Source organism: Cajanus cajan, chromosome 10, assembly GCF_000230855.2.
Source record: "Cajanus cajan strain Asha chromosome 10, NIPB_CcT2T_4, whole genome shotgun sequence".
Lineage (NCBI taxonomy): Eukaryota > Viridiplantae > Streptophyta > Magnoliopsida > Fabales > Fabaceae > Cajanus > Cajanus cajan.
Genome location: NC_138526.1, coordinates 43,293,730 through 43,428,407, shown reverse-complemented (window position 1 = coordinate 43,428,407; position 134,678 = coordinate 43,293,730). Strand labels below are relative to the sequence as shown.

The window sequence follows — 134,678 nt, the reverse complement described above, 5'->3', positions numbered from 1 at the left end:
GAAAAGATGATTTAAGTAAATTTGTGAAGGAATTATGGGAGGAATCATATGAATTTATTTTCACTTTTTTAAGTATAAATTTGTGTGAAATTTTTACCAAAAACATATATAAACAAGTCTACTCTTATATTATTGTCTAAATAATTGATTAATAAAAAATAAAAATATAATTATTTAAATAACATATTTTACATGGAAATTTAATTATTTAAAATATAATTTTAAAATAGAATTTCTCTTTATTTTCTATCAAATCAAATTTTCATTTATTCTCTTGCACTACCGTCAATGCTTCACCCTTTTCTAAACAAAGCAGAAAGGTATTGTAGGAAATGAAAAGCAATTTCGTTTTTCTTTCCATGTCTTTGTGTCTTTCTAAACAACTGTTTCCGTGGGGTCAATTTCTCTCAAACCGAACATGAAAGTACAGTGGACTTCGTAATTTGAGGGATGCAATGACCGAGGATTTTCTTGCACACAGATTCTGCGCAAGTGATGGGATGAAACTAGGAAATTTCTGGATGGATCATAATAACTTAGTCCAAGTCATGTTCGTACGCTAGTAACGCTGCAGGCCTCCTCCTCCTTTCTATCTCATTGCTCCCAACCCAATTTTCTGCTTAATTATTGTATAATTCACTATTAAAATGTGAAAAACATTATAATTTTTTTATAGTTTTCTTTATCAAACTAATCTTGCTTTCAAAGGATCTCATACACGTTGATTCTTCTAGTCAAGGGTGATGATGATTAAAGTGCACATGTTGGTCCAAAGCGATAGTGACGATGAAGGGTATCTACAAAAAGATACTAACGCACAAACGATGATGCATGATCAACCCGTCCAAGGATTGCGATTAGAAAATGTCATTTTTAAAACAGATAACAAGTTGGTTGTTCACATTATTAAGTCAAGCAAGTTTCACAGTTATAAGTTTGGATATATCCTGTGTAAAATACTCATATTTGAAACTACTCAAGTTGTGTTTTTGACTATAAAAAGTTAGTTAGAGTAAAAAACTGTTTTCTCATATTTGAAATAAAAAAATATAAAACTCAAACAACGTATAAAGCTATTTTTCGATTTATTTATTTGTTTTGCAAAGAGACTGCTCCTACTGGTATCATCATAATCTTTTTTTATTTATTTTGTTTTGTTTTCTTTTGGATATAGGTGACTTTGACAATGCTTTTGTAGTATGAAACCTGTTTAAATTTGATTCAACTTTACAGTTTAATTAAATCACTTAAGTAAAAAGTGTTTCTACTATTAAAGACAATTTAGCTTAACGGTATTTTTTTTAATATATATATATATATATATATATATATATATATATATTAGGAGTATATTATAAGTGTCAAACAAGATTTTTTTTAATGGTGGTTCAGTTTTATTTTTGGGCTATGTACTATGTAGGATTACTCAATCACACGAGACCATATCCAAGCCCAAACATATATAATTCCCATAGTGACCTAATTACTCCCAAACCCAGATGGACTAGCCCGAGACCCACTAGACTCGATGACTATTTTTATTTTTGACTAAATTATATTTTTTATTTCTTTATTTTATTAATTTATAATTTTAATATTTTATTTTTTAAAAAATATTATTTATTCTTTTTATTTTTAAAAATATGAAATTTTGACTTCTTATTAAATTAACATCTGCCAATCGCTAAATTTTAACATTTATTCACATTTAAGTAATACGATATTTATGAACATGACATTTAAAAATAAAAAAAATTATATATAAATAAAATTAATATTAATAAAATAAATATTAGTTATTCATAAAACTAAATGTAAATGAATTTTTTATGTTATTTTTTATTTGTATTCATATATTTTATATTATTAAATATTATATTATTTAAGTGATGATAAATTATTAAATAATATCAAAATTTAAGATTAAAAAATACTAAATTGGTAGAAAAATTAAATTTTTATATTTTACAAAATAAAGAGATTTAATATTTTTATTTTAAAATAAAAGGATAAAATTATAGATGGATAAAAATAAAATGATAAAAATGTAATGTAACCTTTAATCTTGTTTGTTGTGCAATGTGAGTACCACGTGTTATTTACTGGTAATAGAACTATTAGTCTTTCCTTTTAAAATAACCCTTGTAATTTTGTGTTTTGGAATTATGAATGAAGAAGGAATTTCATTTCCTGGTTTATTTTCCTTAGTTAGTAATTTCTTCCTGTCCCGTTCTCAAGCTTTCAACACTATTTTTATGTCATTGTAGGGTAACTGCCTCTCAGCCTGTTTAAAAAAGAGACTTTAAAAATAAAATATTAATTAAATAAAGAATATTTTAGATGATAACATTAAATAATATAAAATTTACTAAAATTTGTTTTGTAATTGAGATTCACGTTCATAATTTTTTTTTATTTGATATCAAAAGAAGTGTTTTTCTTTTCAAGCCTGTTCAAGTTTTATCCAAAGCTCAAGAATTGACTTAACCCATAATTAACCTAAGACAACACATTCCATAAGAACCCACGAACTAGGTTGATCTTTTTAACTAACTCTCACAGTTTCCTCTCAAGTTGATGACATAATTATTTTCTTTCTCTCAAATCACTCATAGTGAATACAATATTATTTAACAGTTAATAAATCAACATTTAGCAGAAAAATCAAATTTGTAATTTTTATAAAATTATGAATTTAAAAGTTGAGAGATCAAAATTGAAAATTAGATATTATAGGATTAAAAAGTTTAATTTAAACTTATATGTTTTTTTTTAAATTATAAAGGGATCCCTTATTTATACTACAAGAAAAATCTAAATTACCGATAAATAATTTTTGACGGATACAAATTTGGTTGAAAATTTATATTTTCGACGGAAAAAAAAAATTGTAGTAAAAGTTATATTACCAGCGGATAATTTCTGACAGATACAAATCTGACGGAAAATTTACACTTCCGACGGATACAAATGTGTCAGAAAATTTATATTTTTGATAGAAAAAAAATTCATAAAAAAAGTTATATTACTAATAAAATATTTTTGACAAATTTATATTTGTCGAAAATATAAGAATTTTTGACGAAAATTGGCAGTCATATATTAAAAAAGATCATCAATAAAATTATATATATATATATATATATATAGACAGAGAGAGAGAGAGAGGAGGAATCAAATGACTCACAAAGTAACTCTTAGTAAAGTTACTCCGTTCAATAACTCATGATGTATGTTGAATTTCATCGATCCAATTATTAAATTAAAAATTATTAAATTTTACTAATAATTAATATATAAAAAATTGATTAACTTTGGAATAAATTATTTACAAATAATATAGTTGAAAAATTAATTATTTTAAATTATTTAACTAGAATCTTATTGACAATCTACTATATGATCTTTATATTTTTGTATAACTAATATTTGGTTTTAAATTTGATATGAAAATATTATGATATAATTAGATAAGATTTTAAATTCGTATTTTATTAATGGTTGATAATTAAAAAATAAAACAATGATAAATACATTATTTAAATTTTATATCTTAGATTTAAAATAAATAAATATATTAAGTTAATTAATAATTTATTAATAACCATCAAATCTATATTGATTTTGGGCGCTAGAAAGTGTAGTCACTTTCTAATAGTTTAAAATAGTCACATTTTTTGACAATTTAAAATTTTAAAAAATATATTTTTGTTTGACTTGCCTCACATTTTTTAATAGTTTTAGACCACAAAAAAATACACTTCATTTTATATTAATTATAATTTTAATCTGTCATATTTTTATTATTTTAAAAATATACTTATAGTTATTTTTAAAAGTGCATTCTTATTATAATGGACAAATAATAGCATATATTTTTTAGATTTTATCAAATTATTATTTAAATTTGTCACTAATTATATTAATCATTTGAAATGAACAATTATTGTATTATATTATTATTTAATCCAAATAACTTTTGAGTAATAATTTTACTTATCCAATTCTAAAATCACTTATTTTAGTAATTTCTACATATAATTTTGATAATATTTATGTATTTTCTAAGCTTATTGTATTGGGATAAATTTTTTAAGCCAAATAGAAAATTTTCATTAATTAATATTAAAAACCGTTGTATCAGATTACAGAGTTAATGTTAATAACACGTACTTGTATCCATTGATTTTGATCAAATCACTGGATACTTTAACGGGACTTGATGTTACTCTTCCGATGGGGAGACAGAGAGACATGTGTTTCTGATTTAACATATTTGGACCATGATCATCTTGATGATTTTAAACATGTTAGGGTTCTTATTAGCCCCTAACGGGCCAAATCTAATTTTTACTTATTTGGGCTCATATTAGTTTTTCCGGTTGACAATCTAAAAATTCACTAAAATTAAATCACTTTTATTGAGTCTAACTAAATATAAATAACTAATATACTACAAATAATATATGTAGCCCACAATAATCATTAAAAATAAAATTTCTAACATATTGTTTAAATATAATTACATGAAAATACATTTAATTAATAACTTTTAATATTATAAAAAAATCAAGACAACATTAATATAATATGACATATATTTTTTATTATTAAAATATTAACATCCATCAATTTTAAAAGATATCCAACTCAAAGAATAAAATTCATTCCTCAAAGATCTTCACTGCGTAATGTTTGATCTCAGGAGCCATCTAGATCGAGAGAAACTGCTGGTTGAATCGTCGTAGTGTGTGGGAGACATTCTAAAATACCTAAAATAGGGAAATGAAAGGAGTTAGAAAGAAGACTCTAGTGTACGGTAAAACCAATAATCTATAAATATTTTAATCGACACAAGATTTGTCACTTAATTATATTAAATGTTGTTTTTAGCCCGACACTTTTTTGTAACGTCTTCCCTTACATTTGTGACCGACGTCCACTGTTTTTTGATTTATTTGTGCATGGTATTTTTTTACTAATTATATATATATATATATATATATATATATATATATATATATATATTTCTCTTCAATCAAACAAACAAAATTTTACTCTATTTTTTATCTATTTCTATTTATTTTATTTTTATTTTTTTTACTTCATTTCTCATATCTATTTCTTTTTTATTTACCAAACACACTATATGATCAAAGTATCATATATATTGCAATATACATAGATCTTGTTTCAATTTTAACATAAATTCAAAAAGTAAAGCTGATATATTTAAAGAAATAGAAACAGACACACAAAAAAAAAATTATTTTAACACTCCACTATAATCTACACATTCAATTCTTAATCATCTCGATTGATATCTTTCCCTTAAAAAAAATGCTAAGTTTGTCTTTGTTAATAAACAATCATACAAAAGATGTCCAAAAACCACAAGGTTTTGTGAAATACATCAGAACATTTCAGACCTATGTAGAATACTACTAAAAAAAAACTTGAGAAACATACACAAATTTAAGCAAGGGTTAAAATATCATTTGATTTTCGTGATAATCACACAAATCTAAAACTTAGCTTGATAATTCCATTTTTTCTTTGATTGATTCTCACATAGGAGTTCTTGAATTCGCTATTTAATATGAATCAAGAATTTTACAAATCACTCTCACTATTTTCCTTTTTTCCTTTTTTATTTTATCAATGTATTATGGAGTCATACTAATTAAAATAGGACAAAAAACTTAATATTTATAAATGAAAATTGAAATAATTGATTATTTTTCTCATAATCAAATTTTTTTCATCATAACTCTTGGGATTAAACAATGAACAATATAATAAATTATTTTATTATTTAATAAATTATATATTACTGAAATCAATTTTTTAAGAGATAATATAATTGATTATTTAACTATTTAATTGATTATTATTGAAACTCATGATTTTCATAAATCAACAAAAATCAAAATAATCAATTATTATAATCATATAATCAATTACTTTTATTTTTTTAGACTCACTAAGATGGATAACTTTTTTTGTGTCATGGGTATTCACTAACTTTCTAAACTAGACAATAATTCCAAACTTTTTGTTAAATATATCCCTATTAATTAATAATATACTTTCTATACTCTTGTTTTTTTATTTCTTTATTTTCTAAACCCCTTTTTGGAAAATATTTTCTAGAAGAGAAAAAATATACTTTTAAAAAGTAATTTTGAAAGTGAAAAACACTCTTTCTAAAAATACTCTTCAAAAATACATTTTTTTCTTTTGAAATTTTTTTTTCCTAAATTTATATTTTTATCTTTTAAAAAATACTTTTCGAAATTATTTTTTACTTCCAGAAAGTAATATTCAAAAGAGTAAAAAAATTTAAAAGAGAAATATTTTTATTCTTTCAGAAAGTACTTTTTGAAAATATATTTTATGAATCAGAAAACAAAATCGAAAAATCAATAAATCATACATTTAAAAATAATGTCTTCATAAAATTTAAAACCTTGTATCCAATATTAAAGATATAATAAAAAAGTTAATGTTTAAAAATTAAAATTAAGAGTTTAAAAAATTATTAAATATGAGCAAAAAATAAAAGAAACATATATAAAGAATGATTAGAGAAAGATAAAGTACCCGGTGAAAGATAAAGAATGGAGGAAGATAGAGTATATGAACAAGATGATTTTTAAAAATAAAATTTATTTAAAACAAATTTAAAAGGTATTTAAGAAAATTTTAAATAAATTTAAGAAGGGGAACATATGTATTTGAAAGAAAAAAATGTATATAACATTTATTCACGACAAGAATTGAATACAAATTTTTGAACATGACAAGAATTGAACGTACAGATTCTTTGATAAATAAATTATTTCCATAACGTATGATTTAATATGTTATTTTCTGATTTAATATGATATTCCAAAAATGAATTTTTAGTTTGTTTTATTTAATTCCTTCTCTCACCGTATTGTTTTATTTTAATTTTCAAAATATGTTCTCTCTTGTTAATAATTTAATTAAGTTTTGATTGAACACTTTTAAAAAATCTTGAAGTATTAATTTAAAATATCCCAAAACCTAATTTAGCAAGACACACACCCAATTATAAACAAATTAAAACTTGTAATACTCATAAATAAAAAAATGACAACCAGTAATTACCTCATAAACTAAGGTCTCAAATCATCAATGCCAACACAAAATATAACTCTCCATCCAACCTTGTCTTCACAGCCTGTGCATAAAATACCTCTCCGCATCTAAGATTCTCCATTGGAGCCTTCTTGTCAGAGCACTCCACATCTTTTTCATATAATAAGGTTCAAATATTATACCATCACCATATTTTTTATTCCAAAGTGTCAACAGCATACTACAACATATTTTAACTATCATCACCATGAACTACAAATCCTAAATAAAACTTAAAGTAGCAATACTGCATGTTGCCCTTTGTCGAACAACGCACACAATTATTTAAGATTTTAATGTTACAAGTCCTTGCTCAATGACAGTAATGTAATATTCAAATTCCTCACTTCTAAATACCAAGCCAACCTCTAATCCTCCTTCTTTGTCTCTACTTTCGACAAAAGACAAAAACATACTGGAATGTGCAACGTCGACTTTGGTAGGTTTTCCAAATCCAAAGTCAGTCTCGTAAACATTGAACTTAGGTGATCCTGTAACTAACACTAAACGTCCCGGTAGAAACGTCTTTATAAACAATTCCTTCCAATTTTCTGCACCTTTCAGAGGTTCAGTTTTCATATCAGCTATTGTCCTTACAATGGCCTTCACTGCGTTCACAAAACCACCTTCTCCCTTTAGGTCCTTTCTCTTCAGCCCTACATAACATCTCGCCAAGCAATTTCCAAAGTAAGTCGCTGGTATCGGGTACTCAAGGCGATCTCTACAATCTGCTGCAAAACGGAAGTAGTCCTCTATCATCTCTACTTGTTCTTCTTCGTTGTCGTTTCTATATTTTGCTTTAACCAAGCTAACCCACAAGAAAGCAGACGTCACCACAAATTTTGATAGATATTGCGGCGCTTGAAATTTATCATCTTTTTTCCACTGATTCAACGCCCATTTTTTCATGGCCTCAATATCATCTCTTCCAAAAGTAATCGTTGCCTTAACATAGCCCTCATCATCAATTCCATGTTTAGGAATTGGACCAACCTTCCATGTCGACCTTGCTTCAAAGTAGTCTCTCAAGAAAATGGCCTCGAGTCCTTTGGTGTCTCTCAACACTTCCCTATCAAAGCATGGCGGTGAGATCTCCAAAAGTGTCAAATCAACTCCACCACTTCGACAAATGGAAGACCAACACTTCATGAAATAACAGCAACACCTACCATCCATGATTGCATGGCAATACGTGATCGAGATGCAAAGGCCACAGTTGGGGAAAACCGTGATTTGCAGGGCCAACAATGGGGAAACGAACGTGTCATTAGGCACAGTTGTGCATGACAAGTTGGGAACCAATTTACCCAAATCTTTGAGACTTTTGGGGTGGTTGGATGAGAGAAGGTTGAAATCAGCTTGGGACTCAGTGACAGTTAAGGTGACAGAGTCATGATCGGTGCAGCGAATGAAGGGTTTGTGGGGTGGTGGGGGACAAAGGAGATTTCCAGCGAGAGGGTAAAAATGTTGAAGGGTAAGAGAGAGTGTGTGTTTGAGAGAGGGGAGTTTAGTTTCATAGAAAATGTGTGTGGGATGGGGAAAGTCATAGAAGAATTGGCGTCTCACATAGTAACGAGAACCTGTATAAGTTAAGTCCAGGAATGATAGGGGAAGAGACGTGGTTTTGGTTGTAACTGGAGCAACTTGAGATTTCTCTACAAGTTTATTTGTTGTTGCCTCTGCCATTTGTTCAGCAATATGCTAGAAGAGAATTGTGTAAGGTTACTCAATAGAGATAATTCTTCTATAGCACTCTCTTCTTTAGTGTGGTAATGTGATTGTTATATTCAAAATAATAGCTTTAAATAATCTATGCAAAAAGATCTTCGTATATCAAGCCATAGAGAGAAAAAAAGAGAAAAAATAATAATTAATATAATTAATCATGCGAGAGAAAAGAAAAGAAAATATAAAAAAAATATCAATTAATGTTTTGATATCTCATTATTTTGTCTATCTTAAACTTTTGTTGGTTCAATTAGTGTTATAATTGATTCTCAAATATCAAGATTTTGAGCTAAAGTTTTGAATTTGATAAAAGGATGACATTAAGATGGATAATTTTTATGCAGTTAAAATTTTAAAGAAGACTATTTAATAAAAGGATGATATTAAAAAAATAGTTCTAATAGAGTTAAGATTATGAGAAAAATTAATTAATTTCTTGCAAACTCCTACTTACCACTAGGTGCAATACGAATATTTTAATAAGAACTTTCCAAATCAGCTTTCTCAGAAAATCATTTTGTAAGTATAATATTATAAACAAAACAAGACAACACCCCACGAGTCGCTCGAGCTGTTACAACAACAATAGAAAACTTATGGCAAGGTGCAATACGATTATTTATTTTTTTTTTTTTTTAAAAGAACTTTCCAATTCAGCTTTCTCAGTAAATCATTTTATTAGTATAACATTATAAACAAAACAAGATAACACCCCACGAGTCGCTCGAGCTGTTACAGCAATAATAGAAAACTTACCGCAAGGTGCAATACGAATATTTAAAAAAAAAAAAAAAAAAAAACTTTCCAATTCACCTTTCTCAGCAAATCATTTTGTTAAAATAATATTATAAAAAAAAATACACAACTAATACTTAATTATTGGAGAACTTTTTATTATGTACAATGTTTGATAAATAATATAAATAATAAGTATTATGTAGGGGTGAGCAACGGGTGGGTTTGGTCGGGTTCGGGTGAAAAATGTTCAACCCGTTGTAAACCGACTTTGAAAAAATGTGACCCATATCCGACCGACTGAGCTTTCGATTTGAGGCGGTTCGGGTTGAAACGGATTCGGATTTAAGCGGGTGGGTATAATCGGGTTTGAATTTTTTTGTAGACCAATTTATCTTAACGAAGATGAAGCTTAAAATGATAAAAAATATTTTTAAAATAGTGTATAAAAATAGAATGAAGGTGACAATAGATGGTGTAAATAGATTCGTAGTTGAAATATTTACAAACTAAAGAAGCAAAAATAAAAGATAACAAAATTCATAGTTGTTACATGGAAAAGAAATAAAGTTTAGATTACAAAACCATAAGAAATCACAGTCACACAAAATGTACTCAAAATGGAGATAAGAAGATGGAAAAGAAAGACAAAGAAAGAAGCAAAAAGATAACTCTAAAAATGGACTAGTGTGTTGAGAAGTTGAATGAGGAAGGAGAAGACAAAATAAATATCTAAGTTATGAGAAAAAGGAAAAAAATAAGTTACAAATTGATGGCTATATTATACTTGAAATAAAGACTTTTAAATTTGGACCATTGTTGTTTAGTTATACAAAAGTAATAAAAATTTAAACTTATCTCATTTTCGGTTGAGTTCGGTTTTTAGCGGATTTAAAAATTCAAAACCGAACCCGCCCAATATAACCCATATAAAATCAAAATTTTAACCCGATTTACCCATAAGACCCGCCCGAACCCACCCAAAAGCAATATTTTTTTTCGGGTTTTTCGGGTTCGGTTCGGGTGTCGGTTTAATGCTCACCCCTAGTATTATGTAACAACTTGTCATAGTCATTATACTTCATTAAATCATCAACTAACAGTGGAGCTATTAACATATGTAATATTTTATTTTTAAAATATTTTATGCACATTATAACATGTATATAAATATAAGTATAACTAAAAATAGCTATAAATATATACAATATATTACACTCATCGAGTAAAAAGAATAGTATAAAATATAAGTTGTCAGTCAAGTAACGTTTATATACAGACCAACAAAAGAATAGTTCTCGACTACATTGTCAACATGGTCCTGCAACATCTCCCAAAAACTCGTTCCAACTAATCCTGTCTTACTTCCATGAAAAACATGATTATCGTAGTCCAAATCACATGAAAAACATGCAAAGATAAATTAAATTTTAAAAAGAAAGCAAGTATAGGAATAAAGCATTTATACTTAACACCATCATGCAAACCAAGCAAATTTACATCCAACAACAATCACCATGTTTGAAAGCTAAAACATTCAAACAATCACCACAATCATATCAAACAACAATATATACTCATCCAATGCATATATATGAACAACATGATGAGTGCATGGAATATGTGATTTTATTTTACATTTAGCACTCTTTCTAAAGTTATTGTGTACATTTTATTATAATTCTCCTTTAATTTTATTAGTAATTCAAAGGAAAGAGTTAAATAGTGTTTGGTGAATTTATAATTAAATTTTCTTTGTTTCGTGTAGGAAATGCAACAAAGTCAAAAATCCAATGCCATGGCGCTCATTCATGATTGCAGTTGTGAAGAATAGAGAAAGAATGAATAAGTAAGAGAATCAACCCTATAGCGCTGATCTATGACCTTAGGGGTGAAAATCTAGAAGAAGCCAAGAATAGGGGATCTCAGCGTTGTAGCGCTTAACCAATGCCCAAGATATGGGAGCATTCTTCAATCTTAAACCCTCACCATTGTAGCGGTGATCCATGGCTGTAGCAATGGAGTTAAAATTTTCTAGCTTTTTCTTGCTTTTAAAGATCATGTAAATAACAAGCATGCGGAGAAAATCAACAAGAAAAATGTGAGATAAAAAAAGAAAATCCATGAGATAGAGAAATGATCTTTGAAGGAGGTTTTGGAAGGTAAATATCTTGTGGGAACAAGTTTCTTTACCCTCTCCATTTTCTTCTTCTTTCTTCTTGTATTATTCATCTTTGTATCAACTAGAGTCCTCATCTTGAGTGACTAATTTCTCTTGGATTAAGTTTGAATGTAACTACCAACACTTGTGAAATCCTTTTGAACCATATATATATTAGCGACCACCAAAATTGCTAAATTGCTAAAATCGGTCGCTATTTGCCTTAGCGACCGAATTAGCGACCGAATTTAAGTAGTCGCAAAAACCCTAGTCGCAAAGCTATATAGCGACCCAAAAAAATTTCGATCGCTATTTAGCGACTGAAAATTTTGGTTTAGCGACCGAAAATTTTGGTCGCTGTTTAGCGACTGAAAATTTCGGTCGCAAAATGGTTGCAATGATTTTGGCCGCTGATGTGTATGGGGACCAAATTAGTGACCGAATAAATCGGTCGCTAAATCATTCGCTAAAGATTTATTTTTTATTTTATTAAATTTTATAGACGTTGCAAATTCGGTCGCTACGAAATACTTATATTTGGCCTCTCAAGGATTCTATTTCACAATACTTCACTTTTCAGCATGTTTTGTCCTTAATTACACAATTTTTGGGAAACTTCCCAGAAGGTCACCCATCCCTATATTACTCCAAGTCAAGCACGCTTAACTGTGGAATTCTTATGAGATAAGCTAAAGAAAGGCATATGCATATTGTCAGTATAGGTAGTGCAAATTAATTCATTTAAGTCATCCTCAAATATACAATCTCATACTTATACTATCTTTGGATCCCTCTCATTTCGGTGTATCCGAACCGTTATAAAAATATAATAATATATTTAATAATTATATTACCAATAATAATAATTAAATTATATTTAATTAATCTTTATTTATATATACTTACTTTTATAATTAACAATCTACTTATTTCTATTTAAAATTAATATTATGATACAATTTAAATTATCTATTATAAATTTAAAAATTTAAATAATAATTTTTTATATTTTAAAATGAGAAGGGTTATGATAACACTGGTATAACTTTTACTAAGTATTATATTGTTCAATAACTTTATATTAAATGTGAATTTTGTAAATCTAACCGTTAAATTGAAAGTTCATATCACTTTATATGTTTATATCAAGTTTTGTTAAAATTGAACAACAACTTGATGGTAATCAAAATGCTCATATTTTAATATATTTCGAAATGTATATGTTACGTCAATTTTATTTTACAAGAATGAAGTATCAAATCATCTTGAATTCATATAAAATTTTGTATATATGATCTAAGAGTAAAAAACTTTCAATCTAACGGTTGAATTTATAAAATTCACATTTAATATAAAGTTATTGAGCGATGTAATACATAGTAAAAGTTACACCTATGTTATTATAACACTTCTCTTTTAAAATATTATTTTTATAAATTAAATTTTAACATTTTAAATAAATTATTAATTAACTTAATATATTTATTCATCTTAAATCTAAGATATAAAATTCAAAAAATGTATTTATCCTTGTTTTATTTTTTAATTATCAACCATTAATAAAATACTAATTTAAAATCTTATCAAGTTATATCATAATATTTTCATATCAAGTTTAAAACCAAATATTAGTTATAAAATATGTTAATTTATGTTGTAATTTTATTTCAACATGAAACTTTAAAATAAATGTGCGAATAAAGAAAACTCCGTTAAAACAGTCACGTATTCTATTTGATAGAGAAAAAAGCAAGGAAACGCATTGTGATGTATTAAAAACTGATCAAAAAGAACCAGTGGGTGGTTTGCCCAATTAGTTAAGGGGGAAGACTTAAGATTTTCTCCACGTAAGTATGTGTGTGGATTCGAGCTCTACTGTCAGCAATTTTAGCCTTTTTAAACAAAGCAAGTGTAATTGTAATAAAAAGGAGGTGCATATATCATAAATACTATGAACATCTATGAGTAAATTAAAATCAAAGGATAATAATTTTTTTAAATTACTAAAAAATATTTCATTTTATAATTGTTTCACAAATTCTTACTAAATTTTGTATAAGTCAATTGCTTTTAAACAATGAAACTAGCACGATTATATCAATTGAATTGAATGATTAAGCCTAACTTTTAAAATAATAATTGAAATAAAAAGATTCATGAAAATAATTTCAAAATATATTAGATAAATAATTTTTATATATAATAAAATTAAAGACAATGGTTAAAATAATCAATGGAGTTAATATAATATTCATTTATAAATATTTAAATAAATTATAAGTAGCAAGGTATTCTTTAATTGATGTTTAAAATAAAATATTTTATAATATCTAAATGAATTGAGTTTTAAGATAAACTATTATATACATATTTAATTAATATAATTTTAAAATATATATGTATAATTAGATATATTTTAAATAAATATTTTTATATTAAAAATTAATTTATCATTAAACAAAATAAAAATATTTCAAAATATGGTTGTTGTTGAATCAGTTTCCCATGGTAAGATCATATTCATATATAATAATATAATCATGTCTCCTCAAAGAAGCGATATCTACCCCAAAGTAGTACGAGCATAATCGAAGATAGATGGTATAACATATTTTAACTAATTGATCTCATATGTTATTGGTGTATATATTTATATATATAATTTATTTTATAATTTTTTATTTATTAAACTAATGAAACATTAATTATATTTTATCAATTTTAGATTTGTTTGATAAATTTTTATTAATCCTTATATAAGCCAATTATTTTTAATTTAATGAAACTAACGTGTTTATATCAATTGAACTAGATGTTTAAGTCAATTTTGAAAATAATAATGAAAATAAAATAAGATTTATGAAAAGAAGTTTATTTATCTTAACAAAATTAGAAAGCACAATAAATTATATGTATTTTCATATTATCTAATAATGTAATAAAATATTAAGCATGATAAAAGAGAAATAAATTTCTTAAGAGAAAAATAAATAAATTTTCTAGATAAATTATTATTTAAATTAGTCTAATTTTTTTTTAAAAAAAAGATTCAATTAAAAAGATTATTATTTAATTTTCTTTTATAGCATTATGTTTCTCATTTTTTAATGCATCATGATATATTAATTATCTATCTTAAATTACATAATTTATATTATTTAAAAAAAATTAATTTTATTAGGAGGGTACTAATTTTTATTTCTTATCATTAATATTTTTATCATTATAAAAATAATATTATATATTTTTATATTTTCTTCCATTTAAAAGAAATATATTTCTAAATTTTTTAAAAAATTTACATTTAGCGACCGATTTTAATTTGGTCGCTAAAATTATTATAAATAATATTTTTTTTTAGCAACCGATTTTAATTTGGTCGCTAAATTTATTATAAATATTTTTTTTTTATTTTTAGCGACCGATTTTAATTTGGTCGCTAAACTTATTATAAATATTTTTTTTTATTTTTTTAGCGACCGATTTTAATTTGGTCGTTAAAATTATTGTAAATAATATTTTTTTTTATTTTTTTAGCGACCGATTTTAATTTGGTCGCTAAAATTATTATAAATAATAATATTTTATTTTTTTAGCGACCGATTTTAATTTGATCGCTACAATTATTATAAATAATAATATTTTTTTTTATTTTTTAGCGACCAATTTTAATTTGGTCGCTAAAATTATGATAAATAATAATATTTTATTCTTTTAGCGACCGATTTTAATTTGGTCGCTAAAATTATTATAAAGAATAATTTTTTTTTATTTTTTTAGCGACCGATTTTAATTTGGTCGCTAAAATTATTATAAATAAGAATATTTTATTTTTTTAGAGACCGATTTTAGTTTGGTCGCTAAATTTATTATAAATAATAATTTTTTTATTTTTTTAGCGACCGAAACCATTCCGTCGCTATTTTAATCAATAATTATTATTTTAGCGACCGATTTAGCGACCGATTTTTTGCTACTAAAAAATTCAGTCGCTAAATAAAATTTGCAACTAAATCAAATTCGGTCGCTAATTATGTCGCTATTAGTGACGGAAAAAAATCGGTCGCTAATTTCAGTGGCTAAATTGATTTTTTTTTGTAGTGATATATATATATATATATATATATATATATATATATATATATTCAATTTATCATATTTGTGTTGTGATTCTGATCTCAATACTTAAGTCAATTTGATCACTCGTCTTTTGATCTATAGTTTTGAATCTTGTTGGAAAATATTTTCTAAACTTGGTCTAGATCATTTCACCTAACAATGACTTGTGCTTGAAGTAGACTTAGATTTGTTAGTCATTTTCATCCTTATGTTTAATTAATACATGGATTTAATCTTGATCATTGAGGAATCATGTTTCAAGGTTGAACCCTTAGAGATTCAAGCTTGAGGAATTAGTTTGAGTGACCACATGGATGTGGAAATATGAAAACTTGAATTCATATAGAAGATTCATTGGAAAACATAAGTGTTGTGAAAGTACATTCAATACCCCAATCTCTCTCTTGCATAGGAATCACTTGTTGAATCAATATTTTGTTAAACATCTCATTTGCAACTTATTTTATTTACATGATCTTCCCAATATAATTATGTATGGTTTTTTATACAAATTAAACTAGGAAGGAAATTACATAATATCTCCAAATCCTCGATGAAAATATCTTAAATTACTACGCGAAACTTGGTCCACTTATCAACAAATTTGTTGCTTTAAGAAGTGATGAAACTAGCAAGAGAAGAGACAAAGGGAAGACTTTAAAGGTTGAGTCTAAGACTAGTAGCTCAGATGAAAGTTACGAGAACTTCACAAACAATGAGATATCTCTCAAGTCTAAGAAGTTCAAAGATATGTTAAAAAAAGAAAAATTGAGGAACTTCCATAAGAAGAAGGATAGGTTCAAGAAACCTAATCAGAACAATAACAAGGAGGTTGTCTGCTATGAATGTAAGAAGCCTAGACATATGAAGGTTGAATGTGCTTGACTTAGAAAGGGTGGACCAATAAGAAGGCCAAGAAGAGTTTGATGGCCACTTGGGAAGATATGAGCAACAATAGTAGCAGTAGTTCAGATGAAGAAAAAAATAGCATTTACCTTATGGTAGACGTGTATAAGGTAAGTCAGGGAATGATAGGGAGAGAGATGTGATTTTGGTTGTAACTGGAGCAACTTGACATTTCTCTACAAGTTTATTTATTGTTGCCTTTACCATTTATTCAACAATATGCTAGTAGAGAACCGGTTTGTATATCCACTCTTAGAAGATATATTTAATATATTTTTTTATCATGAGAGCTAAAATTTGGGTGACCCAAAAAGAATTTGGGTAACTCATGACCATGAATATATATTTAATATAAGAGCTAAAAAATTCTATCCAAAGGATTTAATTATAATTTCTTTTAAAATTTTAAAACATTTAATAATTACTTAATTATTATAGTAACTTTTTGACTTTTCATCGGTGAACCACTTGTAATACTTGTCCATTGTAGTCAACACCTAGAAAGAAAGGAAAAAGATAGAAAAAGAAATTAATAGATGTAATATGACCAATTCTAGAGTACACCACTTCATCATAGTCTATGGTACACTACAAATAAAAACCATATCAAATTTATCTGGTTTTCAACAATTATCATGCACCCCCCACATCTCCTAACCATCTTTTTTCTTTCCCAACAATCTAACAACTAGGAACCACCACCTCCCAATCCCTTTATTCGTCACTCACCTTTTTGATGGTGGCAACAATTTCATCTTTCCCAAACCCAAGGGTTTGGCTTTCATTTTTCTCTTTCCACTCAAGCAAATCACCATGTTTCCATTTTGTCTTTCCCAAATTTTTTTTCTCTATTATGTATAATATATATAAAAGTGATAATTAATCTCATTCAAAGTATACATTTTTATTGATAATTTTATTTTTATATTTTTAAATAATAATTTTTTTTTTGAACAGCAAAGAAATATTTTATATAATAAAATGGTACAAGAAATACCAATGTCGAATACATGTTTGCATGCGGAGGACACAACAAAGTTGGGCCTAATTTAAGTTACAAATTAGCCTCCAACTAAGAGGTCCAAAATCAACTATTTGCATACTAGATTACTCTAAAAACTCCTCAAAATCCCATCAAAGATCTTAGGAAATGATACAAAGTCCAGGATTAGCTTCCCATTGACTGAATGAATAGTTGAACGACTTATCAAAACTTGTCAGCCAAGACCATGAGTATAACACAGTTTGCTGCAGTAAACGATTCCCATCAAGGTGCTCCCCTTCAAACACATATTTATTCCTAGCTCTCCAGATGCACCATAATATTGCAGTCCATATAACATGCCATTGGTCAACCCTCTTTTTAGACAATAGTATACTTGGATGAGCAAAGAAGTTGCCTTCAAATGAACTAGATAGAGGAGTCGGGCTATCCAACCACAACAACCATTTTTTCCAAATCGGGTCAGTGCTGCTGCAATATAACAATATGTGTTCCGACGACTCGATATCCGCATTGCAGAAGGGGCAGGTTGCTTGATCCCTCAAGACTATCACATTTCTCCTCAGCAAGTTTTCCTTTGTAGGCAAAGCACCCATGAACAACCTCCAAATGAAGCATTTAACTTTGGGTGGGACTTTTATATCCCAAGCTACTGCAGCAACATTTGGCAACTGTGATGAGGGGCCACAGTCCATCAAAGCCCGATACCCAGATCTTACTGAGAAGCATCCCGAGCTATCTAGTGTCCAAAGCCTTGAGTCTTGTACACCCTCTATTAGTACCCTTGCCTCCACTATATTCATAAACTGTTGCACATCGTTTAATTCCCAAGTGAACCAAGCTCTTCTCCACTGAAATCTCCATTGCCACCTTCCTCTACTCCAATGACCCATATTCGCCACCACGTTTGACTTTTGCAATGAATTTGAGAAAATCCTTGGGAATCTATTCGCTAGAGGCTCTGCCTCTGCCCATGCATCAGACCAGAATTGGATTCTGTCACCCATCCCTAACCTCCATGACAATGAATCCATAAACCAAGAGTCATTGGTGTCCTCACCCGAAGCCTTCAATACATCACCCCACCACATAGAATCTGAGCTTCCTCTCAGTCGAGTATTGTGCATGATGGTATCACCGTACTTAGATAATAGAATTCTTGCCCACATTGACTCTGGTTGCTGAAAGAGTCCCCAACGCCACTTAGCTAATAGTGCCGCGTTAAAAGCATCTAGCTTCTTAATTCCTAGACCCCCTTCCTTCTTAGGCCGACAAATTTTCTCCCAAGATACCCATGCCATTCTCTTCTCATCCAGCTTACCACCCCATAGGAAGTTGCGCTGAATAGATGTTAGTTGCTTGGTCACCATCTTGGGCATTCTATAGAATGACATAATGTATAATGGCAAGGAGGTCAACACCGAATTTATCAAGCAAATCCTTCCCGCCATGGGCAATGTCGATGCTCTCCACGATGACAACTTTTTTTTAAAGCTCAAGACCACAGGCTGCCAAGTTTTACTTCTTCTAGGGTTGGCCCCAATAGGTATGCCCAGATATACAAATGGAATGTTGGACAACTTGCAATGTAATATCTCTGCAAAGGAAATTAAGGTCTCTCTTCCCACACCAATAGCTCCTAAACAACTCTTGTAAAAGTTAACTTTAAGACCACTTGCCAACTCGAAACCCCGCAAGATTACCTTCAAGGTCCTCACATTTTCCACCGAAGCTTCCCCCACAAAGATTGTATCATCTGCATATTGGAGGATGTTAACTAATTCGCCTTTCGATCCCACTTTAATACCTCTGAACAAATCTGAATTTGAAGCTTCTCTAACCAGGCCAGTAAGTCCCTCTGCAACCAAAACAAACAGGAAAGGGGCTAGCGGGTCCCCTTGCCTAATCCCTTTTTGCATGGAAAATTCAGTTGTAGGGCTTCCATTAACCAGAACTGACATAGAAGAGGTTCTTAAGCACTCACCAATCCAGCCTATCCACTTATCTTGAAACCCAAAGCGCCTTAACATATATAACACAAAGCTCCATGAAACTGAATCATACGCCTTCTCAAAATCAACCTTGAAGTACATGCATGACTTCTTTCTGCGCCTAACCTCATCAAGCGTCTCATTAAGAACCATAGCTCCTTGTAATAATCCCCTTCCTTCCACGAAGCCCATCTGCCTATGATCGACTAAATACGGAAGCACTACTTTGAGTCTAAGTGCTAGAATCTTTGCGAGTATCTTATACATACAACCTATCAAAGAAATAGGCCTATACTCATTCAAACTTTGTGGTGTATCAACCTTGGGGATCAGAGAAATAAACGAGGAGTTGGTCCCGCGAGGTAATTTGCTATTATCATGGAACTGTTGGACAAAAAGCACCAAGTCCCTTTTCATAATATCCCAAAATTCCTTGATAAACTTGAAGTTTATAACATCTGGGCCTGGGCACCTATCACTCCCACACGCCCAAACTGCCCTCTTTATTTCATCTTCCTCGAATGGCCTGGACAACAGCTCTAATTGCTGAGCGTTTAACTGTTGGAATCTAACCCCATCCAAGCCTGGCCTATGAGTCATTGAGTCACTAAACCTTTCTTGATAGAAAGATTTAATGTGTTCTTTGACTATCGTAGGTTCTTCCTCCCACCGATTATCAATAAAAAGACCAGGCAGGTAATTCCTCTTCCTATTCAAATTTATGACATGGTGAAAATACTTTGAGTTTATATCACCCAAGTGCATCCACTTGACCCGTGCCTTTTGAGCCAGTTGAGACTCCTCTTTAAGTGCCACTTCCCAATATGTTTGTTGCAGATGAATCCTCCTCTGTAATTCCTCCTCTGATAAGATTCTAGTTTCCTCTATGAGATCAATTGCATTCATTTCCTCCATAACATCAGTAGCAGTTTGTATGGAGGTATTTCTACCTCCCCACCAATTCTTCACTTGGCATTTTATGGCTTTCAGCTTCTCCTTAACAATAAATGCTGCCCAGCCAACCACTTTTGTATCAGCCCAGGTCCTTGACACCAATTCTCTGCACTCCGAGTCATTTAACCAGAAATTAAAGAATCTCCATGGTTTAGGCCCCCAATCTATCTCCCGGTTCCTCATCAAAATGGGACAATGATCTGATATTCCCCGGTTAAGGACTAACTGAGCAACTCTCGGCCACCTCTCCAACCACCTTAGCGAAACCAATACACGATCAATTCTGCTTTTAGCCCTCCCATTTGGTTTATACCATGTATATTTACGACCCGCCAAAGGGAGATCTTCCAGTTCCATCTGAGAAATAAATTGATTAAACATTTCTATATCTGTAGTAGCATAGAGACCAGTAGTTTGGCCAACCCTCTCCTCCAAGCACCTTATGCTGTTAAAATCCCCTACCACACACCACAATGCTATTGAGCTAGCTCTTTTCTTTTCCAGAATTTCATCCCATAACATCTTTTTACGCTGTCTCTCCAAGGGTGCATATATATTTATAATCACCAGTAAATCTCCAGTCACAATCCATTTGGCAACCAACCCCAAATACCCTTGACCTGCAATTTGAGATGTTACCTCAAGTTTTCGGCTATCCCAAATGCATAATAATCCTCCTGCAGCATTATTTGCAGGAGCCCAACAACACTGGCACACTCCACCACCCCATAGTTTTTTGTACAACGCTTCCGTGACAACCTCCTTCTTAGTTTCTTGTACACATAGCACATCCACCCTATGTTTCAAGACCAGCTTCCTGATGATACCATGCTTTGCCTCACTTCCGAGACCTCTAACATTAAATGAAATAATCTTCATTGATCACTAATGTTCACCCCTTCATGTGTCTGGCGTTGTAACATCTTTGCTTGTTGAATGTCTCTATTTTCCAGATTACCAAACTGCTCCACAATCACCCCCTCATCACCTTCATAGGTCACCCGTAACGCCTTTGCCCTTTCCCATTGTTTCTTGGCCTCAATGATCTCATAATTAGCCCAGAACAATCGATTGCAGTTCAATACATTTGTATCTGAAATGGAATTATTAGATGAGTTTAAATTCTGGCTCATTTGGCTTCTAACAGCTTGTGTCACCTTCCTTGACTTTGATTGATGCACCACATGTGTCGAGCATTGTATCTTTTTTGCCTCTCGCTCATCACCCAGAGGATCCAAATTTATGTTGTCATCTAACATTGTCGGTGTAACATTGGCGACGGCCCCAACGGATCTATAGTTCATCTCTAGCACAGCCTTCTTTGACAGCTCGTTCGAATGCGTCAACAAATATACCGGTTCCCCGCACTGGTCTAAGATAGTCCCCTTCTCGGTCATACCCTCTACTTCCACCGTATTATTTTTGACCCTTTCGGAATTGACATTGTCATTCTTTGGACCTGCTATTTGTGGCGATGCACGTGTTGAGCCCAAAATAAATCTATTGCATGTGGTTAAACTTGAAGTCCGAAGTATATTTGGACCTCGTAATAGGCAACCCCTCCCCCAAGTACATGGAAGTGACATTCTTCGACTTGATGTAAGGTTTAGCCGACCTACTTCCTCATTTCCTGAACCTCGTTTTTGGTGCCCTTTTCCTGATTGATCTTTGATATCCACCTTTTTTCCTAACACAGTACCCTCCCCCCTCACCAACTCCCTGAAGCTACCTCATTGTAGCATACTTTTCTCTGTGTTGTCTGACTTATCTTTTGCATTGACGGCTACATTTTTCATTGCTTCACTACACGCCACCTTTGAAACTCCCGCCATCCATGAATTTGAATTTGGACAATCCGACCTAGCTCCGCCGTTGCTTCTACCTGCTGGAGATATGTCCTGGGCATAAGGATTGTCATCCCAGCTCTCGTCTTCTTCTATCGTGTCTGAGATAGAATGTAAGTCCCCACCGCAAACACTTTCATTAGATTGTAAGATCTCTGAGTTGTCCCTCCATAGGTAACACTTGCAGTTTGGGTATAACCCCGCTGTTTCTTCGACTAGTCTGATTTGTGTTCGTATTCCATTGATCTTGAACCGGGAATGTTGTTGGATGGGTAGTTGTGATGAAGTTTTAATAAGCAGCCTCGCACTCTCAATTGTCTTGAACGTGGCAGTATCTGAATCCACCTTAACCAAAGACCCTTGCATGCACACCACCTGAGAAAAATATTGTTCATTCCACATATGCAAAGGGACCCCGTAACACCTCACCCACGTTAATCGAGACCCAGGCAATGTTGTCGGATCCCAACGGTTGATATCATAGAACAATGCCCAAAACTCACTATTTTCTCCCTTCTCTGCTTCCATAAGATCCATCTCCTGCAAGCCTGAAATCAAGACTAAATCATCTCCAAAGTATCTTAGACGTACCTTTTCGTTCCCATGCAATGCTTGTAGCCCTTCCAGTCTGTCAAAATCCTCCAGTGAGTGTAACCTTGCCACCCAACTCTCCCGAAGCCATTCACTACACACCTCGGGCACTTTCATTGTAATTTCAGTCCATTCTTCGTCCTCACTATTACCTTGGATTGATGGTTTTTTCTCACACCACATCACCTTCTTTGTCCTTATCGCCCTTGTATGACGGGATCGTGGGACTACCGTCTTCACCTCCTGGTATATATTTTGGACTGCATTTCCGTTAACCACATCAACGTATGACCTTTGGGTGTCCTTCCTTCCAGCCTCTCGTCGATATATTTTTGTCTCATGTTTCTTCTTCCTCGTTTCTTCCTTAGAGAACCTTGAGATGTTTACGTTGAGCTTAACACTCCCAATGTAGAATTTATCCAGCCGAACCTCCAGTGCTTTTACGTCCCACACGTCAATGAACTTGACGAACCCATACAAGTATCCTTTAGCATTCCTTCTTGCAGCAATGAAGACCTCCCACACTCTGCCCCACCTCTGAAACACTTTCCATAGATCTTGCTCACGATACGACGGTGGAAACTTCTCAAAATAGAAAGATGTAATTCGTCCATTCATCATGTTTTCTTAACTGTATGTTATTATTAGTCAAAGTGAAAGTGTATTCTCTCTAATACGATGAAGGGAAAACATGTTTTCAACTAATTGGGCTCTTGGAACTAATGGGCTAATTTTTTTAAATAATAATAATATTAAAAATTAATAATTTTTACAAATATAAAACTAATCTAACAAATATTAATAATTTTTAAATATTTTTATTAAATAAAATATAAACTTGATCACTGGTATATGATAGTTGTGATTCTCTTAATCGATAAATACTACGCTTTCGTGATATATTTGGAACCTTCTCAAACGGTGATATTTTTGTGAATGTGGATGCCTCCAAAAAACAAAATTGTGCACGACACTGACTCATTTTTATTAATTATTACGAGGAATTAGTGAAGAGATTGTTTACGATTTTTAATATTTTACTTACCAAATTGTGGCCCACGATTGACTTTAGAACCGGTGTAAAAATATTAATAATATAAGAAGCACGGAATATCAAAGAAAGTGAGGGGTTGGCATGTTATATTTGACATCCTGTTCAGTGTTCACGTGAAGTGTACTTTGTTTTATGCCAATGTCTTTTCTTTGAATAGTGACCAGAATTTTGGTTTGCTTTTACTTTATTAATTGTGTTGTTATTTGTGTATTGAATTAAAACTTATGTTGATTTGCATCCAACTTCTGCTGTGTTTGTCATTTCAGAAGAAGCAGTGATGTGCAGAAACATGCACGAGGCACGACATGAATTGCAACAACAACACTTTGACAGTTATAGATGGATGCCAAGTTGCTCCACCACCAGGTTCAGTTCCCGCAACCACTCTTCCCCTCACCTTCTTCGACATTCCATGGTTCTGTTGTCTCGTCCCCGTGCAACGCATCTTCTTCTACGAGTTTCACCACCCCACCAACCACTTCCTCCAAACAGCACTTCCATCTCTCAAACACTCTCTCTCCCTCACTCTCCAACACTTCTTCCCCTTCGCCGCCAACCTCATCGTTCCGCCGCAACCCCACCTCTCTCACTTCCGCTACCTCCCCGGCGACTCCCTCCCCTTCACCGTCGCAGAGTCCACCGCCGACTTCCCCCTCCTCACCTCCGATTCCCCACAAGACGTTCGAAACTGGCACCCTCTCGTTCCCACGCTTCCTTCACCACGTGTTGAGCCAGATGGCACACGTGCGTTCCCTCTCATGGCCATTCAGGTCACGGTTCTACCAAACTCCGGCTTCACCATCTCTCTCACGTTCAATCACCTTGCTGGGGATGGCAAATCGCTTCACCATTTCATCAAGTTTTGGGCCTCTCTTTGCAAGGCAAGAGGCGAAACCCCTTTGTCTCTTCCTTCACACGAGAGGGACAAAGTTAAAGATCCGAAGGGTCTCAAGCTCCTCTACTTGCAAGAACTCGAAAACCATGACTCCAATATGATGGAGATTGCAAGCGTGGCGCCACATGTTTTCGTTAACAAGGTTCGTTCTACTTTTGTATTGAGCCGTGAACAAGTTGAGAGACTCAAGAAATGGGTCTCTCTTAAATATTGTGCCAACAACGATTCCGGGGCATCACCTCACATATCAACCTTTGTGGTGACGTGCTCCTTGGTTTGGGTTTGCATGATTAGGTCAGAGGAGAGCAAAGGCAATTCTGATGATGAACTGTGCTATGTGGTGTTTCTAGCGGATTGTCGTGATAGTCCTGAATTTTCATTGCCTTCAACGTACTTTGGGAATTGTCTAGCCTCTTGTATTGTGGGAATGAAGAGGAGTGTGGTGGTGGGAGAAAATGGGATTATTGAGGTAGCAAAAACTATTGAAAGGAGAGTTATAGATTTGAAGAGTGATGTTTTGACAAGGGCTGAGACACTGATGTCAGATTATGGAGAGTTGTGGAAACCGGGTAAATCTGTGGTTGTGGTTGCAGGCTCACCCAAACTCACCATGTACCAGACTGATTTTGGATGGGGTAAGCCAAAGAAAACTGACGCAGTACATATTGATGCGGGAAAAATGATTTCTCTTTCTGATTGTAGAGACAAAGATGGTGGGATTGAGGTTGGATTGGCACTTGACAAGAGTCAAATGAATAATTTCAACAACATATTGGAAGAACAACTTAATATTACAGTTTGTGAATGAAACTGTCAACAAACCGAAGGTAGAGATGGCGGCTTGATGATAGTTCAATCATCATCAATTCATTATCATTGTCATTCTCTTTCTTTGGATCCACCATATTCTTAAAGTTTATTGTTCTAATTCGCAGAGGTGGAACCGGGGGGAGGGTTTCCGTTGCCAAGGATGTGCAACTTTCACATATTCAACAATTAAGTTCTTATCTTTTACTCTTCATGTTGAACCACATGTTAATTCTATAAATAAAAAAATAAAAATATAAAATATAAAAACATAAGCATTATATTTTTTCTATTTCGTTTTGTTTTTTATTTATATTTTTTCCTTTTTATTATATCTGTCATTTTTCTCCATTTTTTTTATTGCTATCCTTTTTCGGCGTCAATATAACCCACTTTAAAATGTATCATAACATGAGTCATAACTCTACTTTTATCATTAAATCAATGAGTATTAATACTTTGACCAATCGTGGTCTAAAAGTTGTGGGTACAGTTAAAGGTAACACGATTAATAATTCAAAGCTACAAAGTTTCACTTTTCCGTTTATTCTCTCTTAAGGTTCTTTTTATTTTTTTTTCCCATAATTTATGTTGTCAAACTTTTAAATTATGGTGATTTATATTTTTTTTATCGATTGTTCATCAAAATACTAATGAAATGTAGATAATAACACACACATAAATGTATATATAACATATGAATTTAATGACATGATATGTTTGATAGAGATTTAATTTTATTGTGTTTTTGAATTTTTATATTTTGATGAATTTTTTTTCAAGTAATTTTTTCATAATTTGTGTCTCAAATTTCTAATATACATTTTATAATTTGCATCCTATTGTCAATTATCTATTAAAATATTACTCGAGTGTCCATCATTTGTATCCTCTAATGTTATGTAAAATTAATAATTATTTGACTTAATATAATTCAAACTTTTTTTATATTCCTTGCAGGTTTTATATACATTATCTATACACTCATATGTACACATTGACATGAATATTGTTATCATCTTTATTAATTTTTTATTTTGGTCCTTTCTTATAATATGGTGTTGTTATAAAGTTAAATAACTTTTTGTAAACTTTTTATTTATTGAATTAGTTATGACTTTATATTAGTGTATTGTTTGATTAATTAAACTAAATTTAGTTAAAGTTATTGATCTCATCTTATAAAAATAGGATATCTCTAATTGTGGCAGTGAGAATTGATCTAAAATTGATGGGTTGCAAATGATATAGATCATATACTTTTATTTTGTGATTGAATTATGACAATTCAATATCTGGACCTTTAAATAATTAGTGTAATAACTAGTTACTATTTTTTAATGGCTTAAACATATTTAAACTACCTCGAATTAGCTCGATTTTCATATTACTACTTTTTTAAAAAAAATTTGTTAAAATTACCTGACAAATTTTTTTTCTTCAATTTAGTACTTGGCGTTAGTTTCCTATGTTAAATGATGATGTGGCAAACGCACTGCTACATCATCAGCCAACAGTGTCTACCATGTCATCCAAGGGACTACCACGTGGACATGATGATGATGTGGCAAACACTGTTGGGTGATGACGTGGCAGTCCATCTGCCACGTCATCACTTGATAGATGGAGACCAACATCAGGTACTAAATTAAAGAAAAAAAGTTAGTCAGGTATTTAAAACAAAAAATAATAAATTAATAGGTAGTAATCTGAAAATTGACATAATTAGAGATAGTAATCTAAAAAACTGACCTAATTGAAGGTAGTAATCTGAAAACTGCCTTATTTGAAGTTAGTAATCTGAAAAATCGACCTAATTTGAAGGTAGTAATCTGAAAATTGCCTTATTTAAAGGTAGCAATCTGAATATTTGTAGCATTAACTTTCCTATCTTACAAGTAAAACTTATAAGATTTGAAATTAAATTTTTATTTAAAAACTTATTATTAGTAAATATAAATATTACACACACATATATATATATATATTATATATACTGAGTTTCAATATAATTCCATAATTTTCTTTTTTTATAATCAAGTGCAATAGTTTCCATACATGATCAATGGGAAGCTAATTTATGTGCATTTGTTGCTTTTGTTTCTAGTTACAGGTGTTTTATGTCTTCTTCATCTTATTAATCTTCACTTTTCTCCACTTCTTCATTGTTCACTATCTTTGTTGGAATTTTTGGTCCATTTTTTATGACAAATCAAAGTTTGAAGTCGATGAATTGTATGAATATTCGCATACGCTCCTTTCACTCAGTGTAATTTATGCAATCAAAATATGGTAGCCTCAAAATAGGTTGTCCTTCAGTGACAATTTTCAGATTAATACTTTCAATTAAGTCAGTTTTCAGATTACTACCTTCAATTAGGTCAGTTTTTCATATTACTACCTTCAATTAGGTCAGTTTTCAAATTACTACCTATTAATTTATTATTTTTTGTTTTAAATACTTGACTAATTTTTTTTTCTTCAATTTAGCACTTGACGTTGGTCCCCTTTGTCAAGTGATGACATGGCAGATGGACTGCCACGTCATCACCCAACAGTGTTTGCCACGTCATCACCATGTCCACGTGGCAGTCCCTTGGATGATGTGGCAGACATTGTTGGGTGATGATGTGGCAGTCTGTTTGTCATGTCATCATTTAACAGAGGAAATTAAAGTCAGGTACTAAATTGAAAAAAAAAATTGTCAAGTAATTTTAACAAATTTTTTTTTATAAATAATAATCTGAAAATCGAGCTAATTCAAGATAGTTTAAACATATTTAAGCCTTTTTTAATATATAGATATTGTATATCTCACTTAAATCCAGGAATAAAAATAGCATACTTAATATATAACTCTAATTATCGATTTCTATATTTATAAAACAATTACTATTTGTCTAAACTTGACAGTATTTCTACACTTAAAAAATGTGCTAGATTGCATGTGTGTACCCAATTATTTAATAGCGATCAAGTTCTGTAGTTAGGCCTTGCAATAGACATACTATAATTCATTAATACTATTATAGTAAACTTACATTAGGCCACTTACATTCTCCACACCTTAGTTTGGTAAGCCACACTCCGCAATAATGTCATTAATAAATCACACTTGACATTAAGGCTTACAAATTATTTTTAATTTGGAGCTAGTGGCATTAAGCCATGTACCTTAATGACAGTAAATATATTCATATTGACAGTAATCACTATTATTGTTATGATGTTATTTTCTTATAATTCCAATATTAAAATATGAACAATATCATATCATAAATATGTATGAATTTTTTTAAAAAAAATTTTACTAAAATATCATAAATTATAAGTATCAAAATCTCAAATTGACAACCTATATTTAATCTCTATATTAGGGACACATACCTCAAAATATCATCTTCTCCAAGGAAATGTCTAACGTGGTTTTCAATCGGAAACTCATCACTCTCATCATTAGACTCTACACTTAAGCACCGGCACCCAATGTCACCTAAATTAGAGACAAGATCCCTTAATATGTGGATCCAATGATTTGCCTTGATACTGTCAATCATTGTCATTAATGTAATTACCAATCAATGGCTGTCAGCATTATTTGCTGCCTTATTTGCTTGTAGTATCTTAATGCTAGCCTTAATCATAGGATCATGTATTGCTAGCATTTGCTATATATGTACACTGTAATCATCAGATCAAATATATCGTCTTTTACCTCTCATTACATTTTCTAACTTGGTATCAGAGCTCTTAAGCCGTGAAGGCTCTTGATCCAATACAAATCATGGCATCCGCTGCAGATTCAAAATCCAAAAATGATCTCCCATCCACTATGTCTGTCAAGTTGGACAGAGACAACTATCCACTATGGAAATCCTTGGTGATCTCTATAGTCAAAGGCTGCAGGCTCGATGGGCACATGCTAGGGACAAAAGAGTGTCCTGAAGAATTCATAGCTTCTACAGATTCAAGCAAGAAGCCAAATCCTGCCTTTGAAGATTGGCAGGCTCATGATTCACAACTCCTTGGATGGTTGATGAATTCAATGACTATTGAAATGGCAACACAGTTGCTGCACTGTGAAACCTCAAAACAACTTTGGGATGAAGCTCAAAGCCTAGCAGGTGCACACACAAGGTCTCGAGTCACTTACCTTAAATCTGAGTTTCACAGCATCAGAAAAGGAGAGATGAAAATGGAGGAGTATCTGGCCAAAATGAAGAATCTCGTTGACAAGCTTAAACTTGCAGGCAGCCCCATTTCCAACTCAGATCTAATCATTCAAACCCTGAATGGTTTAGATTCTGAATACAACCCTATGGTGGTCAAGCTATCTGATCAAACTAGTCTCACTTGGGTTGATCTGCAGGCTCAATTACTGACCTTTGAGAGTAGACTTGATCAACTGAATAGCCTCACCAACCTAACCCTTAATCCTTCTGCAAATGTTGCCAACAAAACTGATTACAAAGGCAACAAATTCAACACAAACAACAACTGGAGAGGTTCCAATAGCAACTGGAGAGGATCTAACTTCAGAGGTTGGAGAGGAGGCAGAGGAAGAGGAAGAATGTCTAAACCAACATGTCAAGTTTGCTACAAGGTCGGGCACACAGCAGTAAATTGCTACTACAGGTTTGATAAATCTTATTCAAACTCAAATTATTTAGCAGGCAATGACAAACAAGGAGCACACAATGCCTTCCTAGCCTCACAAAGTTCTCTTCAAGATTATGATTGGTACTTTGACAGTGGTGCAAGCAATCATGTGACACACCAAACTGACAAATTCGAGGATCTGACAGAACATCATGGTAAGAACTCATTAATAGTTGGAAGTGGTGAAAAATTGAAGATTGTTGCCACAGGTTCCTCAAAACTAAACTCACTTAACTTACATGATGTCTTATATGTGCCCAACATTACCAAAAACCTATTAAGTGTGTCGAAATTAACTGCTAACAATAACATTCTGGTTGAGTTTGATGCAAATTGTTGCTTTGTGAAGGACAAGTTGACAGGGAAGGCAATTCTAAGAGGGACACTTAAAGATGGCTTGTATCAGCTCTCAAGGACTGAAAGGGACCCGTGTGCTTATGTATCTGTCAAGGAAAGCTGGCATAGAAGGCTTGGTCATCCAAATAATAAAGTCCTAGATAGAGTCTTGAAAAGTTGTAATGTCAAACTATCACCTAGTGATCATTTTAACTTTTGTGAAGCTTGTCAATATGGCAAAATGCATTTTTTACCCTTTAAAACCTCTTCCTCTCATGCTAAGGAAATTTTTGAATTAGTTCATACTGATGTCTGGGGGCCTGCACCAGTAACATCTCCTTCGGGTTTCAAATATTATGTTCACTTCCTTGATGACTTTAGTAGATTTACCTGGATTTATCCTCTGAAACATAAATCAGATACTGCACAAGCCTTTACCCAGTTTAAAAACATGGCAGAAAATCTGTTTAACAAAAGAATTAAGACAATCCAATGTGATGGTGGTGGTGAATATAAGACTGTGCAAAACCATGCAATAGAAGCAGGAATACAATTCAGAATGTCATGCCCTTACACATCACAACAAAATGGTAGGGCTGAGAGAAAACACAGACATATTACTGAATTTAGCTTGACATTACTAGCACAAGCCAAAATGCCCTTACACTATTGGTGGGAAGCTTTTTCCACGGCAGTTTATCTCATAAACAGACTGCCCTCTCTAGTCACTCAAAATGAAAGTCCTTACTCACTGCTCTTTAGAAAGGAACCTGACTACAGCTCCTTAAAACCCTTTGGGTGTGCTTGTTATCCCTGTCTCAAGCCCTATAATCAGCACAAACTACAATTCCACACAACCAGATGTGTTTTCTTGGGCTATAGTAACTCCCACAAAGGATACAAATGCATAAACTCTCATGGAAGAATCTTCACTTCAAGACATGTTGTCTTCAATGAAGAACATTTTCCATTCCATGATGGCTTTCTCAATACAAGAAGTCCCTTGAAAACACTAACTGAAAGTCCATCTGCCTCTTTTTCTTTGCCTACTGCAGGTAACTCACATATTGGAGAAGCAACACCTTCCGATGACAACAATCCTGATGTCGAACAAGATCCAGCCAGTCCAACTGGAAATGCTGCAATTAATCTTAGCAGAGATCAGGCTGCAAATGATTCAAGTGCTGCACTTAATCTGAGCAGAGATCAAGATACAAATGATTCAACAAGGAACAGTCCAATTTCTCATGACACTGATCCCACAGAAACAGTTGTTGAAGCTCCCCAAGACCTTGCTGAACCAAGCACAACCATCAACACTCATTGGACCAGGAGCAAGGCTGGAATTCACAAGCCAAAGCAGCCATATGTTGGGTTAGCTGAAACCTGCACAGATGAGAAGGAACCAGAAAATGTCACAGAAGCACTCACAAGACCACAGTGGAAAGAAGCTATGGATAATGAGTATCAGGCACTCATGTCAAATCAAACTTGGGTTTTGGTACCATATCAAGGCCAAGAAAACATCATTGATTCTAAATGGGTCTTCAAGACCAAGTACAAAGCAGATGGGACAATTGAAAGGAGAAAGGCAAGATTAGTTGCAAAAGGATTTCAACAAACAGCTGGATTGGATTATGAAGAGACCTTCAGTCCAGTTGTCAAGGCCAGTACAGTTCGAATCATACTCTCAATTGCAGTGCATCTCAATTGGGAGGTCAAACAGTTGGACATAAACAATGCATTCCTTAATGGCTACCTCAAAGAAACTGTGTTTATGCATCAACCAGAGGGATTTGTAGACTCAACTAAACCTGAACATGTCTGCAAGTTATCTAAGGCAATCTATGGATTGAAACAGGCCCCAAGAGCCTGGTTTGACAGCCTCAAAAATGCCTTACTCAGCTGGGGTTTCAAGAACACAAAAAGTGATTCCTCACTCTTCACTCTAAGAGGTACAGATCACATTACCTTTCTACTTATATATGTGGATGATATAATTGTCACAGGGAACAACACCAAATTTTTAGAATCCTTCATCAAACAACTCAATGTTGTGTTTTCCCTTAAGGACCTTGGTCCACTGCACTACTTCTTAGGCATAGAAGTTCAAAGAGATGCATCTGGTATGTACTTGAAGCAATCAAAATACATAGGAGACATCCTGAGAAAATTCAAAATGGAAAATGCCTCATCTTGTCCAACACCTATGGTAACTGGCAAGCAATTTACAGCTGAAGGGGAGAAGTTAAAAGACCCAACCATGTTCAGACAAACTATAGGAGCATTGCAATACTTAACAAACACAAGGCCTGACATAGCATTCTCAGTTAACAAGCTCAGCCAATTCATGAGCTCTCCCACTATAGATCACTGGCAAGGCATCAAAAGAATATTGAGATATCTTCAAGGTACCATCCAACATTGTCTACACATTAAACCGTCCACTGACTTGGACTTAACAGGCTTCTCAGATGCAGATTGGGCCACAAGTGTGGACGATAGAAAATCCATGGCAGGTCAATGTGTCTTCCTTGGTGAAACACTTGTTTCTTGGTCCTCAAGGAAGCAAAAGGTAGTCTCAAGATCTAGTACAGAGTCAGAATATAGAGCCCTGGCTGACTTAGCTGCTGAAATAGCATGGACTCGTTCACTCCTTGATGAGCTGAGACTCCCTCTGCCAAGAAAACCAACACTGTGGTGTGATAACTTGAGTGCCAAGGCATTAGCTTCAAATCCAGTTATGCATGCTCGATCCAAACACATTGAAATTGATGTGCACTACATCAGAGACCAAGTGCTGCAAAATGAGATTGTTGTGGCCTATGTTCCATCAGCTGATCAAATTGCTGACTGCCTCACTAAAGCATTAACTCACACACGATTCAACCAACTCAAAGACAAACTTGGGGTGACGCTCTCACCCATCAGTTTGAAAGGGGGAATTAGAGACAAGATCCCTTAATATGTGGATCCAATGATTTGCCTTGATACTGTCAATCATTGTCATTAATGTAATTACCAATCAATGGCTGTCAGCATTATTTGCTGCCTTATTTGCTTGTAGTATCTTAATGCTAGCCTTAATCATAGGATCATGTATTGCTAGCATTTGCTATATATGTACACTGTAATCATCAGATCAAATATATCGTCTTTTACCTCTCATTACATTTTCTAACTACCTAAACCACGACAAGGTGCATAAAACTGTGATTAGCCTCCATCGCGAGTTTATTTATCTTTCGCGAACAAGGTGAGGTTTTGGTGGGTGCAAATGTACTTGACAATAGAGAAGGTGAATGAGAGGCTTAAGAATAGTTGAACCCGCAGACACCGGGATGAACATAAAGTCAGTAGTTGCTATAATCATAACAAATCTATGTACACTCTTCATTACGGTGTCCCAGATATACACTCTTAATTTGTCACTACCTCGCAAATTCACACTCTCTGCCCTCTATCACAATATATTAATATTACCAAAGTTATTTATAAATAATTCAATAAATATATTAATGAATAATATTTAAATAAAAAATTACATTCATTTTATTTGAATAATTCTATATTATATTTAATAAGTACAATAAATAATATTAATTCAGAAAAAAAAATTTATTTGTATATTAAGAAAATATTGAATTAAAATAACTTTATATATTATATTAGAATTTTTTATTTTTATTTTTTTGAATTTGATTATGTTAAAATATATTTTATGAACAATATATTTATAAAGAAGAGGAATTATTCTAAAAATAAATCTATTTATACTTATTTTTTATTTATTTTTAAAATTAAAGAGATACAAAATATATCTTTTTCTCTGGTATATATAATAGTGGTAATTTTAGTGTTTTAAAAAACGGCTCGGACCGATTGGTTGGATTGATTGAACCAGAAATTGGTGGTCTAGGAATTAAACCCTGCTCATGAGAGAATGAAGAGCCTTATCAAACATTACAATGACTACTTGTTTTAATATTTCTGTTTGTAATATATGCAACTTAAATAACTTTTGTAGTTTACTATTAATTTTAAATTATATATTTAATAATATATATATATATATATATGTATGTAGATATTGCATGCATTATTTTGTTATATCAATTACCAGTATATTATATATATACATATTATTTTATATTTTTAATCTGTATTAATATACAGTTTAATATACAAATTTTACTTATTTTTTACACGAAATAAAAATAAAAATAATTTTAAATAAGATAAAAATTGAAATTTAAGATATAATATGAATTTATTAAAATTTATAAGTATAAAATATATTCAATACGAATATTTTTTTAAAAAAAATTAATAAAAATTATATTATACAATTTAATTAGTGATTTACTAATTCAATCTTTGATTTATTGACCTAGTATCTTAATTAATTTGATGACTGGTTTGAATTTTAAAATTATGAGTAATTCTCTTAATTTATAAATACCATTCTGTCATGATATTTTCACTAGTACAAAAATGACTTTTAAAATCGGGATTTAAAAATCGGTTCTAAAATAACCGATTTTAAAAGTGACAATTTTATAAATAATGACATTACTTTTAAAATCGGTTACGTTATAACCGATTTTAAAAGTTTCTAACGCTACTTTTAAAATCGGTTCTTGAAAAACCGATTTTAAAAGCCCATTTTTAAAATCGATTATTAAATAGTTGATTTTAAAAGTGCCATTTTTAAAATCGGTTATTATGAAACCGATTTTAAAAGTAGTCAACTATTGAAAGTTCAAATGTTCTACATCGGTTTACTTCGCGACCGATGTAATATGGAAACATTCATTCTATACTTGCAGTATTGTTATCCTCACAATCTCACATAGCTAAAAACTCTCTTCAACAATGTTCTTGCCCTCTTCGCGTACCGAAACCCTTTTCGACATTCTCCTTGCCCTCGTCACGCACCCAAACCCTCATTATCCTTACCCTCATCATGCACCCAAACCTGATTCGTCCTCCGTCGTGCCAGATGCCTTGGCGGTGGCCGAGAAAACCACCAGCGAGATTCTTCGTTGCATACAGCCAACGCTCGTTGTCGACCGCAAGTGGATGGAGGGACAAGGAGAATCCGATGCCGAAGTCGAGGTGTAGGGTTATGTGGATCACGCGCTTGTGCGCAAGATGCATTCTCTTCTCCTTTGGGTATTTCTTCTTCCTTCTCTCTCTGTTGAATCTTGCTTAATTTCTTTCATTTTTAATGTCTTAGGTCTGTAATTGGTTGTTTTTCTTTTTTGAATACTAAAATTCATTTGAGATCTTAGTTAATTTTTTCTACTGCTTGAATGTCGTTTTGTTTGGAGAGGGCTGGTTTGGAAGTTGAATTTTTTTTTTTGGGAAATATTCTGCTGGTAATTTGGGGGAAATGATTGTTTGGCTACAATAGATGATTTTTGTGTTTTGGAGATAATATTTTTTCTTCTAGAATTGGAGCGTGTAGGAGAAAAACAATGGTCGAGACTTGAGAGTACATGCAGTGAGTTTGTTGATGCAGTATTATAGTACCCGCAATTATTGCTCCTCTCGCATGGTAATTTTGTTATTATGTTGTGATGGGAATCATGTAATAAAGACTGGATGGCGTATGGATCATAACTGTGGTTGGTGAGGAAAATGACAAAGATTTGGGCTGTGAGGATTGAGGAAGTGAGAAGTGATTTTTTTTTCCCATGTTAATAGGAACGGGGCTTGTAATTTTTCTCGTTATTTCAATTTATGGATAAAACGGAAAGGAAGACCTGCACCAAGGGAAGTTGCTCCAATAATTGTATCCAACCATGTATCTTATATCGAACCTATCTTCTATTTCTTTGAATTATTTGCCACCATTGTGGCATCTGAGTCTCATGACTCCATACCTTATGTTGGCACCATTATTAGAGCGATGCAGGTAATTACATTTCATGGTTATATTTTATGTATGCCCAGTTATTAATGTGAGATGGCTTTCCATTCAGCCATTTTTTATTTCTTTTCACTTTTTATGGTTTCAGGTCATATATGTTAACAGGTTCGTACCATCATCAAGGAGGCAGGTCATCAGAGAAATAAAGGTATTGATATGGGTCAGTTCCATTTAAAACATATCTTCCAAATAGAGATATTGATTTGACCACACTCAGTTGTCAAAACAATGAGGATGGCTTGGTATCTGATGTTCGTGTTGTCCTTCATGGAGAGGAAGTCAATGAAGCTACTGAATATTGTTTCTTAGAGACAATGAGACCAAGACGCAGGACTTCTAGTTTGATGTGGAATGTATTGTAAAACTAAATCTAAAGCACGCTTAATCCTTTGGACCTTATGATTATGAACATGGTAGTCAATAATATGCAGAGGTGAGTGATTTGGTTTTAATTAAGTTCTTTTCAAATTTATAGAATTTTACATCCTCATGTCATCAAACATGATACAACTTTAATGAGAAGTTGTATAGCCATAAAAATAGATCTTCATGTTTTTTGGACCCATTTAGTATTAAAAAATGCTAGTTATACCGCAGGGTTTCATTTTATACACTACTTAGTTCCTCTGAATATAATTCTAACGAATATGATTGTAAGTCATAATATCAAGTTTACTTGGTTCAAGAATGAACTCTTGTGTTTGGCACTTTATATATCATAGGATTGCATCTAGACGCACTCAATCATGGAATAAACATGTCATCCTATACACAGTGCTGGTGAAATTAATAAATTAACGAGATGATGAATGTAAAAGTAGAAGCGGAATAAGAAATTAGCAGAGTGAATCACAGGAGTTGTATTTCAGGCAACCTTTCTAAAACGGGACAGGCAACATGGCTCAATACATTCCGAGATGCACAGACTAAAACTCCTTCGTACACTGTATGCAACTGTGGTAGATCAAACAAATACAATGTGGTCAACTTGGGGAGTTTTGCAGAAATCAGCAGAAAGAGTTCTGAGTTCGATAGGAAATCACAAGACCTGGAGGCTCAAGAATCTGCACTTCGAAGGGATCGTTTATCCTTGATTGCTGAGTACTCATTATTGTTCTCTCTCTTTTTAATTAATTTATTTTTTCTGCTATCTTTTTAATTTAAATATTTATTTTGGCTAATTTATTTTGATCCGTGACAGACAAGAAGCACGTGAGAGTACATTGTCTAAACAGAGAGAGGACTTGCGGGAGTGGGAGAAGAAACTACAGGAGGGAGAAGAGTGGCTGGCCAAGGGTCAAAGAATTCTCAACGAAAGAGAGCAAAGGGCTAATGAGAATGACAGAATGTGCAGGCAAAAAGAGAAGGACCTTGAAGAGACACAGAAGAAGATTGATGCAACTAATATAACACTGAAAAATAAAGAAGATGATGTGAACAATAGGCTTGTGGATTTAACTCTTAAAGAGAAGGTAAATATTTGTTTGTGTGATAGATATTGTATATCTTTATTTTTATTTATTCTGGTGTCATGTAATAATTGCTCCATATCCTCAAATACAGGAATTTGATTCTGTGAGAATAAACTTGGATCTCAAAGAGAAGAAGTTATATGCATGGGAGGAAAAACTTGATGCAAGAGAAAAAGTATGTTATGGTTCCTATTCATTTCCTTATTATTTATTCTTGGTAATTATGAAGATTGGTAGCCAACGATTGGTCCAATGTAAGTTGCTGAGTTTTGTTGATTTATTTTTTCCATTACTGTTTTGCAACTTTTGTTATTTCAATAGTTTGCAGTGATTGGGTGTATGCATTTGAATAATCTGGTAATTGGAATATTTGTATTAAATTGTCAGTCTGATCATAAAATCAATGTGTTGTGAGCATACTCTTTTCCATTTTCTTTCTTTCGCTGAATACAGCATGGACTCTATGCAGGTTGAGATGCAGAATCTTCTTGATGAACACAATGCTATTCTTGATGCGAAGAAATAGGAGTTTGATGTGGAATTGAATATATTAAACCATGGTGTCCTAATTTTAGCAAAAATGAATCCTAATTTAGTCTTTAATTTTTTGTAACAAACTATTCACTTTATTAGTGTGAGCAGGTTATATATTTGAACCTTTTGCACTGGATTTTAAATATGAACCATTATAAGTGTTAGCAGTTTGACTCATAAGAGAACACATTTTAGTTTTGATGGTGACAATGCTTTTCATATCAAGTGGCTGAACGCGGTTTATAAGATATTATAACTGCAACAATTTTTTCCAACTATGTTACTCATTTAACTATTATAAGATTCATATTAATTTTTTTTATTTCAATTGACTTTTAAAATCGGTTATTACATAACCGATTTTAAAAGTCTTGACTTTTAAGATCGGTTAAAATCATAACCGATCTTAAAAGTCAAGACTTTTAAGATTGGTTATATAACAACCGATTTTAAAAGTCAAGACTTTTAAGATCGGTTATAAATTAACTGATCTTAAAAGTCTATTTTTAAAATCGGTTGATAACCGATCTTAAAAGTCTATTTTTTCAAAATCGGCTCTTTTAAGATCGGTTCCATAACCGATTTTAAAAGTTCAAAACAACCGATGTTTTGGAAACTTCTCAAAACGTAGATGCCTAAAAAAAGACAAAATTGTGCACGACACTAACTCATATTTTATTAATTATTACGAGGAATTAGTGAAGAGATTGTTTACAATTTTTAATATTTTATTTACCAAATTGTGGCCCACAAATGACTTTAGAACCGGTGTTTGCAGCACCGAATTCTTATTTTGTACTATTTAGTTAATTTAAGGACAAGTATTTTAATATTTTTTATAGAATCATTTTCTTGTATTTTTACCATAAATATTAATATAATATTACAACTTATTTTTATGATATGACAAAATTGGATCGGAGGGATAGGTAGATTCAGGTTTAATTAATGTGATGCCTAATGTGCGGTGGAGAAATCGTAGATGCATTCATTCTCTTTGTTTGGACAGTAATGGCATCAAGAAAACGAAATGCAATGATTTCACTTCTTCTAAGAACGCTACTACACCCATTAGGCAATCGCTCATAATACATCTAAAATAAGATGTTCACTGGAACATGCAGAGAAAAAAACCACTGACACAAAAGAATTTAAAAAATACACGAGGTGGTGTATGCGTGAATGGCTCCCTCAGAATTTATTAATGTCATGAAGTTGCTCTTGCAAGATAGTGAAGAACTCATTCACCCGAAGCCTTTCAAGTGCCAATCCAACCTCGATTCCTCCTTTTCCGTCTTTAGAATCTGAAAGAGAAAAGGATCCTGACGACTCAATATGCGCTGCTTCGGATTTCTTAGGCTTACCCCATCCAAAATCACTCTCGTACACACCCAACTTTGGTGAACCCGCAACTAGCAACAAAGATTTACCTGCTTTCCCTAACTCTCTATATTCAGATATCAACTTTTCAGCATTTCTCAAAGCATCACTCTTCACATCTCTAATTTCCCTTTCAATTGCATTTGCCACCCCAACAATCCCATTTTCTGCCACTAACTCACTCCTCTTCATTGCCACACTGCAAGAGGCTAGACAATTCCCGAAGTACGTACAAGGTAACGAAAATTCAGGAAGATCACGACAATCTGCAAGAAACACAAAGTAGCATGGTTCATCATAGTCAACACAATTGCCTTTGCTTTCCTCAAACCTAATCATGCAAATCCAAACCAAGGAGCACGTCACCACAAAGGTTGATATGTGCAACGTGCCACATTTAAGAGAGAACCACTTCTTGAGTTTCTCAATGTGTTCACGGCTCAATGCAAAAGTGAAGCGAACATTGTCAGTGGAAAAAACTTGCACGAGCCCCGCAAACTCCATCCTTTTGGAGTCACTGTGTTCAAGCTCTTGAAAATAAATGCGCTTAAGCCCCTTCGGATCTTTGACTTTGTCCCTCTCGTGCGAAGGAAGAGACAAAGGGGTTTCAAGAGAAGCTTTAGCCATGTCACCTCTTGCTTTGCAAAGAGAGGCCCAAAATTTGATGAAATGATGAAGCGATCTGCCATCCCCAGCAAGGTGGTTGAACGTGAGAGAGATGGTGAAGCCTGAGTTGGGTAGAACGGTGACCTGAATGGCCATGAGAGGGAACACACGTGTGCCGTCTTGCTCCACACGTGGGGGAGATAAGGTAGGGATAAGAGGGTGCCAGTTTCGAACGTCTTGTGGGGAATCGGTGGTGAGGAGGGTGAAGTCTGCGGTGGACTCCGCGACGGTGAAGGAGAGGGAGTCGCCGGGGAGGTAGCGGATGTGAGAGAGGTGGAGCTGCGGCGGAGCGATGAGGTTGGCGGCGAAGGGGAAGAAGTGTTGGAGAGTGAGGGAGAGAGAGTGTTTGAGAGTGGGAAGTGCTGTTTGGAGGAAGTGGTTGGTGGGGTGGTGAAACTCGTAGAAGAAGATGCGCTTGACGGGGTGGCATAAGAACCATGGAATATCAAAGAAAGTGAGGGGAAGGGTGGTAGAGGCAAGTGAGTGTTGTGGTGGTGCTACTTCACACCGCTCTATGATCTTCACTTGGTCAAGTTTCATCTCATCAGCCATGTCAGAGGTCACCGAGGATGATCAGAACTCGAAAGATCTTTTTAATATATTTTGATTGCCCTTGCCAAACTCGCCGATGTACTTTTTTTTTTTTTTAATATATTATTTTTTTTAAAATTTATTTAAATAACCTGAGCCCAACATTATTTATCTAAATAATTCATTTTTTAGGCTCAGGTTCCCGAGCTTTTTTTTTTTCGTTCAGCTTTTGAGTTTTTTTTTCAGATTTTGTGAAAAAAAAAATAATTATTCACTTTTTGATTTTTAAATTTTAAAAAAATATAATTAATTTTATAAAAATTATTTAATATTTAAATTAAATAATTTATAAAGAATAATACTTAATAATAAAATTAACATTATATTTATTTATAAATTATAATATTTCTGATTTTAAATTTTTTAAAATAAATATAGTTAATTATAATTTTCAGAATTATATATAAAATTATAAAATTTTGTATAATATTTTAAATTTATGTTAAAAATAAAGAAAATGTTAAAACTTATTTATTATACTAAATTTTAGAATTATAAAATGAATTTTATTATTTAAATTAAATTTATTAAATATAGAAAATTGAAAAGTATAATATAATAATAAATATATATTAACTACACTAATTATAACGGTTACATCATTAAAATGAAAATAACTTAAGAAAAGAAACAATTTAAACAAACTTCAAAACATAATAGATAAATAACATAAAACTTAAATCATATAACTTTAGTTGTCTAACTTCATTGCTTGGTCAAGGTATCTTTCAATCGCTTCCATCTCATGCAATAATCCAATATACGTCGTGGTAGCATACAATTTGAGACTTGTTAGGTCGTGCAGTTCTGTGAACAATAAAAACATACACTCCACATCTTCATCATCCCTAAGACGACACACTGTATATTTATATACACCACCTATACATGAATTTGGGTATCGGTAGTAGATATCTATGACAACTTTGTAATAAGGAAGATTAAGGTTATTATTAATAACCTGCTTAAGTTGCTGATAAGTCATCATGTTGCTTACCAGTAGGGTTTTAACCTCGTTGCTAGCAAATGTATCTCCATGCTCAGTGGAGACAATTTGTCCATCATAGTAATAGTGGCTGGAACAGTTAACGACTCCATTGATTGGATGTTTCAATCTTTTGCATTTTAGTCTTTGTTTAGGGTTTATATATATATATAACTAAAGCAACCTAATGTGGACAAACACAAAGTTATTGGATTCCTGACGCTTTGTACAAAGCATTGATTTTTTTGACGCTGTAGGACCAAGGCAATGACACTCTGCACAAAGCATTGATTTTTCTGATGCTCTAGGACAAAGCAATTGATGACACTACACAAAACATTGGATTCTTGACGCTCTAGAACAAAGTAATTGATGATACTGCACAATTTCATTGGATTCTTGACGCTCTAGGACAAAGCAATTGATGACACTCTACACAAAGTCATTAATTTTTCTGACGCTTTTGGACCAAGGCAATGACACTTTACACAAAGTCATTAATTTTTCTAACGCTCTGGGACAAAATAATTGATGACACTACACAAAATCATTGGATTCCTGACGCTCTGGGATAAAACAATTGATGACACTGCACAAATTCATTAGATTCCTTACGCAATGAGACAAACTAATATTCAAATTTTTTGCACTATATATACACTACATATGATCCAAGCCTAAACACATAACAAAAGATCAATTCTCTTCAGCTATTTCACTCTTCAATTTCGTTGTTATTGTTTTTCAAGAATGTCTTCTTCATCTTCAACTATGTAGTGGAAACAACACCTCCATAGGTCAAATGAAACTCATCTTATGGTAAGTTAATATATATTGCATAATGTTTACAACTAATATTATTCATTACTAATTTCAATTCTACCATTTTTGCAGACAACAAGTGATCAAGTGATTCAATCTTACTATCATTCCATGCCTACACCTAACCCAAGAATTGAGCATTTGTTGGAGGTTGTTGGCTTTGGCGAGGTTGTGAAAATAAGACATTTTAAAATTGATGATTGTTTGATAACATCTTTGGTGGAGAGGTGGAGACCTGAGACACATACTTTTCACCTCCTAGTTGGTGAGTGCACGGTCACTTTAGAAGATGTGGCACTACAATTAGGTTTAAGGATCGACGACAAACCAGTCACAGGACCAACTTTCTTTGACTGGGATGAATTGTGTTACGAGTTGTTAGGCTTCGTACCTCCGAAAACTAAAATGGTTAAGAGACCATACAATTGCACTACCAGATGAACCCACTGAACAACAATTGCACCAACATTGTAGGGCATATATCTTAGGGTTGATCGGTGGTGTCATTATGTCAGACAAGTCAGGTAACATAATTCACTTAATGTATTTACCACTATTGGTTGACTTGGAACGTGCAAGACGATATAGTTGGGGTTCTGCTTGTTTGGCACATTTGTACAGAGAAACGTGTAGGGCAATCTATCCATCGTCAAAGAAAATGGGTGGATGTTCTTTGCTTCTACAGTCTTGGGCTTGGTATCACATGCCCTCCATCCAACCAAGAGTCCAACGGGATATTACATTTCTGCTAGCATCGAGGTATGGATTAATTTTTATACCACTTTAATACATCGAACAACTAAAATTTTTTACCTAAAATTTTATCAATGGTCAAATGTTTTAGGTGGTCAGGAAGAGGGCTAAGATTTTCAGGCACCCCCCATGGAGACTTACTTGGTTACAGATTAAGATATGACAACAAGAACCATAAAGAGATGATACAATGTAAAATTCTCTCAAACATACTCTCTTATACTTAATTGATTCATACCCTAAAATTTTTTCTTTTTCAGTTTCTATGGATGCCATATAGGGAATTTCAGTCCTCACTGCCAACACATGTTTTTAAGGATTCTAGAATATGGACTTCTTGTACTGCTTTAACTTCATTTGCAGTTGTAGTCTAGCATTAAACTGACAGAGTTCAATTGCAATTTGGTTTATGGCAACCAATCCCCAATGAAGCTCATAATCTTGATAAAATGCACGAAATAGACATGAGAGGACATAGAGACACCAACTGGGCTAAACAACATGCAGACTGGATTTCCATTTGAAAAGACAGACGCAAACATGTTATTTTTGGGAACCACTTCAGGGGCCTCTCCAACACACTCCTGAGTATTTACAATGGTTTCGTGCTAATTCTAAATTATTTCTTTGTAGCCAGTATTCTTCATCTCATGCATTCACTTCTAATAAACAACTCCCAACAACAACTAGAACAACATTCCCAATGGTTGGAGATAACCACCCACCTTATAGTGTGGAACAACATCCCCAGTCTAATCCACCATTTCATACGCACCATGAACAATTCATGTACACCCCACCATCAACAATAACTCCAATAAGGGACTTCATGAGCAATCTTTTCGGTGTCGAAGTACACACGTCACAAAGTGCATACAATTACATGCAAAGCATGAATTTTCCTTCATTTTCTTCTTATCACTCTGAGGTCAGTGCAAGTGGTTCGTCAAATCTAGCCACCGATATTGTTAATATAAAACATGATGAGGAGCAAGTTGAACCACAACAACCACGCATTGGTCGTCAACACCTAACAAGGAACCGACAACCTCCAAGTTGTGGAACTGGTGAGCATAAACATCATTAAAGTTGGATTGTAATTTCGTGGATTGTAATTTTGTTGTTGTTCTTTTTTATTCGATCTCCTATTTTGTTATTATTATTTTGTTTTTATTTATATTTAAAGTTGCTCATTTCAATTAAAGTTGTTTTTATTTAAAGTTGTGATTTATCATAATATTTTCATTTATTTAAATTTCTATTTAAAATTAATTTTATTAAATTTTATTCTTCAAAAATTATTTTAAATAGATTTTTATAATCTAAAAGCAAAAACTAAATAATTTTTTAATAATTCATTATATTTTTTTAAAATCTGGATATTAAAAACTGAAAAAGAAAAAAAATAACAAATCTGAAGAGAAAAAAAGCCCAAAAAATTGAAGAAAAAAAAAGTCCAAGTGAGAAATCGGTTACTGGGTAACCGATTTCTCAAAAAGATTTTGAAAATTTCAAAATTCCTTTGAGAAATCGGTTACCCAGTAACCAATTTCTCACATGGGCCTGAAAAATGAGTTATTTGGGTAAATAATCTTGGGCCCAGGTTATTTAAATAAAAAAAACAATATATTAAAAAAAAAGTCCTTGCCAATGTTATCCAATTAGTTTATAAACTAGAGATAGGTTTTTTAATTCATCAAATTTAGTACTTTTTTTTTTCTTTTTTACTTCGATCCCACCCACTTTAGAATCTAGGTAGATCAATATTTTTTAGGTTTTAGACTCCCTTTTTATCTAAAGAATAAGTTTAAATTGTGCAAGTCTATATAGTCTCACTTAACCAAATAGAAAGGTTTCATATTAGGATAGATCGAGTCACTTAATTTGAGAGAGAAAAAAATAGCAAAATACAAAGAGAAGAAAAAAAGAAAATTTATAGGTTGCATATTCAACTAGGCAACATTTGTTTAATTACAATTCTAGATTCGTTAACTTGAATCATACTAATTTTTGCATAATAGGTTCGTACGACATGGCGTTTCACATTCAAAAATTAGTAGGGATATTCATAGATCAAATTTTTAAAAAATCCAAATTGAATCAATCCATTTTATAAAAGCAGATCGGATAATCAATTCATTTTTTATAAAGTGAATCGATTTAGTTTTTTTAAAATATTGATGAGTTTTTTTTTTAAACTAGATCAGTTTGGTACGATTCGATTATCCATTTTTTACTCATTTATGGATCAATTTTCTTAAAAAATTGAACTGAACTGAATTGATTCACTTTGTAAAAATGGATCGAATAACTGAAACCATTTTTGTAAAGTGGATCAGGTTAGATTTTTTTTAAAATGGATCAAATTTTTCAATGCGGATTGGATCGCTTATGAATCGATTCATATCAGTTTGGATTTTTTACACACCCTTAAATTGGTTGAATCATTGAAAGAAAGTATGTATTAGGAGAAAAGCTTCTCGCAGTAACAATTCTGTTTTGAAATTTTTCATCTTCTTATTTTTCAATTGTAAGCAATTATGCTCAGTTTTGTTTTGGCTAATTGTAAGTATCGTTTGGCATGTTATTTTGGAGACTTTGTTGTGCCCTTTATTGATCATAGTGGAGTTTTTCTTTGGTTTGAATGACTTATGGTTTTTTCCCTTACATTGAAGGGTTTTCCACATCAAAAATCTTTGTGTCTCTTTGTGTTTGGATTATTTGTTTTTGTTTTATTTTATTGGTATTTCTCACAGATTCTTACAAGGAGATTTAATTTCCACTACGTTATTGTTATTTCTAGAGTTGTTGTTGTTGTGTTAGATTTTTCTCCATCAGAATGGCATTAGAGCTCTTTGGTTAAAGGGTTGTTTGACTTGCTTGAATGAGGGTGACACATACGAAGATAATCTCTTTCAATGGAGCAAATTATCACTTGTGGAAGGACAAGATGAAAGACTTACTACTTATAAAGAATTTGCATTTTTCTATTTTTGCTTCTAATAAGCTGAAATCTAAGTCTGATGAAGAATGAAATTTTGAGCATCAACAGGTGTGTGGATTTACCAGACAAAATGTTGATGATAATGTTTACAATTTTATTGCTAATGAGGACACATGCAAGAACCCTATGTGATAAGCTCAAGTCCCTATATACTTCTAAATTAGGGACTAATAAATTGTACTTGCTAAAGAATTTTGTGGAGTGAAAGTACAAGGAGGGAACTCCCATTACAAATCACTTAAGTGAATTTCAATGGTATTTTGATCAACTATCTAGAGTGGGTATAATCTTCCTTCAAGAAACATCCTCCTTCTAGGAAATTTATGTTGCTTGAGTTGGTACATTCAAACGTTTGTGGTCCTTTAAAGGTAAAATCTTTTGGTGATACACTTTATTTTGTTACCTTTATTGATGACTATTCCAAATAATTATGGGTCTATGTTTTGAAGACAAAAAACCAAGTGCTGGAGAAGTTCAAAGAGTTTCATGATGCCTTGATAAGCTGAAGTGCATTCGTACTGATAATAGTGGTGAGTATTGTGAACTATTTGATGTCTACTACAGGTATAACATGGTATTGCACATGAGATAACTTTTCTTAAAACTCCTCAGCTAAATGGTTTAATGAGGAGGATGAACAGGATATTGAGAGAGTGAGATGTATGCTTTTTGAGGCTAATTTCCATAAACATTTTTGGGGTGAAACATTGTACACAACAGTGCAAATTATCAATCTTAGTCAAGTCATTGTGTTGAACAATGAGGTGCCAAATAAAATTTGGTTTAGCAAGAATGTCAAATATGATCACTTGGAGTTTTTTTGTTGCAAAACGTTTGTTATAAGCCATGATGTTAAGTTCATGGAAGACCAAACTATAAAAAATGTTGATAAGGTGAAGAGGTCTACACCCAAGGGAGATAGTGGCGTGACTGATATTGATCCAGTTCGATTGCCAATTCATAATTTGGATATTGATATTTAGAATGGTGAACATGACTATCTTGTTGAGCAGAGATTTGGATATGAGGTAAATGTTTATATTGATGATATTGATGAAGAAAAACATGAGATGTCACGGGATAAAAGTCTTGGTGATGCACCTAAGTTACCACCAACCCAACTCAGGAGGTCTACTATACAGAGACAACCGTTTATAATGTACTCTTTTGATAAGTATGTGATCTTAGAACTTTAATTTCGTAGATAAATATATGTATTGTATTTTTTTTTTTCTGAAAGCAATTATATATGCAAATGGATTTTTTTTTCTCAGTTTTTGATATGTAGCTTGGTTTAGGTTGTAGGGGGTGATGGAACAGCTCGCTGGCTTCCTGGAGTTGTTTGTGATCTCAAATTATCTCATGACTCATCCGCCACGCATAGCCACGGTTCCATTGGACACGGGGAATAATCTACCATTTGCATTTGGTTGGGTAGGAAATTACAGCTCTACTTCAAAGTGTGTGTAAAAACATTATGCTGAGTCTACCATGACTTGATAGTTTTAGAGCTACTGTTTTCACGTCGGTTTCCCGAACCTTGTTGGAGTGGATGGTCCTTAAGATCAAGCATATTATGCTGGTTTGTTCCTGAACTTTTTGCATGTTTACCATTTAGCTTTTTATTTTATTTTATTTAAAAAAGTAGCCAATCCCCGTGCATATGGAGATTTGTGGTTTCTACTATCTCCTTCACTTTTAAGTGGTAGCGAAGGAAATTAGTTGTTGTGATTGTGATGATAAATACTCAGTTTTTTTTTTTTTTTAATGATGGAAGCCACTTTTTTCTGCTGCTTTAATGCAGGGGAAGAAAAATCCAGGGACAGATGAACAGTCGGTCAAGCCATTTCTAGAGCAAAGTAATGAAAGCTAAGGAAATGAAAATAGACAAGTAATGAATTTTGATTCTATTCTTTCATCTTTTGATTAAGTATTACTCTGTTGATCTGATACTTGTTAACCTATACTCTATAGTTCCATTTCCTTCCTACTATTGAGGAAATGCTTCAGGCACGCTTATTATTGAATATTATAAATTTGTATGTTGGCAAGTTATGGTTGTGATACTGATTTATTTTTTGTGGGTTGAAGGAATTTTAGTTGGGATCGCTGCAGTACAAGTCAATAGAAAATTAATTGATTATTCTGATATCCAAATTGAAAACTTATGATTTCCTTTTTGATTTACCAATTTAATTTTCATTTTGAGGATAACAGTTCAATATGAGTTTCTTCTGTCATGTGTTCACATGCCTTTTTATTCTTTCTTTCGTTTTTTTTTTTTACACAAAGTTGTTTTATTCTTAGACTATCATGCTAGCAGTTGTTTAATATTATTATTTTTTGTGTAAAAAAAAACTTTCTTATTTTCATTCACTCTTTTTTGGTTCTCTTATAGGGCATTTTAGTGGTTTCTCTAGTTAAGAGTATTTTTCTTCTTTAGAGCTTTAGTTTCGTTCCTTACTGACTCCCCATGTCCTTAATTTCCAATAATTCAAAGCAAATATATGATTATTGTTTAATGGCGACTTTTTCTTCCAGATATTTATTAATTTGTTCTACAAATGTTGATTGTTGATCCTTGGTGTTTGTTTTCCTGAACCCTCAGCTGGCACATTCTTATGCGGATGGGGATCCAAAACTAGGTTCTTGTGATCCAAATCCATCTCGAGTTACCACATTCATTGCATGCCTTCAATCGTGTATCTAAGGCAGATGAACTTAACATGGTAAGATTATATCATTCACTATTTCGCAATCTTATATTACATCTGATTCATGGTGAAGATATATTTTTGAACTCAAGGAATTTCACAGAAAAATACTGAGTTTCATATGTTATATTTTATGATTTGACTGGAATTTGGCATAACCATGATAACTGGCAACTTCTTTGAAGTATGACCGGATGATATAGAGTTTACAAGGTAAAACTAAATAGTGCTGACTTTGAGATCATTTGTTTTTTAACTATTATGGGCATGAGCCCTGTTTTCCTCAAGCAAGCGCAAAAATATATCTGAGCATTTAATATTTATCCTTGTTTTTTAACAAATGGAGTTCACATAATAAAAATATGGGTGGGTTGTGGGAGTGCTGGTGAAATTAGTTCTTCAAAATTGTTTTGCTTAATAACTTTTGGCTTCTGATCTACTCACTGTACTTCCATGTCTGGCTGTTTCTTACTGCTCCTCAGGAAGGTTGCCATACTTTTCGAGGGGAATTTTGGAATTACTTCAGCATGGTTAAGAATAGTTTTTCCTGGGTTCTTTTATACATGAACCTTACCTTTTCAGACATTATAAGTCCATTTTCCACTTACTGTAGAATTATTTGATTTACTTGTCACTTCATTTTGATATTTAAGTTTGTATTTTTCACATCCTTGGATCTTGGTTAGGAAATATCAAGTTTCGGAAATATAAAATCCATTTTACATTAATTTTAACAATAAAACTTCCATTTCATAAGATGAAAAGTATGAATGTGTAATGATGGAAACCTGATTTGTATAATGTTATACCAGTATGCTGATTAAGTGTAATTCATTGATTACCTTCATCATTGGTGTTGATTACTTGATTATTGTTAGCTTCTCTTATAGCACTTTAGGTCATGGAAATAGAATATATTCGAGGACTTTTTTTTCCTCATCCCATCAATCCATCCTAACCATGTTTAAGAAAATCTTAAGACTTCAAACTGGGAATGGATGCTCAAGTGTCTTATGCATTTCATTCTGAACAAAAATTGCATCCTAAAAAATTCAAAAATCAGTTGATCAATCAGGGATTTTTTTTTTTTTGTAGTAATCATAGTAAATACTAAAAGCATTGTATAGACATCGAAGGTTGATTACAATGACATTTTGACTTTCTCCCTCTTGATTGGAAAGTCTATATAGTTTGAGTCTTATAGACCATGACGTAATTTCATCAACCTTTTTTGTGATTGATATATTCTGATTGTAATCATGTTACTAAGCTTGGATGCACACAAGGATGGTTCTTTGCTCCTCTGTTCCACCCTCCTGCCAGGTCAGTTTGTGTAGATCTGTCATTGATTGGGCAAAGAATTCATTTTATGGTTTATAGGCTGTTTTTTTAATCACAGTAAATTCATAAAACCATTTAGTATAGGAGTATGGTAGAAACTGATTCAGATTAAGCACACCAAGAAAATACTGTTATTGATTAACGGAAAGAATGCACAAATTCCCTGTATATTGAGATATCCTTCCTACAATCCTAACTCATCAGTTGACTAACTCCTCTCAACCCTTCCCCTATTTACAGGAAAATGCCTTATTTCTTCAACCAACGCCGCTAACTTAATTAACTAACTACCGGGTATCTATTTATGAAAATTAGTTAAATTGGTTCCTTGCAACTGGTTAATTATAGCGATATCTTGAATTTCGTTTTATTATTTTGGTTTATGAATCTTTAGAACGCCGAGTTCATTTCCATCCAACCATGAATTTGTTATCATTAGTTAATTTGGCACTATGTGCAGCTTCACTATCAAGAACCTACAGTTTTTACTTGTTAATTTCTTAATGATAGACTGAATAATAGCAATCATTACATGGACCTTATATGTGACCAATTTTCTGTTCCGCCAGTTGAGTTGTTTGGAGTGACGAGCTACCTAGCTCAGCAGTTTTTGAGTTGAATCAGATGGTTTGAGTTGGTTATTTAGTCGTTGTAATGTGTAGCTCTTGTCATTTTTTAATGTTGGTTTAGATTTGACGTAGCTCATGTCACTTTTTAATGATGTTTTAGATCGGTCATTCGTACACGCATATCCCTAAAACACACAATATCAATCCTTCGTCTTAAAATTTAAATTATATTGGCATTAGGCACACACAATCCGCTTTGAGTTTCACAAAGGTGCAGCAGATCATACATTCATGAGGATTAATGGGGAACCTTGGAATCAACCTCTCCCAGTTGACGATGATACTGTTTTGGTAGAAATTTCTTACCATGTCCAGGTTAACATGCTCGCCACTCATTAAAAGATTTTTCTTTTCCTTTACAAAACTATAGCATGACATTATCACTTCCAAAATTCTGTTTTATTCTAAAATACAAAACTAGTTTCCTTTTGATGCATCAAAAATAAATAAAATAAAATAGCAAGTAGCTCATCAATTTGTCTTACGCTAACATATTAGTGGTTTAGATGACATCTCTCACCTGTTTTCGCGCACTTCAGACAGAAAATGAAAAGGTTTACCTCTTTCTTCATTCCTTTGCAACCAAACTATTCATCCTTTTTATTTCTTATTTATTTTCTTCCTCTTCTTTCTCAATTTCATGGCAGCCATTCACATCGTTAACTTTATAGGAAAATAATATTAAATTTTTTCTAAACCCAATGCATTCGACATGCTTTTTTGGTTCCCATGCTCACAATATCAATTTATACTCAAATAATAATGGACGTTACAAGCGAAAATTCATGAAACTTTTGATGAGTTAAAAGCGTAATATTTTGTGTAAGGGTAATAATGTGTCAGTAGTATTGTGCTCTTTTTTTCCTCTTTATTCTACACTTGTTTATTGTTTTAAAATTCAAAGGAACAACGGTAAATGGCTTATCACCTATCTAAAAATTGTATGACTTCTACCATTTTTTGACACACATGTATAGCAGAGGCCTATATTTAGTTTGAAGTAATCTTGACCTTTGCATTCTGCTGCTCGTGTGGTAGTGCTAAAAGACCAATTCATCACTAGTCTCGGTAAGAAAGAAACCAAAGACCATACACACCATTATAATAAAAGGAGTATGGTGCACACTTTAAGATAAATTTGTGATTAATGATAGCAAATTTAAACAGTGAAAATAATATGTGAAAGATGTTACACACTGAAATGTAAAAAAATTTAGTGGTAGCTAGAACATAGGCTTTGAGTCTTGCGTTTGAGAACCACAAAATATATTGGTGACCACAATGCGAGTTGGACGGATAAACTAATAGTGGGTTTGGCGAAACAAAGGATTAGGTGGATCACGATCACCATGACCAGAGTTTACAATTTACAATAAGTATAATATGTAAAATCAAGGATTTGTTCTCTAAATTGTACACTATATTGAATGAAGCAGATAATAATAATTTTTGATTAATCAACGATTGAGATTATAATAAATTTCAAATTTATTTTACACACATTTTATTAAAATCTCAATCATCGATAATCAACTGTTATTATTATATTTTATCCATTGAAGTGTACTCCTATCTTTAGATTATTCAAATCCTGCTAAATGAAGATGATAGAAGTTCCGACTTTGCTTATCCAACTCAAAGATCAACAACAACAAAAAAACATGTGAAGGATAAGAAGTCTTCAGTAGGAGATTGTTTCAGAAGACCATAACTACAGACCAAGCAATTGTTGTCCCAAACATTTTGTGATGGCCTCATTAGCCTTCTGTGGTTCAGCCCTTTCTTCTTGTTTCTTCTTCTCCCTGAAGCAAAATATCATTTCAAAGAATCAAAACCTTGCTGAGGAAAGCAAGCAAGTTATAACTGTAAATCTGTCACATCTACTAGTACAAGAATTTACATTAACCTATTATATCTCAAATGAAAAGTAATGAGAACAGAGAAAAACAATTGAATTTGAAGGGCATTGAAAGGTTTGATGTTTACCTGTCAATATACTCCTTTAGCAGCTCTTTTGCTTGAACCAACTTCGAAAGCAGGGTACGATACACATCCAAGTCCCGATCAACACTTCTTTTGTTGATGTTCAAAGCCGCACAAAGCTGTTAAGTTGACACCAAAGATGAATTGACAATAACTACAAACACTAATTAGGATTTACGAAATATAAACTTTTACAATCATGCTACTAAGATCAATCCCGGGAGGAACACATCAGGTCAAGCTATTAGTCACTTCCAAATATGTTAGAATTTCTTGATTTGTGATTTGCTAGAACTCGTGTAAATGAGAACTAAACTTGGTAGCTTCAACTTCAAATTGAATAATCAAAATAGTGTAATGAAATGAGTATTTGAATAATTCCAAATCATAAGTCTTAAATGAATTGGTTTAACCTTGTCCAAAATTGTTGGTTCTGTGGTATTTGCTAACTCGAGAAGCCGAAAGAGGCCTACAGCAAAGAAACGACTATTACTGAATTCCCCTTTTCCCCCTGCTCTTTTTGCAATATCCTTTAAAATTCCCTCAACTTCTCCTTCTTTGGATGAAAACTCAACCAGAGAACTAGGGTTTTGAACCCGAGCCCACTCTTCCAACTTTCTTGCATCTATTCTGTACAAAACATAATTTAATGTAACACAAAAAGTTAGAGAAAATAGTTTATACACCAACAAATAAGGAGTTTTTACACTGTTATTCAATCAGAAATCAACTGTGTATGATTAGTTTATTAATTTTTATAAAAAAAACTACCATAAAAATCATACTACCATAAATTTTACTTTGTTGAAAGTGAAAAACGTAAAAAAACTCTTTACACTGGCTGTACACATAAATTAAACTAAAAAGAGAGAACCTCAAATGCAATTTATTCAAAATGGCACTGATAATAGTGCTTTCATTTCTGCTAATGATTTGGAACAGAATCACAAAAACAAATAAGAAAAGCCAAATTACACAGTGTTGCAACCTGTATTGTTCTGGATCTTCATTCAATGCATTGATGTAGGCTTGGAAGATGGCATCTCGGTCCTCATCACTAGGATACCCTTCCATGAGTTTATCATATACAGTAACAAAACCAAGAGCAAAGACAGGGTCATAACGGTATGATCTCTTGTATCTCATTAAATGTTGTTGCACTATCAGCTCCTGCAGCACATTATTGTAGATACTAGGGATTGGTCGCTTATACGTCTTGAGGAAATTTAACTTCGTCTCAGAAACAGTGGGGGGAACATCTGCACATCATGCAACCACATAAAATTTTCTACATCTATTTATTCTTCTCTTGTGAGCAGAATATGTTAGAAGGATGAAAGAACCTAAACTAAACTCAAAACCACAATTTAATCTAAAACCTTGAGGATCAATTTTGTGAGTTTTTTCCACTTATATATTATTCAACACACTAATTTCTATCTAATGTAAGACTTCGCATTCACATTTGCACACCAACACGTGAAAGTGTGAAACTGCTCACACCATGCCATTTATAATTAAGGTAACCAAAACATGTATTTTTTTTATCAGTCTATCATAACAAATATTTTTTTGTTGCAGATCCCATGTCCACTTATTGATATAGTTAAAAGAGTGTATACAAATGGACAATAACTCTCACTTTATATGCAAATATTGTAAAATTGAATTAAGTCAAATGCATGTGCTCTTAAGATGGTATCTATCCTAGTGATCATTATTGGACCTATCGAGCTATCAGCTATGAGACTACTCATTAAAAGACTGTCATCAAACTAGCAGCAAATGTTTTAAAATACAACCCTTATCTTACAAGATGTGGTTTTGTAGAAATTCAAAGACTTAACGTTTTTCTCTCTAGCATGCAAGTTGAAAAAAGGACAGGAACCTGTAGCAGAAGACATGCATTGAAGAACCATCTTAGAAGCTGAATAATTGGAAGCTCGAACAGTGACATAGTGGTAGGAGAAATGGGTGCGAAAGGCAAAGATGTCAGCTGAAGTGGAAGCGAGAGAAGGCTTTGTTCGTGAGCATTGAGTGAGTGCGGAGAAAGAGAGAGAAGTGAGAGCGGCCATGGGTGGAAAGTGGGAATGGGAAAATGAGAACTCAGAACTCAGAAGGTGTCACTCGTGAGGACAAAATTGAGAAGCAACCTGAACCTGCATTGCTTTCAAAGGTTGGTGTTGGAATGAAAACAAGGGAAAACCGAAAAGCTTATCCACACTGTGAAGTCTCAAACTGAAACTGAAACCTTCTTTTGTCCACTTTACAAGGAGCCGCTCACATAATGACACGTTCAAATTTCGCGGTCACACTTCGTTTTGTTTTTTTTTTTCTTCGAAATGTTATTATAGAAGATACTACAATTTTCTCCAACAAATTGTGTGGAAGTAAAATGCATAAATTTAAAATAATGTTTAACAAAACTAATATAAATTAACTTATACACATATAAGCTGAATTTAATTTATGCAAAAATTTATTCCATTTTTTATTAATTTTATTATAAAAATATTTTTAGAAAAATTTATCCAACAATATCCTTAATTAATTATTAGATTCTATAATATATCAATTTATTTGATTAATAGTTGAATTAAAAGTCCATAAATTCAATCCAAAAGAATATTAAAAATCAGTTTTTTATTTATTTATTTCGATTTGATATTACATATATATTAAGCAAATGAACCACATTATTTTTATATTTGATTCAGATGTTTTTATCTAAAAACCAAACCAATTTTTCAAATGCCTTCTTGTTTCTATATTGAATTTTTATTTTTAATACAAGAAAGCTGTAAATAAGGTAACTTTTGATTCTAAATTTTATATATAGAGAGAGAGATTAATTATATGTTATTTCAGTGCATTGTAGTCGTTTTTTAGAAGAAGCAATACTTGCTTCTCTTCTACGGTATTTGATATTTCGTCGTGGCTGAAATTTGGACCAGTCACATTCACATATAACATATTTTGTTGTTTTATATTAAGTTGAAAAACGGTAAAAAATTTGAGAAATGGAAATGGTGCGTTTTGTTTAATTGAAAAATGGGAAATAGGTTTAAATATTCCATCTATGACTCAATCCAATCTGTGGTTCACAACACCGAATTGGATCATCTATGAAATTAAAGGACTAAATTTTATTTAATGTATTTAAGTTTAATATAAAAAAAATTCATCATCATTCTAAAAATTTATCTTAGACTAATATGGTTTGATTTAAATATAAATAAAACTTGATTCAAGATTATGTTTACTAAAAATCAAATTTGAGTACTATTCAAACGACTAGACTTTGGGTTTAATATCTGTATTATATATATATACTAGTAGGGAAAGAGGCATTTAATGCCTTTATATATTTATTTTTAAAAATATTTTGAAAAAAATAAATTTTATTAAATTTAAAGATAATAATATCAAATACAAAAATGAAAACCAAAATGGTAATTATCAAAACCTATTCCCTTTATAGATAATAATATTAAAGAGATCGAGATACTTTATGCTTCTAATAATTATACACAAACAGAATATTAAAAAATTACATGTAATTATTTAAAAAGATATAAGAATTTTTTTTTTACATTTAAGGGTATAATGGTCCACTAAAAAATTGAGACTAAAAGCAATTAGATACATATCTCCCTTATAATAAGTATAGATAAATAAATATCATTTTTTTTAAAACAATTAAATTCTCTATAATTATTTCACTCGTTATTATGTAATGTTTATAAACTTATAACTATTTCTCTCTTCTATGTTAAGACAAATATTAAACTGAGTATATTCTTTTTATTTATGTTTTATTTTTTATTCATAAAATATGTAGAGGCATGTTAGGTAAAAAATAATTTTGGATCCCTCAAACTTTCAAGATTTAATAATAATAAATAGAACATTTTTTTAAAGAGAAAATACTTTTGCAAAATATAAAAATCAGACAAAATATAAGATATACAAAAATTTAGACAAACAATGTGTCATCAAACAAAATATATAATCTTACTTCATAAAGTATTGAATGTGTATCATTTATAATAAGTAATGATTACTTTATGTATGACTAATTGGTTCCTTAATATATTGAACAAAGAAAACTCATTAAAATTCACAATCTATTAAAGTAAACGAAGTCATGTTATGTACAAGAAATAAGGACAGGTGAATCCCTAAAATCACCACACAAAAAAAGTCGGTAAAAGTTTATGCAGAACTTGCTTTTTTTTGGCACACATCACAAAAAGTCCATTTGCTATCTTAAAGTTAAAAATCACCACACAAAAAAAGTCGGTAAAAGTTTATGCAGAACTTGCTTTTTTTTTTTGCACACATCACAAAAAGTCCATTTGCTATCTTAAAGTTAATAAGTAGCCGTCTTGATCTAATAAGAAGTGACAATATACAAGCATTTAATGCTTCAACATACATTTCTTATCTCATGAGACTTGTAATGAAGACATACGAAACAAGCTTGTGAAAAAACCTCAAGGTTTTACAAGGATCATCTTCATTAAGACTACTATATATAAGGAACTTCAAAAATACGGGAAAAAAAACTTTTTCAAAAAAAGTCTTGTATAAACCATTATTCATTCTTTTTGTCAAGATATTGTTCTTAATTGGTTGTATCATGTCTTGTTTGTAAGACAAAATAACATCAATTTACACAAATATAACTATTGTTATAGGATTGAGACTGAAGAAACTTGTTTGTTAAAAGAATACTCATTTGAGCATGAAGAGATTAATTAGTAAAAGAATACTTGGTTTGAGTTTGGAGAGGTTTGTTTGTACAAGAATACTCATTTGAGCCTTGAGAGGTTTGACTGTAAAAGAATACTTGATTTTGAAACTTGGAGAGACTTTGTGTTGAAAAAATACTTGGGTAGATTGTTTGAAGAGACAATTCAAAGAACACTTAGGCTTGATCCGAAAGTGGTTTTTTGAAAGAATATTTTTATCCTTTTTAAGATAGTGGAACTCAATTTAATTTGATTGAGAATTGGACGTAGTCTCAATGATTGAGATGAATCGGTATAAAAATTACTTGTATTTTATCTGCCTCTTCTACTATAGTCTTTACTGTTAACATTATTACTTCACTACAAGAAAAAAATGTGAGTTTTTGATAGATATTATTCAATCCCCCTTATAGTGTCTATCTTTTTTCCACAAGTTATGAAATCCACCCCACTAGTCATAACATAAAACAGAAAGTTATAATGAGGACTGAGGATCCATGCACATATTAAACAACTGCAAAGGTTTATAATTAATCCTTCATTTTTTTTCAAATATTTTTGGTGTGAATGTTTAACCCATATTAGTTATTAAATAAAGTAAGTTTACCAAGACCTACTATTGGATTATTAAATTCCTCCAAACACACATATGTTTTGGCAGGCTTATTCTAAGAGCAACTCTTAATAGACTTAATTCACTCAATAATTTATGTTCTATATCAAATTTTAACGATTCAACTATTAAATTAAAATTTATTGATGTATAGATCAAATTTATAATTTTTTAAAAAAATATTAAATGTTACATAAATTCAAATCAACTTATAAAATATTTTTATGATTATTTGTCAATTTGAATTAATGAAACGTATCAAATAATTTTTAATTTTTTTAAAAATATGTAAACTTGACCTATACATTAAGAACATTTAATTTAACGATTGGATTGTTGAAATCTAATGTAGAACATGAGTTATCGAGTGAAGTAAGTTTATCTACACTTACTCTAAGAATAAGTCTTGGTAGACTTATTTCACTCGATAACTAATATTTTATATCAAATTTAAACGATTCAATTATTAAATTAATTTTTTAATGTATAAATTAGACCTATAATTTTTGCGAATTTAAAAATCGATATGAGAGCTCATTGATTCATAGACATGTGTGGTAACATAACATTGCTTAGGGTGACTTTGGAAAGTCTTGACTAAGTGTGGGTAACTCTGTGGCCATTTAATTTTTGTGGAATAGTGTTACTATTTAACAACTTAATTAGTTGATTGCAAATGTCTAAATTGGATCAAGGAGTGTCATATAAATTTGGATATTTTTATATAAAGAGAGATCAAGTTGGTCCAAAAGCAATTCTATTCTCTATTTTCATTTTATTTTTCGTTAATGGTTAAAGGAGAGTTACTCATCGCAACCATTATATAAAATATATATTTTAAATCTAATTGATCATTAAATTAGTTAAAATATTGGTTCAAGATTCAATCATAATTAAATTAATAATAATTGGATAATACATAATTAATATAAAGATAATATCATAATTTTATAATACTAAAAACTAAAATATAAAACATAATTTTATTAATATTTAACATTTAAAATAGAGAAAACATATATAGACAATATAGAACAATTTTATGATGTCATTAAATCACAAATTACTATAGATAAATTTGTTAACTTTTACAATAATTATTTTAAAATTTATATCAATAATAACTTTTTATTACTTGATAATGTAATATTTTTTTATATTAATAGTGTATGACCATTAAATCCTTTATAAATTATAATATATACTAAAATTTAATTCAAATATTAAATATATTATTATAATATTTTTTTTTGTCTATGGATATAATGGAAATAATGTCCTAAAGCTGATAATCAAATATTAATATACTCTCACAATATATGATTTTTGCTCGTTAAACATTATTTTAAATATTATGATAATAGGTAAGTCTAAGTTTTAACAAACACAACATTTATTAATAATAATAATTTTATATTTATATAAAAAAAATGTAAATATTTTAGGTTGATTTTCATTTTGTTAAAGAAAAAAAAATAATGTCAATGTTAGCAAATTACTATTTCTCATTGATTAAAATTATCAAAAAAGTGAACAACTTTTTTAGACTCATCTTATTTAATGATTTTTTTATATATAATTTTATAATTTTTAATAATTTTTATCTGATAATAATTAATATAGTATATGTTAAAAAATGTGTTAGTAGCACTTTTATGTATGTATTATTATTGTCCTCACATCACCATCATCTCATCTATCCTAACAACAATATTAATTGTCATTATCACTACTATTACTATCGTTGTCACCCTTAATACCACCATCTCAATTACCATTGTTACCACCACAATATATTAATACACAATTATTTAAGGAATTTATCTTTAAAAAACATTAAACTAAATTAGTACTACTCAAAATACAATTCAAACTTGTCTTCAAAATACATTAAATGTGTGTTTAGATTGTCGTTTAAGAAATTAAATATTCTTGAATTACATTTGACATAATTGTAGGATGATAAAGTAGGTTACAACTTGGAAGACTAGTCCACTAGCCTATCAAAATTTTGTAGGAGATTTCAGCCCATTTGTCAAGCCTAATAGTGTAATGACTCAAAAAATCCCTACATTTTATAGCCCAACACTAACAATTGAAAACATAAATAATATAATCTAAGATTATCATGCAAATAGTTCCCGAATATAATATATATACATATACATATATATATATATATATATATATATATATATAATAATCCAAAACTAAAAACATAAACCTAGATTGTTGATCAAGCAACTACTAAACACTAGCTACAGTACACCAGGGTAATTCAAGTAATGACGCTCGCTATCCTTTATCACAACTCTCCAAAGTGGCAATGACGAAAGTGGAGGTGATAATGATGTGGCAACAACAATGGTGACAACAGTAGTTGCAACTGATAAGTGTCAATTTTACTTAAAGAATTTAATTCTTTTGACTTACTTAATTAGTTTTAAAAGAAAATATAATTTTAACCCCTAAAATATTGTAAAAATCAAAAGGATGTGTAAAATCGATTAGTTTGTGAAGAGTTAATAGATTTTAGACCCTTATTTTTCATGCAAATTTGATCAAGTCATAAGGCCTCCTAAATTTACAAAATTGCTTAATCAATTTGGATGTGCTTAACGGATCAAAGACAGAGTAAAGAAGTGCATCAAAACAATTTGCTCAACCGTTTGAAAATGATTGAGTAAATTTGGCCTAAAAGACCAAGAAAATTTCATTTTGAAAAGGGTTCAACGAACTAAAAAAGGCTTAACAGATGAAACTTTCTTCACCATCAAGAATTCAAAATTTGCTTATCTGTTTAGAAAGGGTTGAGCAAATTGGTCACGTATATCAAACTCAATTTTAATTTTTTGGACATGTATTAAGCATTAAGAGAGAGAAAATGAGGAATATAACAAAAATAGAGAGAGAACATAGCTCTAAAGAAGGAGGAAAGCTTCAAGACCATCTAGGGACAAGGATCTTAGGTTCAATCTTTTCTTTTCTATGCTTTTTATTGTAATTGGAGATTGTTCTCACCATCATGAGTAACTAATCTTCTAATCATTTGTTGGGATTGAAAGTAATCTATTAAACTCTTATATAATCCTTTTGGTTTATATATATATATATATATATATATATATATATATATATATATATATATGATATTCTATTATTCAGTGTTAATGATTTGATTTTATTCTTGATGCTTGAGGTGAATTGATCGATCACCTTTTGATTTGTGACTTAGATTTTGATTTGAAAATATTTACTAAATCTAATTTAAATTAAATCATCTAATGATTCTAAAGGTTAGGAATAGATTTTGAGTCATTAGTTGAACAAATTCTTGAGCTTAATGCAAGGACTTTGGTTTGATAAACTGGGAAATCATTTAATAAATTAGTATCATTAGAATTTCTAAAGATAATGAATTAATTTAGAACAATTTTAGAGAATTCATTAATAATGAGTGATAGAAATCATATCCAGATACTCTTAGTAATAAAACAAAGGAGTAAAATATGTGACATCCAATCCTAACCGTTTCTCTTACTACTGTCATCTTTTAAATTTACATTTGTTTTCTATATAGTTTACTTACTAGTTCAATATCAAAATACAAATCAATATGTTCATATTCAATTGTAAATTTTTCTTTTACAAATTTTAATTAAAATATTAGAAATTATAACATATTATTCAAATCCTTGTAGATGGACAACTTCTATTTCAATTTATATTACAACAAATTTGGTATGTTTGTTACAAAAATCCAACTACAACAATAATACTGACAACAAAAATAATAGAAACAACCACAATAATGATACATAATAGTTTTATTTATAATATTTTAATTTAAATTGTTATGTTAATCTAAATATTATTATTAATTATTTTTACAACCATATTATATATTATTCACTTTTACTTTTCATCCGATCAAACAAGATTTGATTTTCACTTACCAAACAATAGAAAAAAAATCCCTCTTTTTGTTTTTTTCACCCTCTTTCATATATTTAAAATTTTATTTTCCAAATTAAGTACACTGTAATGTATACCCTATAAGGTAGGAGTTACATATAAAAACTGAAACAGAATTATTTAAACTTAAATATTATCTGTATCAATCAAACGTGGAGGGATACTGTTAGTCTTATCCGTTCAGGATACAGTCTAGTCTACACGTAGTGTTCTTCACTTCACGTGCCCATATGCCTTCTGCTCCAATCCTTGAGGAGAGAACGTGCTTCACGTATTTAACAATTGTTTTCCATAATTTTAAATAAAACTCCTTACTTCTTTTAATTTATAGTTTATTCCCTAATTTTTTAATGTGTCAATTCAATCAATGTTTTTAACTTTCGTACATTTTCGGTGCTTATAATAATTCACGATTTTAAATTAATTTCTATATTTTAAGTTTAAGCTTGTACATTTTTTTATCAACAATGTTCAAATATGTTTATACAGATAAATTTTACAACTCTAAAAGTTTAACATCAAATTACACACGGCTAATAAAAAAATTAAATTACACAAACTATGAGATGAAAGTTGCATGAGAGTTATCCTCTTTCTTTCTTAAGGTAATAATTAAAGCATAAGAGGTAACGAAAAGGACATTTTATATATAAAAAAAAGGATAAAAAATCTCAAAAGATAATATCAAGATTCAGTGTGATAAAGACACTATTATAGTATTTTTCTCTATAAGTATTATTTTATTATCATCATCTTCAATACGAATTAGAGAATCTTGTTGGCAATCAGAAGTCAGAAGTCACCAATTTTTGTATTGCCTAAACAACAATCAAGTATGACAGATGGATCCCCTAATTATTTATTCCGATACTTAACATAAACGACACTTTTTGTAACTCACTTTTATTCTATTTTTTTCTCATCTCTTTTTATTTTATATCGTATCCCGTATCATATTTAGCAATTAATTACTATTCTTAATTATTTATTTGACTTTTTTATTTTGTTTTTTCTTCTTTTCATTCATACACCTTAAATTTAGAACATAAGTTTAACTTTTTCTTATTTATTCAACATATGTAAAAATTCATAAAACTACCAACAAAATTAGTCTATATTCTAATGACATTAAAAGACCAAACATAAAATTTAATCAATTAATTATTTATATATTTTATTTTATTTAACAATTTTTTATCAACAAACATCACTTAATAACATTGTTATCATTGTCATTACTATTATCATTATTATTAATATAATAATTATTATTATTAATAATAACATTATTAACATTACTTGAAGATCATCAACAATCTAACACTATTATTATTATGGTCATGGTTGTCTTTATTATTATCAACGTCGACATTATTATTACTGTTATCGGTACAAAATGTTGTTATATCTACGTTGGAGGCACCTCAAAGAATGAGATAGTTGGCCCCAAGATTTAACGCGGCTGCATACACAAGGCAGGATTCGAATTCCTGACTTTGCTTAAGCGTAGATCAACTCCTACCGCTGAACCACACGCTTGGGGTTGATATATATATATATATATATATATATATATATATATATTAATTTTAATAAGATAATAATTATATACATAAGGCATTAGAAGAAAAAAAATATTATAGTTAAAATCTAAAGAAATTAATAATTATTGTGATTTTAAAATTTAAAATTGAACATCATAAGTAGGGGTGAGCATAAAACCAAGACCCGAACCGAACCCGAAAAACTCGATAAAAAATATTACTTTTGAGTGGGTTCAGGTGGGTTTTACGGGTAAATCGGGTTAGAATTTTGATTTTATACGAGTTATATTGGGCGGGTTCGGTTTTAAATTTTTAAACCCGCTAAAAATCGAACCCAACCGAAAATGAGATAAATTTAATTTTTATTACTTTTGTATAACTAAACAACAATGGTCCAAATTCAAAAGTCTTTATTTCAAGTATAATATAGCCATCAATTTGTAATTTTTTTTTCTTTTTCTCATAATCCAGATATTTCTTTTGTCTTCTCCTTCCTCATTCAATTTCTCAACACACTAGTCTATTTTTAGATTTTTCTTTTTGTTTCTTTCTTTTTCATCTTCCTGTCTCCATTTTGAGTACAATTTGTGCGACAATAGTTTCTTATAGATTTTGTAATCTAACTTTAGATTTCTTTTGCATGTAACAACTATGAATTTTGTTATCTTTTGTTTTTTCTTCTTTAGTTTGTAAATGTTTCATCTACGAATCTACTTACATCATCTATTGTTACCTTCATTCTATTTTTGTACACTGTTTTAAAAATATTTTTTTACCGTTTTAAGCTTCACCTTCGTTAAAATAACTTAGTCCACAAAAAATCTCAAACTCAATTGTACCCACCTGCCCAAATCTGAATCCGTTGCAACCCGAACCGCCTCAAACTGAAAACTCAGTCGATCGAATATGGGTCACATTTTTTTAAAGTCGATTTACAACGAGTTGAATATTTTTCACCCGAACCTGATCGAACCCGCCCGTTGCCCACCCCTAATCATAAGAACAGATGGAGCGTGATAATAAATCCCGAATTTAATATCGTTCAAGACAATCATGTTACCGCGTTATTCGGGATTTATAGTTCTTCTCTATTTAGGGAATATTTAATGTTTTATATATATCATTAAATTTTATAAATAAATTATCATAAATAATTTATGTAATAAAATTATTAATAAATATTTATCTAAACATTCTTTTGAAAGACGTGACAATGTTTTAAAGAATAAGGATGTTTATTTAAAAAGATTACCTCAATTCATAAATAATGTAAAACGATGTACTAAAACAACTTTATTAATTTAATTCATAATAAATAGACTTTATAGGGCAACTTTAATACAGTATCGCTCTAACCTTCTTTAGCTAAAATTTATAGAATATATAAAGTTTACGTGTTTGTACGTACGATTACTTTTTATAAGCAATAAAAAGTGGATTTTATATGTTTGGCACGGCTAAGAAGGTAACTAACGAGATTAGTTGCTTTTATAGAGAAACCGCGTTTGAATTAACTCCTGCAGCTGCCTTTTCAGATACACAAAGTATGCAGTTTTTATTTTATTTTATGTTTTATAATTCTACCATTCCAGATAAATTTTGAGATGACTTTATCGAGAGGCCTGACAACACATCTCAGATAAGTATCAAGATATTTTTACTACGAGAAGTTTAGAGTTTAAGGTTTAGAAGTAAAGACAAATCAGTAATGAACCGATAACCTAGCATACACTACTCCACATGAAAGGAAGATCGGAACAATTCCCTAACAAAGGCGATCATATCAAGAATAAAATTTTATCACTAATGACCAAATATTTTAATGTAAAAACTCATGGAACCTATGAGACCCGCAAATAAGTAATTATAAAATTTCAAACCCTAAACTTAAGTGATTAAATTACACTCTTAAATGTTCTGATTTTAATGGCTCGCCTAGAATACAATAAATAAAAAATGAATAAATACATAAAATGCAATGAAAATAGTTTAAACTTTGAAGCATTCTTCGTACCTGCTGTTGCTGGAATCCTGGTTCAGAAAAAAGACACGAAGAGGATTAGTTGGCATGGCAACTTTGCAGAAAGTGATTCTGTTCTCTAGTACTTCACATGGAGGGTAGCATGTCGGAACACGCGTGGCGTGTGGAGGAGAGGTTCGACCTTAAACAAGTGATGCACATTTCAGCATCATTTGATTCCACCACTAACTCAACCTAAACTAAAAGTTAATTTTTGATGAATTTGGATTTTGAAATAAGATTTGAGGTCTTTTTGGTTAATATTGAGCATAACTTTAGTTTAATTGTGTATTAATAATATATAATGTTTTATGTAACACGTGAAAGGAATACTATAAACACTTTCTAACACATTTTTTTACACAATCACTTTTATGAGATATATTTATAATGAAATTATAGTTATTTTAAAATAATATTCAAACTTTATAATATAGAAGTTGATTAAGTTCAAATACTTCAACTAAAATTGTGCTAAATAAAATAAAACTCTAATATTAAGATTTTATATTATACATAAACATATATATATATGATGGAATTTCAAAGGTCAAATTTAAATTTAATTTAAATATATTTTTAGTCTCTTAAATTTAAAGTAATTTTGTTTTTATTTTCTCCAATTTAAAATTAGTCTTTTTAATTTCTATAATTTCAAAAAAAATCTTATTTTAGTTATTATATTTAAATTTTATTAAAAAATATGTCAAATATTATTATATAAAATCTATCTTTTGATATTCTTATTAGTAAAAGTATCATATTAAATTTAACTGATATTACATAAGTGTCTCAATTTGTCGCTTTTAAATATATTATCAATGATTTGAGAATCTAAAACAAGATTTCTAAAAATTACAGAACTAAAAATAATAGTTTTAAATTTGAAGGATTAAAAATAATTTTACTTTAAATTTGAAGGAATAAATACATATTTAAGTTATAAATTCAATCCTTATATTATTTAATATTTTTTTAAATTTTAGTTTCTATATAGAATTTTTTTTAAAGTTTTGATTCTTAATGAAAATTACAAATTAATTAGTTTTCACCATTTATTATAAAGAAACAAAAAAACTAAGTATATTTATATATATATAGAGAGACTAAAACAAAAAAAAATGATGTCAGGTATATATGGACCAATTCAAGTATAATATTATCATAACTTGGACAAACGATGAAAATAAATCCATCAATAATTTTTATATAGATATAAAAAAATATAATTCTTTTATTTTTATGTCTTTATTAAAATATTTTTTTTATCGATATTAATTGAATTTAGTAGCAGAAAATTTACAATAATTTATATATCATTTAATCAATTAAACCAGACTTCTTAATATGACAAATAACTGAAATATATCCTTTAATATAACATTTTCAAATTGACGAAGGCACACTTGGGAAATTACTATGCTACCTAACAGGTGAAACACTTATACTTGAGCCAAGTATTTAATTAGATTTTCGATTGTCGTTGATAGTGATTCACTTAATTGCAACGAAAATACGGTTAGAGCATAAATTTGTGGGGTTAGAATGCTATTCTATTTAATTGAAGGAAAATTTGATTGTTTTTAATATAATAAAGGAAACTCGTATTATCTATGTTTGTTTCGGTACGAGGGATTATCGTCAAAGGATCCTCAACAATATAAATCCTAAGACAGCATAGTAATTATCTTGCTCTAAAATATTTGATGAGCTTAAAAAAATTTAACTTTTCTAAAATCTCATTCATTTTATATATATTGATTTCGTATTTAAGGAATGAATTTGTTACTTCTAATCCTAATTCTATTAAATGTGTTTTGTCATTATCCTTCATAATGAGTCAATAAATCATTTTTTATGACCGAGATTGAATTTACACAAAATTCACAATATTGGTTCACTAGTTTTTTTTATCCAACTCAATCAACACGTTTAGTAAGAGAGTTGTATAATATATGTACCAGAAGGGTTCTATCGGCCACATGAATCGGCCACGTGAACTGGCACGTCATGTCCTATCAGATATTGACGCAGCTCAGACATTACTTCGGCTCGTAGATCGGCCACGTGGATTGGCCACGTGGACCGGTACATCATGTCCTATCAGATCAGATATCACTTCGGCTCGGCAAGGGACCGAGAACCACATCTTTCCCCTGTCGGCTCGGCCAAACGCCGAAGACGACGTCTCGACCGTTTCGTATCGGCTTGGCTGAAGGTCAACAGAGACAGTAATTAGAACGGCGATCATGATTAACAAGGGACAAAACACAATTAAGGCATAACCCGCCGATTAACATCGTATTACCTAATTTGGTAAGAGTCAAAGAAGGCCCACCACGTTCAGGCCCATGTCAGGTCTTATAAATAGGTCACACGTAACGAGGTATGTCACTGTTCATTTATTACCCTAGAAAATCGTACTTATCCTGACTTGAGCGTCGGAGTGCCTTTTGCAGGTACTCCCTCCCCCTCTAAAGAATCTACCTGAAGCTCCCGTTCAGCCCTCTCACACCCCAGAAGATTACGAGTGTGCCCTCAGACAGGTACAATATACAACCTTCTAGGTTTAAGTATTAAAGTGTGAAGGATCTTAAGTCGACATATTTAATTAGAAGGAAAATTGTACAATACACAATTCTTCATGCTTGAGTACCAAAGTGCGAAGAGTTTGAAGTCGGTATATTCGGTTGACAAGAGACTTACATGATACTTTATCTATTAATAAAGAAAATACGTCTTTAAATAACAATTATCATCTTCAATTTTTTGTTCATTCGGATATTTTTGTGTCTCTATTCCTCTAATATTAATTATACAAGGAGGAATAATAGATTTTTACTCACTATAAATATAATTATTTTATAAATAAAGTAGCAAACCATGAAAACACACTTAATTTTTACAGGCAGGTGTTAATTACATATGTTAGGACTACAAACAGTAACCAACCCGGAGGATTATTGCATAATACTAAATTGTAAGCAGTTTACGGTCGAGGCCATTCTGATAAAACTTAGTGCACTAACAAAATGTTCATTCGAAGTTCATCGCTAGAAAATTATTAGTCAATTAATTTTTATGTCAGAGGATCGGATCAACTACTCAACTAATCTATAAGTGTTCAAAGGTCCCTTTGAATAGAGTTGTCCACGATCAAGACTTTAGTATAGGCATAAAGAGGAAATCAAACTCACATTCATAAAAAAAGATAAAATTTATAAGTTAACTTGATATCCTTAATTAAACACTTATGTCAACTTACATTAGAAACTATAAATTATAATTAGAATTAATTTTACCTTTTCTAAAGAAAATTTTATTACGTACTTTTGATTTTCATAATTTTTAAAATTTTAAAAATAGTTTCATATCATTATTAATTGATCGTGTGATATATATTTAAATAAATCACATTATACTTGTCTAAGTTTAAATTGTCTGTAACTCATTTTACATCAGTGACCATTTGGATGAAAAAGAGATAAAAATAAAGTCGGAGTAATATCGACAAAATGGTATTATCATTGTATGTATAAAAAAAGTAATATATATATATATATATATATATATATATATATATATATATATATATATTACAATGAAAAAATCATTATGCAGGTTTTCTAAAATATACAATTAATATGGTAAAATTAAAAAATAAATGTAATCATATATACAAACTAAAAACATTTTCTTCTTTATTTTATGTTATAAATAGGGTTTTCACTCATTAGGAATATTTTTTTCATATATATATATATATATATATATATGTATATATATGATTTTTACTCATTAAAAATATTTTATGATTATTCCTCTATTTTGAATTATTTAAGTATAGAGTACCAAATAATTTTTGATTTTTTTTATAAAATTTATAGAATTAATGTATTCATTATGAACTTTTAATTTAATGGTTAAATTATTGAAATTTGATGTAAAACATGAGTTATTTAGTGAAATTATGAAATCTTTTTATTTATACTAGCAGGAAAAAAGCACTTCGTGCCTGCATTGTATTAAAAGAAATAAAATAAATAAATAAGGAAAAAAAATGAGAAACTACTCATAAAAAAGATAGTTATTGAAAAATAAACAAATGATAAAATGGTCCATGCAAAAATGGAAACCAAAAGTAGTTATTGAAAGTGATATCCACCTTATATATTAGTATAGATTAGTATAAATTCATTAGTTTCAAGTTTTTAAATTTGATTAAAAAATATTTTTTCTAATTTTTTTAAAATAAAAGAGTATAATGATCCAAAAAAGTAGAGACCAAGATAGTTACCAAAAAGGGTGTCCCCTTTATATATATATATATATATATATATATATATATATATATATTATTGGATCTTGGATCCTTAATCCAACGTTGGTCTTATATGTGAATAATTATATATTAAAGATACATAATGTCAAATTAAAATGATCTAATGACATATAAATTATTTTGACAGTTATGTATCTGAAAGGTTATGAGACCTTTAATGTGTGGTAACTAAAGGGTAATTCTATTTTGTGATGGGTTAAAATAGAAATACCAAAAGACCTTATGACGGTCTATAAATAGGTTAGGTCCCTAGATCACACTACGTTCTTTTCTTTTCTGACATCCCATTATCAGAGAGCCAAAGAGATAATTAAAGGGTTCTCTCAAGAGAGTACGTATTGATCTGAAAGGCCAAACCGCACAGCTCTCTTATCATTATGAGTTCTGGTACGTTTTCGCTTATTGTTTCTAGTGATGAACATAATAGATTTTATATTTTATATGGATGATAGTTTTCATCAAAAGCTTAAATTTGGTTCTAACATATATATATATATATATATATATATATATATATATATATATATATATATATATATATATATATATATATATATATATATATATATATATGGAAATAATAATTAGATGATGACAAAACTCTTAAATTTAATTCATGACTTTAATATTGACTCCTTCTATCTATATTTATATCTATATATAAATGTAAATAATATTTAACCAACGAAAGTTATATTGTGCAAATACATGTTAGTTCTTGATTAAGAGTTTTGAAATACTGTGTGAATCATGTTTATGGATAAAAAAAATATAAATATAAATTATACTTATGTAATTTTATAATAATTATTAGATTTGATCAAATTTAATATACTTAATAATGTTTAATAAATAATTAAATATGGTTATACATAGATATCAATATAATACTTAATTTTATTAATGTAATATAGATAGATACATTTTTTATGAATAGTATTAGATGTTGTATTTATTAAATAAAATATTTATGAAATATATAAATTTTATTTCACTTTTTTAATCATAATTTTATCATAATCTATATACATTAAAATATATTTTAAATAAAAATTGATTATTATAAAAAAACAATTTCTGTATACATATATTAATAATTTTTTTAGACCAATAATATATATTTTAGAACAATAAATAAGCAACATTTAAATTCTTTTATATATATATATTTTTAGAACTATGATAATAGAATATTAAAAATAATTACTAAAATCGTCAGAGTAAAATTATTATAATTATATTTCAGTCATTCGTTTTCAATATAATTAATTTATATTACGTTATATATGAATGAATTATTACTTTAACCAAATTGATATAGTAATGGTTGGTCCATATTTAAGTTATGTCAATATTTAATTTATTCAAAACTAATTAGTATCAAAATATGGCAATCTACATTTAACCATAATGAATAGTAATTTGTCTCCTTCAAACAAAACAAAATTAGATAAAGTAAAATAAGTGCAATCTATTTATATATTTTTAATAAAGAGATATCGTGTGTTGCTAAAATCCTTAAAAGCAATTACAATGGGAGTTGCTTGTCCATGAAACAATTCAAGCCCCGATTTCTTGTTATTGAAGAACTCTGACGTGACAGAATGAGTTACTTGAAGAAGAGGGAGAGTTGCTTCCTGAAGTAACCGTTCTTTATTGAACATATTTAGGAACATTTCAGAAATAATAATAATAAAAATTAATTTCGTATAATATTTATGTATTTATTATTGTTTTATTTTATTTTTAATATATCTACTTATTATTTATTTTTTCTCGTAATTTATTTTCTTTCATTGTAGTGCAATTATCTTTTTAATAAAAATTTATGGTTCATAAATGATTAGAAAAAAAATTATAAAAGTTTAATTTCTTAAAGTTTCTTACCATTAAATTAAATTTGTGTTTGAGTTGTTTAATGCTGACATGACATACTGAGAACCACTTTTTTCATTTTTTAATGCATGAGATAACTCAAATGAGTTGCTTCCATTGTAGATGTCCTAATAACTTAAAGGTGACATATATAATGATATTATAATTAGGAAATCATAATAATAATAATAATAATAATAACCAAATAATTATGTAAAAAATTAATAAAAATTAAAAACAAGAAAATGATAGAAGAAGTTAGATTAATACATTTATTTAAAAACAATATAGATTTATACCTTGAGCATTTGATGAAATTAAACTATCATAATGATATTAATTTTTTAAAAGATATTAAAAGATTAATATTACAAAAAACTATATATATTTTATGCATTTTTAGTTTTATATGGTGTTAATAAATGCATAAATAATTAATTTTATTCAAATAATAAATATTATATTTATATTCATAATAAAAAATATACATATAATTAATGCATATTTTTCATCATAATCTCTTGCTTTATATATTATTAAATAAAAATAATTATCCTAAAATTGAATACTTTATATATATATATATATATATATATATATATATATAGTTAATCACCTATACACTACTAGTGTAAAGTTTTTTTATACTGGCAACCAATTATATCTTTTAATTGTGCCATGTCACTGTAAACATATTTACTTTTAGCAGTGACATGACATGATTAAAAGATATAATTGGTTGTCAGTATAAATTTTTTTTACACTGGCAATGTATAGGTGATTAACTTATATATATATATATATATGTGTGTGTGTGTATGTATGTGTGTATATATATATATAACCAATAAAATATTAATAATATATATTTCATAACCAAAATATATTTTACAAATTAATGTTTATAAGATTTATTATTTTCATAAAATAGTTATATATGTTTTTACCAAAGTATGTGTTTCGTTATCCAATTGAATGAGTTCCTCCTTATCACGTGCAAAAGAATTCATCACTCAAGTAAGAAGTAATTTCACCGGTAAATAATGAATTAAATTAGATAAATGTAATTATACACTCAATTAATAAAATATATTTCAAGATATTTTTTCTTATAAAAAATATTATACATAGTGACATATAAAAAATGTTATTATATATATAAATTAAATTTATTTGATATATATAACTATATATAATTTTAATATTAATTTTGAATGAAATTTAATAATATTATGTGTTATTATAGTTTATAATTATATTTTCTTAACAATATATTAAACTATATTTTATTTATAATATAAATAAAAGTAATTTTTAATAACAAATATTATGTCACTATAAAGTATGGGTTAATATATTATATGTTTTTTTTAGTATTTATATCTTTTAATTAATATTACTAATAGAAATTTACAATCAAACGAATACGTTATTAAAATTTTTAAAGTTTAATTATGAATGACTACTTAAAAATTCGTATTCTTAAAATAACACGCAAATGTTTCAATTACAGTTTATTAAAAGATTTTAACAAAAAATTACAACTGCTAAAAAAATGGATGTTGAATTAATTAGACATCATCCTTATTAATATGATTTATGTATATAAATTATTATTCTAAAAACTAATAAACTTATTATATATAATAATAATAATAATAATAATAATAATAATATAAAAATTAGTTTTTACTTGTCACGGTATATATTATTTACTTTTTAAACCTTTTTATAATGTTTTGGAGAGTTAAAACAATTAAAAATTGAGCAATATCCATCATTACCAGAGTCATAAAAGGCTGAGTAGGTGTGGCCTCTTATCATGTTCTTTTATAGCAAGTTGCTTTCTTTAATTTTCCATGTCCGATCGAATCTAGCCATTTCTCTTCCCGAAAAATCCAAGAGTGTGGCAACATGATTTTCAAATCCAAAACATGATTGCAAGCTACCTTACCTGAGATATTCTCCACATCCAAGTGGTTCCAATTTCCAAAAATGGAGAAAGGAATCAAACCAACAAAAGACAACCTCGTTAGTTCTCACAAGAGTTCCGCAAGAATCGCTACCAGTGGTCCCTCCGAGTCACACCACCGTATTGTTGGTAATGGCTACCAAAATGTGCTTCATCAAGAAGCCAAGAACAATAATGTTGATGCTGCTGATAGATTCAAAAAAGCCGAAGAATCTCTTAGAACTGTCATGTACTTGAGTTGCTGGGGTCCTAACTAAAAGGGCACCTTCAAGAACCGTGTGTGGTGAAGGTATGATATTTATGATATTTGTCATAAAAAATATCACAACTAGAGCCTTTCATATTTCACTATGCTACTGTTTTTCTGATAATATATGTACTGTACATAGAGCTTTGTAAATGTCGACTTAATAAACGAATCTCTATTCTCTACTATGTTTCCTTTTATGTGAATGTTGGAGTGCTTATGCAACGTTTGGTATTTGTATGTGAAAATTGGTACAACTATTTACAGAGGGCGTGAAGAACTGAGACAGTAGGATTGGAGTATTATTATTATGCTTTACATTTGCAAAAAAAAAAAGGTTCTTGGTGATTTATGATAGTGACAAGTGAGGAATATCTATGGTTGTGGGGTGGAAGGAAAATGCGTTGACTAGTTGCTATATTTTGTGTTAAGCTTTTTCACCCATCTTTATCCAAAACAGTGCATAATGAATAGTAAAGTTGATGAATTCAAGGCTAAACTTGACGGAGGAAACAATAAAAATTAAACAAGGGTGAAAAAATTAAGGATATTCACCGGTAGGATTGATTTAGGTTTGGATAAAATTTCAATCTAAATTAATTAAATTTAATTTGTTTGAATTGATTCATATTTCATAAATGTTTATGTTTATGTTGAACTAAATCAATTTGATGGTAATTGAGTTAGTTCAGTTCAAATCAATTAATTAGATATTTAATAAAAAAAAATTTAAATTTTTTTTTAAAGTAAATAATTTTTTTAACACCAACTAATATTGTCAAAAATCAATTAAATTGATAACTTTGTAGTATAGTTCTTCTTATTTTTTCTTAATCTACTTAAGAATTTTAAATGCATTATAGTATATAAAAATGACATTCAGTATATTGCAATATAGTTATTTATTTATTTATTTAAGTATTTAAAAAATAAATGAAAAATTTACATATTATACCACAAAACACTACAAGAATGTTCTGATTTAGAGTCGGCTTTTTGTCACCACTAAATCATAAAAATCGACGTAATATTGTTGATTATTCGTCAGTTTTTGGTTGATGCTAAATAAGTTGATACAAATTTTTTTGTGTCGGTTAACAATTCTGGGACTCGATCCGTGAACCTTGAGGTCTTAAGTGAACTTGATAATCAAGTGTACTAGAACACATTATGCTATAACATTGAAAAAATTATCTTTATCTCTCTTAAAGCACGTATATTGTCGGAAAAGCCGACGCTATTTTAAGATGTAGCGTCAGCTTTTTGGACACTAAACTTAGATTAAGTTTAGTATCGAAAAAGCTGACGCTATTCTTTAAATATAGCGTCGGCTTTTTCGACACTAATTTAATTTAAATTTAAATTAAGTTTAGTGTCGAAAAAGTCAACGCTACATCTTAAAATAGCGTCGGCTTTTCCGACTAGTTGCGTCAGTTATTAACCGACGTTTATTTTTTGCCGCTTATTCACCGTTTTCTTGGAGTGAAAACATCTTCAAAATAATCAAAATGATACATATATATGAATTATTAACCAAAAAAATATAAAAATAAAAATTATTTAATTTGGTTTGGATTGTTTTAGATTTTAAATATGTAAATTCAACATCTGAATCAATCAACATCAAATTTAATTAGTTTGATTTAGGTTGGACTAAAAAAAATAATTTAAATAAATTTAATTGGTTCAATTTGATCAGATTCGTTCAATTGATCGAACAATCTGATAAAAACACCTCTAAAAAAAATAACAAAAGGATAAATGTTTATTTATTATTATTAAGGAACCTAGGAACAAGCAAATGAGGTGAACAAAGTTTTCAATTTTCATCTTTTCCTTTTGCCCATTCTCTGCCCCCATTTACGTTCTTCACGGGCTCAACTGCCCCCTAATTAAGCTAAAACCACCCAAATAATCCGAATCTACTTTGGGCCTTGTTTGAATAATTAAGTGTCTTTGACATAAAAAAAAAACACAACTCATGGACCTTTAACTCAAGTAGTCACGTTGAATGCAAGATCTGTTAGCAGTTTTCCTGGTAATCACGATTTAGAAAACAAATTACCAACCCTTTTAATTATTACGGTTAAATATATTTTTCCTCTTTTGTAAAATAAGTAAATCTAATTTTAGTCACGTTGTTTTTCTTTTTCCGTTTCTCGACGAAGTCTCCATATATATATATATATATATATATATATATAGAGGGAGATTATAATTATACCGGTATAACTTTTACTAAGTATTACATCGCTTAATAACTTTATATTAAATATGAATTTTGCAAATCCAACCGTTGGATTGAAAGTTCATATTTCTTAGATTATATATACAAAATTTTATATTAATCCAAGATGATTTGATACTTTATAAAAATGACGTAATATATTCATTTCAAAATACACTAAAATATGAACACTTTGATTACCTTCAAGTTGTTATTCAATTTTAACAAAATTTGATATAAACATATATATAAGAATTTGATATATTAAATGTGAATTTTGTAAATCCAACCGTTAAATTGAAAGTTCATATAACTTTATATGTGTATATCAAATTTTATTAAAATTGAACAACAATTTGAAGGTAATCAAAGTGTTCAAATTTTATTATATTTTAAAATGTATATATTACATCAATTTTATTTTATAAAAATGAAGTATCAAAATTATCTTGGATTAATATAAAATTTATATATATATATATATATATATATATATATATATATATATATATATATATATATATATATATATAATCTAAGAGTAAAGAACTTTTAACCTAACGGTTAGATTTATAAAATTCATATTTAATATAAAGTTATTGAGTAGTGTAATACTTAGTAAAAATTACACCGATATCGTTTGAACCTTCTTCTCTCTCTCTATATATATAGAATTGACTCTTTATCAATATAATTTAAAAAAATTCAATTATGTATCAATTATGTTAAATTTTGTCAGTATTTTTTCTAAAATAAGGCTAAATTGTATCTTTAACTTCCTTTGATTTACAATATGTAATTTTAATCCCAGTTTTTACTTTTACATTTATATTTTAATTTTAACGATATGACTTAAAATAAATGATATTTAATATTTAATAATATTTAAACTAAATTATATATTTTTTTTATCTTTATTTTATTCTATTTCCATCTCCTTTCACTACTTTTAGGAGGGTAGAGAGAATAAAATATGAGTAAAATTACAATTTAGGTTAATATTATTAAATATTAATTATATATATCTACTTATGATCAAAGCTATAATTTTAATTATGAATGATGAATATTTAGTGGTTAAATTAAAATATAAGACTTTATAAAATTAGGTGATTAAAATATGGAAAAACATGATCGCAAATCGAATATTACATGGAATGTAATTTAATCTTTAAATAAATATACCTTTGCCCATAAAGAAAATTCTACATGATATGGATGATGAGACAGTTATTTTTCGTTGAGTAAAGCAGCTGAACAGAGTGAGGTACTCTCTATGTTATTGGAATTGGTAACTTCCAAAGGGAAAAAGGAACACACATGGGCTTCTACAATCCCTTACGCCCTTCCTCTCATCTAGTAATTACAGAAGATTAGGGTAAGTTAACATAATCATTAACACATTTTTTTATTATAATTTTTATTATGAATAAAATCTATTAGAAGTTAATAAACTTATAAGTGAAATTTATGAATCAGGAAGTAAAATGGTATTCAAAAAAGTATGTCGTTGGTATTTACCATACTATGACAAATTATTATAGTAACATATTCATTTGAATATGTTTTTTTATTATTAATTAAAATATTAGCTAGAAACCACAAGTTTTTGTTTTACTTTTTATTTATTAAATCTTTCTTAACTTCATAATTTTTAATAAATTTTAACTTAATAATAAAGTAGAGATAAATAGGAAGAGTGTGTTAGAGTCTCGTATTCAAATTAAGGCTATTCCACCGCAAAGACAAATATGAATAGAAAATTGTGTATTTAGGTCCCCAACAGATGAGATGCATAAGTGTTGTACATGACTCTTTTTCACATAGACCCATCGTTAGGAAGACATTTCAAACTTGGATCCACCTGCCAGTCATCATACTCGTCCAGGTCACGTGATCAGGCTATCAGACCATTGGCTTTGATACCACTTGTTGTGCATCGCGGGTTACCACACACATACATATGTTTCCACATTAGTGAGATATTGTTCGCTTTGGGTCCAACCCTCACAGTTTTGCTTTTGAACATCATCAAAAAAGCTTTTCAATCAATGGAGACAATTGTGTGTATATAAACTCATGTAATTCATCCTCTTATTTAAATAATGTGAGACTTTGTTTGCATCCCAACAATAAACATTTCAGCCCTTCTCATCTTCACCTTCTCTTTATGTCCACTAGAAGTAGAACCCTAACACGAAGCAACTTGTTACGCTCCCCACTTTTCATCCATCATGCCTTTCTTTTTGTGTATCAAAATATAAGTTTATAGTTGAAGCAAAAGGTTCATGTATGAATAAACAAATCAAATGATCTTTTCACGTAACATGCGATGCATCTACAAAATGTAGTGGTAAAAAACAGGCCATGTCTGAATTTAGTAAATTCGTCGTTCTCAATGTGATAATGCAAGCAAAGACCGCAGTCCTTCTATTTTTACTACTCTGTCCAATAAAAGACATATTCGTTTGAAAAGTGTGCGTGGGCGACGCCAAATACATAGTATTATATATTGATATCATTTTCCCTCAATTCTTATACTTAAGGTGGCTCTCTTGATATGCCCCCAACTCATCATCATCGTTTAATAAACAAAGATATCTCTAACATATTAACATGGTATAATTGATAGATCACTATTTTCTTCAAGTATGTGGTTAGAAGTATCATTCTCAATTTCAATTTCATGTGTGCAAAAGAGTATCTATTGAAAAATATCAATTTCTTAAATAAATTTTTTTATACTTCAAAGAATTAATCTATGACTTTCGACTGAAAGATATCTTATACTACCAAACAAATTAAAAATAAAGAATGGTATGACTCCCAAACTATACGGGTACAAATTCACTTATAATATGGGCTTGTTGCAAAACCATGTGCTGCTTAATTAAAGCATCTTGCAATTGGCAGCAGCCAGCAATAATTAAAATGCAAACTCAACTAAAATCTCAGCTATACGAAGACAAACAAACAAAAGCTAATGAATAAAGACAGAGAGTGAAAGAAAAACCTTTGGCTACATATCCAAACCACTTGTAATAATATAACAACCAAAACCATAGCATCTGGTATTCACTCCACCCTTAATCTATATAAGCACCAAGTCACACACTCACACTTGTACTCATACTACTCACTACCTTAAACGATATATAACACACGACAACAACATAATATGTGTGCAAACCGTGGTGCTTTGTTGGTTGCAACGACTGTTGGAGTAGTGGAGACGTTGAAGGATCAAGGGTATTGCAAAATGAACAACACAATGAAGTCGATGGCTCAACATGCCAAGAACCAAATAGGGTCGGCAACTCAGGCCAAGAAGCTGGCTTCTCCTTCTTCTTCAGCAGTTTCAAATATGGGGAGAGATGAGAAGAGGAGAAAGGCAGAGGAGTCTCTGAGAACAGTCATGTATTTGAGTACATGGGGTCCCAATTCTTAGATTAGTGATAAATTATTAATATTAGCATAGTTCAGCAAGTACGTACGGCACAAAAATATGATGCCATACCACTCATCACTCATCAGCCACGTAATTCTATAAAACTAGAGATGAGTGCTCATAGCAGCACCGTTGGTGGATGATATATTGAGCAAGGTGAAGGTTTTGATCCTTTATTTGCTGATGGGGCATCCTGGGTTAGTTACCATTTAGATATGACTGTAAATTGCCTATCAATAAAAACTCATGCTTGCTTCGGCATGGAAATTTGTGTGATTTCATCCCCTTGGTATAGCTAGATATTATTTAGGCTTAAGATTTTAAATTTATTTGATGTGTAAATTAAAAGACCTTTTATAATGCAGTTAAGAAAAATGTTATAATATACCTTTAACGTGCTTTTTATTATCAGAGTATCTTCCATAAGAAAAAATTAATCGGTTGTTTTGTAAATAGACCATTTTCAGTATATTGGTTTTCTAAGCACTTAAAAAAAACTATTTAAAATATATTGCTAATTATAAAGAATTGTATAAATACTTGTGCATGTCTCAAATATTGTCATGCACCCTTCAAGGCCTGATATTTTGTGAGTATTAGAAAATGATAATTAGAGATCCTTGTATATAAATATTTTAGAATGTAAATATTTATAATATTAAAAAAATATACAATTTAATTAAAAATGATACATATTTTATTACATCAAACAAATAATATAAAGATAATTAATATTTTTCATTCAATTTACTTATTATAAAGTACTATCTAAACAAATTTGAAGACTAAAATTGGTATATCTCTAAATTAACAAGATCGAAATAGAATAACAAAAATAAAAGTCTAAAACCAAGCTAAAAAAATTTAGAGGACCAAAAATATATATTATTCTTTTGTGAATGTAATACATAAAAAGAAAATAACGACAAAAATATCAAGACTTTATAATGTATCATATTTTATTTAATTATAAAAAAATATAAAAGATAATAATTTTAAGGTATTTTTTAAATAATATAAAAAATTATCATATAACTATATATCTTTTTTATAAAATTGGGCCCTCTCTTAGCTATGGTCCAAGCCAGCGCACCTCGAAACTGCACCGGGGCCGGCCAGTCAGCCATGAGTAGTTTACAGAAGTGGAATACAGAATAATCAATCCAACTTACAGGAGTGGTGTTGTATGCTATAGATAAGAGCAGAAAAAATAACACATGATCTTATATAAAATTTTGATTATCACAAAATTAGCACAAAAAAAAAAAAATCACGTACAAAATAATGAGTATATATACATAGTTGTTGTAAGGATAACTACTTGAACTTATTAGACCAATAATGAACCACATTAAAAATAACTTCGAAATATTTTCAAAGTGAAATATTCACCTCAACTAAAGGGCACATAAGCTCCCATTAAAAAAGAAGTAATCAACATATTCTCTCTCCTAAATCTCTCAAATATTAGAGAGGAGTTAAACTTAGAGGAAGAAAGTTTTGTTCTTCTTCCCTCCTCTTTAATTATTTTCCTCCAACCAAACACTAAGTTAATAATTTTTATTGCAAAAAGAATTGAATTTTACTAGGAGATTAATGATATTTATCTACTTCAAAATGAGATGGATTAATGTGAAAATGAAGAATAATCTTCCATAATTAGAAAATAACTACAGTAGGTAGAGTTTAATCTTTCATCATCATCATTTCTTTTTATTATTTTATTTTTCTATTCACTAGTGGAAAAAGTGGCTTTTACGTCTCCTAAATTACGTCGGAATGGGTAAAGACTGACGTTATAAAAACGCGGTGGCACAACCGTAAATAAACAGCAGATAATTTACGTCGGCCTGGTAGGGGTCCGACGTAAATTATCAGTTCTACGTCGGCTCTATACCTGACCGACGTAGAATTGATAATTTACGTCGGACCACTACCAGGCGACGTAAATTATCTCCTGATGCTACAAAACTCCCAATATTCTCATATTCCCGCGCGCGCCTTCTACTCTCTTTCTACTCTCATATTGATTCTCATATTCTTGTACGTAAGTTTCGGATTGTTTGGACACATTGCTCTCAGTCTAAGTCCTTGAAGAGTCTGCACTGAGGTAACTTTCATTCTCATATTCTTCCTATTATTTTGCTTATTTTTGTGTTTTACGTTCATCTGGAACGGCCCGTTCTGCAAGGAGAACGGCCCGTTCTGCTGGAATTTTTGTTCTTGTAATTTGTTGATCTGGAACGACCCGTTCTAATTTCAGTACGGGCCGTTCCAAATGCATTAAAGAAGAGACTTTTTTGGGCGTTGACCTTTAGTTTACCATCCATTCTGTTTGTGTATTATTTGTTTTTTTATTAGTTATTATGTTGCTATATTGTTATTATGTTTTAGGCATTGACCTTTAGTTTACCATCCATTCTGTTTGTGTATTATTTGTTTTTTTATTAGTTATTATGTTGCTATATTGTTATTATGTTTTTTACTTTATTTGTCTATTCAGTTAATTCATTGTTTTAATAATGAGAGTTTAATTTTTTCAGGATTATGAAGGATTCTGGGTCTGGCAGTGGAAGGAGGGAAGGTAGATCTGTCACCCGATTGTCTGGGTTGACAGCTGGGCGCATTGCCAAGGAGAGGACACCGGTTGAGGTGGATCCTCGTTCTGGCAAGGCATCAGGCCCAAATGCTGCCAAGTTTAAGAGCTATTTGGGAGTCCTAGCTCGACGACATGTTTCTATTATCATTCCATCATGGGATGACGTTCAGGAGGTTGACAAGAACCTCATGTGGCAGGATATTCAGGTATATACTTTCACATCCCTTGAATATTATATAACTTAAATACATTATTTATTAATTGTTGTTATTTTCATAGCAAAATTTTGACATTCCCAATACTGAGGTCATGAGGAGGAAGATGTTATCTGCCCTGGCCACCAGGTGGAGAGACTTCAAGACTTTCTTGACACGGGAGTATGTATTTGGAGAGCGACAAAATGAGACTCCCTGTCTAAAGTACCAGATCACTGATGAGGAGTGGATGCAATTTCGTGCCACTCGATTGGACCCTTCGTGGCAGGTTAGTTATTGATAACTCTTACATTGACACAAATACTTAAGGTATATTTTAATTAATCTTATTTTCTTTTTTGTATTATTGCAGGCTAAAAGAATAGCTGCCCAAGAACGACAGGCCAAGAATGATGCACCCCATCTATTGTCAAGAGGGGGATATGAAAGAAAAAAAAAGGAAATGAAGAAGGCTAGGGCAGAGGCAGCAGGGGTTGAGTCTGCTGACCGTGTGGAGTCACCTCCCCGCCATGAGATGTGGATAGCAGCCCAGACAAAATCAGATGGGCAAATGACTTCTGAGTCTGCAAGGGTCGTTGCAGATAAAATAGTAAGTAAAAATATACAAACTAACACTCTTCATTTCAACTCATTTAATTTATAAGTGTAGTTTAGGGTATACTTATTGTTAATATGTTGTAGGAGGGTTTAGTTGAGTAGAGCACCCAGAGCTCATTTGTTTCCGATGGTCGGAATGATATCCTCACAACGGCCATAGGAAGGCCAGAGCATGGAGGCCGTGTGCGTGGTGTTGGTGGTTCTTGGAGCCACCGAGATTTCTTTGGTGCCCGATCATCGAGGAGCACTGTTGACTCTTGCAGTCAAGAGGTTATGCAGAGATTGGAGCAGAGATTGGAGAGTCAGTTTGAAGAGAGATTGAAGAATATTCAAAAATAGTTTGAACAGAAGTTTGAACTTTTGGCTCGTTCTGAACAACAGACTGTAGTTGCTCATGATGGTGTTCGAGTCAGCACTAAAGGGAGTTGTGCTGCTCCAAATCCCCCACCGGATCAGACTCACACTGATGTACCAAACCAGTGTGAGTTATATGTTGAGGATGACCCCCCACGGTTAGTGGCTTTTGGCCGAGTATTTGAGGGTGGCTCAACCATCCATGGTGTCCCTCTACAGCCAGACTGGACACGGGTTGTGGTTGACCAAGTTCAAGATGCTGCTGCTCCAGTACCTTTGCCCAATATAGAGGTTCAACTAGTGGGGCAGGCAACCAGCACATTCTTAGCTTGGCCAAAACGTTTGGTCATGCCGCTTTCAGCACGAGCAAAGGTAATTATATTATTGCTCTTTTATATTCTTATAATTCTATTATTGTTTAACTAATTTTCATTATTTCTTTAGGATTTTATCAATCGTGGTAAGGAGGTCATCAGAGAACCTCATGTTGATGATGCTGATATCGCAGAAGCTGAGGGTGATCCCATATCTAAGCTTCTAATCATATTACCACGATTAAAGAAGAAACCAATTCAATTGTAGTGGGACATTAGAGTTTTTGGAGTTGATAGCTCTGATGTTCCACTATACATATCTTTGCCTGATGCATTAGAGATTGTTGGGGGAAACTCCATGTTAAATATATCTATCATACAGCTGTGGGCCATGTAAGTCATATTTTCTTTTATGAGTCTAAATTTACAATAATTACATTTAACTTATAATAATTATTTGTGTTAGGTACATGGACAAATTGAGTGTGGAGCAAGGACAAGCAGAAGTATATGGATTTATTGAGCCTCAATCAATCCAAAAATCAGGAAACACTCAGGTCCAGATCCAGCAATATATGCAAACATGGATGAGTGACTCAAGAAGAGATATATACATGGCTCCATACATTGACGGGTTAGTTTTTTAATTGTTTTTTTAATCATGGTAATTTTATAACTAATTTGTTTGTCATACAATGTAGGTCCCATTGGCAGTTAATGGTAATCATTCCTAAGGAATACACCGTGGTGTGGTTTTGTTCACTACATCGAAAACCAAGCCACGAAATTAAATGTCAATTACAATGGTAACTAAATTTTTTCATTATGTTTTAAAACTGTAATTATATATATTGGCTAACATTTGTTTTTATTTCAATTAATTAGAATCGTGTCTGGAGCTAATATATTAAGTGGAAGAGGCAGATCATCAAAGTCATTGCATTTCATATGCCCTAAGGTTAGCAAATTAATTCATACAGTCAATAATATTTAAATTTATTGACTTTGGAAATAATAGTTATTTGTTTCTCATTTTAGTGTAATAAGCAACAAGACTCGTTTGAATGTGGCTATTACATCATGTATTGGATGAGAGCCATAGTTTCTGCGGGTATTATTGATTCTTGGGCGCAGGTAATTCATATCAAAATTTATTTAACTATATTTACCTTTAGGATAATTAACATTGCATATTAATGACACTTAAATTAATGTTTCAGGTCTTTCAAGATTCATCTTCATTACCCGAAGATGAGTTGCTCAAGATAAGAGAACAATGGACAACTTTTTTTCTAAGTTTAGTTAGTTAGATATTGTGTTTATAGTTTGATAGTTAGTTAGTTTAGTTAGTTAGATATTATGTTTATAGTTTGATAATTAGTTAGCTTAGTTAGTTAGATAGCATTGACAAACATATGTTTTATAGCTTTTCTAGGATAATAGGATTTATAGCTTTTGTCATTCAATTTTGAAATATAATTTGAATTTCTATTCTGGACTGCCTGGTTTAGATTTGGTATTTTGGACTATATTTATATGCAGGTGTTTGGTATATCAAAAATTTATAAACGTTTAAAAAAAAAAACAGCCACAATTTACGTCGGACATGGCGTTGTCCGACGTAAATTTACGTCGGGCCTTGCAATGGCCGACGTAAATTTACGTCGGACCACTCCATGTCCGACGTAAAATTGTGGCTATTTTTTGTCCCTTTTACGTCGGTCTGTGAGAATCCCCGACGTAAATTTACGTCGCCTTTCAGAGGCGACATAAATTTACGTCTCCCGTATTAACGTCGGAACCTTTTTCGACGTAAAAGGCTCAAAAAAAAGCGACGTAAAAGACCCTTTGTGTACTAGTGATTAATGTTATGTTCAAGTAAAAATACATACTAAAGGTTAAGATACATGCGGTTAAAATATAAATCGCAGAAGATCTTGATTGAAAACAAGAGAGATAATAGTAAGAAAAAGAAAAAATAGAAAATGATAAATATATATATGTGACGTGATGAAATGAGAAAGTAAGATAAAAGAGAACCGACAATGTAATTAAATGATAAGTATTTTCCTTACTTCAATAATGAAAAAACAAACTATATATTGATACAACCATTATTTCCCATGAGATTGTAAATGAACATTAATTAATTTATTTACAATTCTATAATAAGTTAAAGGCAGCACCAGTATTTTTCTTACGAAATGATTTATCTCCCAATTGAATTCTCATTCGTACCTCTTTATCCACTTCCTATCGACACACATCGATAACGTTAATCCATTATCCATACATGATAAGGTCCAGGTATTGAATTTCAGCTGCACCAATTTATATGTACCAGTTTCTTTCAATTACTGAAGACTGAAGTGGTTTTGGGTCCACGTACCGTACCATACGATTCTCTTTAATAAACAATGTGCGCAGTTAGCTGATAAAGCACTAAAAAACGCGTAAGCATCAATCATCATCTTTTGTCGCTTCCAATGAGCAATAATCCAGCGCTGGCGAGTGCAAGTTGAAGTTGCGTGGTCCTACAACAGCTAGTGTGTTGATACTTGATAGATTCTTAATGGGATTAGATGCCACCTAACAAATAAAACACGAGCCAAAACCATGTGCATGCCTTTTTCACTGCCTCTGGTTTTTCACACAAACTAGTTAAACTAGTGTCTGTGTTTTCCATTGTCTCACACTATATAGTATATATTAACAACCACCAACGTCCATCCCATTCATTCATCTTCAGCTTATCAATATTCTCCAAACACACATCAAACTAGAAACTACCTCGTTCATACGTTGAACACACACACAAAAGAAAACTATTAGCTTCATCTAGTTTAGTTTGTAATATTGTTGAAAGGGTTGTGAAGAATGAGTTCAACAAGCCGTGCTTGGAGTTGGACCGTGGCAGCGAGTGTTGGGGTGGTGGAGGCTTTGAAGGACCAGGGCATATGCAGGTGGAACAGTGTGATGAGATCAGCACAACAACATGCTAAACATAATATGAGGACTTTCTCTCAGACCAAGAAGATTTCCTCTCAATCTTCTGCTATGGCTTCGACCAAATTCAAGGATGAGAAGGCTAAGCAATCAGAGGAGTCTTTGAGAACCGTCATGTACTTGAGTTGTTGGGGTCCTAACTCCTAACTGAACAAAGATGCATGGATTTCATGCAATTCTCGATTTCTTTCTTGAAGTAATACGAATTGAAGGAAGAGGCAGAAGATGAATATGCCTTTTGCTCCCTTGGATTGGATTTGGAAGAGATCACCAATGCTAATTCGTGGCAATCGCTTTGATTAATTTGATCCACGTTGAATCATCATTGGAATGATAAAATTCGAGACAGAAATTGCTATTTTTGTATATGGTTTCTAATATGACTGGGGTTATTATGTGTTATGCTGAATAATTGTGTGATGTAAATGTATTTATATAGCAAAGTAAGTCTTGATGTAATGAAAATAATCAATGAAAAAGAGCACAATTATTTGCAGCACATTTCGGATTCATCAAGAAACAGAAATCCCTAAACCTTTTTCCAAGCTCCTAAGATTTGCGTCCCATGAGGAAGGTCACAGCACTGCAGTTTGCTTGATAACAAAAATTAAGTCTATTCGGAATTTAGGGATAACAAAAATTAATTCATCTTGGAATGGAACCTGCCCAGGATATGTTTAACTGTTCATATTCCAGGGATATATTTTTTTAACGTGAGCATTTCAATTTATTTTAAAAATAAAACTGATGAAATTAATGATGTGCAATTCTATTTAAAACCCTAAATACAATTCTGTAATGATAAAGATTAGGAAAAGAAGCCAAAAAGCTAGGACTATATATATATATATATATATATAAAAGCCTTTATTAAGTTTTAATCCCTTAGAAAAGTATGACTTCTATTTAATTCCTTATTTTATTTTTAAATGATTTTTTTTATAAATTATATTTTATTAACATGTCCTTTCATTTATTTATTTTTGTCAATTCTTCTAAATATCTTTTTTTTTAATTTCAAAGATTAAATAAAAAAGTCATGAAATTTAAAAATATCAAAATAAAATTTCATGATATTTAAATGAGTTAAATGAAAAACGAAATTAAAGTTAAATGAAAATATTTAAAAATTATATAAATCAATATTTATGAAAAGTTATTTAAAAAAGATAAAGGATAAAAATAAGAAAAATAAAAAAGGACAGTTTTTCAAAACTAAAGGCTGTATGATTCTCTTTTCAACTTTTTCAAAAACAATTTCGTAGTACTCACTTATTAATTTCTCATCAAAATTATATAGTTTTGAAAAGCACAATATAAATAAAACACAGAAACAATTGGGTAATGTTTTCTCATTTTCTTTCTTACTTAAGTACCCTTTTTAAATATTAAAAAAAACATATTTTCAAAATAAAATTAAATTAGGAATGAAGACTTTCAAATATCTGTACCAAAAGAAAAGAATTTCAAATATATTTGGAAAACAAACTCTCTCCGGTCTTTATAAAAAAAAACAAATAATTTATTCATCTAAGTCAATAAAATAGTTAAAATAACTAACTTTATTAATAATACCATAAATTAAAATTTTATTCTAAAAACATGTATCATTCGAACTATCCAAACATTAATTACATTTAATGACACTATAAATTCAACAGGTAACTTTTTCTAAACCTATTTTATTAATTGATTAATAAATAAATGTCTTATTTATAGAATTCACAACAATAAAGAATATAAAATGATTAATAAAGTGAATCATTTTTTATAATTAAAAATACTTAGTTATTTTTTTTATGAGGAGGATCACTTAGTCCAAGAATAAATCTTGATAGATTTATTTTATTTAATAACTCATGTTTTACATTAAATATTTGTGATTTAATCATTAAATTAAAAAATTTTAATGATTAAATCAAATTTATAAAATTTAAAAATTTTAAGAAATTATTTAATAATTTATTTCATTAATTTAAATTAATATATAATTATAAAAAAATTATATTTTAATTTTAATTTTTAAAATAAAATATCATAAAATATATAAATTTTCAAAAAATCAATAAACTTGATCATACATTAATAACTTTTAATTTAACTATTAAATGTATAAAAATTAATATAAGATATGAGTTCTTGAATAAATACATGTATCAAAACTTATTTTTTTAAAAAAAAGTGGATCTCTCTTATTTTTTTTTATATAGTTGACAAGAAAGTAAATTTAAAAAATAATAGTGAAACTGAAACGAGAAGCAATATAGGACTAGGAGTATTTAATAATCTGTGGGCCTGTGGGCCTGAGTGAAGTGGTCCAAGATCCGGTGCATGTACCATTACGCTGCCGCATATTTTTGTTTCAATCTCCGAAACCGCTTAGATTGAGCCTCCGGTTTTTCACCAAACCAGGTTTGTCTTTGTTCCCAGTTTTACTCACCTCACTCAAGCACACGTGGCTACTGCCTACTGGCTGCTATATCATACTTTACAGTTCTCTATAAATAAGAGGTGCCATTCATAGTCTATCTTCAACAAACAAATTAAACCAAACCCACTTCTTAAACAACCGTGCATTCTAAGTCTTGTAATCTGTGAAGTGAGATCATCATAATCATCATCACCAGAAAGAAGATGAGTTATGGAAGAAGCAAGGGTTGGATTGTAGCAGCTAGTGTTGGAGCAGTGGAGGCTTTGAAGGACCAACTGGGTGTGTGCAGATGGAATTATGCCATGAGGTGTGCTCAACAACACCTCAAAAACCATGTTGGATCCTTGTCTCAAGCAAAGAATGTTTCTTCTGCTGGTATTGTTGCAACCAAATTAAAGGGTGAGAAGGCCAAGCAGGCTGAGGAGTCCTTGAGGACTGTTATGTACTTGAGCTGCTGGGCTCCCAACTGATCTTAAAATGGAAACCGTCTAGAGACATTTTCTGTATTCATCAGCATGGTGATTGTGTAAATAGAGATGATAGATTAGATAGATGATATGTGTAACGTCATATGGAAGGCTTTTTGGTCAATTTAAATGAAAAAATATATAAAAAAAAAAACTATTTCCCGTAATGATTTGTTTTATGTTGCTCATGGATCATCGAAGGAAACGATGGGGGCTTTAACATTTTTTGTGTTTTGAAAAAGTAAAAAAAACAAAACAAACAAAACGCTGAGACTTTGGCGTGTTTTGTTGTACATAAAACTCCTATGGGTTAGGCCTTTTTTTAACCCCTCTCGGAAGCTGTATTTTTTAATTGAATATGCATCAAAGCGTCTGTGTATACTGTTTTGGCTTTTTATGCGCATATTAATTTTTTTTCTCAAACAAATTTGGTTCAAGGATTACGTAATTGTGCGTTTTTTCAGTGTATTTTAGTACACTATTATAATTTTTCTTTATGTGTTAATATTTACTATATATTTTGCAAAAATGTCATTAGAGTAGATTAAATGTCAGATTGTGACGACGAAGAAAGATTTTGAGTCGTATATCGACATGTAATAATTGAAGTTCAATACAAAAAGAAAGAAGAATTTGTCCAATCTTTTTTTTTTTTTTTCACATCTACAATATTATATTTAATGAACTACAATAATTTAACCAGAAAAATGTATTCAGGATGTAGTTCTAGCTCAAACTCTACTCCTCTTATTTCTAAACTAATTGGTGGTGTCCAACTACAAGAAAATAAATCTCAGAGCAACTAGTGTCAGTCCAATAATTCTTGATAAATATTGATAGAACAACACAACCCATAACATTATGTTATTCACTAAATTAAATTCCGAGGATAATTTCACCTTAAAAACTAGATTTATTCACTATATTAAATTCCAAGGATAATTTCAACTTAAAAATTAGATTGTTGTGACTTTGATATGATAATATTTCTTAGTTTTTAATAGTTAGTATTTTAGTTAACTATATTTAATTTATGGTGAATATAAGATTGTGGGAAGCCACCCCTCTAAATAGCATTAGTTTTAGGTTCATTTGTATTCATTTTTCTCTCTAAAGTTTGGGAATTTGTGTAACTAGAAAAATCATATTTCTTTGTTAGTCAAACCCATTCACAACACTCAAAAGACCTTGTGATCCTAAATTTATTTTTAGAGCTCACAATTGAAAGATGATATCAATACTTATGTTTATAGAAATGATGTATGGAGAAGAGAGAAACACTTGCTTGTGGAGTACAATATTTGTAAAGACATGGTTTAGTCATTAATCTTTAAGTGTACATGTTATTGAATTATCTTGTGAACTCTATTGATTATGTATGATTGATAATGTGGGCACCTTTGGTAAGTAGCAAAGAAAAGAGTTCAAGTAAATATGAATTGATTGATGATAGTTATTCCTTGGTTAATGGTGAAACATCTTGTGTATGAATTATGTTGGTAACCTTAGTGAACCCTGGGGACAAACAAAGTACTATGTTGGGGGAGTTGACAAGTGTCAAAATTTAATGAATATTAATCTTAATTATCACTTTCTTTGTTAATTATATATACATATTTCACTATATTTTGTCTTTTTTTTATTGAAAATTCAAGAAGGAGCATCAAGATAAGAGAAGGTAGATTGATAATTTAAAATTTTCTCTCTATTTTGTAGGAAAAGAAGAATTTCTAAGTTCCATCGCTCAAGCCTTGAGCCACTGTCGCAATTGTGAAGTTCAACAGATTTTTGGCTCCATGGCCTCAAACAAGTGCTACAACGACAGGTGCCACAGATTCTTGGCGCCATGGCACCTAGCCAGCACTCGAGCAATGGAAATTTGAAGTTGATTTAGAAATAGGGTATTTCATTAGCACTCAAGTTGTGGAGTTTATTTCAAGATGAAGTATTCTCCATAACTATAGCTGTGAACCATCACTACAATGATGGGAGAAAAAAATTCAGAACTTCCCTCTATTTTGAAGATCATATAAATAACTGTTGAGGATGAAAAAAGGGGGAGGAATGAAAGAGAGAAAGGATAGGATCTTAAGGAGATTTGAAGAACAAGGGTGCTCCGGAATGAGGATCATCTCTTATTTTTTTCTTCTTTTAATCTATGGGTTGTATATTTGCATTCTCTTTGACTATGCATAGCTAAACTCTCTTAGTTGGGATTGAGTTCATTTGACAATCTTGATATAAACTCTTTCTTGTTTATATATGTTAAGTTCAGTAATTAATAGTGATGCTTGATTTTATACTTAATGCTTCGTTTGTATATTGATTTCCAATATAGTTGGGAAACATATTTGTAATTTGAACTTAATCTAGGCACTTGATGATTATTTAACATCTAGGAATAGATTTAAAATCATCAATCAACAAGTCCATGAACTTAAAGTAAGAAGGAATCATGTATTGATTTTAGGTTCTTAGAGCTTCAAGTTCAGAAATTAATTTAAATGAATATCTGTGGATTGAAACTATAAATGAGTGACTAATTTATTATACGAAAGAGTAACTTCAAGTAATATAAAATGAATATTAGTCCCAAAATCTTTGAAACTTGAATTCCTTTTTCTTTTTTTCAACTCTACTGATTAATTAATTGTAACTCTTTTTAAGTTTAAATATTCACGTCTTTTAATCTCAATATGAAATTTTTGTTATAAGTTGAAGATAGCCTATTCACTTTCTAATTGTCTACAATATCCGATTTATACTACTTTTTGACTCAATACACTTGATGAGAATAGAGCTAACATTAACACATGGAGCAAATGGGAATTTAACGTGCAAATGTTTCATGATTCTTCCTGCAGTTTCATGAGCAAAGAGATCAAGTGGCACTAGAGCAAACTTTGCCAGTTATTTTTCTGGACCCTGAACGGCCTAGCCCTGTAAGACTATAATTTTAAATGTAATATGACCTCTACCATTTTATGTTGAGTTAAAATTGGAAGCTTTTGTTTCTTAAAGGTCTTGGATAAGCTTAAATTGATGTTAGCTGAGGCTGCACTTGAAGTGCGAAAGAAACTACCGAAGGAGAAACAGATAATAAGTGCTCGTTTTGGGGCTTTAGTAGCTGCTTGTGACAAACTATGCCATATGGCTGCCTAAATGACCAAGTACTTTAATGAAATCAAAGATGGAATCCGTAGGCTCACTTATAAGTTAGAGAAGCAAGGTGATCAATGTGGTACAAATGAATCCTTTGTAAACGATGTTGGTGATCCCACTGCGATGAAGACAAAAGGTGCTCTGAAAGGAAAAAAGTATGAAAGAAATAGATGTTCAAAGTCAAAATGTATCCCTAGTTGACATATAATCGGGACATGCCCAAGAGTTGCTTCTACAGAGAATCACTGCAGGAAGGATGATGTTGTGTCACCATCTTGGACTGATGAGAACAGGAGTCACGTTGTTAGTGTAATATTCTTATGCTTGTTAATGTGAATTATGTTATAATTATTGAATGATGGTGTATTGGTACATGTTTTCCCCTTTTTACTGCAGGATAAAAATGGCTCTCCATGTGATGCAAACAATGTCCACCAAAATGTTATGACAAATGACACACCAAAGGTTGTTGGTACTAATGATATTGGCAGCAAGGATAACTATGCTTGTCCTTCAAATTTTGCTGTTAGGGGGAAAAAATTATTCATGTAATTGTTGGCTATGTTTTGACTTTTCAGTAATTTTTGTGTAGAATAGAGTCAAATGTTTTTCAATTGTGGCAACTGTTATTTTGATTATTAATGCAGGATCAAGAACACATTCAATTTGATGTTATAAATGGTCTGTCGAAAGTTGTGAATGATAAGAAAAAAAGGGTTAGTGATTAACAAGTTTAATTTGTACTCCTATTTTATATTTTAGTTAATTTGTTATATTTAAGTGTATACTTTGATGCAGAAGATCGGTGTGAATCCTAAGGTAGCTTGTGAAACAAGTATAAAGAAACTCAAGCAGAAAACTTGTACTAATGTAGTAAGTAAAGGATTAGTCTTAAATTGGATTTTTTTTTTCAGTAGTTAATGTTGCAACTGTTGTTTGTATTGGAAATATAACGACTAATATGTCCTGTTTTTTAATGTATTGTTAGGAAATGAAACCCAATCATGCTTCAAGTGAAATGTTGCCTCATTACACAGCAGGTTTCTTTGTTGCCCCCACTGCAGAACTTACCAGTTTGTTCTGTGCCACTATGCTATGGTATGCCTTTCATGCATCACTATGGTGCACCTCCCTTATACACTATATCCTGTAGTTCCCCCAATGGTCCAATATTCACAGGTATGAATCCAATGTAGCGTTTGTGTATATATATATATATTTTAATTTGTTTGTAAATTTATTTAATTACGTTATAAATGTTGATCAGTAGTGGCAGCATTTAAGTAAAGTGCCAAATGGCAACAATGGTGGGAAGTCTTAGAATGCCTTGCTTGAAAAAGTTACTAAAACTGGAGATCAATCTAGTAAGTGTGAAATACACAAAATCTTTCGTACTTGTCTGTAAATTTCAGTCTAATGGATTATTTGCCAATTGTTTATAGGTGGTAATGTGTGTAGTCGCTGCTAGCATGCAGGAAAAGTAATTTTAATGTCTTGGAGTGTTGGGAATATGCTTAAATATTTTTAGAAGATTAAGCTAATTTTTTATAAGAATATTTTATTTATATTTTAAATATTTAGATTTAATCTGTTATGATTATTTTAAGATTTATTTCCTTATTTTAGAATAGGATAATATTAAATATATTTGATTTTGTATAACAAATTTTCTCTATAAATAGATACTCATGAATAAAATTATATTATGCTCATCTGATAAAAAAAAAATTGTTAGGATTCAAACAAGTCCCACATCGATAAAATAATACAACAAATAACAACTTATATAATACAAACATACTTCAACAAATAACAAAAGGCCTCTCAATCATTAAAGTATGTTTGTATTATATAAGTTGTTATTTGTTGTATTATTTTATCAACGTGGGACTTGTTTGAATCCTAACATGGAGGATGTATTTGTACAAGATTTCACCTGGTTTTTCCAGCTTTTGAATATTTCTATAGAAATGGGAAAACCTGTCCCAGAGATATTTGTTTTGTTCTGTATGTATATATATATATTAGGGCATTTTTTTTTGGCTTTGGGACCTGTGATTGGATTGGATTTGGAAAAAGCTAGCTGATACTAATTCGTGGGCAATCGCCAAATTTGAAATCTTTTGTTTCCTTAACTATTCAGAGATTAAAAAAGTAGTGGCATTGCATTTCAATAGTGGCTCTCCATGTCTTCTAAGTTCTAACAATTAACGAGACAGGGAATGGATTATTATTATTATTAGCACCAGTGGCCGGTGATAATAGAAAGATATGCACACTGAAATAAAGGAAATTGTTATTCATACAACGGTAATAAGCATCAACTTCTATGAATAGAATAGAATAGAATATCCAAAAGTTATATTAAAATAATTAAACTATATAAATGTCAAATACAATGCATGAGTATGTCTAAAATGATTAAAATTTGTGTTTTAGATCTGAATTTTTTTCCTGGTAAATATAGAGATTAAGCAGCAATAAAATATGAATATAGGCTGCCTACCTTGATATGCCAAAGTCTGCAAATTTATTCATTTAATTAATGCCTCAAAAAAAGTAACAAAAAGAAACGAAGCGGTTTCATTCCCTCCCACGTTGTGTCCTACTAAACCCGAATGTACACGTGTAACACTTCACAATGCAACTGGGTGGTACCGTGGCACTTATGTGACACAGACACGTTGCCCTGCAATGTATCGGAGACACAGAATACTGAGCAATTACAAAGCACTCCATTTATCGAAAAAAGAATTGGCATTTTCTTTGAATCACCGACTTTTGCATCTCTATATATGAGTACACATTTCACTTCATTTCATCGATAGAAACTACGAATCTGCTATAGTATTCTTTGAGCTACACTAGCATCAACTTTTCAGGCTCAAGAGGATCACTACTGCTCCATTTACAAGAGATGAGTTCAAGCAAGAGAACTTGGATTGCGGCAGCTAGTGTTGGAGTTGTGGAGACGTTGAAAGATCATGGCCTGTGCAGATGGAATTCAGCTTTCAAGTCAGCTCAACATCGTGTGAAAAAGCACGTTATTAGATCGTTCTCACAGGCAAAGAAGCATTATTCTTCTTCTGCTATGGTTTCTAACAGATTGCATGGAGAGAAGGCGAAGCAGTCCGAAGAATCCTTCAGGACTGTCATGTACTTAAGTTCTTGGGGTCCCAACTGAAGAAAAAAAGTAATGTTCTTTGAATCTAGCCCACAAAGAAATTGTGCCCCGAGAATGATATTTTCTTGCCATGTTTGGCTTCTATTCATTCATGTACATTATTATTATTGGTATTCGCTCACTGTGACAGATTAATGTAATATCCGTTAAGGAGTACAATCTTAGATCTTATTCTTAATTATTTTGCATGATGACTATCGATTCACTTCACATGCAGTAAGATCTTAACAATTTTTTTTCTCAGTGTTCTAAAACGGTTTTTTCTCAGTGTTTTAATTAAGACGTTGGCAGTACTGTTCTTTGTTTTAGACTAATTTAATAAGTCTTTTAGATTAATTTAATTCGTCTTAGGCTAATTATAAATAAAGCCTCTAAGTTTTCCTTTTAGACTAATTTTACTGAGAGATAAACAAAGCCTGTGAAAGATTATTTCCGCAAGTATAAGATCATAATCTTAAAAGTTCCTTCATACTATAATTGTTTATATTTTATGTCCTTTTTCCTACCAGCGACATTCTTTTAATATAATATACTAATACCTAATAATATAATATACTTCTGTATCCTTTCTGATAAAATATTCACCCATTATATGTTCTCAGGTTCATGCACGAGTGACTCGTGATGTGATTCTTCGCCTATACATGAACTGATTATTTCTTTATAGTGAGTGATGATATGACGTTCTTTCTCAAAGGTAGTTAAAATATGACATCGATCGATACTAGTGGAGTGCTTATATAAGAGTTAGATTATCGTCATTCAGAAAAAGAGTTAGATTATAGTATATTAATAATTCTTTTATATAATATACGAAATGGTAGCTGACTAGGTCGAACACCTGAATTTCTGACTCGATTCGACCGACTCAATTAATTATCCCGACCACTCTGAACGTGTTGGTGTTCTCGGTCAAGTTACGAATTTATGCCAGGATTATTACGAAGATATTAATTAACGTAATGTACTGGCTTAGTCCCCTAATTTTTCGGGGCCCAGTCCTTAATCACGACCTAATAAGAATCACTATAAATAGGACTCTAATAAAGTACTTCAAATTTAATACGTCGAGTACTTACTTGAACGTTGGAATATCTTTGCATACATCCTTCTCACTTCGGCTTAATCAGACTAATCAGAAAGGACCTAGACCTAAGACCAGATCCGCTACAACAAAAATAAGTAAAGCATGTATCCTAATATAGGAACGATAACATTTTACAACTAAATTTTTCATGTGTGGATGTTGACAGTATGATTCTACGAAAATCAATAGTGCCATGAGATCTCATTCTTATTTTATATGATTCTTCTTTTATATAGTGCAGACTTTAAAGCTTTTCCGTGAGAAAGTTAAGCAGCACAATATAAATCGATTTAATTTTTTATAGTTCTGATTACGCTGAAGTGGTATTCTATTCACCTACCGCCGTTTAGAAACCTGTGTTTGAGTATTTGCAAATGTATGAGCAAGTATTTGTGGAATTGATTTTGAGGATGAAAGTACTTTTATAGGAAAATAAAATTTAAAAAAAATAAAACAAGTTTTTTTTTTAATTTTCTTATAAAATTTTCTAAAATTTTATTTAAATTTTTATGAAATAATTTGTTTCATCCTATAATTTTTTTTGTTGTTAAAAGTGCTAAGTATATTTGTAAGATGAGCTCTTGTGTCATATCAATTTTAGATAAACTTGATTCTAAAATAAATTGATTTATGTTTAAATTTTTATTCAAAAATTAATTTAATTATAAAAATTTTATTCAATTAAAAAATTATTTAAAGTCAAAATAGTTTGGATCTATATATATATATATATAATTTGAAAGCAACACCAAGCAGATTTCCACTTAAATGTGAAAAAATGCATCAAATACATTGTTTGTGAAAAAAAATAATCAATAACATGATATCAAACACATTTAATTTTTGATAAATGCCTATATATTTAATTTTATCTAAATGACATGAATTCAAAATTATTGCGTTGGATTTTAAAAAATTAAATAATTATATAGAAATACTATAAAATAGTTTTTATACTGTCATTTTAATCTCAAATTTATCACAAATTATTATATATGTGTTAACTTTTCCAATAATTATTTTAAAATCTATTTATATCGGTTGATATCATAAAATTATACTAATAATGACTATTAAATTCTTAAAGAAAAAGTATTTCTATAATTCTTTTATAAGACTTGATCGACAGAGAAATAAAAATAATTGATTAAATTAATTTTATCGTAATACATGTATATATATATATATATATATATATATATTTTTTTTTTTTTTTTTTTTTTTTGCTTTCATATAAATATACTAACTTTGAACATCAGTTATTAGATGCGAAACGCGTGAGACAGAGTTGTCTTGATTTGGCAAGCAAGCATCATAGTGACACGAAAAATTCTACTTGTTACATATTTTGGAGTGAGTGCGACAGTTGTGTGGCAAAGACACGTGGTCCAAAAACTACGGATACATCGAACTTGATTCCAAATCTCACACAACAAAACCACTGGCTTCCTCAAAACCAGTACCTACCAAACCTTAACTTTGTGCCTACGGTTTTCCCTTATCGCTTCCTCAGTTTAGCAATATTATCCAATTGCTTCCCCTCTCTATATAGTCACCTTCATTTCAGTTGCTCTCTCAATCCAAAACCACACTACAAATATCAAATATACCAACCACCAACTCGCTTATATTTTTGTTCATCTAAAAAGCAAGAAGAGTTGTTATATATAGAAGATGAGTTCAGGAAGCAGAACTTGGGGTGTGGCAGCTAGTGTTGGAGTTGTAGAGGCCTTGAAGGACCAGGGCTTGTGCAGGTGGAATAGTGTTTTAAGATCTGCACAACATCAACTTAAGAACCATGTGAGATCTTTGTCTCAGGCAAAGAAGGTTTCTTCCTCTTCTTTTTCTAACGTTTCCAGCAGATTAAAGGAAGAGGGTGTAAAGCAATCAGAAGAGTCCTTCAGGACAGTCATGTACTTAAGCTGTTGGGGTCCCAATTAGATATTCTCATGGTCATGTAAATTTTGATAAATGAAAATCAAAGTTTTGAGCAATTCCAGTTCTTATGTGCTTCATTAATATTCTTCAGCATAATATTTTACACTAATTTTTAGGTAATATTTATATCCATGTTAATAATAAAGGAGATTAAATCCTAATAAAATTTCCTATAGAATATAAATAAATAACTATTATTTTTTATAATTAGCAAACAATTTAACGTAAGTGAATACAGCTATATAGATAAGGATAAATCTGACAAAAAGATATGGCTTTCAAGATTTGGGAGGGAAAAGCAGCTTTTGGGCAAAGGTGTTGGATTATTCCCTAGCAAATTACCTTTTGAAAGTAATATTATTAGCAATTCATGATGATGTATATTATATATTATATCTAGAACAAAAGGGGTAATATAAAGACGACCTTACGCAAGAGGGCCTCAAGAAGATTAGTGGGTTTTCCAGTGGTGTCATATTATTAATAAAATCACTTACTAATAATGCTCTGCAACCATATTATATAATGGCTAATATTTGATAGATCAAGCTATAGGCAACTTTTCTGAGTTGCTTTCGAGCACAAGCATAATAAAATAAAAGGAGAGAAGAAATCAAGAAAAATGTCAATTTGGTAAAAATTGCACACTCATGTTCATGATTGTTCTTGTTTAGAAACACTCCTCGTGTTGTTCCTTCTTTTTGATATGCTAAGTCTTCGGTGCCTACCAGATACTGTCCTCAAAGGGTGGGGAGGGTACTTGCAAAGGCACTCCGACGTTCAAGTAAGTATTCGGTATAGAGCAATAAAGACTTTTATACTAGATAATGATACCTTTCCAATCAGTCCCATCAATATCGTATTTATAGTGACATTCTTGGGCCTGGTGGGCTTTCTAGATTATTGGGCTAGTGCACGAGGTTTTGCACACTGATTACAGCTGACGTGGATGTGTTTAATGTAATTAATACATGTTTTCCTTTTTCTCATGGAAATTTGTTACAGCTAAATACCTATTCGGTATGTTCATCGGCCGAGGGGGTATTCGACATGTTCATTGACCGAAGGGGTATTCGGCCTTCCCCTTGGACGAAGGGGTATTCGACCTTTTCCTTGGCCGAAGGGGTGTTCGACCTATTCATTGGCCTGATGGGTACTCGGCCTGAGGGGGGTACTCGGCCTAAGGGGAGTACTCGACCTATTCATTGACCTGATGGGTACCCGGCCTGAGGGGGGTACTCGGCCTAAAGGGGTATTCGGCCCATTTGTTGGCTTGAGGGGTTATTCGGCCCGAAAGGGTATTCGACCTATTCATCGGCCAGAGGGGGGTACTCGGCCTAAGGGAGTATTTGGTCCATTTGTTGGCTTGAGGGGTACTCGACCTAAGGGGGGTACTCGGCTTATTCATTGGCCTGATGGGTACTCGGCCTAAGGAGGTGTGTTTAGTGTTGACTTTGACCGGGTGGTGTGTAGTCCCAGTACACTGCCCCCCCAAGCCCGAGGATGAAAGATGAAGGGATTCAAAGTATTGGAAAAGATTTGACTTGTATGAGGGGATGTGTCGGAGGTCAAAACGTGGTACTGCCCTTAGGAGTTGCGTCCCTTGACTAACCAATTGTGATCGTTGCATGATGTGTCGTCCTAGTGTTTCACGCCTAGGTGGAGAGGTGTGGCGTTTGGCTTTTCATACCCTGAAAGAATTTATGAAGGTCTCCTCACATCTTGGTATAATTCTCTTCGTCCTTAGCCAAGTGAAGACTTGGGAGGGAATGAGATAGTCCTCCTTGGCCGAGTATATGCACTCTGGAGGGAATGGTATTGGTCAACCTTGGCCGAGTGTGTGGACTCGGGAGGGATTGGTGTTGGTCAACCTTGGCCGAGTGTGTGGACTCGGGAGGGATTGGTGTTTGTCAACCTTGGCCGAGTGCATGGACTCAGGAGGGAGTCTTTTTTTTCGTCCTTAGCCGAGTGGGGGAACTCGGGAGGGGATTGTGTATTCTTCCTTGACCAAGTTGACACTTAGGAGGGAACTAACTTCCTTGGCCGAGTGTAGGTACTCGGGAGGAATCGTTTTTTCGTCCTTAGCCGAGTGGTGGAACTCGGGAGGGAATTATGTATTCTTCCTTGACCAAGTTGGCACTCAGGAGGGAGTTAACTTCCTTGGCCGAGTATAAGTACTCGGTAGGGAATCGTTTTTTCGTCCTTAGCCAAGTGGGGGAACTCGAGAGGGGATTGTGTATTCTTCCTTGACCAAGTTGACACTTGGGAGGGAACTAACTTCCTTGGCCAAGTGTAGGTACTCGGGAGGGAATCGTTTTTTCGTCCTTAGCCGAGTGCAAGAACTCGGGAGGGAATTATGTATTCTTCCTTGACCAAGTTGGCACTTGAGATTTTACTTCCTTGGCCGAGTGTAGGTACTCGGGAGGGAATCGTTTTTTCGTCCTTAGCCGAGTGGAGGAACTCGGGAGGGAATTTATTATCTGACAAGTTTGAGTGCGAGTTTGCTGTGGGTGAACACAAGTAAATGAGACTGAATTGTGTTTCATTACTGAGGTGTCTCGGGCTCTACAATTTTTGTGGGGGTCGACCAATGTTTCCCGTCAAGAGATAATTGGTGATGTTAGTCATCCAATTTTTGTCTCCTTGCCGAATTTCTAAGCACTCGGACTCTACAATGCTTGGACTTTGTAGCTCTTGATGTATTGCGCTACGGAGTTGGTTCGTCTTCTTACTACTTTCCAACTTTGCCAATTGGCCGGCCCTCGTATTGAGCTCTCTAAGGGTATGACTTATGTGGACCTCTTCGAAGGTAGCCTTGAGTTTCTGGAATGCGTGGAAGTACTTGAGCAATGTCAGCTCTTTGACTTCAAATGTTCCATTTATCTGCTCCGTGACTACCTGGGAGTCACTCCAAAACTTAACTCTCGTGATCCCCAATTCTCTTGCCAGACGCAAACCGGCTAGCAAGGCTTCATATTCGGATTGATTGTTGGAAGTCTTGAAGTTGAAGCATAGTGATTGTTCTACCACCATGTTGTCCAGTCCTTTAAGTATGATCCCAGCTCCGCTACCTTGTTGGTTTGATGATCCGTTTACGTGTAATGTCCATACTGCCTTTTCTGACGCGGTTTCAGGGTGAAACTCATTTAATAAGTCAGCCATGCTTTGAGCTTTGATAGGACCTTTTGATTCGAACTGAATGTCAAATTGCAATGGCTCTATTGACCATGCTACCATTTTACCTGCGAGCTCGGGCTTTCTCAAGACTTTGACTATCGGATTGTTCGTCCTTACGACTATTTTATGGCTTTGAAAGTAGTGGTGTAAGCGGCGAGCCGCCTGTACCAAAGCGAGGACTGTCTTTTCGAGCTGCTGGTATCGATTCTCTGCTTCTTGCAGGACTCTACTAACGAAGTATACCGGAACTTGCTCTTTCCTTTCTTGTACCAAGGCAACACTAATGGGCTTTTTAGAGACAACTATGTAGACTATGAGGTCTGACTGATGGTTCTGTTTAGATAAGAGTGGTGGTGCAGCAAGCATCTCTTTGAATTCTTGGAATGACAATTCACACTCCTCGATCCATTGGAATTTGCGGGCCTTCTTTAACAGCGACATTATTGGCCTAGACTTGTCTGCCATGCATGGTAAGAAACGCGCCAGTGATGCTATCCGCCCAGCCAAGCGCTGCACTTCCTTGACGTTGCGAGGGCTCCTCATGTCGATGATAGCCTCATCGAACACTTGCCTTAGGTCTTTGATGTGATCATCCATGGAGTCAGACTTTACCACCATGTCGTCTACATACACTTCTAAACACTTCTCGATCTGCTGGTGGAAGCTCTTGTCCATGAGTCTTTGGTAAGTTGCCCCCGCATTCTTCAAACCAACCGGCATGACTCTGTAACAAAAGTTAGCTGACTTTGTGATGAACGCTGCTCGTCCGGTGGATACATGGGTATCTGATTGTACCCAGAATAATCATCAAGGAAGTTAAGTATCTGATGGCTTGCTACCCCGTCTACCAATGCGTCTATGTGTGGCAGGGGATAAACATCTTTTGGGCATGCCTTGTTCGAATCTGTGTAGTCGATGCACATCCGCCATTTGCCATTGGCCTTCTCAACCATTACCACATTGGCCAACCAAGTAGAGTACTTAACTTCCTTGATAAATCTCGCTTGAAGTAGCTTGGTTGTCTCTTCTTTTACCGCTTGGGCCCTTTCTCCCCCATCTTTCTTTTCTTTTGGGCGATGGGCTTGGCGTCTCGACACACTGAGAGGCGGTGGCAGTGAAAGCTTGGGTCAATGCCTGGCATGTCGGCGGCTGTCCAGGCGAATAGGTCTGAGTACTTCACGAGGATTTGCTTGATGTCTCTTGCCTCGACCTCTGACAGTTGGGAACTCAAGTAGGTGACCTGTTCTTCGTTTCTCCCGAGTTAAAATGGGGTTGTTGTCTCTATCGGTTCAACTTGGTGTTTGTCTTCGAACCTCGGATCTTGCTCTAAGCTTATGTCCGACCCATCTTTGTGGGTGTCTCTAATCACATTAACCTTCTGCCGAGGCTTAGGGGTAAGTGGCATCTTCAGACTAGCGAAGTAACATTCGCGAGCCGTTTTTTGATCGGCATGCAAGGTGATCACCGTGCCAGCTTCGAATGGGAACTTCATGGCCAGGTGTGGAGTGGACACAATGGCTCGAAGCTTGTTCAATGAAGGTCGTCCCAGCAAGATATTGTAGGAGGTGTTTGCGTGCACCACTACATATCGTACTTTACCCCTTCGTCCCTCTCGTTCGTCCCCGAAGTAAGTGTATAAATCAATTGTTCTTCGGATATCCACTCGTTCGCCTGAGAATCTGAGTAAGGGCTCGCTGTAGGGTACCAATTCGTGCTCGGGAATGCCCAACTGTTTGAAAGTCTTCCAATATAGGATATCGACCGAGCTCCCTTGATCCATAATCGTCTTCCTCACAATGCAGTTGTTGATTTCCACACTGATTACCATTGGGTCGTCTTGCACCGGGTCGACTCCTTGGAAATCCTTGTTAGTGAATGTGATAGGTGGCATATGAATCGAGCTCGTTCGTTCTACCGCTTTTATGGAATGGATTTCTCTCAGGTGTCATTTTTGGGACGACGAGGTTCCACCTCCTCCCACGAATCCCCCAACTATCGTATTTATTACTCTTCTCGGCTGATTGCGGTCTCGCGGCTGATCACTCTACTCATGGGACTTGCTACGTTCCCTGTGCCTATACTTCGGAGGAGCCCTTTCTTGGTCTTCTCTTTTGTGGTCTCTCCTGCTAGGATAACCGTCATGATTCCTCCTTCCCGAAGATTGGTCAAAACTTTGAATATGTCCCGATTTGACGAGATCCTCTATGCGATCTCGGAGGGTCGTGCACTCTTCGGTGGTATGCCCCTGGTTTCTATGAAACTGACATGTTTTTGTTTTGTTTGCATGGGGTGGGGTCATGGCTTGGCGAGGTACTGTGAGGACTTCGGTGGTGAGGGCCTGTTCCAGCACCTTGGTTCGGCTGGAGTTAAGGGGTGTGTATTGTGCATATCGGGGTCCTCGGGTATTCTTTTCTCGATCGAAAGTGTCCCGTAGACAGGATCTAGGGACGAATTCCTTCTCCTTCTTCTCTTGAAACAACTCGGGTCGGTTCTAGTTCCTGAATTCGGCTAACTCCTCCATCTGCATGTACTTTGTGGCCCTTTGTCTTAATTCGTCTAAGTCTCGGGACAGCTTCTTACATAGGTTGTTTACAAAGGGCTCTAGCCTCAGTGCCGTGGTGAGGTGGTGCATTGCCACCGCTGGGGGTAAGCTGATGGGGTCGGCTCGTGGCAAACTGTATTACAAATCGAGAGGACAAGGTTGTGAACGAGTCCATCGATCCTAGGGGAAGTCTTGTAAACCAACACAATGCTGGTCCTTTCAGTGATGTGGAAAAAACCTTACACATGACAGCGTCTTCGTTGGTATATAAACCGACTTGAGTGACGAAGGCATCAAGGTGTTCCTCGGGGTCGGTGGTTCCGTCATACTTTTCCAGGGCCAAGTTTTTCTAGTTGTCCGGCAATCGGGCTCTGGCGATGTTGGGAGTAAACGGTGTTTTCCCTTATCATCGTTGCTGATCTAGAGTTGTTGTCGTCACTCCGCCAGGCGGCTGAAGAATTCTTGTCTCTTTGTACCATCCCGACGATTCCCCCTGATCACACGTTGACTGAGTGTTGGGGGCATCCCGAGGTTGTGAATTGCTTCGTTCTCTTGCTGACTCCTAGTTGCTACCATCTTACTTCAGGGTCGAGAACCGTTTTGGTTTCGGCCCCACGGTGGGCGCCAAAATGTTCCTGCTTAGAAACACTCCTCCTATTGTTCCTTCTCCTTGATCTGCTAAGTCTTCGGTGCCTACCAGATACTGTCCTCAAAGGGTGGGGAGGGTACCTGCAAAGGCACTCTGACGCTCAAGTAAGTATTCGGTATAGAGCAATAAAGACTTTTATACTAGATAATGATACCTTTCCAATCAGTCCCATCAATACCGTATTTATAGTGACATTCTTGGGCTTGGTGGGCTTTCTGGATTATTGGGCTAGTGCACGAGGTTTTGCACACTGATTACAGTTGACGTGGATGTGTTTAATGTAATTAATACCTGTTTTCCTTTTTCTCATGGAAATTCGTTACAGCTAAATACCCATTCGGTATGTTCATCGGCCGAGGGGGTATTCGGCATGTTCATTGACTGAAGGGGTATTCGGCCTTCCCCTTGGACGGAGGGGTATTCGGCCTTTTCCTTGGCCGAAGGGGTGTTCGGCCTATTCATTGGCCTGATGGGTACTCGGCCTGAGGGGGGTACTCGGCCTAAGGGGGGTACTCGACCTATTCATTGGCCTGATGGGTACCCGACCTGAGGGGGGTACTCGGCCTAAGGGGGGTACTCGGCCTAAGGGGGTATTCGGCCCATTTGTTGGCTTGATGGGTTATTCGGCCCGAGGGGGTATTCAACCTATTTATCGGCCTGAGGGGGGTACTTGGCCTAAGGGGATATTTGGTCCATTTGTTGACCTGAGGGGTACTCGGCCTAAGGGGGGTACTCGGCTTATTCATTGGCCTGATGAGTACTCGGCCTAAGGAGGTATGTTTAGTGTTGACTTTGACTGGGTGGTGTGTAGTCCCAGTACAATGACTTTTTTTTTTAATTAAGAAATTTAGATGAATTGAATTCTAGAAAACTAAGGTTAGAACAAACTTTAGGACTCTGAAAACTTATAAAAATAATACTCACAAAATACTGAATATATGAGTTCTTTTAATATATGAATTTTTTTTCAACTAAACTGTACTAACTTTTGTTCATTACATTTATCCAAGAATGAGTATTCGTTAGTATGTCAAATTAGAGAAATAATTTAAAAAATGTAACTTTGTATTTGATATAAAAAAAATTACACTCATTGAAATATCCACGGTGTTAAAAGGGTGTCCATCGGAGGATTACACACACCCCTTATTTTATTAAAAGGTTGTTTGTTGTACATATCTTAATTACAAATACAATTATTTATTAAGAGATTACTCTACTACTGGAGATGGAAAAAGGTGTGATGCCAATCTTATACGTGAAATGTTGAAAAGAAGTTGCAAATGATTGCAGAGACGGTAGAATGAATTAAACCAGCTTTAAAGTCCGGAATCCACAAACAAACAAACAAATGGACCTCAAACACACAAATCAAATGCACAAAATTAGCAGCAATGAGTCCGAACCCATCATCACAGTAAAATTGACATCTGCTACCAAATTGTCTCACTCATAAAGGTACTAACCAGTACGCAGTAACTACCACAGTTTCGGACAAAACAAGGATAAGTTGTAACCATTCAACAACCTCGCCCTTACTATGCTTTTACCAACACAAACTATTTCTGCTACTGCTACAACTGCCAAATCTACCTTCCCTTGTTAACTGCAAAGCTTCAAACTTTGCAACCAATTCTCAGACCCACATGGAGCTGGAGACTCAAACTCAAAAATCATGCTCTGATGGCAAGGTTTGGAGATTTTGTAGAATGCCATTTTGGCAAACAACTCACCCTCCTTCGTCTTCTTCCATGTCTGATATGCACAATGTTCATCCTCAAAACCATCTTCAATCTGTTGTTGATAGACCCACTCATCATTCTTCAACCACAGTTTCATCTGTGGCTAAGTCTCTGCTCCCTACCAAGAGGAGGCTCCGTCTGGATCCTCCCAACAACCTCTATTTTCCCTGTATGTATCTCATCAAACTTGTTTCGTCATCAATAATGTTATATCTTTCTACAAATCTTTTCAATAATTTATATGAAAAATATTAAATAAAAAAGTCAAGTATTTTATGTTTTAGAAACATTAAAAAAAATCAATATTTAAGTGGGAGGATTAGAAGAGTATTATAAGAGGATTTAGAATTAATCTTTTTCTGTTTGGATTTCTTGTCAAATTAATGTTTTGTTTTAATTGCTTGGTCTGTATTATTTTATTTTCTAAAGCCTTGTGACTTGTTAGTGGGTTGTTACTTGTTTTATTTTTAGTTATCATGTCTAACGTTCACATTATGGATTCTGTTTTTCTCCTTGCTTTATTGTTATGTTGTATTTAAGGTAAGCTTTCTTATAATGGGTGGAATCAAGAATATGATTAGTTTTCAGTGGATGTTAGGTTTGTCATTGCCTGATTTCATTTCACTTAACTTTGTTTTGATTTTCAAGATGAACCTGGTAAGCAAGTCAGGAGTGCAATCGCAATTAAAAACACTTGCAAGTCTCATGTAGCTTTCAAGGTGTGGTTTATGCTTCCGTTTACTTTTTGCCACTATTTTCTTGTATTCGGAAATAATGCGTGACACAACATTATCAACATGTTTTACTCCATATAGTGAATTGGTAACCAACTCTGTCATTCATTATATTACTGTTCAACATAGAAAATAGAAAATTTAAAATATTATGTCTGCAATGTTTCTTAGACTGCCTCAACAACTGCTCCAAAAGTGGAGAACAAATTTTGCCTTCGAACATTGAGAAAGTGTTCATCACGGGAGTTTTCCATTAAAACAGTTTCAAAATCTTGGGAAATTATACTAAATTACTATAGTAAATGATAGGAAATGTAATATGTTGATGATGTCCATCTTCGTATACGGTTTCCCTGCATATATCTACAGGATGATTTGAACATTTGAACATATCTAGTTTATGTACTATGCTAATGGCTTTTTTTAATTGTTTGCTATATTTATCCACTGTTTAGGTTACTACTAAGGTGATATTTTCTTGTCTTAGTTTCAAACAACTGCACCCAAGAGCTGTTATATGCGCCCTCCAGGTGGTATTCTTGCCCCTGGTGAAAGTATTATCGCCACTGGTAATTTGTCTTCTAAACTCCTGTTAAGTGACGTTATCAAATGCTTAGAATTTGGTGAATCCTCTTACTGCCTCACATATATGGCAGTATTCAAGTTCGTGGAGCCACCAGAGAACAATGAGAAAGCAATTGATCAAAAAAGCAAGGTTAAGTTTAAAATCATGAGCCTAAAAGTGCAAGGTGAACTGGACTATGTACCGGAACTGGTAATGTATTATTTCTACTTTCCATGATATCTAGCATCAACATCATTGTAATTTTCATTAATTTATATCTTTGCCTCTTTAAGAAAGGTGAAGTTAAAACTTTTTTCAGTTCTTGAGTTAATTAAAGTTTTTTTATTATTGTGTGTACATGTCTTAAAACAAGCTTTTTTGTGGAAATACTGAAAAGTTAGTTTACCACATATGTTGATCAAGGAAACTGAGTCGATAGTATATTTGATGTGACCGGTGGCAGAACTTGAATAAGAAATTTGGACGTGCCAAATTAATTTTTTTTATATATAAATTAATTTTTTTACTAATTATAAAACAAATAAAAATTTTAATTTTCTTTATTCAATTTTTTTTTATTTTATTATAATTAATAATATGATAATATATAAATATAATATATATATATATATATATATATATATATATATATAAATTTTGAAAATTTTGGAAGAGTCGTGGCTCTTCCGGTCACAACAAGTTCCGTCCCTGGTTGTGACTACTGTTGAATTTCTTAAGACAATTTTTTCTTATAAATAGTTCAATGAGATTCCATTTTGTACAAATGGAAATTTGGCATAGTCGTTGGAACTTGGAAGTAGAGGAGGCTCTGGAACCTTTATGCATATCAATGACCTGATTTTACTTTGTTTCTGGATACTCGAGGCAAGGTAGCTTATTTATTTGCTGCCGCCACATCTATGTTAGATACTTTTGTGAGGCTGCTGTGACTGGCAGTGTGACTTGTGTCACACTTAAATATATTTCTGACCATTTCTTGATTCTCTTCACGCAATTGTTGTCAGAACTACTGAATTTTATATGAATTGCCTTCTCCAGTATATTATTCTTGGTGCATTTAATTATGCGAGTGCTTAAGGTTTTAGAAGTAACATATTTTATTGCTTGCATTACAACTTTTTACTAAATTCAGTAAACAACCTACTTACATTGCAACTGTCTAACTAAAAAAAAATCAAAAATATGTTCAAAAAGCCTTAAGTTGATTGCAAAAATTAGGTTTGACTGTTTGACCTTGGTCACAAAATCATGTTTCATAATTCATCTTTTCCAGGTGTGACTTGCTGTTCTTGGTTTTATTCATGCCATGACAAATGAGCCAATTCTTTTGAGTTTCAAATGTTGTTTTGAGCATTTAGGACGAAGTGCTTTGGTTTATTGAATAAATAGATCATGCATTCAGTTACAAAGCAAAAGGAAATTTAACATGTAAATGTCACATGATTCTTGATACAGTTTGATGAGCAAAGAGATGAAGTGGCAGTAGAGCAAATTCTCCGGGTCATTTTTCTGGACCCTGAACGGCCTAGCCCTGTAAGACTATACATCTCAAATATGTCATATGACCTCTACCATTTTCTAATATAATTGAAAGCTTTTGTTTCTTAAAGGTCCTGGATAAGCTTAAACAGATGTTGGCTGAGGCTGAGGCTGCACTTGAAGCACGAAAGAAACTGCCGGAGGAGAAAGGTCCTCAAGTAGCCGGGGAGGGCCTTGTTATAGATGAATGGGTTAGACACTTTTTCTGATACATTCTTTTGCTTATGAGTAAAATGTATATGCACCAATATAGAATTTTTACACCATTATCCGATTAGAAATTGTGATGTATGATAAATTTGTTAATTTTTATAATTACTATACTCTCAATTTTAGGTTGAGTTATATGTGAATTATATTATCATTTTTTAGCCTTATTTACCTTTTTGTTCGAAGCTGGAGCACTGTGTTCCTTCTCAGTTTTAGGCCGAGTCATATTAAACCAATTTATCACCATATGTTAAGCCCATCTTTCTAATCAGAGATGGTTCCCTGATTTAAATAAACCACCAACTAGCCTGTGAGACTCATTTCTGAATGCCTGTCAGCTAAGGGCTTCATGTGACCAGAACAATTACCTTAAAAGTCATTTTTATCATGACTTTTAATTGATTAAAAGTGTTAAATTTTTATACTTACAATGCATAGATATTTAACTCTTTCTATGGTTTCCTTCCATTTTTCTCATATCCTGCTCTCTTGCTCCTTGTGTAGAAAGAAAGAAGAGAAAGATACCTGGCTCGGCAGCAGGTCCAAGGTGTTGATTCAGTGTAAAGTATTTCTATCTTCCTTTTCTTGGATCCCTTAATGTTCTTCAAATGTATTCCCTGAAACTGAATTCCAGCCTCACTCATCTGATCTGTCTTACGTGATTTTATTTTATGGCCAACAAAATTGTTAATGAAAAAAACATTTGTTTTTTTTTTCTTTTCAACAATGTTTGTGGTGTTAAATGCGAGTGGATTAGTACTATAATTGGCCACAGTTAGTTTTTTTGGTAAATTAATGAAAGATAAAACAAGGAAAACAAGATTACAGACTTGACAAGGAATCAATTTCTAAGGTCATAAACACGAAATTAGGAGGACTTCTCCATTTCACCATATCAACCAAGTTCCGAGCAACTCAACAAGTTAGATTGTGTGCCACTGAGTTACATTCTCGAGGAACCCAAGAAATTTTCACAACCCAATTCTAAGTCCTCATGTCCTTCACACGACAGATGATGTCACGGTGTTTGTATAAGTTTTCTTGAACCCGCCAGCTACCTCGTACAGTTAGTTTAATTTTACGGCTAAATTATTTTTTTAATCTCATTTTATTTAATTAATCTAATTTAGTTTTTCTATTTTTGAAAAGTTAATTTTCTTTTAATTTTTTTAAAAATGACACAATATAGTACATGTTTAGATATGAGTTTTAAAAAAAATTTATAAGCTTCTCTATTAAAAATAGAGTTTTTTCTAATGAAAAAATTCTAAAAAATTCTTATAAATTTATGCTCAAACAAACTCAGTCTATTCCATTCAATTGAAACTAACAAAGTCAAATTTTATTATATGTAGCGATATATGTTATTACTTCTATTCTAGTTATTAGCTGTAAATTGTATTTTTTTTCCTAAATATAAATAACAATTATTAATTTTTAAAGTTATTTAAGGTTAAATTTATTTTTTTTATCTTTAATTAATTATTAAATTTATTTTTGATGCATGCATTATATCTATCATTAAATATAACAATCACTTAAAATAAAAAATATCTTTGAAATTAAATTATAATTTATGACAAAATTAAATAAAAATAACTCTGTATTTTTCCCTCTTTGAATGATGATCAATAAAATTTATTATTAGTGAGTTCAAAATACTCTGTGTCTCTATATTTATTTAAAAATGTTTAGGAATTTTTAATATCTCTTAAATTAACTAGTGTTGTGCTTGTTCATTAAACTTTAAAATTTTGGATTTGATTTTTAAGTTTGTAAAAATAATTAATTTTTAATATTATTTATTATTATTTAAAGGTAAAATAGTTATTTAAAAAAATTATATACACGAAAAAAATTCCTTAGATATAGATATAGATATTACTTTAGATATTCCAATATTACGTATATTGATAAGCCATTAGTTGTTTGGTCATTTTTTAATCAGGTGAGAGAAAACAAAAGTTGGGAGCATCCATGGCAGCTATAAGATCATAATTTCCCTTTTCTTTGTTTATTAGTTGGTTTGGTTCACAATAGTAAGGATTCTACTATTATTGTTGTTATTAAACTATGTATAAAGCTTCGTCACTTGGAGATCAAATGAAGTCAGAGATAATTGAATCAGTCAGATAATTGTTAGCAGTCACTATCCTTATGAGTTGGAAACAGTGGAATGCGCATTTTTAATGATCTCCCATCTCACCTTTGTTTTGATTATATTAAAATAGCAACATTCCAGAAATAGGTATGCTTTGTCTTCAATATCTGGTTGGAAAAGTATCATAAACAAAAATACTAAGGATTCTTTATTTTACAATTTTTTTATTATTAAACGATATGTACAAGGCTCCATCTCTTGGAGATCAAATGAAATCAGAGACCTTATACTATTTTATTTTTGGCTAAAAAAGGGATTAGTGGTTTGAATCAGTCAGGAAAGTTAATCAATAGATAATTAGTTTGCAGTCACTATCATTTTATATCTTTTTATAAGGCATGTCATTATGTCTTTAATATAGTAATGCTGATTTAACAGGTAATGTCTCAAGATACACAAAGTGGGCAGGTCCACTTAAAAGTGATCTTCTTTTTCTAAAGTAGAAAATATAAGTGCTTATTATAATGGCGTATCATGATGTTAATCCTGAGGTTACCATCACTGATCATGGAGCAGTAGCTCTGCCATTTGAAGTAGAGTTTTGGATTAGATATATGTTATAAATTAAAAGAACAAAAATTGTTAATGTGTTTTTGTTAAACTATTTAGTGCTCGTTTCTTTTGAAATTTAAGTGCTTGGGACACATTTAAAATTTCAAATATACAGAAAGAATGGAGAGGATCATGTCTTGCATGAATTCCCAACATGTTGGATGGAAGATTAAAAAAAAAAAAAATCATTCCTTTTCCCAACTTCCGTTTTGGGATAGGTACAGTGAATCATAAAACTAAAAATGTCCCTTTTGAAGTTAACTCTTGTAATATTTGCATTTCAAAAATCTATTAAGAGAAGGAAATAAAAACATAAAGTTATTAGTATACATATATATATTGAACAATTTAGGACTTCTAAAAATTAGTAGAGAGGTCGTATTTGATAAAATTTTTAATGAGTTAATTGAAAGGTAAAAAGTTAATTTTGAAAGATAAATATTTATTGAACTGTTTTATTAAATTAAAAATATTAATAAAATTGGACGACCAATGTAAAATGAAAAAAATATGCATATATGACTTCTACATAATTTTATTTTATCTTATAGACAATATATTATCATGCAACTATAGTTTTATCATTTTTGTTTAAAGGTTTAACTTTTTAAAAAAAAAATTAAAATGAGTAGTATAATAATTAAAGCAAATTATTTTATTATTAAATGTGAAATTTTATTATAATAAATAGTATAATATTAAGAATCAGTCAATAACATTTGGGTAAGAGGTATCCTAATCCTAATTCATCCATTATAATAAATATTGTGAGTTTTATAAACTAATCAACGTGAAATTATTTCAGTTTGAAAATTTTGAATCAGTAGAGCCTTTTCCTTGTATTTCAACATGTTCATTCAAATGTAAAAGACACTTGGTTTTTTTATAAGAAAAAAAAAATACACTATAATTTATAATTTATGAATAATTATCTATATATTATTCGTGTAAAAAAAATTCTACATTGATAACTAATCAAATTTTTTATTAGTATTATATTATTTATTTATTTATTTTAATTAAAATAAAATAAATATTATTAAAAAAATTGATTGGTTGTGAGTATAAATGTTTTATATATATTTTTAATGTATAGATAATTAACATTATAGATGCCAATTAACCTGGAGTGTTGAATTTTCTGGTAAACCTCCGTATAACAGTTTGACAAGTGTAACAGCGTGGTGGTGACAGAGACTAGATGAAGTTGGAAGTGTGTATGGGTCCTGCGCCCGCACGTGATGCCCACTCCAAAGCCCATAACCAATGGACCGCAGGCCCATTATCCCAGAAACTTGAACGTGTCAATGCCACAGTTCAACGCACGACAAGTGTACAATCAAATTAATTAAAAAAGAGTGAAAAATGGGAGGACAAAATTGCCCCTGCATTAAACAACAACACTTCCTGGGAAACAGACAAAGTAGATGGGACCCACGAGTGGGGAAAAATTGAAGAGAGAGAGAGAGAAAAAAGTTAAAAAGAGAAAGCGACATTCATGTCAGGAAAATGAACGATCGATTGGAGAAACAAAAGATGAGTCATCATGTCTCATCGGATGGATAAGTTCACCACCTGCTTCCTCCAACCATCACTCATTCATTCATACTAATAGAACTGTTATCCTCACCATAATATTACAAACCTTAATTACACTTTTTGACTTTTTCTATTTTTATTTTCACTAATTTTTCCTTCCTTCATTTATTTTTGGATAACACTTTCATTAATAGATATGTATTAATTAACCTAATAATGTCACTCTAAGTACCACTTCAGCAGCAATTAAAGAAAAATTAAAAATGATTCACGAAATCTAAAATATGTATTAATAAACCTAAAAGATAAGTTTAGGTGCAGAAGGGGCCCCACCAGCACGAGTATTATACACAAAATCATATCTCAAGTGGTTCTTATTTCTTCTATAAATTAACTCTTCCTCATCGCTTCATTTCACTACTAACGTTTCCTCTCAGTTGTGTGTTGCAAACAAAAGAAGAAGCAAAACAAACAAAAACAAAAACTCGAAAGAAGATGAGTTACTTGAACCGCGTTTGGATGGCGGCGACGGTGGCGGTGGCGCAGGGCCACACCGACCCCGGCCACAAGTGCAAGACGGCGCTCACCTCCATCCACCACAACCGGAGCCGCCTCTTCTCCGGCGGGCCCCTGTCGGACCTCCGCCCCTTGTCCGGCGTGGTCGGATCGGACGTCGCCGGAGCGGTGGCGGGGAGCTCCGACGTCGATAACAGGGTGAGGCAAGCCGATGACTCTCTCAGGAAAGTCATGTACTTGAGTTGCTGGGGCCAGGGCTGAGCCACGCGTGGCGATTAGGACGGTGGTGGAGATTTATGAGTCGCCGGAAAAGTTACCCCGGGTCGGGTTTTCGGATCCGAGTTGGCTTTGACCGAGTCAGATTGTGTGACTCGGTTGTAGAGAAATACTCGAATGTTCCGATCTTGTAAATAAAGTGGTTTTGTATATATGTATGTGTAGAGAAGATAATGGGTTTTTCCCACTCCGATGGTGGATGATGATGATGATGACGAAAATATGAAATTAATAAGAATTCCTAAAATTATGCAAACTCTGCTTCCCTTTTATTATCGTCATGGGCTAAAATTTAACACAATCTCTTCCAATTAAAGTCATGGCTTTGCCAATTATCTCTAGGGTATTGCAATTTCTTTGGAATTTCTGAAGTATGTTGTATTTCTCAGGACAGAGGTTGGGTTGAAGAAACGGGCCTTTGCAAATTAGTTTTGGGCAAAATTTGAGCGTATATCTGCTACTAAGAATCGCAAGTTCTTTAGACATTTACCACCTTTAGTTCATTCGAAGACTCGATTATGTTAAAAAAAAGTCCAGGTACAGTAAATTATTATACATGATCCGTGATCTTAAGTCTTACCAAGACCTAAAATTTAGCGAAACCAGTATTCTAATTCTGGTATCAATTAAAACAAGATTAATAATTTAATAACCATTGATCACTTTGTATCTGAATGCAAGGTGCAGTTAGGGTTTGACTTCCTTGTTTTGTTTCATAGAGCACAATTTGGTAGAAAGAGAAAGTGGGTGTATTTTAAAGGGTGCTTTTGATACTGAAGCTTTATTTTGATGATTTGTGTAATAAAAATCTACATTAAACATCAACATAGGTTATTAAGATGCATTTTTAGTTTAATTAAATAATAGTATAAAAACACGTAAAAAATTGCATGCAATTGATGCAAGTTTTATTCAGTAAAAGAAAGGAAGAACACTACATAGATAAGAAATTAAACAAATTTCGAGAATGCCTTGCAGGAACAAAAATGTATGCAACCGAAAGTTGCGACAAGGTACATGATTTACAATGGCGATTGAGGCAAATTCCTTGGCAATCAGAAAACTAGAGCCAACCGCATAACAGAATGTAAATAAAAAATAATAATATAACATTCGCGATCACAACCATACACACTGCAAGGAACAGGGACAATAGTCTTTTACATAGCAATGTTATTCACATAACGCAAGCAAGCATATTGCACCTTCCGTGGACAAACCTTGCGGAGGGACCTTGGATTTTCGAGTCTTAACAACAAGGTTGTCAATCTCGAGAGTTTACGTAATCTCGTGAAAGTTTTGTAGACTCGTATCATAAACTCATAAGAAATTACTCAATAAACAAAATTATAAAAATAATTAAAAATTATATAATAATTAAACATTTTAACTTTATATTAAAGAGTAAAATAACAAATTATATTAATAATAAAATAATTTATTAAATATAGCAGGATTACACTATTCTAATTTATATATATATATATATATATATATAAATATTAGATAATTTATAATACAAATAATTAATAATATACATATAAAAATATAAATATAACTATTTATACATTAAATATTTTTAATAATAAAAATTTATAGTAGTTAAACAAAATAAAAAAATTAAGAAAACAAAATATTTAAGGTCTTATATTAAATTTTGTATTACTTAAAATATTATCTAAATTATAATAATAATAATTAATAATTAATAAAGAGAGGTTACTTTCTAAAAAAAATAATGAAGTAAAAACCCTCTTAACCAAATCAAAACAAAAAATAAAACTTGGCCCATTTGGCCCATATTCCAACCCTAATTATTTTTCCTGCAATGCAACCCTTCCTCAAGCCGTCGCCGCTGCCTTCCCTCTTAGAAGAAGACAGATCTGCAGATGCCGGGGAAGACAGAGCCACTGTCAGAGAGGATAGATCGGCGGAGATTCGCCAGAGAGAAGAGGAGACTCGCGGAGGTGTCGCGCGGAGAGGAAAGGAGACGCGCGGAGGTGTCGCGCGAAGGAGGTGAGGCGCGCGGAGGAGGTGAGGCACGCGAAGGAGGTGAAGCGCGAAGGAGGTGAGGCGCGAAGGAGGAGAGCCGTGAAAGAGGCGCTGCGGAGGTCTGGAGTGGAGAGGAGAGTAGGAGAGGTCTGGTCTGGAGTGAAAGTGCCCTAACACACAACACAAAACGTGCGTTTTGTGTAAGTGGAAAAAAAAAACGGTGATCTCTTAATATCGGAGGTAGTCTTGCGAGTTTACACGAGTTTACCTGAGTTCACCGAGATTGCTCCGAGTTCACTAAAAAACGAGTTTACCTCCGAGTTGTACAGGTAAGCTCTTGTAAACTCGTACGAGTTTACGAGTTGTCACTAGAGATTGACAACCATGCTTACCAATGTTTAGTTACTCAAATGGACATTCTCGCTTCTACTTCATCCGCTAGCATAGGTCCTTCTACATTCTCGCTTCCACTTCGTCCACCACTACCTGCCAGCCCATGAAGTTGACTATTTTCTGTACCAAGGATAACTTCCTTTGTGGAAACTGCATTGAAAAGGTTTAATCAAAACCTCAAACAGAAATGGATATGAGAAAGTCTTGGTTGTAAATAAATCAACCAGCAATGGGCATAAACCAAATAAGTAACCAACTAACTACCTTCGATTATCTGTTGCTTGTTCCATGGAACAGCATTTACAATAAGACCTTCAGCTTGCTCAAAATTCGTGGCTTGGTTCATTTGGCATGTATAGAAAGTTTCAGCACCTCCAGGACCAATTACAGTGGCAATACAGTGACTCCCTCTAGGATCCACAAAAACCCTATGAATTGACTGGTCCCCAGGACGACCCACAGTGAGATCAATCTCTATACTCCAAACAGACAACAAGATATCAGACTCAGGATATCAAAACAAAAGAAACAGCTACAAATCCCAGATTAAGCTCAAGCATACACGACTATCAAGAACTCTAAAACAAAACATTCAAACAGTGATCCGTATTCTATACCTGTGTTGAATTACAATTAAACCCCGAGATTGACATTCAAAATATAAAAAAGTTCCTAAATTTGAAACACCCATATGAATGGGATGTCAAATGGCAATTCATGGAAAATGCGTATTGTTGTTGAAGGAATAGAAAGCTGAAAAATTGAAACTTTACCAAATGAATTGCCAACCCCAAAATCATGCCTGATGACCCATCCTCTGCTGGTTCCAATGACAATGACATCATTCCCAGCAGCCATGCAAGTGATAACTCCATGCCCTTTTGCCGCATATCGTTCCAGAAGGTCCACTGTGAATACCTGCCTCCCTTGATCCATCTATCAATTTTTATTTTTATTTTTTTGCTAAAAATTTATTTTTGTCCCTTATAATAATTGGTTGTTTCAATTTAGTCACACTTTTATTTTTTGTTTTAATTTGGTCCTAAACTAATTAATTAGTTTCAATTTGGTCCCTAATAAATTAATTGGTTTCAATGTGGGACTTCCGTCCAAATTATTTAAACGGAGTTAACTATTCGCCACGTGAATGCCACGTAGATGCATAGGTGGATGTCACGTGGATGACAAATTTTTTTGAAAACAACTAGAACCAGAACGGCCCGTTCTGAAACCAGAACAGGCCGTTCTGGTTGCACTTTTGATGTGTTAATTTTGCATCCAGAACGGGTCGTTCTGGTTCCAAGTATTTTCAAAAAAAATTGGCATCCACGTGGCATCCACATGGCCAACAGTTAACACCGTTAAAGAAATTTGGACGGAAGTCCCACATTGAAACTAATTAATTTATTAGGGACCTAATTGAAACCAGTAAAGGATGAAATGACATGATATTTTTCCTTGAAGTCATTAACGATGTACTCCAACAACAACCTCTTCTTGAAGAGGAAGAACCTGAAGTAAAAGTAGAGGATACACGGGACTAACATTTTACCACACAACTATATGCGGGGACAGATCTAAGTTAATCATAGTGAGGGCACTTGCTCCCACTAAAATTTTTTTCATTCTTTTTTTTTTATATATATAAAATATTAATAATTTTATAAAATATATATTATTAGTTATATTTTAATTATGTTGTTATATCTAATATAATAAATATATTAATATTTTTTTATTGTTTAATTGTTTTTTATTTTATGGTAAAATTATCTTCATTTTTAATGAAGAAAAGATTTACTTAATTCAAGAATAAGTCTTGATAGATTTATTTTATTTAATAATTAATGTTCTATATCAAATTTTTAAGAATTTAATTGTTAAATTAAAAAGTTTTTCATGTATAGATCAAATTTATAAAAAATTTAAAAAAATTAAAAATCATATGATATTTCGTTAAATTAATTCAAATTAACATACAAAATTTTTTCATTTTAAATGAATGTAAAAATTTAAAGGACACTAAAAGAAAATAAATTAATAATTTTATTATGTTTATCTTATTAATTTTTATCATTTTATTTCTCAAATTTTAAATAAGTTACAAAAAATTATAAAGTGACACTTAAATATTTATTCAGATAGAAAGAGAAAAAGAAAAAATTATTACTCTATTTATAAGATAATTGTATTTTATAAAAAAAAGTAATTTTAAAATTTTTACCATAAAAAAATATTTTTCAAAATTATTATATTTTTTAATAAAATTAATAAATAATATTCTATTCTCAATTTTGGAACGGGCCGTTTTGAATCCAGAACGGGCCGTTCTGGTTTCAGAATGACCCGTTCTGCTATACTCTTGTTGTGTTAATTTTGCATCTGAAACGGCCCGTTTCAGATGCAAATTTAACACACCAAGAGTGCATCCAGAACGGTTTGTTCTGGTTTCAAAACGGGCCGTTCCGGTTCCAGGTATTTTCAAAAAAATTGGCATCCACGTGGCATCCACCTATGCATCTATGTGGCATCCACGTGGTCAACAGTTAACACTGTTAAAGAAATTTGGACGGAAGCCCCACATTGAAACCAATTAATTTATTAGGGACCTAATTGAAACCAATTAATTAGTTTGGGACCAAATTGGAACCGAAAATAAAAGTGAGACTAAGGGGAGTGTATTGGATTAGGATTTTAAAGGACTTTTTTAGTTAAAAAAAATCCTGCGGATTTTAAAAGACTTTGCAAGATTTTCATGACTTTTAAGATTTTGCAGGATTCTACAAGACTTAAAATCAGGATTTTAATGGATTCTGCAAGACTTTTAAATCAGGATTTTAATGGATTCAGTGGGATTTTGTGGAGTTTTGACATTTGATAAGATTTAAAAAAAAATTCATACATTCAAATTTAAAGAGTCAAAGACAAAAATAATTAAAAAAACAATAATGTCTAGATAAATAATAATAATAATTCTCCATAATATCATATCCTTTTTTTATAGCATCCACTATCAATTGTAACAATTCATCGGAATCTTTCTTGGTCCAAGCTTCATAGTTTTCTTTCTCTTTTCCTTTTTCTTTATTATTTCCTTGTGAATCTCCCATTTGAATTACTAAAATAATATATGTTGAAAACTAGTTATATAAATAATTATGGATAAGAGACAAAATCAATAAAATTATATTATTATTTTTAGAAGCACACCAATCATACAAGATCGAATATATCTTGACTATCCAAATGGATCAAATACCTCAGTCATTATAAAAAAAAACATGTAAAAACGAAAATATAGAAACATAAGATAATTTTTTATATTAAAAAAATCAGTATATTCGATACTGAGAAAATATTTAGATATATAATTTTTTTTTATATAAACGGAAGTATTTAGATATAGAGAATATATATATATATATATATATATATATATATATTATATTATTTTAGTTATATATTATATGATAATTTTTAACGATATTTATAAATGTAAATTATTCTAACAAATATTTTAACAATATTTTCTTTTTTAAAAAATAAGCTAATGAAGGCATAAATCCTAAACCCTAAAAAATTAGATACTGCAATGTCTTATGTTAATTTTCTTTTTTTAAAATATAAAAAAATCTTAATTTCACAATATAAAAATAAAAAAAAATCATAGTAAAAAAAATAATAATAATTGTTGAGTCATAAAAGGGGGAGAGATAAGAATAACAAATTCAAAGGAATGAGAGAGTTCGCAGTTTTTATGCTGAAAGGGTTCTTCACCCAACTAAGATCCATTTTCATCTCATTCTACTCACAGAAACCCTAATAAATTCATCTTATATATATTGTAGAGATTATGATATCAATTTCATCTTTCACCTTTTTCTTTTCTTGACCTGTGTTATAAAAAAAATTATCACTTAAAAGTTAAAATTTCAAGCATTTTTTTGTGTTATATAAAGGAACAAATTCAACTACATAGAATAAAATAAAGCAAGTCAATTAAAGAGAACGAACAGAAAAATAGAGCAAGTCAACGACACTATCATTTACATATCAGAGTTTCACAAAATAGGAGAATGGGATGAGAACAATACTACAATATTATATATGAGCAATGAACAATAGTGTAGTATTATTAGTAGAGAAAAAATGGAGAAGACAGGAGCATAGAAAAAAAAGATGAAAAACTCACTTGAAAATTCTTGAAACACTTGAAAAATCACTTCAAACAATCATTCAAAATCCGATGGGTTTGGATGGGATTGTTTTATGAATCTGGTATTTATAGATAACATTAGAAAGTCCTTCAAAATCCCTCTCATACAACAATCCTTTAAAATCCTTATATTTTTGAATACCAATGGATTATTTTTAAGTTGTAAAAAATCTCAAATGAATACCAGTGGATTTTAATGGACTCTTTGAAAAATCTTGAAAATCCAGATTGAATACCACTGGATTGTTTTTAAGTGACATAAAATCTTGATTGAATACCAATGGACTTTTTTACTCAAAAAAGTCTTTTAAAATCCTACGTAATCCTAAACCAATACACCCCTAAATTGAAACAAACAATTATTATAAGGGACCAAAATAGGTTTTTAGCCATTTTTTTTCGTGAAAAAAAAAGTGGTAACAAAATAGAGGTCTTCAAGTTTCGCAAAAGAAGCACACTTGATTATTAATGAAAGTTGATATAGGGTAATTCATTTATTTGAAGAATTTCAAATTTTTTGAGGTGAAATGTTTTGTTTGGATGAGGAATTTACAAAGAATTTGAAATTCAAGTATTTGTAAAATTCCTTAAAATAGTAGAATTTCAAATTTTTTCAAAAATGAAAGAATTTGAAATTTCTCATATTTTTTTTTATTTCACCTATATGTTTTATCTTATCTATTCATCCTTTTAATTATTAAATATTCAAAAATATTTTTAAAATTATTAAATATTATCTTATATTAATTTTTAAAATTATTAAATATTATTTAACATTAATTTTTAAAATTATTAAATACTTAAAATAAATTAATATTTATTTTTATAAAATTTAATTTAAAAATCTCAACATATAAATATATATTTAAAATTAATTTTACTATGATAGAATCAAATTATTATATTCAACTTAACAATTTAAAATTTAATAAACTTGAATTGACTCGTCCAAACAAAATATTTTAAGAATAATAAAAATTAAAATCAAAGTAATTTAAATACAAAAAATTTAAAATTCTTTAAATTTATAAAATTTTTCATCCAAACACAAATTCAGCTGTTTGATTCACTGTTCAGAGAAGTTCCTTCGATGCACAAATCGGGATTGAATAATGGACGTGGCCGCCTTTGCACCCAAATTACGAGGTTTTATACAGGGGCTTTTCTGTAAAAACACAAACTTTGAGTCCCTATTGTGAAATCGGTCAGAGGACTAAAAAGCAATATTTCTTGAGTTGTTTGTGTGTGCACCATAAAATGAAAAATACAAACGAGGTAATCTGATTTGATCTGCGAATGATGTTAGGAGGTACAACAGGGCTCTTCCGTTTTCACTTGAAACTCTGCTCTGCTCTTTCGACAACCATTCGGTACCCCTCCTAGATCAATTTCTTCACTCCATTTGTTTTCTAATTCTTTTCTCTGCTTTGAATGAAAGTATATAAAGTAAAGTTCTTATGGTGGGTGGGTCTCAGAATCTCCACTCATGAGTGATAATTATCATTATACTACTTACTGCCTTTGTAATTTGCTATGCATAATAACTTTGAATTCCACTGTAAGTTGAGTGGTTATTGTTGTTGTTGTTGTTGAGGTTCAAACTTGTTTTATCATGGCATTTTGCTTTAGTTTTTTTTAATAGGTCTTTACAGATTTTCTTATTTTTATTGAGCCTGACTTATCAAGTTCTACACTGTGGCAACTTATTTTAGTTTAGCTTTAGCACCTAAGTAGTTAGTTGTACATAGTCGGCTTACTTTTTTATGGTCTAATCTCATTTTTTTTAATGTTCGGCATTTAGAAGCAATATATAAGTGGATGTCTTTTGGATAAGCAGTTTTCAGTCACAGGGAGCTGTCTTGTATTATCATTGATTTAAACTTATTTATGAAGAATGAACAATTAATTAACTCAAAAAATGTTTTTTTAGTCAAAATGATTATGACTGTCAATACAATACTGAACTGTATGATTCCCATCACAACCAAAGTCTTTTGAATCTGATTGTTTTTAATTTTTAACCATTAAAAGTTAATCGATTGGCACTTGGCAGTTTTCGGATTTATTCGACAGAGGCATCTCCTGGCATAGAGAGAGTAACAAATGAAGTCCTTAAAGAATTTCTTGCCACTGTTGAAAATGCACGAGCATCCAGTGTGAAAGTCTATTACACATATATCGATAAGATGTGCAAGGCTGGAAATCTTTCAGCTGCCAGTAAAATGCTTCAAACTTTACGTGATAATAACATTGTTCTCACCCCTGATGTGTATAATCTCATATTAGTGGAGGCAAGTCAGAAGAATGAAATTGACCTTTCTTGTCAAGTTTTCAAGAAATTATTGTTGTCTTGTAAATCCCCAAGTGCAACTTCATGCCTCAAATTTGCCCAGGCTTTCACAAAAGTAAATGATTGTGTGGAGCTACTCAGATTTCTTGACGAAATATGGGAGATAACACGTTTTGGCAGATCAACCTTCATCAACAGGATCATTTTTGCCTTTGCCAAATGTGGACAGAAAGAAAAGTCCTTGGTGCTATTTGATCATCTCAAAAGACGGAGTTTTGGTCTGGACTTGTTCACATATAATATGGTTCTAGATATCTTGGGTCATACAGGCCATGTGGATGAAATGGTTAATGTGTTTGCGTCCATAAGGGATGCTGGTTTTGTCCCAGATACTGTTTCTTACAATACTCTAATAAATGGCTTGCAGAAGGCTGGAAGATTTGATATGTGCTTTGTGTATTTTAAGGAAATGACTGAGAATGGGATTGAACCAGATCTTCTTACATATACTGCAATAATTGAGTATTTTGGCCGATCAGGAAATGTTGAGGAATCGTTGAAATGCTTTAGGGAGATGAAACTGAAGGGGGTTCTTCCTTCGATATATATCTATCGATCACTAATCCATAATTTAAATAAAACAGGGAAGGTTAAGTTGGCAACAAAACTTTTAGAGGAGTTGAATTCATCATCAATTTGTCTAGCTGGTCCAGAAGATTTCAAGAAAAAAAAGAAGGCAAAGAAACACTTTAAAAGTTAGTTTTATCTTCACGTGTCTGATGTATTCAAGTTCACAGGTTTATATTGTCATTCTCTGCAATTTCTTAGTTGGAACGTGATGCTGATCATCATGTGTATGACTGTTATATTAGAGACGTGCAAGGGAAGGATATAATATTGATCAATTCAATTTCATCATTAGTTCTTCCAAGCTATATAGAAATGATTAGCTAATTTGTCGAGGAATTCTTTGTATTTTTTTCATCATATAGAGACTGCTCAATGTATAATTTTTGGTCAGTGTCTTGTGTGGAAAATGCATATAATGTTAATTATTCATCTTAATTGGCTCACTGGTTTCATATCAAAGATGTTAAAATTCATTGTTGAAACCACCTGCTTTTCAAATTTCAGTTTGTTTATATAAAAAGAAACAATAAATAAAGACGCATTTGGTTATCACTCCACAATGCCAGAACATGAGCATTATAGGTATACTTGGTTTGAGTTAGTGAAATTTGGAAAATAGTGACATGATTTTCAGTCTAGAATGATTACGAAGCAATTTTCTTTTCTATATCCTTGTGTTTTCAGTACAAAACGAGTGTAAAGTGGTTTTTATTCTATAATTTTTCACCTTCAAACTTTTCACTTTCTCGTATACAACCAAGCACAACCTGCTTCTACCAACACATTTTCTGACCTCAATCTATCACAAAAATGTACAAAGCTAATTATAAAATTTTGATGACATTATACAGAAATAGTTATAAATTTTATATAGTTTTGCATGTATAAAATATTATTTTATAGAAATTTCTATAATACTTCTTTCACTTCCAGGTTAATAATATTGACAGTTGCAATATTTTCATGTTTCAACTGGGAAATTGCATAATGTGTTTGGCAGAGAAAAAAGTCATCCCTTGAGGCTTTTATTCTCAAACTCTCCAATTGAAGATATAACTTCAAGTCATCATAATACTACATGATGGATATTTGGTACAAGAAATAACAGAAACATATCAACTCAAAATATATTGTAATCTGCTTCTGGTGACTTATATACGACTAGAATCTCTACCAAAGACGAATCTTCTTGTCCAATCTGAGATGACTAACACCCTTGTGCGCCAGCTCACTTGTTTGCTGAGAGTGGAACAAATATATTAAAGAAGGCATTATACACAAATATTGAGGCCAATTATGTGAACTTGACAGCATTGATCATTAGTTATTACTCATTACCTTGCATATATAGAATACCAGAGCCATTGAGTGCTGTGACCCATGGAAACCCAGTCTCCAGGAAGTTCTGCAGCTGCCTGCTCTCCACCAAGAGGAGCAAATTGCCCAAAATGCTTATACCTTTATGGTAATATGCAACCAAAATTTCAGGTACATTTTTGCACTTGATACCATTTTAATGTTCATGAACATTGGTGTTGGATTGATTCCCTCTACAAACGATGCTCTAACATTTTAAGACAGTATCTCATTGTAGGAATGGGTGGATAAGTATTTTCACGAGGATGTCATAACATCTATGATGCATCGATACGATGTGGCGATAGGATTAATTTAAATATATAGGATACGATACTTATAAGATACGTATCATCATGTGTATCAATGTTCATACAATATAATAAATGTGTACTTGTAATTTTGATCAAAATTTATAAACATTAAATATATAATTACTATTTTACAAATCCAAATTAAAAAAACATATTTATTGTACATTACTAAAAATAAAGAAATTATAAATCATTTCATCATAAATTACTTTTTATTATTTACAAATAGAAATAATATTACTAATTTCATTCCTTTCTTAAAATTATCTATATAGAAGACAATTTTCTTTTACATATTATCAAGGACTAATATTTTTATGTTACTATATTAAACATGTTTATATATCTTATTTAGCTATAATGGATATTTCATAATTTTTTAAAAATTTGAATACTTTATCGATACGTATCACCAATAAGTATTGGTAAAATATCTGAGAGTATCAAAATTGAATAAAATTTTCATAATATTTTTAAAAGCTATGATACTTCATTGACACGTATGAGTGAAGTATCTAAGAATATCGTATCAGATACGGATACGTGAAGCAAATTGAAGTATCAGTGCTTCATAGCATAACATAAATCTACTATCTAAGCACTTTATTGATTTTATCAGTCACCATAAAAGACACTAAAATTTACATTTTCTGAAGGATATTATCTCACTTATATAGTTGATATTGTGATGTTATCGTTATATACAATATGGTTTACCTGAAGGGACGAAACTTATGACGTCCGGATTTTCCAAATCTTATTGGACCTTCAGGATTCTCTGCACACTGATTCCTGCTGTTAAAGCATCTAGCCAGATATGTACCCTGTTGTGCAGCAACCTGGACATGCCAACACATCAAAACTTCCTCACCATGCATAACATATTTGACTACAAAGGAATGTGCACTAGCAAGCTTTCAGTTACTGGTGAATCCATATGGGCATAGCAAACCTGTGCGGTTGCTGGAAGACTCTTCAACTGTGAATCCACATGAAAAAAGGCCATCTTAAACTCTTCAATGTCTATTTCTTCCTTAGCAGTTCCTTGGGAATCTTTCCACAGAACAGACCAATCAAACAGATGTTGACTCTTCTTATAGACTTCCAATTGCGGATATCTTAAGATAATGTCATCTATCACATCCCTGAATTCTTGAATACTTAAGGTGCCTGATTTGTCCTTGTCTGCGGCTTCAAAAATGGCCAAGCAATCATCCTATAAACACAGGTGAATGAGTTAAATGTGACGGTATAATTTTAGCAACAATGGTCCATGCATGAGATTCACTATAAATTGTTGTTATATAATCTCTTATTATTAATTTTTTTTATATAATAAATATTACGTGTACTGATCTTCATACTGTAATAAGTCATCTAATCACAAATATGTTGAATTATGTACGTAGACTTTTATAACAACCGCTTTAAAATTCATATTAAAGATGATTTTTTATTGACTAGCCGTGTAAAAACTTTTACATTGAAAATACATATTTATGAAACTCTTTATTATATTACAAAATATAAAATTTTATTTAACTTGATTGTTTTTTTATAATTTTATTCTAGTTTATTACTTATAATACTATGTAATATTAAAATTACGTACTTAATTATCACTGGTTCAATCAAACCCGAAATCAAGATGATCAAATAACTTGGATAAGAGATACCATGATTTTACGTTGATTTATTGAAGAACAATCACCAATAGCATACACAGATTCACATCCCTTCACTCGCAACCACTCATCCGTTGCTAGGACATTCCTTTTACCCTGCACATAGAGCAATCCTAGCTTATACAGATTACATAAATAGTAGTTAATAATAGTTATCTTAAGCTAAGGGAACAGAAGCATGTCCAAGAGAAAACTACTAAATAAACATTTGATCTGACAAAGGATATACACACAAAAGAAATGAATGACCAAGGGGAGAACTGTGTTATAGAAATGCATGGAATTAAGCAACACCTGACCAATTTGTTCCATAAAATCTCTCACAATTGGACGAGTTGCAATTCCAGTGGACCATACAACCAATCCATGGGGTACAGAGCAGAACTCTCCTGTTGATTTCACTTTTACTGTGATTTCCTTGTTATTAACATTCACAACTCGGCATCCAGTTTGAACTTCTATACCATCTCTTCGAAACTTATGCTCCGCGAATGAACTAATTCTTTCATCAAACCTACAAAATTGAACATGACATTGCAATTAAGTTGCGACATTTATTATAGCCTGTGTGATGGGAGATGAAAATGTAGTTGGACTTGCTCAATGATTGGTTTTATTTTATGAAATTTTATATACTAGAAATTCAAGGAAAAAATTCTAGTATTTTAGAACGATTAAGTTCACGATCTAACTTGTCAATTCCACTAACATTGCAAAGTTAAAAATGTTATTTTGTGAAAAAACCTCAAGTCTTGAAAGTAATATAAAATCAAAATTGATATTAGTTTTTTTTGTCCATACAAATGATTTACACAGAATTTCAAAATTAACGATCAAAGATTAATCTACCTTCGCAGGATGTAACTGTCGTTGATGAAAGATTATTTTAACACTACAAAAATCGATTCTGGGAGCTAACTTTCAGTATTTCAAAACAGGCCTTATAATTATTAGAGCAAGAAGTTTGATTTTCATTATTGACACAATAAATGCTTTCTTACGTGTTCAAGATGTGTTCTCCTGATTGAATCACTGTTATCTTCACCTTATCTTTCACAGATGGGTATAAATTGACTAAATCCTCTTGGACATAATCATGAAGCTCAGCTGCAAATTCCACACCAGTTGGACCCCCTCCAACAACTATAAAATGTAGATTCGTCCTTCGTTCTTCCTCAGAAAGAGATGGAAGCACAGCCTTCTCAAAGCAATCTATCACAGTCTGTCTGATCTTCTGAGCATCCTCTACCTCCTGCATGATGATTTAGTACATTCTTGGATGTTGGATTAGTGGCAGACTGATTAATGAGTAAAATTGTTCTATGTTTTCCTTGCCTGAAGTTCAAGCTTTCAATGAATCACATGATAAACAGAAATCCTAAACAAGTATAAAATTTTTTAAACATTGAATTTTTATACATTACATGTTGTGTTCCAAACAAAAATGTGTGTACCTTAAGAAAATGACAATTCTCGATGACACCAGGGGTGTTGAATGTGTTTACTTGTGCCCCTATTGCTACAACCAAGAAGTCATAATCCAAAGAAAAATCATCATCTCCCACTAAGTTGTTGTTAATGTTGGAACGACATAAAACCTTTTTGTTTGCAGAGTCAATCTTAAGGCATTCTGCCTCCCAATATTTAATTTCTCCTTTTCTCTGCAATAATAGGGTGATGGAAACAACAGAATAGTGTGATAACAACAATCTCAAGACTATACATTGTCATGACTCTAGCAATCCTATTTTATAAGTTGGCCTCAGTAAAAAAAAATACTAACACCACTAGATTTCTCCTTATATTACAGTTACATGCACATATGTGATCATTTTTTATTTAAAAAAGTGACATATAGTTTATTCTATTTGTTAGAGCTTTTGCCTTGTATTGTTTACCTTTTTTATGATGTTTCGGACTGGCTCTACTATGCTCCGTGCTTCAACTGTCCCACAAGTAACACTGGGTAATAAAGGAGTGAATGCAAAGTAGTTTCGAGGGGAAACAACCTGAACATCATATAAGGAAGCATCGAGATCCTTAAGGAAACTGGTACCAGCCCATCCTGTTCCAAGAACCACCAATTTCTTTTTCTTGGGTTCATTAGTATCAGCAGCAGGAGGTTTAGGATCTGATCGTGATTCTGAGTATGACACCACACCTCCACCACTGCAATTTTCACGTGTAGGTAAACTCATCCATACAGAAAAATTCATTACCTTAAAACTATCAAATACAATATAAGCTGCATGCAAGGCAAGAAGCAAGAGACACTGATGCATGTATTGCATAATACATAGATATGATGCATTATTGTTCCATCTTTGCAATTATAGACATTATAAAGTTCTAATAACCTGCGTACATTCCCTCAAGAGCTCTCTCTCGAGATTATTGTCTTCCTAATCTTTTACAATTATATTCTCGGCATCAACATTGATATTTTTTCTAGATCCTACTTCATTTTCATACTTTCACCTATTGTTCCTATATGGTGTTAATTAATAAACATAACCACTATGACATACATATATATCATGTCAAACATGCATCGTATAGTAATTTCCATTTCTTTGAAATTGTTCCACTTTTCATCAATCCATTATACATTGGTGATAAAAGAGTACGTCATAAAAAGAAACAGACAAAGGCAGAAAATAGATTGATTTGTAATAATGATGATATGATGATAACCTTAGAGTGCAGAGTAGCACAAGCTTGTAGCATGAAGGGAAGCTGTGGAAAGCCTTGGTGAAGATGGAGGCAATCTTCATTGAGGTGATGAGATTCGAGAGAATCATAGGTGAAGACTTGGCAACAGAAAAATATTCGGAGCTTCAACTTATAAACTGTGAATTTCTGTTACAATCTCACACAGATTCAGTTGTTTACCTTACACTTGGACAGTTACGATTAACGACAATATTAACACGTGGAATTATATATGGTGTTTCAGTTCTTCATGTAAGAATAATGACTCTGCAGTGCATAGCAATGTCCATTATGTCCTTCTCAATTAAAGTGCTTGATAAAGAAATGACTTTAATTTTCATGATTGATATTATCAATAAATTACAAATTTAATTTCCTTGTATATGATTTGTAACATTATTCTTATAAAAGTGAATATGACTGTATGATAATATATATATATATATATATAAAATACATTGTAAATGTATTTTAGTTAAATCATAAATAAAAAATTACTTTCTTTTCTTGGTAATACATGTCAAGGATTTCAAAATCTTATTTAAAAATTAAGATTTTTTATCATGTTATATTTTAGTTATTCTTGAATGTATAGTTCAATAACATAAAATTGTTCTAATATAATTAATAGTATCGATCGTTAAAGACTTGAATATATAATTATATACGTTAAATATTTTTAGGTCATCCATAATTATCTTAGAACCTCATTCAAATTGTTTCATGTCTATAAAAATGATATATTTTAGTTTATTTTGTGTTTTTTTAAATCAAATCATATCATACATTTTAGATGCTATTAATCTGGATTAATTATTTATGTATTCAATTTATTTATTTAAATAAGTAATGAGTTTGGTATCCTTAATTATTAGTACATATTTTTGCAATTTTGTATTTAGATTGAATGTGCTAATTTTTTTTTTACAAAATGTGCTAAATTGTATAAATAACAATTATTTATATGAAATTATGCATGCATGTGTTGTGGCAGTGACAAAAATGTTTACGATGAAATCATCAAGTTTAATATTGATAAAGATCATACAAATTAAACTCTTATAACACAAAATTTTACATTATTCTTTAAAAATCATAAACATCAATTATATTACAGTATTTCTTAAACAATAGACATATTAGTCTTTAAAAATAAATTAAAAAAATTCGTGTGATTAACATTTGCAATTCTTTGAAATTTTATACTTTTAAAAAGAAATGTGTTTGTTATCAAATTTCTTCTAAAGTATTTGAAAGGTTCTTAATTAAAATGTTAAATTTGAGTTAAGCATATAGAAAAAGACCAAAGTTTTGGTGAAGGTAACAAGTGTACTTACTAGCTAGTAAAGGAACGAGCAACTTTTGTTACTAATATTACTACTTGGCCTACATGGCCCATGCTTTGTTTTCTCTTGTATCAACTGATTCTATGGGTGATTTTTATTCTCAGGGAATCTAAGCCTTTGTTTCTTCTTTGTTCATTTATTAGTTTTTTGATTTGTGGAGAAAAGATGGACACTGAAAATAGTTGAATAGTGTCAAGTCTAATAGTAAAGTAGTAATGCTAACAATAAAAAGTGTTGGAGATGGAGTAGGTGAAAACACATGATATTTTTATATTATTTCGTCTCAATCACTAAGATTACGTCCAATTCTCAATCCAACCAGATTGAGTTTTACTATCTTAAATAAGATACAAATATTCTTTCAACAAATTACTTCTGACTCAAACCTAAGTACTCCTTGAATTACTTCTTCAAGCAATCTACCTAAGTATTCTTTTCATAGATAACTTCTCCAAGCTTTAATACCAAGTATTCTTTTATAGTCAAGTCTCTCTAGACTCAAACAAGTATTCTCCATGACCTGAGGAATTTGTTTGTTCTTGATTTTTGCGCAAAACATAACTTTATTCACTTTAACATATTTGTGAGTTCCAAAGAATCTTTTTTAGTTAGATCTGTTAAGTGATCAGTTAGAGATGCAACAAGTAGTCATCAAACATTAGGCACTTAAGATCTTATGAAATCATTGTATGTTTTGTCTAATAACATCATCTATCTAACATTTTGTGTTTTATGCTTTGTCTGATTTATATTTTATAAAATATCTTCTCTTAGAAAAATATTTTGTTTGTTAATATTAAAACTTAAAAGCTTAAAGGATTCAAAATTATCTTTTGACTTAACATGATTTATTAAAAAAATAGAAAAAAAATAAGGAAAAAGTATTAGTACTAGACAAGGTATCACTGATGAGTAAAGATCATTTTCATTTCCTTTTCTCTCCATTTCTTCCGAAACTAAAGTTTTAAAAGTATAAATGTCACACTTTTTTAAAGTATGTATCAACTTTATTTTATTAATTTTTTCAAAAAAAAATTAAAGAATGGAAGAAATGGAAAGTAAAGAAATGGAATAAATTCATTTTCGTCATAACATGTTTAGGCTGTCAGACCACTTCTGAGCCTTGCTTAATCTAAAATATTTTAATTTAAACTAAAGAGACAAAAGTCTTGATGAATGTTCTAAAAGTGTCACAACATCATACAAAATATTATAGCAAAATATATATACTCAACAATAAAATATTAAAATATATAAATATTAATGGAATTTTTACATTTCATGATACATCAACAAGTCTTTAATTAATATCTTCTTTAACTGTTTTTCTTTTTCTTCCTATTAGCATTTCTAAGTTCATAATATCTTGGAGCATCCTTTTAACTTTGTCAAAC

At 31.5% G+C, this 134,678-nt stretch overlaps 16 protein-coding genes and 1 long non-coding RNA gene across 20 annotated transcripts; 10 read left to right on the top strand and 7 right to left on the bottom strand.

Moving 5' to 3' along the window:
* Positions 1-7,299: 7,299 nt before the first annotated feature.
* Positions 7,300-8,954, bottom strand: LOC109817642 (coumaroyl-CoA:anthocyanidin 3-O-glucoside-6''-O-coumaroyltransferase 1). Its single transcript, XM_029268675.2, has one exon. The coding sequence runs from the start codon at positions 8,848-8,850 to the stop codon at positions 7,450-7,452; it is 1,401 nt and encodes a 466-aa protein (XP_029124508.1). The 5' UTR covers positions 8,851-8,954; the 3' UTR covers positions 7,300-7,449.
* A 13,537-nt stretch (positions 8,955-22,491) lies between these two features.
* On the bottom strand, positions 22,492-23,817 carry LOC109798544 (uncharacterized). Its single transcript, XM_020358873.2, has one exon. It carries the CDS (start codon positions 23,815-23,817, stop codon positions 22,492-22,494), a length of 1,326 nt encoding a protein of 441 aa, XP_020214462.2.
* A 501-nt stretch (positions 23,818-24,318) lies between these two features.
* LOC109817632 (coumaroyl-CoA:anthocyanidin 3-O-glucoside-6''-O-coumaroyltransferase 2) lies at positions 24,319-26,244 on the top strand. Of its 2 annotated transcripts, none has more exons than XM_020382950.3 (2): positions 24,319-24,370; positions 24,517-26,244. In XM_020382950.3, exon 2 carries the CDS (start codon positions 24,556-24,558, stop codon positions 25,951-25,953), a length of 1,398 nt encoding a protein of 465 aa, XP_020238539.2. In that variant the 5' UTR covers positions 24,319-24,370; positions 24,517-24,555; the 3' UTR covers positions 25,954-26,244. The 2 variants fall into 2 exon arrangements, with proteins under 2 accessions (XP_020238539.2, XP_020238537.2); XM_020382948.3 differs by having other exon boundaries at positions 24,319-24,421.
* Positions 26,245-29,736: 3,492 nt separating this feature from the next.
* Positions 29,737-30,724, top strand: LOC145952512 (uncharacterized). The gene is made up of 2 exons (XM_083064884.1): positions 29,737-30,493; positions 30,705-30,724. Exons 1-2 carry the CDS (start codon positions 29,737-29,739, stop codon positions 30,722-30,724), a joined length of 777 nt encoding a protein of 258 aa, XP_082921010.1.
* Positions 30,725-35,739: 5,015 nt separating this feature from the next.
* Positions 35,740-37,891, top strand: LOC109817654 (lysophospholipid acyltransferase LPEAT2). The gene is made up of 4 exons (XM_020382973.3): positions 35,740-36,122; positions 36,657-36,867; positions 36,971-37,315; positions 37,752-37,891. Exons 1-3 carry the CDS (start codon positions 35,914-35,916, stop codon positions 37,055-37,057), a joined length of 507 nt encoding a protein of 168 aa, XP_020238562.2. The 5' UTR covers positions 35,740-35,913; the 3' UTR covers positions 37,058-37,315; positions 37,752-37,891.
* Positions 37,892-39,900: 2,009 nt separating this feature from the next.
* On the bottom strand, positions 39,901-41,581 carry LOC109817633 (coumaroyl-CoA:anthocyanidin 3-O-glucoside-6''-O-coumaroyltransferase 1). The gene has a single exon (XM_020382952.3). The coding sequence runs from the start codon at positions 41,484-41,486 to the stop codon at positions 40,080-40,082; it is 1,407 nt and encodes a 468-aa protein (XP_020238541.2). The 5' UTR covers positions 41,487-41,581; the 3' UTR covers positions 39,901-40,079.
* An 11,394-nt stretch (positions 41,582-52,975) lies between these two features.
* On the bottom strand, positions 52,976-55,985 carry LOC109817630 (protein THYLAKOID FORMATION1, chloroplastic). Its single transcript, XM_020382946.3, has 5 exons — positions 55,645-55,985; positions 54,745-55,015; positions 54,170-54,386; positions 53,760-53,875; positions 52,976-53,575 (listed from the first exon to the last, which is right to left on the bottom strand). The coding sequence occupies exons 1-5, from the start codon at positions 55,829-55,831 to the stop codon at positions 53,485-53,487; spliced, it is 882 nt and encodes a 293-aa protein (XP_020238535.1). The 5' UTR covers positions 55,832-55,985; the 3' UTR covers positions 52,976-53,484.
* Positions 55,986-82,957: 26,972 nt separating this feature from the next.
* Positions 82,958-86,514, top strand: LOC114916667 (uncharacterized). The gene is made up of 3 exons (XM_083065556.1): positions 82,958-83,578; positions 83,652-83,855; positions 83,940-86,514. Exons 1-3 carry the CDS (start codon positions 83,321-83,323, stop codon positions 84,228-84,230), a joined length of 753 nt encoding a protein of 250 aa, XP_082921682.1. The 5' UTR covers positions 82,958-83,320; the 3' UTR covers positions 84,231-86,514.
* Positions 86,515-87,568: 1,054 nt separating this feature from the next.
* On the top strand, positions 87,569-88,357 carry LOC109817631 (uncharacterized). Its single transcript, XM_020382947.3, has one exon. It carries the CDS (start codon positions 87,730-87,732, stop codon positions 88,003-88,005), a length of 276 nt encoding a protein of 91 aa, XP_020238536.1. The 5' UTR covers positions 87,569-87,729; the 3' UTR covers positions 88,006-88,357.
* A 2,018-nt stretch (positions 88,358-90,375) lies between these two features.
* Positions 90,376-90,923, top strand: LOC109817634 (uncharacterized). The gene has a single exon (XM_020382953.3). It carries the CDS (start codon positions 90,493-90,495, stop codon positions 90,757-90,759), a length of 267 nt encoding a protein of 88 aa, XP_020238542.1. The 5' UTR covers positions 90,376-90,492; the 3' UTR covers positions 90,760-90,923.
* Positions 90,924-94,320: 3,397 nt separating this feature from the next.
* Positions 94,321-96,837, top strand: LOC145952645 (uncharacterized). The gene is made up of 4 exons (XR_014430136.1): positions 94,321-94,466; positions 94,566-94,634; positions 94,717-94,791; positions 94,907-96,837. It is a non-coding gene; the product is annotated as an uncharacterized LOC145952645 (long non-coding RNA).
* A 2,828-nt stretch (positions 96,838-99,665) lies between these two features.
* On the top strand, positions 99,666-100,183 carry LOC109817651 (uncharacterized). Its single transcript, XM_020382970.3, has one exon. The coding sequence runs from the start codon at positions 99,864-99,866 to the stop codon at positions 100,128-100,130; it is 267 nt and encodes an 88-aa protein (XP_020238559.1). The 5' UTR covers positions 99,666-99,863; the 3' UTR covers positions 100,131-100,183.
* Positions 100,184-102,692: 2,509 nt separating this feature from the next.
* On the bottom strand, positions 102,693-105,132 carry LOC145952511 (uncharacterized). Its single transcript, XM_083064883.1, has 2 exons — positions 104,730-105,132; positions 102,693-104,089 (listed from the first exon to the last, which is right to left on the bottom strand). Exons 1-2 carry the CDS (start codon positions 105,130-105,132, stop codon positions 102,693-102,695), a joined length of 1,800 nt encoding a protein of 599 aa, XP_082921009.1.
* Positions 105,133-107,827: 2,695 nt separating this feature from the next.
* LOC109817628 (vesicle-associated protein 4-2) lies at positions 107,828-112,033 on the top strand. The gene is made up of 7 exons (XM_020382944.3): positions 107,828-108,406; positions 108,886-108,956; positions 109,459-109,540; positions 109,628-109,746; positions 111,013-111,090; positions 111,168-111,287; positions 111,811-112,033. The coding sequence occupies exons 1-7, from the start codon at positions 108,142-108,144 to the stop codon at positions 111,868-111,870; spliced, it is 795 nt and encodes a 264-aa protein (XP_020238533.1). The 5' UTR covers positions 107,828-108,141; the 3' UTR covers positions 111,871-112,033.
* A 5,267-nt stretch (positions 112,034-117,300) lies between these two features.
* LOC145952554 (vacuolar sorting protein 18-like) lies at positions 117,301-119,703 on the bottom strand. Of its 3 annotated transcripts, none has more exons than XR_014429981.1 (4): positions 119,509-119,703; positions 119,000-119,209; positions 118,611-118,885; positions 117,301-118,512 (listed from the first exon to the last, which is right to left on the bottom strand). XR_014429981.1 is itself a non-coding variant. In XM_083065000.1 (4 exons), the coding sequence occupies exons 1-3, from the start codon at positions 119,669-119,671 to the stop codon at positions 118,749-118,751; spliced, it is 510 nt and encodes a 169-aa protein (XP_082921126.1). In that variant the 5' UTR covers positions 119,672-119,703; the 3' UTR covers positions 117,301-118,512; positions 118,735-118,748. The 3 variants fall into 3 exon arrangements, 2 of the variants coding, with proteins under 2 accessions (XP_082921126.1, XP_082921125.1); XM_083065000.1 differs by having other exon boundaries at positions 118,735-118,885; XM_083064999.1 differs by having other exon boundaries at positions 117,301-118,885.
* Positions 119,704-124,169: 4,466 nt separating this feature from the next.
* LOC109817645 (pentatricopeptide repeat-containing protein At4g01570) lies at positions 124,170-126,314 on the top strand. The gene is made up of 2 exons (XM_020382963.3): positions 124,170-124,321; positions 125,005-126,314. The coding sequence occupies exons 1-2, from the start codon at positions 124,248-124,250 to the stop codon at positions 125,999-126,001; spliced, it is 1,071 nt and encodes a 356-aa protein (XP_020238552.3). The 5' UTR covers positions 124,170-124,247; the 3' UTR covers positions 126,002-126,314.
* Positions 126,315-126,797: 483 nt separating this feature from the next.
* On the bottom strand, positions 126,798-132,034 carry LOC109817627 (external alternative NAD(P)H-ubiquinone oxidoreductase B1, mitochondrial-like). Its single transcript, XM_083065330.1, has 10 exons — positions 131,921-132,034; positions 131,125-131,395; positions 130,681-130,887; positions 130,228-130,478; positions 129,521-129,740; positions 129,218-129,322; positions 128,494-128,757; positions 128,259-128,380; positions 127,210-127,329; positions 126,798-127,110 (listed from the first exon to the last, which is right to left on the bottom strand). Exons 1-10 carry the CDS (start codon positions 132,025-132,027, stop codon positions 127,023-127,025), a joined length of 1,755 nt encoding a protein of 584 aa, XP_082921456.1. The 5' UTR covers positions 132,028-132,034; the 3' UTR covers positions 126,798-127,022.
* Between the last annotated feature and the right edge of the window lie 2,644 nt (positions 132,035-134,678).

Excerpts from the sequence above, each read along its gene's own strand:
- LOC109817645 (XM_020382963.3), top strand. The coding sequence starts at position 124,248 with ATGATGTTAGGAGGTACAACAGGGCTCTTCCGTTTTCACTTGAAACTC. Across the intron at positions 124,322-125,004 it reads GCTCTTTCGACAACCATTCG|TTTTCGGATTTATTCGACAG; the intron begins GTACCCCTCCTA and ends GGCACTTGGCAG.
- LOC145952554 (XM_083064999.1), bottom strand. The coding sequence starts at position 119,671 with ATGGATCAAGGGAGGCAGGTATTCACAGTGGACCTTCTGGAACGATAT. Across the intron at positions 119,210-119,508 it reads TGGGGTTGGCAATTCATTTG|AGATTGATCTCACTGTGGGT; the intron begins GTAAAGTTTCAA and ends TTTGGAGTATAG. Across the intron at positions 118,886-118,999 it reads CAAGCAACAGATAATCGAAG|TTTCCACAAAGGAAGTTATC; the intron begins GTAGTTAGTTGG and ends TTTTCAATGCAG.
- LOC145952511 (XM_083064883.1), bottom strand. The coding sequence starts at position 105,132 with ATGGTAATCAGTGTGGAAATCAACAACTGCATTGTGAGGAAGACGATT. Across the intron at positions 104,090-104,729 it reads TCAAAAAACGGCTCGCGAAT|ATACCCATGTATCCACCGGA; the intron begins GTTACTTCGCTA and ends GGGTACAATCAG.
- LOC109817634 (XM_020382953.3), top strand. The coding sequence starts at position 90,493 with ATGAGTTATGGAAGAAGCAAGGGTTGGATTGTAGCAGCTAGTGTTGGA.
- LOC109817628 (XM_020382944.3), top strand. The coding sequence starts at position 108,142 with ATGGAGCTGGAGACTCAAACTCAAAAATCATGCTCTGATGGCAAGGTT. Across the intron at positions 108,407-108,885 it reads CAACAACCTCTATTTTCCCT|ATGAACCTGGTAAGCAAGTC; the intron begins GTATGTATCTCA and ends TTGATTTTCAAG. Across the intron at positions 108,957-109,458 it reads AGTCTCATGTAGCTTTCAAG|TTTCAAACAACTGCACCCAA; the intron begins GTGTGGTTTATG and ends TTCTTGTCTTAG.
- LOC109817651 (XM_020382970.3), top strand. The coding sequence starts at position 99,864 with ATGAGTTCAGGAAGCAGAACTTGGGGTGTGGCAGCTAGTGTTGGAGTT.
- LOC114916667 (XM_083065556.1), top strand. The coding sequence starts at position 83,321 with ATGAAGGATTCTGGGTCTGGCAGTGGAAGGAGGGAAGGTAGATCTGTC. Across the intron at positions 83,579-83,651 it reads TCATGTGGCAGGATATTCAG|CAAAATTTTGACATTCCCAA; the intron begins GTATATACTTTC and ends TTATTTTCATAG. Across the intron at positions 83,856-83,939 it reads GATTGGACCCTTCGTGGCAG|GCTAAAAGAATAGCTGCCCA; the intron begins GTTAGTTATTGA and ends GTATTATTGCAG.
- LOC145952512 (XM_083064884.1), top strand. The coding sequence starts at position 29,737 with ATGGCATCCGCTGCAGATTCAAAATCCAAAAATGATCTCCCATCCACT. Across the intron at positions 30,494-30,704 it reads GAGAGGATCTAACTTCAGAG|TGGTGCAAGCAATCATGTGA; the intron begins GTTGGAGAGGAG and ends GTACTTTGACAG.
- LOC109817630 (XM_020382946.3), bottom strand. The coding sequence starts at position 55,831 with ATGGCCGCTCTCACTTCTCTCTCTTTCTCCGCACTCACTCAATGCTCA. Across the intron at positions 55,016-55,644 it reads ATGCATGTCTTCTGCTACAG|ATGTTCCCCCCACTGTTTCT; the intron begins GTTCCTGTCCTT and ends CATGATGTGCAG. Across the intron at positions 53,876-54,169 it reads AACCAACAATTTTGGACAAG|CTTTGTGCGGCTTTGAACAT; the intron begins GTTAAACCAATT and ends TCAACTTAACAG.
- LOC109798544 (XM_020358873.2), bottom strand. The coding sequence starts at position 23,817 with ATGATGAATGGACGAATTACATCTTTCTATTTTGAGAAGTTTCCACCG.
- LOC109817654 (XM_020382973.3), top strand. The coding sequence starts at position 35,914 with ATGCACCCAAACCTGATTCGTCCTCCGTCGTGCCAGATGCCTTGGCGG. Across the intron at positions 36,123-36,656 it reads TGCATTCTCTTCTCCTTTGG|GAACGGGGCTTGTAATTTTT; the intron begins GTATTTCTTCTT and ends CCATGTTAATAG. Across the intron at positions 36,868-36,970 it reads CCATTATTAGAGCGATGCAG|GTCATATATGTTAACAGGTT; the intron begins GTAATTACATTT and ends TTATGGTTTCAG.
- LOC109817633 (XM_020382952.3), bottom strand. The coding sequence starts at position 41,486 with ATGGCTGATGAGATGAAACTTGACCAAGTGAAGATCATAGAGCGGTGT.
- LOC109817631 (XM_020382947.3), top strand. The coding sequence starts at position 87,730 with ATGAGTTCAACAAGCCGTGCTTGGAGTTGGACCGTGGCAGCGAGTGTT.
- LOC109817632 (XM_020382950.3), top strand. The coding sequence starts at position 24,556 with ATGAATTGCAACAACAACACTTTGACAGTTATAGATGGATGCCAAGTT.
- LOC109817627 (XM_083065330.1), bottom strand. The coding sequence starts at position 132,027 with ATGATTCTCTCGAATCTCATCACCTCAATGAAGATTGCCTCCATCTTC. Across the intron at positions 130,479-130,680 it reads AGAATTGTCATTTTCTTAAG|GAGGTAGAGGATGCTCAGAA; the intron begins GTACACACATTT and ends ATCATCATGCAG. Across the intron at positions 129,323-129,520 it reads TTATGGAACAAATTGGTCAG|GGTAAAAGGAATGTCCTAGC; the intron begins GTGTTGCTTAAT and ends CTCTATGTGCAG.
- LOC109817642 (XM_029268675.2), bottom strand. The coding sequence starts at position 8,850 with ATGGCAGAGGCAACAACAAATAAACTTGTAGAGAAATCTCAAGTTGCT.